A 121,896-nucleotide genomic window follows, 5' to 3' on the forward strand; every position below is an offset into this window, starting at 1 on the left:
TAGAACAGTATACAGGCAGGCTAGGACGATATACAGGCAGGCTAGGAAGATATACAGGCAGGCTAGGACGATATACAGGCAGGCTAGGACGGTATACAGGCAGGCTAGGACGGTATACAGGCAGGCTAGGACGATATACAGGCAGGCCAGAACAGTATACTGGCAGGCCAGGACGATATACAGGCAGGCCAGGACGGTATACAGGCAGGCCAGGACGGTATACAGGCAGGCCAGGACGGTATACAGGCAGGCTAGGACAGTATATAGGCAGGCTAGGACAGTATATAGGCAGGCTAGGACAATATACAGGCAGGCCAGGACGGTATACAGGCAGGCTAGGACGATATACAGGCAGGCTAGAACGGTATACAGGCAGGCTAGAACGGTATACAGGCAGGCTAGAACGGTATACAGGCAGGCTAGGACGGTATACAGGCAGGCAAGAACGGTATACAGGCAGGCTAGGACGATATACAGGCAGGCTAGGACGATATACAGGCAGGCTAGGACGGTATACAGGCAGGCTAGGACGGTATACAGGCAGGCTAGGACGGTATACAGGCAGGCTAGGACAGTATACAGGCAGGCCAGGACGATATACAGGCAGGCTAGGACGGTATACAGGCAGGCTAGGACGGTATACAGGCAGGCTAGAACAGTATATAGGCAGGCTAGAACGGTATACAGGCAGGCCAGGACGGTATACAGGCAAGCTAGGACAGTATACAGGTAGGCTAGAACAGTATGCAGGCAGGCTAGGATGATATACAGGCAGGCCAGGACGGTATACAGGCAGGCTAGGACGGTATATAGAAAGGCTAGGAGGGTATATAGACAGGTTAGAACAGTATACAGGCAGGCTAGGACAGTATACAGGCAGGCTAGGACGGTATACAGGCAGGCTAGGACGGTATACAGGCAGGCTAGGAGGGTATATAGACAGGTTAGAATAGTATACAGGCAGGCTAGGACGGTATAGAGGCAGGCTATGACGGTATATAGGCAGGCTAGGACGGTATACAGGCAGGCTAGGACGGTATACAGGCAGGCTAGGATGGTATATAGAAAGGCTAGGAGGGTATATAGACAGGTTAGAACAGTATACAGGCAGGCTAGGACAGTATACAGGCAGGCTAGGACGGTATACAGGCAGGCTAGGAGGGTATATAGACAGGTTAGAATAGTATACAGGCAGGCTAGAACAGTATACAGGCAGGCTAGAAGGGTATACAGGCAGGCTAGGACGGTATACAGGCAGGCTAGGACGGTATACAGGCAGGCTAGGATGGTATACAGGCAGGCTAGAACAGTATACAGGCAGGCTAGGACAGTATACAGGCAGGCCAGGACGATATACAGGCAGGCTAGGACTGTATACAGGCAGGCTAGGACGGTATACAGGCAAGCTAGGACAGTATACAGGTAGGCTAGAACAGTATACAGGCAGGCTAGGACGATATACAGGCAGGCCAGGACGGTATACAGGCAGGCTTGGACGATATACAGGCAGGCTAGGACGATATACAGGCAGGCTAGGACGATATACAGGCAGGCTAGGACGGTATACAGGCAGGCTAGGACGGTATACAGACAGGCTAGGACGATATAGAAGGCAGGATAGGTTGGTATACAGGCAGGCTAGAACAGTATACAGGCTGGCTAGGACGGTATACAAGCAGGTTAGGACAGTATACAGGCAGGCTAGGACGGTATACAGGCAGGCTAGAACGGCATACAGGCAGGCTAGAACGGTATACAGACAGGCTAGAACGGTATACAGACAGGCTAGAACAGTATACAGGCAGGCTAGAACGATATACAGGCAGGCTAGGACGGTATACAGGCAGGCTAGGACGGTATACAGGCAAGCTAGGACAGTATACAGGCAGGCTAGAACAGTATATAGGCAGGCTAGGACAATATACAGGCAGGCCAGGACGGTATACAGGCAGGCTAGGACGGTATACAGGCAGGCTAGAACAGTATACAGGCAGGCTAGGACGATATACAGGCAGGCTAGGACGATATACAGGCAGGCTAGGACGGTATACAGGCAGGCTAGGACGGTATACAGGCAGGCTAGGACGGTATACAGGCAGGTTAGGACGGTATACATGCAGGCTAAGACGGTATACAGGCAGGCCAGGATGGTATACAGGCAGGCCAGGACGGTATACAGGCAAGCTAGGACAGTATACAGGTAGGCTAGAACAGTATACAGGCAGGCTAGGATGATATACAGGCAGGCCAGGACGGTATACAGGCAGGCTTGGACGATATACAGGCAGGCTAGGACGGTATACAGGCAGGCTAGGATGGTATACAGGCAGGCTAGGACGATATAGAAGGCAGGATAGGTTGGTATACAGGCAGGCTAGGATGATATACAGGCAGGCTAGGACGATATACAGGCAGGCTAGGATGGTATATAGAAAGGCTTGGAGGGTATATAGACAGGTTAGAACAGTATACAGGCAGGCTAGGACAGTATACAGGCAGGCTAGGACGGTATACAGGCAGGCTAGGAGGGTATACAGGCAGGCTAGGAGGCTATATAGACAGGTTAGAACAGTATACAGGCAGGCTAGGACGGTATAAAGGCAGGCTAGGACGGTATACAGGCAGGCTAGGACGATATAGAAGGCAGGATAGGTTGGTATACAGGCAGGCTAGGACGATATACAGGCAGGCTAGGACGATATAGAAGGCAGGATAGGTTGGTATACAGGCAGGCTAGAACGGTATACAGGCAGGCTAGGACGGTATACAAGCAGGCTAGGACGGTATACAGGCAGGCTAGGACGGTATACAGGCAGGCTAGAACGGCATACAGGCAGGCTAGAACGGTATACAGACAGGCTAGAACGGTATACAGGCAGGCTAGGACGGTATACAGGCAGGCTAGGACGGTATACAGGCAGGCTAGAACAGTATACAGGCAGGCTAGGACGATATACAAGCAGGCCAGGAGGGTATACAGGCAAGCTAGAACAGTATACAGGCAGGTTAGAACGGTATACAGGCAGGCTAGGACGGTATACAGGCAGGCTAGGACGGTATACAGGCAGGCTAGAACGGTATACAGGCAGGCTAGGACGGTATACAGGCAGGCTAGAACAGTATACAGGCAGGCTAGGACGATATACAGGCAGGCCTGGACGATATACAGGCAGGCTAGGACGGTATACAGGCAGGCTAGGACGGTATACAGGCAGGCTAGGACGGTATACAGGCAGGCTAGGACGATATAGAAGGCAGGATAGGTTGGTACACAGGCAGGCTAGGATGGTATACAGGCAGGCTAGGACGATATACAGGCAGGCTAGGATGGTATATAGAAAGGCTTGGAGGGTATATAGACAGGTTAGAACAGTATACAGGCAGGCTAGGACAGTATACAGGCAGGCTAGGACGGTATACAGGCAGGCTAGGAGGGTATACAGGCAGGCTAGGAGGCTATATAGACAGGTTAGAACAGTATACAGGCAGGCTAGGACGGTATACAGGCAGGCTAGGACGATATAGAAGGCAGGATAAGTTGGTATACAGGCAGGCTAGGACGATATACAGGCAGGCTAGGACGATATAGAAGGCAGGATAGGTTGGTATACAGGCAGGCTAGAACGGTATACAGGCAGGCTAGGACGGTATACAAGCAGGCTAGGACGGTATACAGGCAGGCTAGGACGGTATACAGGCAGGCTAGGACGGTATACAGGCAGGCTAGAACGGTATACAGGCAGGCTAGGATGGTATACAGGCAGGCTAGAACAGTATACAGGCAGGCTAGGACGGTATACAGGCAGGCTAGGAGGGTATATAGACAGGTTAGAACAGTATACAGGCAGGCTAGGACGGTATACAGGCAGGCTAGGACGGTATAGAGGCAGGCTAGGACGGTATACAGGCAGGCTAGGACGGTATACAGGCAGGCTAGGACGGTATACAGGCAGGCTAGGATGGTATATAGAAAGGCTAGGAGGGTATATAGACAGGTTAGAACAGTATACAGGCAGGCTAGGACAGTATACAGGCAGGCTAGGACGGTATACAGGCAGGCTAGTACGGTATACAGGCAGGCTAGGACGATATACAGGCAGGCCAGGAGGGTTTACAGGCAAGCTAGAACAGTATACAGGCAGGCTAGGACGATATACAGGCAAGCTAGGATGGTATATAGACAGGTTAGAACAGTATACAGGCAGGCTAGGACAGTACACAGGCAGGCTAGGACAGTATACAGGCAGGCTAGGACAGTATACAGGCAGGCTAGGAGGGTATACAGGCAGGCTAGGAGGCTATATAGACAGGTTAGAACAGTATACAGGCAGGCTAGGACGGTATACAGGCAGGCTAGGACGGTATACAGGCAGGCTAGAACGGCATTCAGGCAGGCTAGAACGGCATACAGGCAGGCTAGAACGGTATACAGACAGGCTAGAACGGTATACAGGCAGGCTAGGACGGTATACAGGCAGGCTAGAACGGTATACAGGCAGGCTAGGACGGTATACAGGCAGGCTAGGACGGTATACAGGCAGGCTAGAACGGTATACAGGCAGGCTAGGACGGTATACAAGCAGGCTAGAACAGTATACAGGCAGGCTAGGACGATATACAGGCAGGCCAGGAGGGTATACAGGCAAGCTAGAACAGTATACAGGCAGGCTAGGATGGTATATAGAAAGGCTAGGAGGGTATATAGACAGATTAGAACAGTATACAGGTAGGCTAGGACAGTATACAGGCAGGCTAGGACGGTATACAGGCAGGCTAGGAGGCTATATAGACAGGTTAGAACAGTATACAGGCAGGCTAGGACGGTATACAGGCAGGCTAGGCTCTAGCCTAGGGGAGAGAGAGAGAGAGAGGGTGATGATCATGAGCAGAGGCGTTACTATGGGGGTGCGGGGGGTGACACCGGGGCCGCCGCTAAACACTACTATAGATTGCCTCGGAGCGGTGCGAGCAGGGCATCCAGCAGTGCGGGGGAAGCTGCCTATAACACTCCCCCTTCAGGTTAAGCTGTCACTCGGAGATCTCCAATGTCTCCGAGGCAGCCGAAGTTGGTGGGCGGAGCTGGGGGTGTGGCCGCGCCGCCTCCTCCACTCCTCCCACAGACTCCTTCACACTGGCTGATCCCGCAGCTGAAGGAGATAGTGGGCGGAGCTGGGGGTGTGGCCGCGCCGCCTCCTCCACTCCTTCCAGAGACCTCTTCACACTGGCTGATCCCGAAGCTGAAGGAGATAGAGGCCAGGACACAGCAGACCCGCCCAAGTTCATCTGCAGGAATGAGGCATGCTGTAAGTTACTGCACAGCACACTCTCACTGCATAGAGTCCTAACCTGCCCTGTGACACCCCAACCTGCTCTATACTACCCCAACCTGCCCTGCGCCAGTCATCCAATCCTGCTCTATACCACCCCAACCTGACCTGTGTTACCCACACCTGCCCTATACCACCCCAACATGCCCTGTGCCACCCCAACCTGCCCTGTGCTACTCCAACCTGCCCTGTGCCACCCCAACCTGCCCTGTGCCACCCCAACCTGCCCTGTGCTACTCCAACCTGCCCTGTGCCACCCCAACCTGCCCTATACCACTTCAACCTGCCCTGTGCCACCCCAACCTGCCCTGTGCCACCCCAACCTGCCCTGTACCACCCTAACCTGCCCTGTGCCACCCCGACCTGACCTATACCACTTCAACCTGCCCTGTACCACCCCAACCTGCCCTGTGCCACTTCAACCTGCCCTATACCACTTCAACCTGCCCTATACCACTCCAACCTGCCCTGTACCACCCCAACTTGTCCTGTGCCACTCCAACCTCCCCTATACCACCCCAACCTGCCTTGTACCACCCCAACCTGCCCTGTGCCACCCTAACCTGCCCTGTACCACCCCAACTTGTCCTGTGCCACTCCAACCTGCCCTGAGGAACCCCAACCTGCCCTATGCCACTCCAACCTGCCCTGTAACGCTCCAACCTGCCCTGTGCCATCCCAACCTGCCCTGTACCACCCCAACTTGCCTTTTACCACTCCAACCTGCCCTGTACCACCCCAACTTGCCTTTTACCACTCCAACCTGCCCTGTACCACCGCAACCTGCCCTGTACCACCCCAATCTGCCAATATACCACTCTAACCTTCCAATATACCACCACAACCTGCCCTATACCACTCCAACCTGCCCTGTGCCACCCTAACCTGCCCTGTACCACCCCAACTTGTCCTGTGCCATTTCAACCTACCCTGTGCCACCCCAACCTGCCCTATACCACTTCAACCTGCCCTGTGCCACCCCATCTGTCCTATACCACTTCAACCTGCCCTGTACCACCCCAACCTGCCCTGTGCCACCCCAACCTGCCCTATACCACTTCAACCTGCCCTGTGCCACCCCAACCTGCCCCGTGCCACCCTAACCTGCCCTGTACCACCCCAACTTGCCCTGAGCCACCCCAACCTGCCATATGCCACTCCCACCTGGCCTGTGCCATCCCAACCTGCCCTGTACCACCCCAACTTGCCTTTTACCACTCCAACCTGCCCTGTTCCACCCCAATCTGCCAATATATCACCCATACCTTCCAATATACCACCACAACCTGCCCTATACCACCCCAACCTGCCACTATACCCCCCTATACTACCCTAACCTGCCACTATATCACCCTACACTATAATTTACAGGGGCCGGTTTGGGGTGCGTCCCATGACCGTGCGCTACATGCAGGGTGCTGGGCAGCCTAGACATGAGGGGGTGACACCATGTTTTACCGCACCAGGTGACACCAACCCTAGTGACGCCACTGATCATGAGGAAGAGAGGGGGAGGGAAGAAGGTGCATAGAACAAAGGGGTGGGAACAGAGAGGGGGGTTATTCTGGGGGTCTCACTCATCAATTATGCTCTCCCATTCAGGCTGGTCTCCCCCAGGGCTGTGGCAGCCATTGTTTGAAAACAGAACTCCTCTCACAGCACAGTACAGTGCATTACATGCATGTTGGTGGAGTGTGGGCGGGCACAAATGGGAGGCGGAGTATTGGATTGGACAAGCAGTGCAGTGAGGGAGGGGTTAGGAAGACAGCAGAGACAGAACACAGCCTGACTCCTGCACAAGCTGTCTTTCCACGCTCTCACTATATCACTGTGACAGGATGCCAGAGGCTGTGGAGCGCCGGAACTAGAGGGGAATAGTTATCCTTCATCTCCACTCCATACAAGTCTTGCTGCCTGGGGGAGAAGACGCTCCTCCCGCAGCTGCCCACAGACTCCGCCCCCTGCTCTCCTTTCTAGTCAGAACAGCTTGTTTATCCTCATCCCCGCCCTGCTCATACAGAGCCCCCAATGATGTTAGTGCAGGGGGGCGGCCGCAAAAGCCAAGAAGTCGCCGCAGGAGCGGCGCCGCCCCTGCACCACTCCTGCCCCGAGGCCTGGCCTCAGTGGATTTGTGGGAAATCCGGCCCTGGCCGTGATGGTGACGTTTGAATGGAAGAAAGAGATTCTGTGGACAGGTGTCATTTATACACATAACGAGTCGTCGTTAGGAGCACCTTATTATATTGACAGGACTAATCTGTGTACCACATGAGCACCTACTGTAGTCAGTCTGTGGAGGGCAGAATTATTGTTGGTTGGTAGGGGATCAAATACTTATTTTACTCACTGAACTGCAACCCCATTTATAACATTTGTATCGTGTTTATAATGAGAAAAGAAAAAGAATTTTGGGACTTTAACTGTGGCAGGAACCAAAGGGGTAACTGCCTCCATCCCTATCATTGATTAAAATTGAGAGCGAATGGTGGGACTTTATATAAAGCACAGAGCAGCACAAAAGGAAGTCATGTGACTGGGAAACACTGTTTATTCATGTTGTATAATATAACATACAACTTAATGGGTATATAACCTCCAAATGCATTAGACCATTTACAACATAACATACCAATGGGTACAGATATTTACCAGAGTGACAGTAGAGCAGCTTGGAATTGATTGGTTGCTTTGGGGCGATAATGATTTCCTCTAAAATGAATGATATTTGTATTTAATATCTTATATATATATATATGGAAAAAAATCTGTATATCTTTATTTCTTCAAATGTTCTTTATTCTAATTTCATGTTTTTTTTTATATATATATATTAATTAATATTATAATAATATTTATGTGTATATTTATTTTCTTCAAATGCACATTATTCTAATTTTTTTATTTTATTTATTAATTTATTATATATATTGTATTTATATACATATATATTTATTTTACTTATATCTTTATTCTCTTTAAATACTCTTTATTCAGAAATAATTTTATCTCTATTGTATACCTTTTTTAATTTATATACTATTTATTATACATCTTTATATGTGTATATATATATATATATATATATATATATATATATATATATATATATATATATTATATCTCAATTAGCTTTAAATGCTCTTTATTCTATTTTTATAAACAACCTTATTATATAGAATAGAAAAATAGAATAAAGGGCATTTAAAGCTAATTAAGATATAAGATTAAAATATATATATATATATATATATATATATATATATATATATATATATATATATATATATATATATATATATATATACACACACACACACACACACACACACACACACACACACACACACACACACAGTATCTCCAAAATGGAGTACACCCCTCACAATTTTTGTAAATATTTTATTCTATCTTTTCATGTGAAGAAACGACACTTTGCTACAATGTAAAGTAGTGAGTCTACAGCTTGTATAACAGTGTAAATTCGCTGTTCCCCCAAAATTACTCAACACACAGCCATTAATGTCTAAACCGCTGGCAACAAGAGTGAGTACACCCCTAAGTGAAAATGTCCAAATTGGGCCCAATTAGCCATTTTCCCTCCACGATGTCATGTGACTCGTTAGTGTTACAAGGTCTCAGGTGTGAACGGGGAGCAGGTGTGTCAACATGGCACCTCATGGCAAAGAACTCTCTAAGGATCTAAAAAAAAAGAATTGTTGCTCTACATAAAGATGGCCTAGGCTATAACAAGATTGCCAAGACCCTGAAACAGCTGCAGCACGGTGGCCAAGACCATACAGCGGTTTAACAGCACAGGTTCCACTCGGAACAGGCCTCGCTATGGTCCACCAAAGGAGTTGAGTGCACATGCTCAGCGTCATATCCAGAGGTTGCCTTTGAGAAATAGACGTATGAGTGCTGCCAGCATTGCTGCAGAGGTTGAAGGGGTGGGGGGGTCAGCCTGTCAGTGCTCAGACCATACGCCACACTCTGCATCAAATTGGTCTGCATGGCTGTCATCCCAGAAGGAAGCCTCTTCTAAAGATGATACACAAGAAGCCCACAAACAGTTTGCTGAAGACAAGCAGACTAAGGATATGGATTACTGGAACCATGTCCTGTGGTCTGATGAGACCAAGATAAACTTATTTGGTTCAGATGGTATCAGGCGTGTGTGAGGGCAACCAGGTGAGGAGTATAAAGACAAGTGTGTCTTGCCTACAGTCAAGCATGGTGGTGGGAGTGTCATGGTCTGGGGTTGCAGGAGTGCTGCTGGCACTGGGGAGCTACAGTTCATTGAGGGAACCATGAATGCCAACATGTACTGTGACATACTGAAGCAGAGCATGATCCCCTCCCTTCGGAGACTGGGCCACAGGGCAGTATTCCAACATAACGACCCCAAACACACCTCCAAGATGACCACTGCCTTGCTAACGAAGCTGAGGATAAAGATGAAGGACTGGCCAAGCATGTCTCCAGACCTAAACCCTATTGAGCATCTGTGGGACATCCTCAAATGGAAGGTGGAGGAGAGCAAGGTCTCTAACATCCACCAGCTCCGTGATGTCCTCATGGAGGAGGGGAAGAGGACTCCAGTGACAACCTGTGAAGCTCTGGTGACCTCCATGCCCAAGAGGGTTAAGGCAGTGCTGGAAAATAATGGTGGCCACACAATATTGGCACTTTGGGCCCAATTTGGACATTTTCACTTAGGGGTGTGCTGACTTTTGTTGCCAGCGGTTTAGACATTAATGGCTGTGTGTTGAGTTATTTTGAGGGGACAGCAAATTTACACTGTTATACAAGCTGTATACTCACTACTTTACATTGTAGCAAAGTGTAATTTCTTCAGTGTTGTCACATGAAAAGATAGAAGAAAATATTTACAAAAAATGCGAGGGGTGTACTCACTTTTGTGAGATACTGTAGATAGATAGATCGATAGATCGATAGATAATATATATTTTTTTATCTTATATCTTAATTCACTTTAAATGCATGGGGGGAGGGGCTATTGTTGCTGGGGGTCTATTGTTTCAGGGGGAGGGGGTCAGTCTATTGTTGCCAGCTGCAGGGGATCCATTTTACCGCTTTTCTTTTCATTAACCACTTCAATACCGGACACTTTCACCCCCCTCCTGCCCAGGCCAATTTTCAGCTTTCAGCACTGTCACACTTTGAATGACAATTGCGTGATCATGTAACACTGTACGCAGATGAAATTTTTATATTTTTTTTTCACACAACTAGAGCTTTTGGTGGCATTTAATCACCACTGTGTTTTTTTATTATTTATTTTTATTATATAAACAAAAAAAAAGACCGAAAAAAAATGAAACACTTTTTTCTTTGTTTCTGTTATAAAATGGAACAAATAAATAATTCTTCATACATTTAGGCCAAAATGTATTCTGCTACATTTCTTTGGTGAATATAACCCAAATTAGTGTATATTATTTGGTCCGTAGGAAAGTTAGAGAGTCCACAAGCTATGGGATATCTATCTGAAAATGGATCAATTCTGATGTACTGACAGTCAATCCCATTTTTGGAGGCCCCAAAAATGACAGGACAGTACAAATGCCCCCTTTTTGGAACGTAGACAGTCTGATGTAATTAGTAAGAGGCACAGCAGTTTTTTTTTAAGTTGTAATCCTTTGTTGCATTTTTTTGGAAAATGAAGAAAAAAAAAACAGTTCCCCATTTTTTTTTTTTTTTACATACTGTCACCAGTGCAGTACAGTGTCCTCATAGAACTGGCGTGGCAGTATATATATTTTTTCCATTTTCAGTTTCAGTTTCTAAATTCATTTTCCTTTTTTATTACATTTTTTAGTGATTTTTTTTTTTTTTTTTTTACATACTGTGACCAGAGCAATACAGTCTTCCCATACATAGTAACACTGTACTACTCTGGGGAGGTGATCGGGATTTTTATTTTTACACACTGTGATTGCTTATATTTCACTGGTATAAACAACCATTTTTTCTGAATTAAATCTATTCATTCCATGTTTACTATTGCTAATCACATGGTACAGATAGGCTGTGATTGGACCTTTCTGTGCCATGTGATCACTGGCCAATCACAGAGAGCAACACAATAGTACACAATCAATGGCATGAATAGAAGCCATTCATTGTGTACAATTGTCATGTTGGTCTGCGGTGATTGGTCACAGCAATCACATGGCACCAGCAGCACGCCGGTACACTGATCTGTCATCCGTTGTGTCCGGCTGCAGCGCGGTATGTGAGGCACGCGAGGTGCATGCTGGAGAGGACATCATATGACGTCCACTGAGAACAGCGAAAATCCCGTCCAGCCCTCATTTTACGGCGGGGCGGGAAGGTGTTAAAGGTACAGGGACTTTCACCGCCGACCCGGTCGCTGTCTCCTGGCTGGCTGTCTTGCCTCACAACGCTGTGGGTCCTGAGAGAAGTGCGGAGGAGCGAAGGGGATCGAGAAGTGGTGGACAGCCCCGGGCTCGGCTTGGTTCGGCTGAGTAGCTGTGATATCCCGGGGTGCGGGAAGCTCCTCGGAAGCCATCGGAGGTCACGTGGGCGCCTTCGGTAACTCTCGGGAGTTGCTGGTCATCTGGTCACCTGATCCACCCGACACGCTCAGCTGCCAGGTCGGGGCCCCTGGGAGAACCTCGGGGAAGGCCGAGACATCGGAGCGGCAGGCGCCCGAGAGGCCCATCAATCGCTGCATCTGAAAAAAGCAGAACAGAGCAGCAGCAAGAGCCACTGAGGTATATCGAGGACTAGAATATTGAGTGAGTAAAAAAAAAAAACGATCTGTAATGAGACTGGATGAGAGGATTGTGACTGTAAAAAATTGAGCATTAATTAGCCTTTAACCTACATCCCTGGAACTGAAATTGCATAGATACCTGCATACCTATGTTGCAACCCTTGCAATAACTATATCATAATCTGCATATCTGTATATCTGCATAAACTGAGTGCAAAATCTATACTATTCAGCAGCCGTATAAAAAAGATCTACATAGCTACCCTCATAACTGCTAACAATCTGCTGATAATCTGCTGAGAATACCTGCATGTCTCCTTCTATATACCCATTATAACTAAAATCTGAACTTCTGTACACTTGCTGGTGAAAATTGCTTAACCAACATATTATTCATACATCTGGGATATACTCACCACTAGATAACAAAATATTTAAATTATCGGTGTACTTGGTTATAAAAGTTGTATACCCAAACTGCTCACTCATGGTTGGGGAGAATTGGAGTCGTGAAGATGAATGTGCTACCCAGGTTGCTGTTCATGTTCCAAATCATTCCGTATGGAATACCTGCAGGTTTCTTTACGCTGATAAGATCGCTAATCAGTAAATATGTCTGGAACAGAAGACGAGCCAGGCTTGCTAGGACCCTCTTTATTAGACCCAAAAGGGAAGTGGGCTTAGCCCTACCAGGTTTTAAAAGATATTTATCAGATATTGATCCGTTCAGATACTACACCACTAAGGGAGGTGTACGGTGCGTGCGTGGGTGTGAGCGCTACTGGCGCTAACCTGCCTCTGCTTGGGGCTGGTGCTTGCCAGTTCACCAAAATGCTACCAAAAAAACTGTTAGCGATCGCAGGGATCAGGCCTGACTATGCGACGCTGCAGTTATGCGTTTAGTAAGTGACAGTGATCGATCGATACTGCACTTGGGTGGGCTGGGCGGAGGGGCAAAACGCAGGTGCTAGCAGGTATCTGGGCTGATCCCGCTAACACTGCGTTTTTGGGAACCCTAAACTGGGGACGCTAGTATAGATCTGATCGGATCAGATATTGATCCGTTCAGATACTATACCACTAAGGGAGGCGTATGCTGCGTGCGTGCGTGGGTGTTAGCGGTACTGGCGCTAATCTGACGCTGCCTGAGGCGACACATATCACCGCCGGGCGATCAGGGGGCTAAACCTTTATTCAGTAATAAACGGCGGGTGCCCTGACACTATAAAAAATAAACGAACTAACCCCCGTCACCCCTAACAGTTATACGGTGATCAGTGGTGAAAGGGTTAACTAGGGGGCAATCAAGGGGTTAAAACCTTTATTAGATAGTATATGGGGGTCCCTGTCGCTATAAAACGCTGACAGCGAACCTAAATATTTACCTCCCTAACTAGCGTCACCAGTGACACTAATACAGCGATCAGAAAAATGATCCCTTAGTGACACTGGCGACGGGGGGTGATCAAGGGGTTAAAACTTTATTAGGGGGGGTACCCTAGACCTAAAGGGGGCTACCACTAACTGCCCTAACACACTAACTGTCACAAACTGACACCAATGCAGTAATCAGAAAAAAAAACTGCTTGGTGTCAGTGTGACATGGGGGGGAGGGGTGATTGGGGGGTGATCAGGGGGGATCGGGGGTGTTTTGTGTACCTGGCATGTTCTACTGAGTGTGTATGTGTTGTGCACTCACAGTGAAGTCTTCTCTCCTCGGCGCCGGAACGGAAAATACCGAGCCGAGGAGAGATGACATCATTTCCTTTGCTGCTGTTTAGCATACAGCAGCAGAGGAAGATTCACATTGGCTGGGAGCGATCGCGAGGGGGGGGGGGCTACGAATGGATGGTCTCCCCCTCACCTCTCATCACTCCCAGACAGAAGCCGACCGCCTCGGGCACCGGGGGGGGGGGGGTCCGATTGGACCCCCCGCCCGCGGGAGGCAGATCACGTGATTCTGCCTGCCCGTGCCATTCTGCTGACGTATATAGTCGTGAGGCGGTCGGCAAGTGGTTAAAGGCACATTTTTTCAAATGTAATTTTTTTTAATGACTTTTTTTTTTTTTTTTGCATTTTAGTGTAAATATGAGATCTGAGGTCTTTTTGACCCCAGATCTCATATTTAAGAGGTCCTGCCATGGTTTTTTCTATTACAAGGGATGTTTACATTCCTTGTAATAGGAATAAAAGTGACACCCTATTTTTTTTAAAACAGCGTAAAAATAAATAAAATATTGTAAAATAAATAATAAAAAAAGGTTTTTTTTAAAAAAAAGTCGTCCCGACGAGCTTGCGCGCAGAAGCGAACGCATACGCGAGTAGCGCCCGCATATAAAACGGTGGTCAAACCACACATGTGAGGTATCGCAGCGACCGGTAGAGCGAGAGCAATAATTCTAGCCCTAGACCTCCTCTGTACCGCAAAATATGCAACCTGTAGAATTTTTTAAACGTCGCCTATGGAGATTTTTGAGGGTAAAAGTTTGACGCCATTCCATGAGCGGGCGCAATTTTCAAGCGTGAAATGTTGGGTATCAATTTACTTGGCGTAACATTATATTTCACAATATAAAAAAAATTGGGCTAACTTTACTAGGGATAGAAGGATCTCGCGCATAAAATCTATCATATAAATAAATAAAATTCACATATAACACTAATGGTAAGTGGGTGTGAAAAAAAAAAGCAAATCTTAGATAAAATGCATCAAGTGAAGTGACCGTGCTGAAAAATAATAATAATAAATCACAATAAATAGTCACATTCAAAAAAATAAAAATAAATAAATGTGCAAAAATGCAAAACATATGCCACAAAAGGTGCAAAAATGCAAACGATGTAGTGTAAAAAAACTACAATAATAGGATATATCAGGAAAAAACAGTTCTTAGAGATGACCATATAAAGTTCGTGAACCGTGGTGGTCATAGAAGAAATAAGTAAATATGAGTAGTGGTGATAATGATAATCTTCATAAAACAAATGACGGATCAACCAGGCTCTCTAAACTCTCACCTCAGAGATGGAAATCAAAGGCATCAATATATGTCTTTCTCTGTTGTAATAGAAGAAGCAATCCCCTCTGTTTACCATCGGGCACCTCAAGGATGGAAACAACTGGCAACAATGTATGTCTTTCTCTGTTGTATTACAGGCAGCGTTCCCCTCTGTTTATTGTCAGGCACCTATAAAAATAAACTGGGAATATTTCCACCTAGGCAGTCAAAAGATTGCAATAAAAACTGCCACATGTGGTGTTGCCAGCGATGTAAAAAAGCACGACTGCTGCAGAGAGGTCCACAGGGGTGCAGGGCCTAAGAATACTGTTACCCAGAGAGGGGGGAAAGACGCATCTAGGGCAACAATGGGCGGATAAACTGTTACTACACCCACAACGAAGACCAAAGGACAGTGCTGCTGTATGGTGCTGATGTATATCAAGGCCCCTACGGATAAGCAAAGATTCTTAATAGGGCTCGAAGGAGCAAACGATTAAGTCTGGAACAGGGCGCCTCTAAGAACTGTTTTTTCCTGATATATCCTATTATTGTAGTTTTTTTACACTACATCGTTTGCATTTTTGCACCTTTTGTGGCATATGTTTTGCATTTTTGCACATTTATTTATTTTTATTTTTTTGAATGTGACTATTTATTGTGATTTATTATTATTATTTTTCAGCACGGTCACTTCACTTGATGCATTTTATCTAAGATTTGCTTTTTTTTCACACCCACTTACCATTAGTGTTATATGTGAATTTTATTTATTTATATGATAGATTTTATGCGCGAGATCCTTCTATCCCTATTCATTTTTTCGAGTGCCATGTGTACACTTGCCTATTTCGCTGCAATCTTTTTAGATATCATCATATGAATCTTTCACTTCAAGCTCTTATTTGTACACTTTGTGATTGTCACCAGATTCACTTGTTTCTCACTTTAGCGCGAAGGATCCTAGCATTTATATTTTGGGCTAACTTTACTGTTGTCTTATTTTTTTATTCAAAAAAGTGAATTTTTTCCAAAAAAAAGTGCGCTTTTAAGACTGCTGCGCAAATACGGTGCAAAAAAAAAGTATTGCAACGACCGCCATTTTATTCTCTAGGGTGTTAGAAGAAAAACCATATATAATGTTTGGGGGTTCTAAGTAATTTTCTAGCAAAAAAAAACTGTTTTAAACATGTAAACACCTAAAATCCAAAACGAGGCTGGTCCTTAAAGTGGTGTTCCACCCAAAAAAAAAAAACATGAAAAATCCTAAATGCCTGTTGCTAGGGGGTCCCTCGTAGTCTGCCTCTTTCAGTGCCTGGGCTGGTGACATCACTTCCGTCTCAGCACAGAAAGGGCTCAGCTCTGCTCCCTCCCTCCTGTCAATCATCTGGGACAGGTCCCATGTGACTGAGCGGCCAATCACGGCGCCGCTCGCGCATACGCAGTGGGTGCCAGGCTGTGAAGCCACAGCCCGGCGCCCACAGTTGCAATGCCGGCGCCGCCGAACGGAGGGGGAGACGAGCGGGGCTTCCATCCCCCGCATCGCTGGACCCAGGGACAGGTAAGTGTCCAATTAAAAGTCAGCAGCTGCAGTATTTGTAGCTGCTGACTTTTTTTTTTTGATGGGCCCTCCCCTTTAAGTGGTTAAACCATCACTTTATTAATATAAAAAGTGGTAAGTATTATACTCACAAGATGACAAATGTATCAAGCACATCACATAGTACACTGTCATCTAATCCACATTGCATCAGATCATGTGGTAGGAGAAGGTGAAGAGCCAATAGGCTAACATGTTTCGAGGACTAGCCTCTTCCTCAGAGCCCTGAAGAAGCTAGTCCTCGAAATGCATTAGCGTATTGGATCTTGACCTTCTCCTACCACATGATGCAATGTGGATTGGATGACGGTGTACTATGTGATGTGCTTGATACATTTGTCATTTTGTGAGTATAATACTTACCACTTTTTATATTAATAAAGGGATGGTTTTAGGATAAAGCACTAGGTCTGGGCGCCCTCTCTGTCTTTTTATGGTTGCACATGGAAGGAGATTGCACAATACAGGCAAAAAAAAATTCCCAGCAGACTTACCAGCCAGCAAAAGAAACAAATTGTCCTGTCTAACAATTCAGGGTAAAAACAGAGGCTTTTGTTGCACTCATTTGCAAATCTATGTGGAAGCCGCAGCGCCCCGCCAAGGCTCCTCTGTAAAGTGCGGCCCTAACTCTATATATATATATATGTTTAGTTGCAGGTTTGTCCCTACATAAGATTGTTACTCTTTATTGCTTTCACTAAATGTCCTATAAAGAGACCCAGTCACCAGCTACAACTTTTCAATTTACGGGATTTTATTGACGCATAAATGTACTTTATTTATCACAAGTATTTCTATAATGCCGACAATTTACACATTTATATTGCACATTCATATCAGCCCTCTCGGATCTTACAATCTATAGCCGGCCACAGAAGGATTGAACCTCGGCTGGTTCAGCAGGGACAGGCCTGAGATTCAATCTATCCATGGGCAGGCTGGTTGTACTGAAATCGATTAACTTCAGTACAACTAGTCTGTGGGATTTTTATTCAGGCAATCACAGCTGGCAATGATCATTCTGTTCTGCCAGCAGGGAAAGCACCCCGCTGGCAAAACACAATAGCGCTATGGGAGGGATTCCCACATCTGTGTTGATGGGGGAAATCAAGCAATTTTCTTTCCATTCACCCATTATGTAAAAGAAAGTTGCATAATCTATGGGCTGCTAAAGTCCTTAAGGTTGGCCATAGAAGTGTATTTTTTTTTTTTAAATCAGGCAGTGGGCGGATCGGAAAAACCAAATGGAATCCCCATCCCCATCTGTTTACATAAAGCAAACACCCTAAAGAACACAGTTATATAGAAATGTAACAGTACCACACCAGTATTGTTAAGTAATAGTAGTCAAATTTTATTACAATATCCAATAAAAAAAAATCCCATAGATGGGACTATATTGCAAATGTAGAAAACACTTTACAGTAAAAGGCATTGCCACCCTTGGTGGTAGATCAGTGGGTGTAGCTGAGCCTAAGAGGTATTGCCACCCTTGCTGGTACAAAAAAGTGGTTACTGCCCGCCCCCACCTGTAACTGGTCACTGCAGAAAGGAGCATTTCAAAGACAAACACATAAAAATAAGACATTTCCACACTCAACTTACCGAGCAGCCTGTGACCAACCAAACTGTCCTGTTGAGCAGTATGTGTCAAAGACAGGGGTTTAGTTGCACACATTTACAAATGCATGCGTAAGCCACAGAGCCACGGCAAGGCACCCCATTTTCTGTGGAACCTTAGAGGCATTGCCACCATTGGTGGTAGATGAGTGTATGTAGGTGGGAGCAGGGGGTACGCTGGGCATGGGGGAGTGAGGGCAGAAACTTGGGGGGGAAGTTCCACTGGCCACACTCACCCCATACCCAGGGTGGTAGCGTCCCCTCTTGGTGGTAGATGAGGGGGTGTGGGTAAGGAGTACATATGGTTAAAGGAAGATGAGGTGTATATTCACTATAGATAGGTAAGGGGTGGAGTATGGCTTATAGAAGCCTCATATATATTTTTTTTTTTGGGTGTTAAGAGTGATATGGACATGGCTCATTGAAGCCTCTTAATTTTTTTTTTCTCTTGGTTTGGGCGAATTGGGAGCATATTTAATATAAGGTATTTGTTTTTTTTTACCCAGGGTGGTAGCGCCCCCTCTTGGTGGTAGATGAGTGGGTGTAGGTGGGGGCAGGGGGTATTACCAGTATGCTGGGCGTGGGGGAGTGAGGGTAGGTGAAACTTGGGGGGAAGTTCCACTGGTCACACTAACCCCCTACCCAGGGTGGTAGCGTCCCCTCTTGGTGGTAGATGGGTGGGTGTAGGTGGGGGCAGGGGGTATTACCAGTATGCTGGGCATGGGGAAGTGAGGGCAGATGAAACTTGGGGGGAAGTTCCACTGGCCACACTAACCCCCTACCCAGGGTGGTAGCGTCCCCTCTTGGTGGTAGATGGGTGGGTGTAGATGGGGGCAGAGGGTATTACCAGTATGCTGGGCATGGGGGAGTGAGGGCAGATGAAACTTGGGGGGAAGTTCCACTGGCCACACTCACCCCATGCCCGGGTGGTAGCGTCCCCTCTTGGTGGTAGAAGAGTGGGTGTATTGGGTTGTGAGGCAGTTGATCCAGAGGAAGGCGAAAAACCCCAGCAAAGCATGATCCAATGTGCTCCAGCTGGGGAAAAAATTCCTTCCTGATCCCCCGAGAGGCAATCGAATATTTCCTGGATTGGCCTTGTGTGTGGGGGAGGGCGGGCAATAGGAGCCCCATCCTCGGTGGTAGGTGAGTGGAGATGTGGGTGTCAGTGTGTGGAGAGCGGGGGAGGAGGCACCATCCCCCACACAGAGCTCTGGAGGCAGGCCCGGATTTACTCCCTTTGCCGCCCCAAGGCCGGGTCCTTCAATGCCGCCCCCCCCCACACACACACACACACATACACACACACCACGTCCTTTATCGATGACTTCTACAATAGATCAATTAAAAACATATCTCCACACACGAGAACACTGAAAATAACTGGCTTTAATTGTACAGACTAAAAATACTTCAGGGTAAGCGCGCGAGGGGTAAGGATTTTTCGCAGGCAAATTTTCAAGGCAATGGCTGGTGTTACTGCTTCAATCATCCCCGGCACCATGGTTGTTATGGTGTCAGGATGATTGAAACACATTACTTCTATCATTACATTGTAATATAAACTGAAATAGTTCAACTCACCATAATGCAGAATCATTGGGAGCCCTGAGCGTGTCACTTGCCACCATCTCTTGTCACTTGCCACCATGCCTGCCACCAGATGGGGATGTCACTTGCCACGCTGCCTGCCACCAGATGGGGATGTCACTTGCCACGCTGCCTGCCACCAGATGGGGATGTCACTTGCCACGCTGCCTGCCACCAGATGGGGATGTCACTTGCCACGCTGCCTGCCACCAGATGGGGATGTCACTTGCCACGCTGCCTGCCGCCAGATGGGGATGTCACTTGCCACCATGCCTGCCACCAGATGGGGATGTCACTTGCCACGCTACCTGCCACCAGATGGGGATGTCACTTGCCACCATGCCTGCCACCAGATGGGGATGTCACTTGCCACGCTGCCTGCCGCCAGATGGGGATGTCACTTGCCACGCTGCCTGCCGCCAGATGGGGATGTCACTTGCCACGCTGCCTGCCACCAGATGGGGATGTCACTTGCCTCGCTGCCTGCCACCAGATTGGGATGTCACTTGCCACCAGATTGGGATGTCACTTGTCACCAGATTGGGATGTCCCTTGCCACCAGATTGGGATGTCCCTTGCCACCAGATTGGGATGTCCCTTGCCATGCTGCCTGCCACCAGAAGGAGGAGGGCGGAACAGCGGTGCGGGCAATGAGAGATGTCATCTTTCTCCCCCGCCGCCGCACCGCTGATATTACTTGCTACTCTTGCTATTTTTTCAAAAATGGCGCCGGGCGGCGCAATCACGCTACTGCGCATGCGCCGCCCGGCCGAGCGCTTACGAGCTTTCCCGAGCCCAGCCGGCTTCGGAACGGCGCATGCGCAGTTTCGTGGTCGGCTCGCGGCCATCTTTTCTATGGGCACTGGTGCCCATAATAGACTGTATTTGGCAGCACGAAAGGGGGGGCGGTCGCGAAGTCGCTGCAGGAGCGGCGCCGCCCCTACACCACTGCCGCCCCGAGGCCTGGCCTCGGTGGCCTTGTGGCTAATCCGGCCCTGCTTGCAGGACCAGAATATATGAAGAAGAGTGCCCGCCTCTTCCCCACATCTCCAGCACACCTCCGTGCTCTGAGGAAACATTCGATGTAGCCTGTCTGGCGTGTAATACCAATGTGATAAAATCTTGTATCCTGCTTCCTGTTGGGCCGTGCAAATCGAAGTCTTGTAGGTGAAGAGAAATATTCTCTCTGCCTGTTTCTCGGTTAGTTTTATTCCCAAGATTCGTTCCCACTTAGCTAGGTAGGGAGGTCTAAACCCCTTGGGGGGTGAGATAAGAAGTTGGTAGGTCAATGAAATGGCATGTCGCACCGGTTCCTGCTCCGAGCAGATAAGTTCGAATGCTGTCAATGCTTGCAAGAAAGGCGCCGGTGGGGGTTGTGCTCTCAGAAAGTGCGCTAATTGGACCCTTTGCCAGAAAGACAGACTCGCCAGGAGGGGATCAACCATGATTTCTTCCCTGGTCATCCATTTCCCGTTCCCAATAAAGTGGCGATTCGAAGTTGAGATCTATCACTCCCCTTCTGGAATCTGGGTTCGTTTACTCCTGGGCTAAAGGCAGGATTACCAATCACTGGGGTAAGTGGTGAGGGAGTGGGCGCAATCGAATGTTCTCTAAATATTTTTTGGGCCAGTCTCCACGTCTCTCCTACTGCAGGATGGTCCCTTATGTGGACTGGTAAATTCTTCTGACACCAGGGTAGCCCCTCTAACTCCACCCCCGTCATACATCTTTCTATCTGAATCCATTGTTTAAGTGTCCCATGGCGACACCAATCAATGATTCTTGTCAAATGGCAGGCTGAATGATAAAGGGCTACATCTGGGAGGGTTATGCCACCGAGCATTTTCGGTAGCCGTAAAATTGATTGAGCGAGTCGCGGGGGCTTACGAGCCCAAATGAACATGACTAACGCCCGATTTGCTGCTCTTAGAAATGCCTTTGGAATCCTGATGGGTAGAGTCTGGAGGTAGTATAAGATACGGGGCATAACGTTCATTTTTACTATACTACATCTTCCAAACCAGGAGAACAGGCCTGTCTCCCATTTCTGTAAGTCTTTTTTAATGTCTCTCAGTAGGGGGGGAAAGTTAAGAGTGAATACGTCTTCCACCTTCTTTGGTAGACGGATTCCCAGATATTTAATACAGGAGTCTGCCCACTTAAAGGGAAAGTCCGCTTGCAACAACTTAGCCAAAGAAATCGGCATGGATATATTTAAGGCTTCCGATTTTTGGAAATTAACCTTAAAGTTAGACAATTTACCGTAATCCCAGAGTTCTGACATCAAGTTAGGTGTAGAGACTAGGGGATTAGATATAAAAAAAGGAGATCGTCCGCGAAGGCTGCAATTTTGGGAGATAGGGAATCCTTCAAGTGAATGTTATGTTAGGATTGTTTCTAACCATACGGAGAAAAGGCTCCAATGCTAAGATGAATATTAAAGGAGACAGGGGGCACCCCTGCCTTGTTCCGTTGGTAATAGCAAAGGGGGAAGATAGCAGGCCGTTTACTTTCACCTGGGCCGATGGCCTAGAGTATATAGCTCGTATCCAATGCATCATCCTCTGTCCTAACCCTATGTGATAGAGGGTCTCGGTCAGAAAAGGCCAGTTCACCCTATCGAACGCCTTTTCGGCGTCGGTAGAAAGAAGTAGTGTCGGGATACCCTTCGTATGTGCTGCATGAATAAGGTTGATTGCTTTCGTGGTGTTATCCCTCGCCTCTCTAGAGGGCACAAAGCCAACCTGATCTGAATGGATAAGTGATGGAATCCATTCCGAAAGTCGCATGGAAAGAACCTTGGTAAAGATCTTTAGGTCTACGTTAAGGAGGGATATAGGCCTATAGTTCTGGCAGTACATCGGGTCTTTCCCCTCCTTTGGTATTACAGAAATGAAAGCCCGTAATGAATCTTGTGGGAGATTTACCCCCTCCCCTGTGTCATTGTAGGCCGCAAGAAAGTGCGATGTCAAGATACCTCCAAAGGTCTTATAGTATGTCAACGAGTACCCATCCGGACCCGGGGCTTTACCGTTTTGCATACGGGCGATGGCTAATGCTACCTCCTCTCCCAAAAGTGGTTCCTCCATCTTTGCTAATGCTTCATCTGGCAGTCGGGGAAGGCCCGACTTCTTGATATACTTTCGTATAGCTTCCCTTTCTAGTAGTTTATCACTGTCTGACGATTGCTGCGGAAGGTTGTATAACAAGGCATAATATTTGTGGAACTGCTCCGCAATCTCCTCTGTGTTGTGTACTTTGTGGCCATGCTCTCCCCGAAGCTCAGGGATGAACGTTTGTGCCCTCTGGACTCTCAAAGCCCTCGCTAACAATTTACCACATTTGATGCTGTGTTCGTAAAAGGTGCGTTTGCATTTTGCGATCACTGCCTTAGCTCTGAACAACGCTAGGGACCTCAATTGGTTTCTCAGAGTTGTGAGCTCCAAAAGTGTTTGGGATATCCTTGGATTGTTTATGTAGGGATTCTAGTACCCTAATTTTGTCCAAGATGTCAAGGATTTGCTGAGTCCTTGCCCTCTTGAGGCGGGAGCCAATTTTTATTAGAATTCCTCTGATAGTGCACTTGTGTGCCTGCCAGACCATCTGGGGCGTACTGTCCGGGCCTACATTGGATGAAAAAAAGTTTCTCAGTTCCCTAGAGACCTCTGCCACTACTTCAGGGTCTTGAAGCAGTGTGTCATTGAGCTTCCACTGCCATTGTTTAGGCACGTGTGGTAAGAGGTCTATGTCGACAAAAACCGGGGCATGGTCAGAAAAAGTAATGGACCCTATAGAGGCCGAGCGTACCCTAGACAGCAGGGATTGGGGCAGCATGAGAAGATCTATTCTCGTATAGGAATCATGTAGGTGCGAGTAGAAGGTGTAGTCCCTCTGTGTTCCTCTGATAGTGCACTTGTGTGCCTCCCAGACCATCTGGGGTGTACTGTCCGGACCTACATTGGATGAAAAAAAGTTTCTCAGTTCCCTAGAGACCTCTGCCACTACTTCAGGGTCTTGAAGCAGTGTGTCATTGAGCTTCCACTGCCATTGTTTAGGCACGTGTGGTAAGAGGTCTATGTCGACAAAAACCGGGGCATGACCAGAAAAAGTAATGGACCCTATAGAGGCCGAGCGTACCCTAGACAGCAGGGATTGGGGCAGCATGAGAAGATCTATTCTCGTATAGGAATCATGTGGGTGCGAGTAGAAGGTGTAGTCCCTCTGTGTTGGGTTTAGCACCCTCCACACATCTACCAGGTGAAAAGCATAAAAATTCTTTTTTAGGCGCTTGAGTGCTGCGTAGGAGACGTGGGAAGTTTGGCTAGACGCGTCCAGAGATGGATCCATAGTGAAATTGAGGTCGCCCCCCAACACCACCGCCCCCTCTGCAAAATCTTGTAATTTCGTCAGGACAGACTCAAGGAATCTAATCTGACCTGTATTGGGGAGGTACAGATTCACCAGGGTTACCATGGAGCCGCCCAAGATCCCTTTCTCCAGCAAGGCCCGTCCCTCATTGTCACTCCACTGGTCTTGCAGCGTCAATATGCTAACCCCCTTGGACTTAGATTCGGACGAGCACCCATGGTACACAGTTGGGAAGTATCGATCTCGGAGTCTCGATATTACATTAGCTCGGAAATGAGTTTCCTGTAAGAAGCATATATGGGCTTTCGCTTGTTTCAAGTTAGCTAGGACCATAGATCTTTTCTCAGGGGTATTAAGTCCCTTGACATTAATAGACATTAGTCTGAGAGTAAAAAAAAAAAGGGGGGGGGGAGGAAGAGAGAGGGGGGAAATAGGTGTCAAGTAAGAGAGGGTGGGATAAGTATGAGAGCCTGAGGAAGGCAAGAGTGAAAAAGCAGAAAGAATAAGCGGAGATGTAGAGAGCGGGTCACTGGAGTATCAGTGCACCCAGGAAGCTAGAACGCCTATAGCGTTTGGGAGACTTAGTCTCAAAGCCCTTGGGACTACTAAACCAAGCCCCAGAAGGATGTTATCCTAATTGGGGTAGTGACTGAACACAGCTAAGGCCAGGCTCTCCCCGACAGACCCAAACTTAAAAAAAAAAAAAGGAAAAAAGGAAAGTAAACTATCTTGAACCAGCATACAGTCAAAGGAAGCTTAAACAGAGATCCGAATAACCCTACAGTAAAATATCAGTTGGGAAACATGACCCAGGTGGAGGGCCTATTTCACCCGACATACGCCACTTCTTCCCTATATTTAATGACATTTCAACGGTGCCACTATAAAATGCACGTGTCTGTCTAATATCAGGGGTGTATATCAGGCGAGAATCGGCACCTTGTGAGCAAAGGTAGGGCAAAACATTACAATTTAACAATATAACCATAAGTTTAACTTAGTACATGTCTGTGTTATACGAACCATAAAATTATTACAGCAATGCCCCCATCTCCCCTCAGCAATAGTCTCACTGGTATCTCTGGTAAGCCGAGAAGCCCCACCCCCCGACTCCCAAATCTGTTCTAGGTCCCCCCCGTCCTCCCCCCAAACTCCTCCACCTCCTGACCACTACATAGCCGCTGCAAATCTATTTCCTATTGTCCCGGGGGTCAAGTTGGACCCAGTTTACTGTGTGAAAGAGTTCTTGTTGATTTTCTTTATAGCATGTAATGTGAGTTCTCCAAACAGAATTGGTAGGGCATAATCCATTTTGACTCAGGTTAGTCCAGATGTTCCCTATTTCAGCTGCCCCCACTCTGCAGGATTCTACATTCCACTAGATGGTGACAGGATTGTAGATTGGGTGGAGTATTGCGTGACACATCCTGGTACCGGAGGGAAATAGTCAATCTAGTGTGGTCACTCATCTCAGACCGGGGGAGGGGGGTGATAATGCAGGTAATGAATCATGAGAGGGGGGATACCCCCCGGGTCCCAGCGGAAAAAGGAAGGGGGGTAAGCTCAACATCTCTGAGCCGCTCAGTTATGCTGTAAACAGATCAGGCTCCTTGGCACATTAATCTTATATTGCGTGTCACTTACATTACAGGCGGTCACAGGGCTCACAGCTCCGGGTCCCCTCTCCCTATTGGCGTGGGTTCTCTTTGTCTACGCCTGGTTGATCGACGAGGAAGACCCACCGGAGCATTCTGTCGAGTCGGACGTAGCTCTCTGCTCGGTAGGGGGCCCAACCAATCCCTCAACGGCACCGGTTCCATCCCCAGAAAAGCAAACAGCTCCGGGAGTTCGGCATGTCTGCGTAGCGTGAATGACTCACTTCCCTTCCGGATGGTCAACTGAAGAGGAAATCCCCACCGGTATGGTAATTCAGCACGGCTTAGTCTTTCCAGCAGGGGCTTCAGCATTGCTCTCCTCATGAGGGTTGCTCGGGACATGTCTGGATACACAGAGATTTGCACCCCGTCAAAATCCACTGGGCCCTTAAGTCGCGCTGCGCGCATGATCTGTTCCTTATGGCTGTACCGCTGCAGACGGCATATTACATCTCGGGGACGTTCCACGTCAGTGTGTTTAGGGCCGAGCGCCCTATGTACCCTGTCGAATTCCAATGTGGCAGGAATGTCCCCGTCTAGTATTGTGTGTATCAGAGCCCGAACTGTTTCTATTAGATCCTCCGGGCCGGTGGCTTCAGGTATGCCCCTAAACCGAATGTTCTGACGGCGGCTGCGATTCTCTAAGTCCTTGGCATGGAGCTGCACTTCTGCTAGCTGTTCTTGGTACCGCCGTTGCGTTCTCTCTAGCTGTGTCACTCGGATCTCCATTGCCCCCATCAAGGTCTCTTCTTTGGTCAGCCGCTCATCGATCTCCTGTACCTCTGCACGAACCTCCTGAAGGTCTCGGCGGTGTTGTTCTTCCACTCTGAGGACCAGAGCCTCCATGTCTGCCTTGGTGGGAAGGGCCTCCATGTCTGCCTTAGTGGGTAAGGCCTTGAGCAGAGCTCTGATGTCGGAGTCGTCTCTGGTTTGCTGCATAGATGAGCCTATTGCCGGTTGGCTGCTCAGCAATGGATTTAGCAGATTCGGGATCCCTGTCAGGGTTTGTGAGCTCGAGCACTGCGAAGCCGCTATGTCGCTCGGGGATGGTGATGGTGAGTAGGCCTCGCCACGTGTTGACTCTGTACGGGCCTCCGAGCTAGTTCCGTTCTTTTCTTTCAGAAAACGGTCGATCTGTGCCGCCGGATTCAGCTTGCAAGAGCCCTTGTACTTGCCTCTCTTGCGATAGCTCATGACCGGGTGGAATACGGCTGGTTCAACGGCATAACAGCCTTGTTCGCTGGGTCTGGGTACGGGAGCTCAAGTACCAAGCAACCTCACCCCGCCATGTCCAGGCCACGCCCCCTGACCTCTCAACTTTTTAATTAAGAATAAGGGACATCATGGGACAGAAAAGATACAGTATCTCACAAAAGTGAGTACACCCCTCACATTTTTGTAAATATTTTATTATATCTTTTCATGTGACAACGCTGGATAAATTATACTTTGCTACAATGTAAAGTAGTGAGTGTACAGCTTGTATAACAGTGTAAATTTGCTGTCCCCTCAAAATAACTCAACACTCAGCTATTAATGTCTAAACCTCTGGCAACAAAAGCGAGTACACCCCTAAGTGAAAGTGTCCAAATTGGGCTCAAAGTGTCAATATTTTGTGTGGCCACCATTATTTTCCAGCACTGCCTTAACCCTCTTGGGCATGGCGTTCACCAGAGCTTCACAGGTTGTCACTGGAGTCCTCTTCCACTCCTCTATGATGACATCACAAGGCTGGTGGATGTTAGAGACCTTGCGCTCCTCCACCTTTCGTTTGAGGATGCCCCACAGATGCTCAATAGGGTTTAGGTTTGGAAACATGCTTGGCCAGTCACCAAGCATGTTTCACCTTCACCTTTACCCTCAGCTTCTTTAGCAAGGCAGTGGTCATCTTGGAGGTGTGTTTGGGGTCGTTAGCATGTTGGAATACTGCCCTGCGGCCCAGTCTCCGAAGGGAGGGGATCATGCTCTGCTTCAGTATGTCACAGTACATGTTGGCATTCATGGTTTCCTCAATGAACTGTAGCTCCCCAGTGCCGGCAGCACTCATGCAGCCCCAGACCATGACAATCCCACTACCATGCTTGACTGTAGGCAAGACACACTTGTCTTTTTATTCCTTACCTGGTTGCCACCACACACGCTTGACACCATCTGAACCAAATAAGTTTATCTTGGTCTCATCCAGTAATCCATGTCCTTATTCTGCTTGTCTCCAGCAAACTGTTTTCAGGCTTTTTTTGCATCATCTTTAGAAGAGGCTTCCTTCTGGGACGACAGCCATGCAGATCAATTTGATGCAGTGTGCGGCATATGGTCTGACCCTCCACCCCTTCAACCTTTGCAGCAATGTTGGTAGTACTCATACATCTATTTCCCAAAGACAACTTCTGGATATGATGCTGAGCATGTGCACTCTACTTCTTTGGTTTACCATGGAGAGGCCTGTTCTGAGTGGAACCTGTCCTGTTAAACCGCTGTATGGTCTTGGCCACCGTGCTGCAGCTCAGTTTTAGGGTCTTGGATATCTTCTTATAGCCTAGGCCATCTTTATGTAAAGCAACAATTCTTTTTTTCAGATCTTTAGAGAGTTCTTTGCCATGAGGTGCCATGGTGAACTTCCAGTGACCAGTATGAGAGAGTGAGAGTGATAACACCAAATTTAACACACCTGCTCCTCATTCACACCTGAGAACATGTAACACTAACGAGTCACATGACAACGAGGGAGGGAAAATGGCTAATTGGGCCCAATTTGGACATTTACACTTAGGGGTGTACTCACTTTTGTTGCCAGCAGTTTAGACATTAATGGCTGAGTGTTGAGTTATTTTGAGGCGACAGAAAATTTACACTGTTATACAAGCTGTACACTCACTACTTTGCATTGTAGCAAAATGTCATTTCTTCAGTGTTGTCACATGAAAACATATAATAAAATATTTACAAAAATATGAGGCGTGTACTCACTTTTGTGAGATACTGTATGTGTGCTCTGTGTGCCGCAGTGAATATGAATGTGGCTTATGCCGCGTACACAGCGGACTTTTCAACCGGACTGGTCCGATGGACCGAGTTCGGCGGACAATTTGACCATGTGTGGGCTTCATCGGACCTGTAGCGGACTTTTCGGTCAAAAATCTGACGGACTTTAGATTTGGAACATGTTTCAAATCTTTACGTCGGAACTCCGCCTGACCCAGTTCCTATCGAAAAATCCGCTCGTCTGTATGCTAGTCCGACGGACAAAAACCAACGCTAGGGCAACTATTGGCTACTGGCTATGAACTTCCTTATTTTAGTCCGGTCGTACATCATCATGTACGAATCCGTCGGACTTTGGTGTGATCGTGTGTAGGCAAGTCCGTTCCTTGGGAAAGTCCGTCTAAGGTCCGTCAAAGTCCGTCGGACCATCCGGTCGAAAAGTCCGCTCGTGTGTATGCGGCATAGGTTGCACCGAATATTGCACATGGCCTAAAAGAGTAGGGTTAAAGGCTAAACCTGCACATGGTATACATCATACATAGTCTGCATTGCTTGTTCCTACAACATACTCTATATTTACTGTGCTGTGCATGAGAGTCTCAAATAAATCTAAAGGATCAATAAAAAAGTTGTGTCAGATATGTACATGCAGATCCAGAGTGACAGAGTACAGTGCATGCCGTGCCACATGTGTACAGTACACAGAGTCAGCTTTCAGGGTTGTCGCGCTTTGAATGACAATTGTGCGCCATGCAACACTGTACCCAAATTACATTTTTACAATTCTTTCACACAAATAGAGCTTTCTTTTGGTGGTATTTAATCACCACTGGGTTTTTTTTATGTGTTGCTAAACAAAAAAAAAAGACTGACAATTTTGAAAAACAAAACGCGTTTTTCTTTGTTTCTGTTATAGAATTTTGCAAATACATAATTTTTCTTCATAAATTTAGGCAAAAATCTATTGTTCTTAGAAAGTAGACAGTCTAAGGTATTTAGTAAGAGGCATGGCAAGTTTTTTGAAGTTGTAATCTTTTGTCACAATTTTTTTTTTTCACAATCAGGATTTTTTTTTCATTTTTTTCACACTATGATCGCTTATATAGTAAATATCACTACTATAAATCCATTCATTCAGTGTGTACTATTATGATTAGCTGTGATAATCACATGGTACAGATGGGCTGTGATTGGCCCTATCAATACCGTGTGATCACTGTGACCAATCATAGAGATCGTCACAATAGTACATGATGATGGTATGAATGGAAGCCATCCATTGTGTACAATTGTCACGTGATCTGCTGTGATTGGTCATAGCGATCACATGGTACCGGCAGTGGCCTGGTACACTGATCTGTCATCCAGATCTGTCATGACAAATCCTGCCGCAGTACGGTCTGTGGGGCGCACGCGAGGTGCGACCCTTGGAGGACATCATATGACGTCAACCCAGAACGGCAAGACTGTAACTAGAAGTACAGAGTTACATTTGTTGTCACTTTTGCTTATCCTGTGCCATAATCCTCTCTTCTTAAAAGAGTTGTAAAGTCACAAGGTTTTTTATCTTATTGCATTCTATGCATTAAGATAAAAAGCCTTCTGTGTGCAGCAGCCACCCTAGCACCCCCTAATACTTACCTGAGCACCATCTCTGTCCAGCGATGTCCACGAGTGTAGAAACAAAAGGGGGGGGTTTTCGGCGCTCCCCAACATGTGATGTCTAAGGTAAATAGTACAATGGTAGCTATAATAGCACATTAAAATAAGGCAGGTAAATTCTAGAATGAGGAGGCAGCCATCCTCAGAGGGTGTCCATTACCTCTGTTGATAATCAATGTTGAAAAAAGGAGGGGTGTGGAGGCGCCAACTGTGGTAGCTTGTTTATGCAAAAATAAAAGTTAGTGTAACAATTACACTTACTGGTTCGCAGGGTGGAGGTGTTTCTTTGAGATTTAAAAGTGTCCTGGGATGTGCTGTGATCTTGTTTCCGGATCGGATTTCATTCCTTCAGGCGTCCGGGTGTGGAGTCTGTACACAGGCTGAACCACTGCATCCAGTGCATGGAAAGCTCCACGCTGACCACTCTGGAGTGCAGAAGAGGAAATTACGTCACTGATGCACGGCAAACGTCCAGGCTGGTGTTGGGGATATCCCTGCATTATCCCCAACACCAGCCTGGACTTTTGCCGTGCATTGTTACACTACTTTTATTTTTGCATAAACAAGCTACCACAGTTGGCGCCTCCACACCCCTCCTTTTTTAAATGATGTCCACGAGTGTCTTGGCCGTACGACTCTCCATCCTGATTGGCTGAGACACAGCAGTGGCATCATTGGCTCCCACTTCTGTCAATCAAAGTCAGTCAGCCAATCGGGAGAGAGAGGGGGCGGGGCCAGGCCACAGCTCTCTTTCTGAATGGACACAGGGAGCTGTGACTCGGCTCGGGTGCCCCCCATAGCAAGCAAAGAGAGGATTATGGCATAGGATAACAAAAAAGTGACAACAAATGTAACCCTGTCCTTCTGAAACTGTAGCTGAAACTGTAAATCTCTACTCTTCAGACATTAAAAACACCATCAGGTTGCACAAGTTTCTTCAGGCCTCAACACACAGAATGTTTTTCTATCTCTCCTAGATGCCTTCCTTCCTGGCAGCAGGGTTTTGGCATAAACAACGCTTGTAAATGTGCTGATGTAACATTTCCTGTCGCATCATGGCAGCATACACTTTGGGTTGTGACTCCGCCCCTCACAACCTGATCGGACCACATAGCTATAAGTTGTAAAGATGGCCCCCGCCCCAGTATTCTCTTATTTTTCCTCACCTGAGAAGGACTGAAGATGTCAGAAGCACCCCCTTACCGAACTCGCCCCAGCCAGGTTCTAGCCTCTCCTGGGTGGAAGTCCTTGCCTGTACAGCCTCTAAACGAGCTAGATGGAAGGAACCCCACTCTGGTGGTCTCAGGGGTATGTGCGGCTCCAGTATAAGCCTTAAACAGGCTTAGTTGTGTGCAGCGGTCTCCATCTGTCTTTCCATCTCTTGGTGCAGCTTGCTGGGCTCTGTGGTTCTCCTCTGTCTCTCCCCTGTGTCCTCGGATGTCTCAGCGCTTCCGCACATGCTCAGTAAACGTTTTTAGGGTGTCCTGGCACATTTGCCAGGTTCCAAGATGGCGCTGAGAGCGGCTCGGTGCTACTGCACATGTGCGGCCGGTTCATGACCCCGGCGGCCATGACAGTTTATTTAAAAAGCTCAGAGATGTCATTTCTGATGCCTCCAGCTTCCTGATCATATCTGACGTTGCTATCAACTCTGCTATCAGCTCTGCCTCACCTCTGACGCTCCCTCCTTGGGGTAAGTGTTTCTCTCTCCCCCTGGTTCCTCTGTTTGTTTGCTTGCATGTTTACACCTGCCTGTATCCCTCCAGGATATCACAGTTATCCTTTCTATGGAGACCGCTGCCCCAGCAGATCACCATCAGCCCAATATGTAAGGGGGGGGATGTTCATGGTAAGTAGTGAAGATTGAAAAAGAGAGCAGGATCGTACTAATGCTGCCTAATCGGTCAGCCCTACCAGGTCATCAAGATCGTCTAAGTCAAGGCGAAGAGAGACCTCACGCAGGAGAAGCCGCTCCAGCCATAGGCGAAGCTGCTCACGCGGCAGAAGTCGCTCAGCCCACAGGGGAAGCCGTAGGAGGAGCCGTTCCTACTCCAGGCATAGACATTTCCATTATAGAAGTTCCCCTGCACGTAGACGCCAGTCTCCTGCACATCCTCCCCGTCCAGCGGGGAATGCTTGCTGGGTATGCGGGGCCACAGCTCTACCAGACAGGCTGGCCTGCCGCAGGTGTATGGACGAAGCCACCAGGGAGAAGGAGCTAATCACTGTGGAACCTACCGGGGTCCCTGCTACGCATATCTCAACCCCAGATGTGGAGGCTACAGCCCTGAGCGCCTCACCATCCCATCCTAGTACATCTAGGGAACAAGAGTTTCCATCAGACGAGGAAGAACTGGAAGCGGCAGCAGGCTTTGATTTCTCGCTCATAAGACCCTTTGCAAAATCGGTCAAGGAAGCGATTAACTGGGAGGAACCTGAGGAGGTACAGCAGAAGCAAAGGAAGTATTTCCCGAATCTCAAGAAGGTACCTGAAGCCTTCCCATTTATAGAGGAACTGGATGAGCTTATTAAGGAAGAATGGCAGAATCCAGAGAAGAAGGTTAGTCTTTCTAACAGACTTACTAAGCTATATCCTCTGAAAGAGCCCAGAGTAGCTCCCCTGGTCTCCCCTCCAGTGGTGGACGCCTCTTTGATGCGCCTAGCCAGGCATGTGACGCTTCCCATTGAAGACGCAGTGACGTTCAGGGATGTCCTGGACAGGAAGGTGGACACGGACCTTAAAAGGGATTACGTTTTTGCAGGAGGCGCCTGCAGACCAGCAGTGGCTTTGGCCGAAGTCGGGAAAGCTATTTCCGGATGGTCTTTGAACACCGCGAAGCTCGTTGCTGAAGGCGCAGATCAGGACCAGATCGTTAAAGCCCCACAGGAACTCAGTCTCGCAGGAGACTTTGTGGCGGAAGCCTCTGTGGACACCATTAGGTCCGCTTCAAGGTCTATGCTAGCAATGGTAATGGCCAGGAGGGCGTTATGGCTTAAGCCCTGGTCGGCCGACCCGGCCTCAAACTGGTGCAGGATTCCATATGATGGAGTTAACCTCTTTGGTGCAAAGCTGGATACAGCAATATCCAAAGTGACAGGCGGGAAGTCTGGTCTTATTCCCTCAGATAGAAGGCCAAAACAACAAAGAGCGCCTCCCTTCAAGCGCAATCTCCCTGAGAGATACAGGGATGCAAAGTCCTATAGGCCTGGGAAGGAGTACAGGAGAACTTGGAAGAACCCTCAGACGTCCTTCCTCAAATTTCAGAAAACCAAAACGCCTGCTTCCAATGAACAGAAACCTTTTTGAAGGTACGTCCGCCCAACCAGCGGTAGTGGGTGCCAGGCTCACAAGATTCGGGTTGGTTTGGGCGGAATTGATAAAGGACCCATGGACAGTATCCACCATCCGGGTCGGACACAGGTGGTCGTTCAAGAACCGCCCCCCAAGGGGTCACTTCTGCGCAACCAGGCTTCCTCCTTCCAGGGAGAAAAGGTTGTCTTTGGTCCAGTACATCCAGGATCTGTTAAGGAAACAGGCAATAGTGGAAGTCGCACCATCCCAAAGAGGTCAGGGTTTCTATTCCCCACTCTTTCTAGTACGAAAAAAGTCAGGGGACTTCTGTCCTGTTATGGACCTAAAGAAACTCAACCGGTCAATCCGGGTAGAAACATTCAGGATGGAAAGCCTCCAGTCGATCCTTCAAGCAATAAATCGGGGGGACTGGATGCTCTCGATCGATCTGCAAGACGCATACTTACATATCCCGATCCACTCAGAGTTCCAGAGATCCCTCCGCTTCACGATAAACAGCTGGCACTTCCAATTCCGAAGTCTTCCGTTCGGGATCTCCACCGCACCCAGGACATTCACGAAGGTCCTATTGCCCGTGATAGCCCACTTGAGAGAGAGGGGATTGAGAGTCCACCATTACCTGGACGACATCCTGCTTCTCTCGAACAAGGAGTCTCTCATCCAGCATCGGGGAATCCTGGTCTCCACTTTACAGTCTCTAGGGTGGCTGATAAACTGGAAGAAGAGCAGTATTCATCCCACTCAGAGGATGGTCTTTCTAGGGGCCGAGCTGGACACGAGAGAGAACACGGTGGAACTTCCAGAGGAGAAGATTTTCCCCCTGATTCAGAAAGTGAAGAAGGCCAGGAGATTACCAGCCAGAACATGCCTCAGTATCCTGGGCTCCTTGGCATCCACCATTCCGATGGTTCAGTGGGCGCAATGGAACTCGAGGCCTTTCCAGATTTCCTTCCTGCGCCAGTGGAACGGTGTTTCGATGTCGCAGTCGATTCACATCCCTCAAGAGGTGAAGCAGTCATTGCTGTGGTGGATACGGCCTCGCAACCTAGGAAGGTGCAAGCACATAATCACCCCTTACCAGGAGACGGTGACCTCAGATGCCAGTCTGCAGGGGTGGGGAGCCCACCATTAGCACTTTGCGGCCCAAGGCCGCTGGCCATTCAGGGCACAGGACACAGTGTCGAATGTGTTAGAAATGAGAGCAGCATTCCAAGCGCTCCTGTCCTTCGGCTCGCTTTTGAGAGGGAAACATGTTCTTCTAAGAATGGACAACAAGGTCGCGGTTGCCTATATCAACAGGCAGGGGGGCACCAGAAGCAGGTCCATGATGCAGGAGGTCCGTCCTGTTCTAGAGTGGGCACAACTGAACCTGTTAAGCTTAAGGGCAGTCTATGTTCCGGGAGTCCAGAATGTGCTGGCCGACTCGCTGAGCAGGAATTTCACCTCCAATCACGAGTGGTCTCTGAACCCACAGGCCTACGCCCTCATATCCAGGACTTGGTGTCCTCCAGAGATAGACCTGGCGGCAACCCCAGAGAATTTGAAATGTCGGAGATTTCTATCGAGAATACCATTCCCTTCGGCGGAGGGGACGGATTGTCTCCTGCACCCCTGGAATTTCCATCTAGGATACATCTTTCCTCCAACTCCACTCATAACGAGGTTTCTCCTGAGACTCAAGGAGTCATCGGCACTGGTGGTGGCAGTAATTCCCTTCTGGCCAAGGAGGCCATGGTTTACCACTCTGATACAGCTGAATACGGCAGATCCCCTGCCCCTTCCGTTGTCACCAGACCTACTCTCCCAGGGTCATCTTCTTCACCCGAACCCGGAGAAGCTACATTTGATGGCCTGGAGGCTGAAAGGGCTATGTACCTAGAGCAAGGATGCTCCCAGAGAGTGGTGGATACCCTACTCCAGGCCAGGAGACCTACCACGAATATTACTTACAGGCGAGTCTGGGAGAAGTTTACCACCTTCGCTCAACAGCAAGGTTGGGACTCATCCTCACCATCGGTGTCACAGGTCCTGGAGTTCCTTCAACTAGGCCTAGAGAAGGGTCTTAGATCAAGTACTCTAAAGGTCCAAGTCTCGGCCTTGTCCGCCCCCTCACAGGAGTCAGATGGGCACAAGATCCCCTTGTGGTTCAGTTCCAACGGGCCTGTCTAAAGCTGAGACCTCCTAGGAAACCTTCCTTCCCAGTCTGGGACCTCTCAGTTGTACAGGAAGCTCTAAGGAACCCTTCTTTCCGAATGAGAACATATCCTTATGGGATCTGACGCTAAAAGTCTCATTCCTGATAGCCATAACATCGGCTAAGCGGGTGTCAGAGATGCAGGCCTTAATGGTTAGTGATCTATATCTGGTAGTATTGCCAGACAGATTAGCCAAGGTATCCTCATCCTTTCACTTCAACCAAGAGATTAACCTTCCGGCACTCACCACGGAACAGGGCGATCCTCACCCACTGGACGTCAAGGGTAATGTCCTGGAGTACCTCTCAGCTACCAGATCCATCAGGAAAACGGAAAGTCTCCTAATTATTCCGCATGGATTCAGGAGAGGTCAAGCGGCATCCTCACGCACCATTGCGTCATGGCTGGTGAAGACCATAAAAAAGGCCTATTCATTGAGCAGTCAGCAAGTACCTGAGGGCTTAAGGGCACATTCCACCAGGGCAGTGGCAACCTCCTGGGCGGCATATTGTAGAGTCTCGGTGGAGACAATTTGCAGAGCGGCTACCTGGTCTTCCAGGAACACCTTTATGACCCATTACAAAGTGGATTCCGCCTGTTTATCCACAGTGGATTTCGGAAGAGCCGTTATCCAGGCCAATTCTTCTGTTCTCTGATTAATAAACTTAGTTTGAATCCCCACCCAGTCTTTGCGAGTTACTCCCCAAAGTGTATGCTGCCATGATGCGACAGGAAAACGGAAAATTGTATACTCGCCTTTCCGTAATTTTCCTTTCCTGTCGTATCTTCATGGCAGCATACAATTTCCCACCCGTCTAAGGTGATATATATACGGAGAATACTGGGGCGGGGGCCACCTTTACAACTTATAGCTATGTGGTCCTATCAGGTTGTGAGGGGCGGAGTCACAACCCAAAGTGTATGCTGCCATGAAGATACGACAGGAAAGGAAAATTACGGAAAGGTGAGTATACAATTTTCCGTTGTTTAGGCGCGTCAAGTGCTTGGGCATTAATTATTTCTTTGGTCAAAATAATAATTTATTCTGGTCATTGAAATTAATTAATGCTCAAGCACTAAACATGCCTGGCGTTAATGTGCGTTTTAGACCAGTTTACACGCGCCAAGAGTTTTTTCTGCCAGGACCCTGCTGTTCCTTGGCTGTGTTTTTTTTTTTTTTTTTTTTTTTCCCTGCCTCTAAATTCTTCTAAACACCTATGCGTGCATGGACACATAGGCTAACATGCAGGGGTGTTTACAGGCAGGAAAAAATACCAGACGCCCCTAACAGCCAAAAATGTCCAGTGTACACGAGGCCTTAGAATGAGCAGCTCCAGGTCACTCTTGGGTGAAGTCCATACAGACAGCTATTTTCCTGCTCCACTCTTTCTAGATTTACCCTCCAGCAAGGTAGCGTATAACCTTTCTGGCACACAATTTTGAGCTTTTCCATGCCAGGCAGCATGCATGGGAGGCAGAGAACTCCAGCACAGCTTCCCTACCTGGCAACAGTCCAGGAGGCTGGAAGGTCACCTCAAATATTTATATCCTTCCCCAGCATGCAGCACTGCAAATAATGACAAGTATTTCTCTAGCTAATGTGCAAAGAGACCTCAGTCATAAACTAACTGGGTTTTTATTGTGATAAACTTCCTGACCTGTTGGGCCTGTCATAGAATTTTTTTCAGGTTCGTAAAGACTGTATACAATGTAAACCGCTGTTGAGAATTTTTTTCAAAAGAAACCCATTTAGTTAATTGCCATGATAGAGAATGTACACATTTGATTTTTTTAATTCATGAGACATGAAAGCAATCATCATATCAGCCAGTCAGAAATCCTTCCATTGTTAGTCAATGATATTAACAAGTATTTCAAGGGGAACTGCTAAGTAGGTTGATGTCGATGATGGCCTTAATTCTAAGCGGTATGTGTGGAGAAAACCAAGCACTGCTCATCACCCATCCAATACAGTCCCAACAGTGAAGCATGGTGGTGGCAGCATCATGCTGTGGGGGTGTTTTTCAGCTGCAGGGACAGGACGACTGGTTGCAATCGAGGGAAAGATGAATGCGGCCAAGTACAGGGATATTCTGGACGAAAACCTTCTCCAGAGTGCTCAGGACCGCAGACTGGGCTGAAGGTTTACCTTCCAACAAGACAATGACCCTAAGCACACAGCTAAAATAACGAAGGAGTGGCTTCACAACAACTCCGTGACTGCTTTTGAATGGCCCAGCCAGAGCCCTGACTTAAACCCATCTCTGGAGAGACCTAAAAATGGGTGTCCACCAATGTTTACCATCCAACCTAACAGAACTGGAGAGGATCTGCAAGGAGGAATGGCAGAGGACCCCAAAATCCAGGTGTGAAAAACTTGTTGAATCTTTCCCAAAAAGACTCATGGCTGTATTAGATCAAAAGGGTGCTTCTACTAAATACTGAGCAAAGGGTCTGAATACTTAGGACCATGTGATATTTCAGTTTTTCTTTTTTAATAAATCTGCAAAAATGTCAACAATTCTGTGTTTTTCTGTCAATATGGGGTGCTGTGTGTACATTAATGAGGAAAAAAACTTAAATGATTTTAGCAAATGGCTGCAATATAACAAAGAGTGAAAAATTTAAGGGGGTCTGAATGCTTTCCGTCCCCACTGCTTTGATCCAATAAATGCTACACTCTCTGCAAAAGAACCAAGGTTGCCTGGAACTTTCTTGAAGATTACATTCTACACTGGCTTTCCACAATAGTAATAGTAATGTATTAATTGTTATTTATTAATCTAAACAACAATAAGTTAATAGATAAAAGAAACAGGGAAAGCAATCTTATGGTGGTCAAACTACTACATACGTCTGTATTGTTCAGATCTCGTCTGCAAGAGACAAAACACGTCAGCTATAACCACTCTATATATATATATATATATATATATATATATATATATATATATATATATATATATATATATATATATATATGTAGCCTTTTATAATGAATATCTCTAATTTCTGTGCAAATGCAGACGTTTCAATAATCTCTTCCCTTGATATTGCTTACTACTTAGTAAAGCCGATATTCACAGAAATGGCAATGTCAGTCAAGAAGAGTTCAAGGAAATCATTGAGAACACAATACAAGTTCAGCTGACACCTGCACACATTAAGAGCTTTGTTGCACTCCTTGGAAACCAAAAGTCCAACAGCATCTCTTTTATGAACTTCATTGCTTTCCTTCAAGACAGGTACTTCTATTTAATAAATGAACTATAATATAATTATTTATTTATTGGGCGACTACAAGGAAAATTAGGTTTAATATTGATAAATGTTAAGGTATGCACGTGGGGACTAAAAACATGCATGTATCACAGGGCTGCTGATAAGGGAGTACAGCCAGCCCTCATGTACCAGGCCCAGGCCCCATCAGTTTAAAGGGGGGGCCCGGACACCTGCCAAGCAGAAGGGCTGGCTGTACTGCATTACCACAGACACTGATGCTCTTGTGCCTCCCCCTGCAGCACTTCCGGATTTTGCTCCTCTCTCTCTCTCTTTGGCTGCGCTGCAGGGGGATTGATTCTAGTATCTGCGCTCCCCCACCCACTTGTTGTCTGGGACCCCTGTGTTCTCCCCTTACACTTGCTGTCCTCGACTCTCTGTGTGCCCTTTTCCCCCCACTGTGCTACTGGCTTCCCTCCTCTCCTGCCCCGCTGGCAGCTGCTGTGAGCACACAAGGAGATTGTTTCAGAATGGAGAGCAGGAAGGAGGCCGGTAAATATCACTGAAGCATAGTATACTGTGTTTACCATTCTTCAGTTTGTGAATGAATAGGAAGCCTCAGAGCACTTCCTATTAATTCATCTTTGCAGCGGAGGCTGCAGAGAAGGAGACTGATGAATCTATGTACTCAGTACCTTTCACAGTCTCAAATGTGAGAACCCACCAACAGGGCAGTTAAAAAATGTAAAAAAAAATTCTAAAAAATTATTTAAAAAAAAATACGGCATTTTTCCCCTTTGATAAACACTGGTAGGGTGAAGAGTCACTTTAAGGATGTCAGATTACTGTGTAGTATCACTTTAAGGGTTAAAGTGATACAGATTAAAGTGAAGTATGATTTTAAGGATGTCAGATTGTAATAGTATTTGCTTTGGAAGGAAGAAGGGGAAACAGATTTCGGCTGGAGTATGTCCCTTTAATAATTTCTTCCTTGGATAGCTCAAGTCTGAAGTGAGGTGTGTGTAGAATTCCTGCCTAGCAGGGAAGCAAAAAAAGGTGATTTCTGTTATCCTACAGGCAGTGCTGATAAAGGCAGTAAGGAGGTTAAACTGCAGCACTGGATGGGTTATATCATCTGCACCTAAAGATATAGGCCTGTACTGTAAACTGTTCTAGCCTGTAGCAACTGGATGCAAACAGGCTTCAGTGCAATAGGAGCGTTGTATGGGTTAAGAACCCTCTCACCCGGTTCCACAAGGCAACAGGGTGGATTCACCTTCAATGTGGAGGGAGACCCCCTTTTTTCTCCTCTGGGATGGCTGTGAAGGTGGCGATGACCCGGTTTGTCCGCTCCCAGGTTTGCTACCTGCCTCCTCATTAGGGATGAGCCGAACACCCCCCCGGTTCGGTTTGCAGCAGAACATGCGAAGAGGCAAAAAATTTGTTCGAACACGCAAACACAGTTAAAGTCTATGGGACACGAACATGAAAAATCAAAAGTGCTAATTTTAAAGGCTTATATGCAAGTTTTTCATGGTTATGCAATAGAGCTTGTCGATCAGCATACCTGTCTCCATGTGCTCATCTCTAGAGACCAGCTGACCCTCACCTGACTGCTTTTGTAACCTCTCCTCTAAGCATGGCCCCACCCCAGGCCCTATCAGGAAACCCTATATTAACCTGTGCACTGCAAGCCAGCAGTGCTGATTAACCATTGTGTGTTAGCCTCTGTGTGTACTTGCTGTGTTTCCTACATCTGATTCCTGTTACCGACTTTGGCCTGTTCTTAACTATTCCTACCTGCTCGTGACCCTGACCTTTGGCGTGTTCCCGACCATCCCTGTTTGCCTGTGACCCTGAACCTTGGCGTGTACTCTGTTGTCCTTGTCTGCTTGTGGCCCCGACCTTGGCTTGTCCCTTACTTTCCTTGTTGTCCCAGCCTGCTGCCTCCTTCCTCTTCTTCTGTAGTTTACCATGAGCGTGAGCTGTGAGACCCTGGGGGCCGCGACCTGGAGCCAGACTGCAGCGCAGTCCATCCTTACCATTAAAGGCTCTGGTGAACACCTGCTGGATCTTAGACTCTGCTCCCTGGGGAATCTATGCTCTAGCTCCCAGTGGGATCTGTATCAGTGATCCAGTAGACCTGCTTCCTGGACCTCCCAGGGTTCAGTCCGCAGCAGTCAGCCGTAGGGTCCACTACCTTGCGGTGCACACCTGATCCCAACGGTGTACATCTGTCACCCAGCCTCTAGGTGACCTGACAAAGTTATTGCCATAAAAAGTGTTTGGGGACCCGGGTCCTGCCCCAGGGGACATGTATCAATGCAAAAGTTTTAAAAACTGCAGTTTTTTCGGGAGCAGTGATTTTAATAATGCTTAAAGTGATACAAAAAAAATGAAATATTCCTTTAAATATCGTGCCTGGGGATGTCCTTGGTATGCATGTAAAGTAGCACATTTTTCACATGTTTAGAACAATACCACAGCAAAATGACATTTCTAAAGGAAAACATGTCATTTAAAACTGTTTGCAGCTGTAATGTATTGTAAGGTCCCGGCAATACAGATGAAAATCATTGAAAAAAATGGCATGGGTCCCCCCCCAGTCCATTACCAGGCCCTTTGGGTCTGGTATGGATGTTAAGGGGAACCCCGCACCCAAATTTTTTTTAAAAATGGCGTGGGGGTCCCCCAGGCACTATATACTCTGAACAGCAGTATATATACTATACGACCTGCCCTATATACTCTGCAGAAAATTGGGCCTTAGGTGTTGGTGGTACCAGAACACTGTAAGCCCTCACTGTTACTCTTGGTGAGCGCAGGAACGGGCCCTGCTGTGGAATACTATATCAAAAATTGTAAATACATGCCCCTGTTAAAAAGGGGCAGAAAAGTTGGGCCTTTGGTGGTGGTGGTGGTACAGAACACTGTAAGCCCTCACAGTTAATCTTGTTGAGAGCAGGAACGGGCCCTGCTGTGAAATATTATATCAAGAATTGTAATTACATGCCCCTGTTAAACAGGGGCAGAAAATTGGGCCTTGAGTGGTGGTGCCACAAAACTGTAAGCCCTCACAGTTACTCTTGTTGGGCGCAGGAATGGGCCCTGCTGTGAAATATTATATCAAGAATTGTAATTACATGCCCCTGTTAAACAGGAGCAGAAAAATTGGGCCTTTGGTGGTGGTGGTGCCACAAAACTGTAACCCCTCACAGATACTCTTGTTGGGAGCAGGAACAGGCCCTGCAGTGAAATATTAGATCAAAAATTGTAATTACATGCCCCTGTTAAACAGGGGCCTTGGGTGGTGGTGGTGGTGCCCTGAACCAAAAATATTGTTGGAAGCTAGCATCATCAAGATTGAGGAGGAATAGGAGAGTCAGCATAGGCAGTCTTCAAGGGATCCCACATTAATAGCAAATTCAATCAGTTACATCAGCATCAGGTGCTTGATAGCTGCTGATCCAAGACTGATTCATTTTTATGAATGTGAGCCTATCAAAGGAGCCTGTGGACAGACACACTCTTTAAATACGTTACAAACCCTCCAGCAGCACTGAATGTGCGTTCAGAAAGCACGCTGAATGCAGGACAGGCCAATAGCTCAATTACAAATTGAGAAAGTTCTGGCCAGTGGTCCATCCTCAAGACCCAGTAACCCAGTGGATGCTCTGTTGGAAAGGTCTCCAAGTCTGCTCTTGCCCCTAGATATTAATGCACCATGTAATGCAGACGCTGGTAATATTCGCTTGAACCGATCAGAACTTGGCGCTGAGGACTGAAAAATTGTTTAAAGGCATCGGTCAGCCTGCCACCTTCTCCACCGCTCTTCCTCTGACTGAACGAAGCCTCAGCAACACGTTGTCCAGCACCCAGAAATTGTAACCTCCCAGGGTCTGGAAATGCATTGCACAAATCTTTCTTCAAGGCCTCCTGAAGATGTTTCATCCTCTGCTCCCTCTGTGAAGGCAGGATGAGTTCTGCAACCTTACCCTTGTAACGTGGATCAAGAAGAGTTGCCAGCCAGTAATGAACCCTCTCCTTGATACCATGAATTCCATGGGTCCTTTTGCAGGCTTTGCAGAAACAGGGAAGCCATGCAGCGTAAGTTTGCAGAGGCATTCAATTCGGAGTCCTCTGGGTCACTAAGGATCACATGATCTGTAACTACCTCCTCCCAGCCACGTACAACTCCTTGGGTTTCTGGGGACTGAAAACCATCCCTTGAAGGCTGCTGCTGAGTGTTATCCTCTACATCCATGCTGACACAATCCTCTTCCTTCTTCTCCTCCTCCTCCTCTTCTTTCTGTGTGTTTGGCGGGCCTGCAGGAATGCTATCTGGATAAAGGGGGCCTTGAAAGGTAAGGAAGCCCTCCTCTTCCTCCCGCTGTTCTGCCTCAAGTGCCCTGTCCATGATTCCACAAAGCGTGTGCTCCAACGGGAAGACTAGAGGACCATTGTCACTGATGCATGCAATGTCGCTGCTCACCATCCTTGTGGCCTCCTCAAATGGTGACAGGACAGTGCATGCATCCTTGATCACTAACCATTGGTGTGGCGAAAAGAAGCCAAGCTCCCCTGACCCTATCTTGGTGCCATACTCACACAGGTACTCAGTGATGGCCCTCTGCTGTGTGTGCAGCCGCTGCAGCATTGCCAACGTTAAGTGCCACCTGGTGGGCATGTTACAAATGAGGTGGTTGGTGGGCAGGTTGCATTCCCATTGAATGTCAGCCAGCCAAGCACTGGCATTGTATGACCGGTGGAAATGACCACAGACTTTTCTGGCCTGCCTCAGGAGATTCTGTAAGCCTAACATGGAACATGGGTCAAGTGTCCCTGTCGGAGGGTGGAGAGAAGGTTGGTACCATTGTCGCATACAACCATTCCTGGCTGAAGCTGGCATGGCATCGACCACCTCTGAGCCTGCCCCTGCAGAGCTGACAGAATCTCTACCCCAGTGTGGCTCCTGTCCCCTAAGCAGACCAACTCAAGCACCTCATGGCATCTTTTTGCCTGACTGCTTGCGTAGCCCCTTGAAGGCTTACAGAGCACCGCTGGTTCAGAGAACAAATCTGCAGAAGAGGCCATAGAGCAGTGGTTCTCAACTCCTGTCCTCAGGACCCACTAACAGGCCAGATTTTAAGTATTACCTTGGGGACAATGCAGCCTAAAATACTGCAATCACTGAGCAGCAAATTATATCACCTGTGACGTATTTCAGTTATCTTACAAACCTGGCCTGTTAGTGGGCCCTGAGGACCGGAGTTGAGAACCACTGCCATAGAGGAAGAAGAAGAGGAAGGCGTGGAGGAGAGAGCTGTGGCAGAAGCAGCACTAGAAATTTGGAGCTGTGGTGGCGGAACTAGCTCCAACAATACTGAACCCTGTCCTGCATCCTTTCCAGCTGCCAGCAGAGTTACCCAGTGTGCCGTGAAGGAAAGGTAATGTCCCTGCCAATGCCTGCTGGACCATGAGTCAGCGGTAATATGCACCTTACTGCTGACCCCCCTGTCCAACAAGGCCAAAACATTGCCTTCCACATGCAAGTAGAGAGCCGGAATGGCCTTCTGTGAAAAGAAATGGGGTTTTGAAACCTGCCACTGAGGTACAGCACATTCCACAAATTCATGGAAGGGGGCAGAGTCTACCAGCTGAAAAGGCAGCAGTTGCAGTGCTAGCAATTTGGCCAAGCTAGCATTTAGACGCTGAGCATGTGGATGGCTGGGACCGAATTTCTTTTTATGGTTCAGCAACTGGGGTAGTAAAATTTGACGGTTAGACAGGTTAATTTGGTTGGTCAGCAGACTGGTTGTGAGTTGAGCTATGGAATTGTTTTTGTCTTACATGTATATGGCCCTCCATGTGCTCCTTGCTGTGAAGGCCAGTTATAGGTGGGGCAGTGGCCAGTTTTTTGTTACTGTTCGTATATATGGTCTGGGGACACACTGGGCACCTTCGCTGCCATTGTTCTCTTGCTGGGTGTCCAGTGTGCTCCTGTTCCTTTAAGGGGGCCTGGGCTCACCTGCCCCACATATACCCATTCCATGCATGTGCTTCCACTGTGGAGACACTTATAATTTTGTAGTGTTAGGACTGCAAGCAACACAGGGTGCCTTGACGAGGCCTTGCAGCTTTCACATGCGTTTGCAAATGTGTGCTAACTAAACCCCTGCTTTTAACAGACGGTTAGACAGGTTAATTTGGTTGGTCAGCAGACTGGTTGGTGAGTTGAGCTATGGAATTGTTTTTGTCTTACATGTATATGGCCCTCCATGTGATCCTTGCTGTGAAGGCCAGTTATAGGTGGGGGCAGTGGCCAGTTTTTTGTTAGTGGTAGTAAAATTTGCCTGCTAAATTCAGATGGTGGTGTACTGCTAACAGATTGGCTGCAAGTACTTGGGACACCTATTGCTATACCTTCATTCCTCTCAGTGCAGATGGTGCATGTCCTCATGGGTGGTGTAGTTCTGCTTCAGCTAATCTGTATGAAAGAATCCTATTTACAGCATACAGGTTCCAGAGTCGCCAGCATTTCTGTATGGGTTGTGTAGTAACACTGCCATGCTCTGGCAAAAGAAAAAAAATAGTAACATTGTACAGTGTTACAAGTCTATGCTGGTTTCAAAGCTTCAAATGCCGGTTGTTTCTGTCTTTATCCTGTGCTCAACTTCCCAAACATTTGGCAGGATATTTATCCATATCAGACTATGAGAAAGCCTTTCAGCATATAGCACAAGCAAGAGAGGTTAGTTAAAACATTTTTTGACCCTTTGGACAATAACAATGAAAGCAATATCAGAGAATATTTATGCATGCCCTGCATTTTTGCAATCCCTTCTTCATATTTTGGAATTCTCTATTAAAAGGCCTTAAAACATTGTATAATGTTTGTGGTGGCATAATGGCTGTAAGTAATGTATAGGTTCCTCTAAGTTACCGGTTAGTTACAAAATGGCATATGGCAACACAATAGGGATGGGCAAAATATGTGGTTTTTAACAATCTTGAGATTGTAATACTAATCCAAATATAAATTGAATATACGTTTTGAAAATCTAATTCTTTAACTGTGTCTTTTTTTAAATGCTCTGTGTATCTTATAAGGCCTACAACATCTGAACTAAAGGAAGAAATAGCAGTGCTTTCCTCATTATTAACAGTTCATCATCGGATTGATAAAATTCGTTACCAAAAAGCCTTTAAAATGGATTTGTCAAGATACACTAATGCACAGTCTCCAAGAAAACTACAAGAGGCAAGTACATTATAATTTGTAGGAGAATTTCATAACAGCAGTATGCCACTTTTTGTTTTATGATGAGCCCTCTAAAGCAATCTAGCACAGAATGAAGCATTGCAGCTTTAGGTTGATTCACATCTATGCATGTACAACAAAATGATCCAGCGGTCAATGGGCTGACAGAGAAGGCAGTCTTACAACAGGCAGTGGAATGTAAACATGAATAGTTTATTCAATAATATACATATAAACAAATCCTGTTGTCAATGCAAGAAGAGGTAGAGAGAGATGAAAGGGAAAGTAAATGGCTTACGGTGTCACTGGAGGTCCTAAGAGCAACGGGGGGCTGAGGGCATCCAAGTGTGGGGAAAAACCCTCGCAGCAGGGGAGGCTCCAATGTCCCTGCTGCGCTTCAGCCGAATGGGAGACCCGCTCACCGGCGTGTAGAGGACAGCTGGACGTGCTGGAGGAGGAGGTGGAGGAAATGGTCAGCCAGAAGATGAAGAGTCGAACTCTGTGCTTCACGTGTCAGAGGCGCCAGACCAGCTGGTGTGCTGACAGGAGGTGGGAAGGTGCCGCGATCCGCAGATGAATCCTAGCCACTCTCGCCTGATGGAACCAAATGCGTTTGTGGCTGCTTACTGCTGGATAGGAGCGTCCTGGAAGGATGCAACATTTGGGAGGGTGGAACCAGAGCTGGGTTGGCTGGCGGCCAACGCTTCCAGGATACTCCTACCCAGCAGTGAGCAGCCACAAACATGTTTGGTTCCATCTGGAGAGAGCGGCTCGGATCCATCCAGAGACTCCGCCCCCCTCGTGACATCACATACCCATCATAACCCAGGCGGTGAAGGGAGCGGGGCAGAGGAAGAAAACCGGACAAAGACTGGAAGAAGAAGGCTGGAAGAAGAAGCGGGAGAAGGAGAAGATCAGTGGAAGAAGCGGGAGAAGGAGAAGCTCAAAGGAGGAAGAAGCAGGAGAAGGAGAAGCCCGGATGAGGAAGAAATGGGGAAGAAGAAGACATTTTCAATAAAGGACTTGTCAAAAACAGTCTATTGTCTTTTGTCACACTACACTACTTTTTTTGGTGAATGGGTAGGGGTACATATTCATTCACATGGGTGGAGGCCAGGATTTGGGGGCCCCCTTGTTAAAAGGGGCTTCTGCATTCTGATATGCCACCGGCCAAGGTTGTCGGGAAGAGGCCCTTGTACCCATCAACATGGGGGCAAGGTGCTTTGGGGTGGGGAGCGCAGAGCTTCCCCTGCCCCAAAGCACCTACCCCCCCATGTTGAGGGCATGCAGTCTGAAATGGTTCAGGAGGGGGGGGCGCTTGCTTGTCCCCTCCCTTTCTTGACCTGCAGGGTTGCATGCTCAGGTAAGGGTCTGGTATGGATTTTGGGGGGACCCCATGCCATTTTTTTTTTAAATTGGCATGGGTGGGTCCCCTCTGAATCCATACTAGACCCAAGGGTCTGGTATGGACCTGGGGGGGACCCCACGCTGTTTTTTTCACAATTTTTTTAGCTGGCAATTCTTTTTTTTTTTTTACATTCAGGGGAAGCTTGCTGACAGCTGATGACTCTCTGGTTGTTAAGGACACGGCGGCCAGCTTTCCAACCCTCTACATAGCAACCAGCCATATACAGTGTTAAAAAAAAAATGAAACTGCAAATCGTGGCAAAATCGCGGTAAAAATGCAGTACTTGTGTTTTGGATGTGGGTCCATTGAAGTCTATTACATGCAAAACGCTGCATTTTTTGGAAAAAAAAGTCCCCGACCCTTTCCAAAAACGCAGACGCACAAAAACGCGTTGATGTGTTCCATGGGAACCCATGTTAAAAAAAATTCCCTGCATTTCTGAAAAATGCATCAAAAAACACATTAGTGTGAATCGAGTCTCAGGAGCCTAGGATTTAATCCATCTACACCAAAGCAATGGGGGTGATTTACTAAAGAAAAATAGACTGATCACTTTGCAAAGGAAATTGTACTTTGTCAGGCAAATTTTCCCCAAATTTTAATGAATGTGGTGAAGCTCTGTTGACTTCCACCATCCATCATGCAAAATTGCTGTTTTTTTCTTTGCATGTGATTTTGTATTCTTTGCAAAGTAAAATTGAAAAAGCTTCCCGCAAAGTGAACATCCTATTTGCCTTTAGCAAATCAACCCAAATGAATTGGTCCCTGTGAACATCTAAAGCAGGGGTCCTCAAACTACGGCCTAGGTCATTTACCCGGCCCGCGGGGGGGCATGGTGTCCACTCCACAGGTGTGGCCGCATTGCTGTGCACTGGAGAGGCTGCATTGATGGGTACTGGAGAGACTGCATTGATCTGCACAGGTGTGACTGCATTGATGTGAACAGGTGTGGCTGCATTGCTGGGCACTGGAGAGGCTGCATTGCTGTGCACTGGAGAGGCTGCATTGATGTGCACTGGAGAGGCTGCATTGATGAGCACAGTTGTGGCTGCATATATGTGAACAAGTGTGGCTGCATTGATGGACACTGGAGAGGCTGCATTGATGTGCACAGCTTTGAACATCTCACGGAGCACTGTTCAATCCATCATCCAAAAATGGAAAATGTATAGCACAACTGCAAACTTACCAAGACATGGCCGTCCACCTAAACTGACAGGCCGGACAAGGGGAGCATTAATCGGAGAAGCAGTCGAGAGGCCCATGATAACTCTGAGGGAGCTGCAGGGATCCACAGCTATGGTGGGAGAATCTGTCCACAGGACAACTATTAGTCGTGCACTTCACAAATCTGCCCTTTATGAAAGAGTGGCAAGAAGAAAGCCATTGCTGAAAGAAAGCCATTAGAAGTCCAGTTTGCAGTTTGCGAGAAGCCATGTGGGGGACACAGCAAACATGTGGAAGAAGGTGCTGTGGTCAGATGAGACCAAAATTTTACTTTGGCGGAAAATGAATACCGCGCATCACCCTGAACACAGCATCCCCACCGTGAAACATGGCGGTGGCGGCATCATGTTGTAGGGATGCTTTTCTTCAGCAGGGACAGGGAAGCTGGTCAGAGTTGATGGGAAGATGGACAAATACAGGGCAGTCTTAGAAAAAAACCTGTTAGAGTCTGCAAAAGACTTGAGACTGGGGCAGAGGTTCACCTTCCAGCAGCACAACGGCCCTAAACATACAGTCAGAGCTACAATGAAATGGTTTAGATCAAAGCATATTCATATGTTAGAATGGCCCAGTCAAAGTCCAGACCTACCGTATATACTAGGGTTGTCCCGATACCGATACTAGTATCGGTATCGGCACCGATACCGAGCATTTGCCCAAGTACTTGTACTCGGGCAAATGCTCCCGATGCTTCCCCCGATACCTGGAAGTCAGCTGTGATCGGCGCGTGGGGGAGTTACAAGATTCTCCCCCAGCGGCTTTCACCAGCTTTACTGACATACAGCGGTGATCGCTCACCACTGTATGTCACTGCATCCTCCTCCGTGCCCCCTCCATTCCTCTGTGCCTCTCCGCTGTCCCCTGCATTCTTCTCTCCTTATCTGTCCCCCTCTGTACTCCCCCTTTGTTCCTCTCTCCTTATCTGTCCCCTCCGTTCTCCCCCTCCGTTCCTCCGTCCTCCCCCTCCTTCCTTTGTGTATGGATAGAGTCAGCTGACTCTGTCCATTCACAAAACTGAAACTGAAACATTGTAATCTCCTGTGATTACGATGTGTCAGTTTATGAATGGAGAGGAGCCGCTGTCTTCTCTCCATTCATTCTCAGTGCAGCTGACGCTGCAGAGAATGGGACTGGGGAATCTCTATCCTCGCTCTTTCTCTGTCTCAAGGGGGAGGTATCAGAGGTCTGTTAAGACCCCTGATATCTCACCAAAGCCCCCCAAAAGGGCTGATTAAAAAAAACAAAAAAAAAACAATAAAGAATAAAAAAATATTATTGTAAAAAATAAAAATTGTAAAAAAAAAAACAAAAAAAAACACACACACATACAACGTTCACCCCCCCCCCCCCAAAAAAAAATAGCAAAAAAAAAACTGTCACATGACATTAAAAAAAAAGTATCGGTAATCGGCGAGTACTTGAAAAAAAGTATCGGTACTTGTACTCGGTCCTAAAAAAGTGGTATCGGGACAACCCTAGTATATACTCAAGTATAAGTCGTTCCGAGTATAAGTCGAGGCCCTAATTTACGACAAACAAATGGAAAAAACGTATTGCCCCGAGTATAAGACGAGGGTGAGAAATGCACAGCTACTGTAAGTGGAAAAGAGGGTTAACAATGCCCATTTGCAGCATCACTGTGCCCATTTGCATGCCTCACTGTGCCCATTTGCAGCCATAGGTCCCCTGAACTTCAAACTCGGTAGTTAAGGGTTCCTAGATGCCCCCTAGCTGCAGCCAAAATTTGGGGTCTCTGAACCCAAAGGGTCCCGAAATGACATTGCTGCAGATGGACACAGTCGACCAAATTTGGGGCCTCGTATCTCGGGGCCACTTAGTGCTAAGAACCCCAAATTTGGTGTGCAAACCCAGTGGAACTAGCACCATAAAATTTCCAAAGCTGGGGTTTCTAGCACCAAGTGGCGCCGAGATACAGGGCCCCAAAAATCGGTTCAGAAAATGTCAAGCACTTTTCTGCAGCAGAGAATGACATTTTCCGAACCGGCTTTGGGGCCCCAGCTTTGGATACATTGTGATACCAGTTCCATTGGGTTTGCACACCAAATTTGGGGTTCCTAGCAAAGTCGGTTCAGAAAATGAAATTTTTTGCTGCAGAAAAGTGCTTGACTCGAGTATAAGTCGAGGGGGGCACTTTCAGCACAAAAAAATGTGCTGAAAAACTTGACTTATACTCGAGTATATACAGTAAATCCAATTGAGAATCTTGAAAATTGCTGTTCACAGATGCTCTCCATCCAATCTGACAGAACTTGAGCTATTTTGCAAAGAAGAACGGGCAAAAATTTCACTCTTTAGATGTGCAAAGCTGGTAGAGACATCCCCAAAAAGACTTGCAGCTCTAATTGCAACGAAAGGTGGTTCTACAAAGTATTGACTTAGGGGGCTGAATACAAATGCATGCCACACTTTTCAAATATTTATTTGAAAAAAAAATTGAAAACCATTTATCACTTTCTTTCCACTTCACAATTATGTGCTACTTTGTGTTGGTCCATCATATAAAATCCCAATAAATTACATTTAAAGCGGGGTTCCACCCAAATTTTGAACAATATCTGTATGTATTCTCTTCCTTGCCTAGATGCTGACATGCCGTTTAAAAAAATTTAAATCGCCGTAATTACCTTTTATTTTTCTATTCTTCTTTGCACTTCCTGGTTCTCCTCCCGTGGGAGTAGGCGTGTTTCTAGCCTCTCCCAGACTCCTGGGAGCTAGTCTCAGGCTTCCCAGGAAGCCACTGAGCATGTGCGGGAATGAGCGGTGAATGCTGGGAGCACAGCATTCACCACATCCAGGAAATAAATGCTTGTGGGCTTCAAATGCCGACAATGAAGATGGAAACCGCCTGCAGTGAATAATATAAGTTATTCTTTCCGACGAAATCTGACAAAGGCGGACATATTACACACAATATGTGAGTATGTAATGCTGAGAAGAAAAGTTTGTGAATGAACTCAAAAAAAAAAACAAAAAACGATAGATAGGTGGACCCCCGCTTTAAGTTTTTGGTTGTATCATGACAAAATGTGGAAAATTTCAAGGGGTATGAATACTTTTTCAGGGCACTGTAAATGCACAAGTCCTTGGTCTAGAGTTTACCTTGGGCCCTTTATAAATATTTAGACTATACTATTAAGCCACAGTGCTTCTATTTTTTTTTTTATTGTAAAATTTCACTTTATTCTATATAAAAAAAAAAACAATACAAGCACACATAAAGGGACAAAGACATTTTTGGGGACCCTGTCTTCCTAGGTCCAGGAAAAGCTGGTTCCCCTTCACTGCCTATAGATACACTCTGATCTCGGACACCAGGTGAGATTGAAGTAATGGTAGTGTGCTAGAATATACAGTGGATGGCCAAAGGAACAGGGACATTTTATACCAGCCCTCCAGTTCCACAAAAATCCATGTAAAGGAGTGGCTCTTTAGGAATAGCATACATATTAGCGCAAACCATTCAAAATGTTAAATCATGGAGCTTAAATAGATTCATATTTGACATATGGGTCTATTTATAAGACCTTACACAGGGGCGGACTGATAACTCATGGGGCAATAGGAGATTATGGGGCCCCCAGGCAATCAGAGATTATGGGGCCACACAGTATACATACACACAGTATACAATCACACAGTATACACATACATGCACACACAGTATACACAGACAGATGTAAAAAAAACACAGATTTATACCTACTGTCCCTTGTTTTACTGAGGCTGGCAACCCTGATGGGGCCCCCTAGTGGCCCAGTGCCCGAGTGGCTCAATGGTCAGTCCGCCCCTGACCTTACACCGAAGATTCTCACAGTTTTCACCCATGATTCATACACTTCTAATTGAATTGAATTGGAAGCAATAGTGTGCATCCTGGGTAAAAGTTGAGTAACGTTTGGGTGAAAACATACACCGATCAGCCATAACATTATGACCACTGACAGGTAAAGTGAATGACATTGATTATCTTGTTTCAATGGCATCTGAAAGTGGGTGGGATATACAGTATTAGGCAGCAAGTGAACATACTGTCCCTGAAGTTGAGGTATTGAAAGCAGAAAAAATGGGCAAGCATAAGAATTTGGGCAACTTTGACATGGGCCAAATTGTAATGGGTAGAGGACTGGGTCAGAGCAACTTCAAAACTAAAGCTCTTGTGCGATATTTCCGGTCTGCAGTGGTCAGGACCTACCAAAAGTGGTCCATGGAAGAAAAACCAATAAAACGGCGAGAGTCATGGGCAGCCAAGGCTCATTGATGCTTGTGGGGAGCAAAGGCTGGCTCATGTAGTCCGATTCAATAGAAGTGCTATTAGCTCTAATTACTGAAAAAGTTAATGCTGGTTCTGATAAAAAGGTGTCAGAAAACAGAGCATCGCAGTTTGTTGCATATAGGGCTGTGTAGCTGCAGAGCGGTCAGGATGCCCAAGCTGAGAGTGCTTCTAATAGGCATGTGAATATCAGAACTGGACCACAAACAAATGGAAGAAGGTGGCCTGGTCTGATGAATTCAGTAATGGTTTCAGGAACATAACAATAGGTTTGAGGTGTTGATTTGGCCTCAGTGGTGTCACTAGGGTTGGTATCACTTGGTGCAGTAAAACATGGTGTCTCCCCCTTTCCGCTAGCCTGTCATGGGGGTTGGGGGGAGGGATGAGAGATTGGAATAGGAAGGAGAAAGAGATGGTGGAGATGGAAAAGGAGAGAAATGTAAGAAGGGGAAAAAGGGAGGGTAAAAGTGGTGAGGTGGTGAGAGATAGAGGGGATGAGACAGTGTGAAAGGGGTGAGAGAAAGAGGGTGAGAGAGAGAGAGGGGGTGAGAGAGAGAGAGGGTGAGAGAGAGGGAGGGTGAGGGAGAGGGGGTGAGAGAGAAAGGGGGGTGAGAGACAGAGAGAGGGGGTGGGAGAGGGGGTGTGAGAGAGAAGAGTGAGAGAGAGGGGGTGAGAGAGAGAGAGTGGGTGAGTGATAGAGAGGGAAATGAGAGAGAGGGGGTGAGAAAAGGGAGGGTGGGAGAGGGAGTGAGAGAGGGGTTGTGAGAGAGAGGGGGGTGAGAAAGAGGGGGGATGATAGAGAGAAGAGGGTGGAAGAGAGGGGTGAGAGAGAGGGTGGTGAGAGAGGGGGTGAGAGAGAGGAGTTGGGAGAGGGGGGTGAGAGAAAGTGGGGTGAGAGAGGGGAGTGAGAGAGAGGGGGTAAGAAAAGTGAGGGTGGGAGAGGGGGTGAGAGAGGAAGGGGAGTGAGAGAGAGGAGGGTGATAGAAAAAGAGGGGGTGAGAGAGAGAGGTGGGGTTAAGAGAGAGGGGGTGGGAGAGAGAGAGAGAGGTGAGAAAGAGGGGGGATGATAGAGAGAGGAGGGTGGGAGAGGGGGTGAGTGATACGGGTGCAAAAGAGAAGGGGTTGAGAGGGTGGAGAGAGAGGGGGTGAAAGAGAGAGAAAGGGTTGAAAGAGGGCGGTGAGAGAGAAAGGGGGAGACAGGAGGGGGAGAGAATGGGGCTACCCTATCCCCCCATACTACACCAGGAAGCTTCCCCCATCCCCCCCCCTCCCAAAAAAAACTACACCGCAAGATCACCCCCTAAAGTTTTATACTGTAATCTGTATAATTATATCAGCAGGGTTCCCTGATAACTACATCAGCCATGGTGAAGGAGTCGGTGTCCAGTCATGCCGCCTAGTATTGTGGACTCTTACCTCCTGCAGCCCACTGGCTCCATCACCAGCTGTGTGTAGTGAGGCATGATCACAGCCCGGAACTTCGACCCGCTTTGCACCATAAGTGAACTACTTCCAGGATCGGAGGCTGCCATCGCCGTCTCCTTCTTCGCTCTCCTCACAGTTAGCGGATGGTCAGTCCGCCCCTGGTGTCACCCCTCTAGCGGGTGTCACCCAGGTGTGATCTGCACCCCCATAGCAACGCACTGCTTGGACTCCAAATTCTCCAGATCTCAATCCAATCAAGCATCTGAGGGATGTGCTGGAAAAACGAATCCAATCCATGGAGGCCCCACCTTGCAACTTATAGAACTTATAGGTGCTGCTACAGACAACTTGGTGCCCGATACCACAGCATACCTTCAGAGGTCTAGTGGAGTCCATGCCTTGTTGGGTTATGGTGGGTGGTCATAATGTTATGCCTGATCTGTGTATATAAATAGACCCTTTAGTGTGTTATGTATGTGTCTTGAAGTAATGTTTTTGTTTCATTACAGCTACACTTGATGGTATGGGACCTCCTTCAGCATAAGTTTTGGCAGTTTTGTAAAGTTTTCATCAGCATATGCAAAAATGATGAATGCAGTGCAGATAAGGAAAAATTAGATGCCATATTTCTTCGGTAAGTTGTTGGACTGAAGCTATGATGGACGTGGTAGTATTCCTCTCCAAAGAGGGGCTAATGTATCAAAACTGGGAGAAATAGTAGACCTAATGGCCAAGCAACCATATTCTTTGTTTTAATTTCCTATTGAACAAAAACCTCAATGATTACTATGGATTGCAGTATGTTTATTCCAGTTTTCTGCATTCCACTCAAGACAAATTATCCCTACACACTTTTATACCATTTGCAGCAGAAACACATGCCAGCGACAGCTCAGAATAGACATTGTAATTCCCATTGCTTATGACAGGTTGGAAACAAAGTCTGATTACAGAAATTCCTATTAAAAGCATAGTCAGTGAATTCACCTACAGTATCTCACCCCTAAGTAAAAATGTCCAAATTGGGCCCAAAGTGTCAGTATTTTGTGTGGTCACCATTATTTTCCAGCACTGCCTTAACCATCTTGGGCACGGAGTTCACCAGAGCTTTACAGGTTACCACTGGAGTTCTCTTCCACTCCTCCATGATGACATCACAGAGCTGGTGGATGCTAGAGACCTTCCATTTAAGGATGCCCCACAGATGCTCAATAGGGTTTAGGTCTGGAGACATGCTTGGCCAGTCCATCACCTTTACCCTCAGCTTCTTTAGCAAGGCAGTGGTCTTCTTGGAGGTGTGTTTGAGGTCGTTATCGTGTTGGAATACTGCCCTGTGGCCCAGTCTCTGAAGGGAGGGGATCATGCTCTACTTCAGTATGTCACCGTACATGTTAGCATTCATGGTCCCCTCAATGAACTGTAGCTCCCCAGTGCCGGCAGCACTCATACAGCCCCAGACCATGGCACTCCCATCACCATGCTTGACTGGTAGGCAAGACACACTTGTCTTTTTACTCCTCACCTGGTTGCCCCCACACACGCTTGACACCATCTGAACCAAATAAGTTTATCTTGGTTCCATCAGACCACAGGACATGGTTCCAGTAATCCATATCCTTAATCTGCTTGTCTTCAGCAAACAGTTTGCAGGCTTTTTTGTGCATCATCTTTAGAAGAGGCTTCCTTCTGGGACAACAGCCATGCAGACCAATTCGATGCAGTATGCAGCATATGGTCTGAGCACTGACAGGCTGACCCCCCACCCCTTCAACCTCTGCAGCAATGCTGGCAGCACTCATACGTCTATTTCCCAAAGACAACCTCTGGATATGACGCTGAGAACATGTACTCAGCTTCTTTGGTTAACCATGGCGAGGCCTGATCTGAGTGGAACCTGTCCTGTTAAACCGCTGTATGGTCTTGGCCACCGTGCTGCAGCTCAATTTCAGGATCTTGGCAATCTTCTTATAGCCTAGGCCGTCTTTATGTAGAGCAACAATTCTTTTTTTTTTTTTTTTCAGATCCTCTCTTCTGAAAAAGTTCTTTGACATAAGGTGCTATGTTCAACTTCCAGTGACCAGTATGAGAGTGTAAGAGCGATAACACCAAATTTAATACACCTGCACCCCATTCACACCTGAGACCTTGTAACACTAACGAGTCACATGACACCGGGGAGGAAAAATGGCTAATTGGGCCCAATTTGGACATTTTCACTTGGGGGTGTACTCACTTTTGTTGCCAGCGGTTTAGACATTGTTGGATGTTTGTTTAGTTATTTTGAGGGGACAGCAAATTTACACTGTTTTATACAAGCTGTACACTCACTACTTTACATTGTAGCAAATTGTAATTTCTTCAGTGTTGTCACATGAAAAGATATAATAAATAAAATGTGAGGGGTGTACTCACTTTTGTGAGATACTGTACCTTCTATTGTGCCTTTCATACCACAACCCATTATACACTATGCAAACCAAGCTCATCGCTCCTAAGTCCTAAGGGGCACATGTTCCACTAAATAGGAGCCCAAGCTTTTCTTATAGGAAGGGTATTTGTGGATGTCAGAACACGGAGTTATTTTTCATTAAGTATTAAACTGGATTTTTAAAGCACCTGACTGGAAAGTTGGATGATGGCCCATGAGCAGGAATTTGCATCTAGAATGTTTGATACATGTATTAGGAATTGTTTGTAGCTTGGCTAAGACATCAGTTACTTTTTTGGCATTAATATAATTGCACTTTTGATTTTGAGCCACTAGAGGTTGCTGTTGTTTAACAGTAATATTTTGTACATTTTATGGATAACACTTTCAAGTGAAAAACACATTAACATTTTCACTCACTAGAATAGAGGTTCCTATGCCTAGTACAGACGATGAGAAAATTGGACGCAAAATACCGCTTTCAAAGCGATCATACAATAATCTGATCGTTAGTACACAACTTTCTGTTCTGATCACGTCAGTTCATGCGAAATTATCCGAAGGGACAAACATTCAAATTTTTCTCACTACTTCTTACTATATTTGTTTTAATTGGTACAGTATTTTTCCGAAAAAAAAGAAACTACAGAATACAATACAATACTGTACAATACAATGCACTACATCACTTATGAAGTTGTATTCTGTCATACGTCAGCATCTGTCAGTGCTCCATGGAAAAGTTTCAACTACTAGCAGTAGTAGTGAATTTGCGTAGAGTTAAAATGGTTTTGTTTAACCACTTGTCTACAGGGCACTTTTACCCCTTCCTTCCCAGGCCAATTTTTAGCTTTCAGCGCTGTCACACTTTGAAGGACAATTGTGCGATCATGCAACACTGTACCCAAACAAATTTTTTATCGTTTTTTTGAGACAGATAGAGCTTTCTTTTGGTGGTATTTAATCACCACTGGGTTTTTTATTTTTTAGTAAATGAAAAAAGACCGAAAATTTTGAAAAAAAAAAAAGTTTTTCTTAGTTTCTGTTATAAAAGTTTGTAAATAAGTAATTTTTCTTCGTTACTGATGAGGCTGCACTGATGGGCACTGATTGAACTCATAGGTGGCAATGATATGCTGCACTGATAGGCATCATTGATATTCACTGACAGACAGCACTGATGGGCACTGATGGGGCTGCGCTGATAACCAGGATCAGTGTAGATGTCCTCTGTGTGGATTGCCGATAACTATCAAATCCTGTTTACACTGCGATCGGCTGTGATTGGACACAGCTGGTCACACGGTAAAGAGCAGCTATGATTGGCTTTTTACCCTGATCTGTGATCAGCTCTGTCCAGAGGACATAGCAAGTTCATATCACTGGCGATTCGTGTTGCAGGGGGCGTGGGGAAAGAGCGATCACAGGAGGTTGTAATATAACGCCCTCCCGGCAAAGTGCGACAGCGCTGTAGCCGTCATTCAGCTATAGCGCGGTCGTGAAAAGATTAATTTGCACAAGATTGTTGTATTTAATCTTTGGAACGAATGGCCATTACTTTGCTTGAAAAGGGGTGAGTTTTTTTGGTAAGTTTGTTCACTTTATATAAACCTTGTTTATGTCATACTGTATATGTATGAGGCAACCACATTTCAATAAAATACAGTATATACTGTATATTCATTGCACACAAACTTGAGTTTATGCAAATATTTCTGGGGAGGGGGTCCATGGATTTCATCAGATTCTTAAGAGTCTTTAAATCAAAAAAGTTAAGAACCACTGTACTAGAGGTTGCTGCAGTTTAGGCTCCTTTCACACTTGTAAGACAACAAAGTTGTGCGACTTGCATTGCATCTTTGATGATACTTTTGGTGTGACTTTGATCTGACTTTACATTCTCTGTACCAAAGTCACATCAAAAGCCCTTTCATGCCTAAACCTATTTCTGACATTTGTTGCTTACAAGTTAAAATCCATATTTTTTGCTAGAAAATTACTTAGAACCCCCAAAAATGATATATATTTTCTTAGCAGAGAATCTAGAGAATAAAATGGTGATCGTTGCAATATTTTATGTCACACTGTATTTGCACAGCAGTCTTTCAAACGCAATTTTTTAGGAAAAAAAAGACACTTTCATGAATTGAAAAAAAACAGTAAAGTCAGCCCAATTTTTTGTATAATGTGAAAGATGAAGTTACGCCAAGTAAATAGATATCCAACATGTCATGCTTTGAAATTGCGCACACTCGTGGAATGGCAAAAAAACAACGATACCTAAAAATCTCCATAGGCGGGGCTTTAAAAAAAAAATAACGATTACCAGGTTAGCGTTACAGAGGAGGTCTAGTGCTAGAATTATTGCTCTCGCTCTGACACCTCACATGTGTGATTTGAACACCGTTTTCTTTGCTGCGTGAGCTTGCGGGGATGCCAAAAATGGCGATTCTGAATACTGTACTTTTTTTTTAAAAGGGCGCCAATGGCAGCCGAGTAAACCAGAAGTCACAATTTGACGTCGCTTCCGTGTTTACACAAAGCAGACTGGAACAAAGCCATTTTCAGCTTCCTTCCGGTCTCACTCTAGCCGGCGGAAGTGCTGGATCATGAATCGGGTTTCCCGGTGGGTCGGGAGGCCCAGGAAGAGCGGCGGAAGGCGGCGGGAAGCGGTCGTCCACTCCCGCTCCTCCGTGATAACAGCCGAGCCGATTTTAGCTGCATCGTTTGTTATCTCTGAAGAGCTGACTTCCCGCTCTAAAAAACGGTACCTGAATGATGCATGCATCATCCCGGTATAACCCCTTAAAGCCGAGGCCGCATATGTGCGTACGGTTGACGCTAAAGTCAGACCAAAGTAGTGCAGGAACCTTTTCTGAAGTCGCAGAGACTTCTGTAGTATCAGTAGGAACGGCTCTAATAGAAATACATTGAATTTCACATGTCCTGCGACTTGGGGTCTCACAAGTCAGATCCCAAGTTGCATAAGTGTAAAAGGAGCCTTAGTTGTATTATTCCCTTTTATTATTATTATTATTAATATTATCAATACTATTACTATAGGATGAACTGTGTTCTTCTACCAGAAGAGCTGGAGGCCCTATGGTACAGCTTGCCAATCACTTATCCTGTTCAATCAGTTTCTTTGAGAAAGTTTTTCTCATATTTCACGAACATGAAAAAGCCAAAGGACTGTGGTAAGTTATGTCTTTTTTCTTATGCCATGTATTAAACTATAGTAACATAACATGCCATGTAGTAAAATATAGCCAAAAAATCAAATTCACACTATTTTCTGAATGTCATCTGGATTTCTTGTTTTAAATCAGAGTTCATACATATGTTTGAATTTTTTTGTTTTGAGCAGGAAACACTTAAGCAATCTGGACTTTGAAACCGTATGGGGGATGGGAAAAAGATTAAAGTAACACAAAAGATGAATGGAGTTTGACCTCTGCTCATCAGAAAGTTAGAAATACTTTTCTAGAAAAATACAATTTAATACACTGAAATCCTACAGGCCTGGCATGTGTGTGTCAGAAGTTGAAGCATCCGCTATAAGTTTAAAGCTCAAAGAAGCTTCTGTTTTTTATGAGCTGTCCTACAGATTTTTTCCTACTTGCAAGAAAAAATTATATAGAGCCAATTTGTCAAAGTATACACTGCTCAACCAGAATATTATGACCACTCATTTAAAGAGGAAATAAACCTTCCTGTATTCTTTGTACCTATAGGTAAGCCTAGAATCAGGCTTACCTATAGGTACTGTAAATATCTCCTAAACGTGCGCCGTTCACGATATATTTACTGTATACTGCGCTGATGATGTCATCGGCGCATGTGCTCTGAAGGAACGGCCGGCCACCCATGCTATTTCTTCAGGAGCTTGTGCCATGACCAGCGGCTCCCGCATGCATGCGCAGGGGTGACATCACGCAGCTCTGGACAGTCACACAGCCAGAGTCTGCGGCCCCGGAAAGAAGATGGGCGAAGATGAATGCGGCCTCCAACAGGGACGACGCAGGCTTTGTTTGCAGTGAAGTGTCACATAATGTGCTAGTATGCGATGCATACTAGCACATTATGGCTTTACTTTGCAGGGAAGAAAAAAACAAAAAAACATACAGTGGTTTACTTCCTCTTTAATATTGAGAAGGTCCCCTTTTGCCACCAAAACGGCCCGACCTGTTGAGGCTTAGACTCCATTAAACCTCTGAAGGTATGCTGTGGTATCTGGCACCAAGCCGTCAGTAGCAGATCCTTAAAGCGGTTTTATACCCCGCTTGCACATTTTTACCTACAGGTAAGCCTTTAGTAAGGCTTACCTGTAGGTAAAATGAATTTCTCTTAAACCTGTACGGTTTAGGACAGGGATATGCAATTAGCGGACCTCCAGCTGTTACAGAACTACAAGTCTCATGAGGCATAGCAAGACTCTGACAGCCACACGCATGACACCCAGAGACAGAGGCATGATGGGACTTGTAGTTTTTAAACAGCTGGAGGTCCACTAATTGCATATCCCTGGTTTAGGAGATATTCACCTTTCATGCAACCGCTGAAGTCAGCGGTAGATGCGCTCTGAAGGTCTGGTGGATGCTGCCGGAATATCAGAGCTCCTGGAAAGAGGACTCCCGTGCGCATGCCCGGGAGTGATGTCATCACGGCTCTGGCCACTCAGAGGCAAAATGTCAGCTCCATCAGCAATGACCGGGGGCGGTGCGGGAGCTTTTTTTTTTTTTACTAGGGCATACATCCACTTTAAAGGAAAAGTCCAGCCTGAGCTCGTTTGGCTGAGCTTCTCCTATGGATCACAGAAGTGCAATTCATTTTGCACTCCTGTAACCCGTTTAAAGCAGAGAGCGGGCTGAAATGTGCTCTCTACTGACGTCACCAAGATGAGTCGAGGCACCACATCATGGCGACTCTGGGAGGCTCGCTCCGCCCCCTCCACAGCTCAGCGCTCCAGTGAGCGAGGAGGGAGAAGAGCAGAGAGCTGTGGCTGACAGTCTACAGCTCTCTGCTCACGGAGCTCTGAAATCCGAGTGATTGGCAATGTTCGTTCGGTTTTCAATGCAGAGGCAGCATCGGACCCAACCTGCATCCACCTAGGTAAGTATGATTCTAAAATAAAAAAGAAACCCATACTTTTAAGGCTCCATGCACACTAGTGTTTTGTTAAGCTCCTAGAAGCTAAACAGTGTTATCCTATGTGTCCATGCACACTACTCTAGGCTATTAGCGTTTTTTGAGCTTCAGCGTCTAGGAGCAGAAAAAAAATAGTTTTTGTAGAGTTTCTTTGAGCGTTTTTCCAGCAGAAACGTTGCTAAATGCTCCTAAATGCTACTAATAGAGGTTTTTTAGCTTTCTTTTTCCTTTTACTGCAAAAAACCCTAATAAAACACTAATGCTCCTAAACCACTGCTAAAACGCTTTTTTTATTTCCTTATACTGCAAAAACACTGCTAAAATGCTACTACAAAAAGCTATTACCAGCATTTTTTAATCTTAAAAAAAAAAAAAAAACGCTAGTATACATGGAGCCTTAAAGTGGTTGTAAATTAAATATTAACAAAGCATAAAGCATGTCTATAGTGGGTGTCAATTAGAGTGTAATTTCTGTCTGCTGCTTCCTTCCTCTACTATTAGCATGATTCACTTCTGACAAGTTTTCCTGACACCAAGAGAAAAATAGTGACAGAGGAGGGATCTCTTGCTGATTAACAGCCTTAGCTCTGTTCCTGTGAGCTGCATGAAGGGGGGGGGGTGTCTCTTCCCTCCAATCAGCTCTCAGAGCTCTCCTCACTGAGCTCCGCAGTGTCATTTCAGCTCTCTGCCCCCTTTTTTTTCCTAAATGCTCAGACAAGCTTTAAAAATCCAGCACTTTGAACAGATGTAGAAAAGAGAAGACTGCAGATAGACAGGTACAACTTATGTAGGAGGATTTGTTTCATCTCTATGTATCACCTGAGTCACTTCACTGGGTATATGTAAGGGTTTACAACCACTTTAAAACCTCCGCTGCCTTGCCTTTTTCCATGGTGCATCCAACTTTCCCAGGTTATCAATGCACAGGCACCAAGCCATCCACATGATGTATAAAACATGATTCATAAGACCAGGCCATCTTCTTCCATTGCTCTGTGGTCCAGTTCTGATGCTCATAGGCCCATTGTAGGCACTTTTGGTTGTGGACATAGGTCAGCATGGGCACCCTAACCAGTCTGCGAAGATGCAGCCCCTTACGAAACAAACTGTGATGCGCTCCGTCGTGTGGCACATTTCTTTTAGAACCAGCATTAATTTTTTCAGCAATTTGAGCTACTGTAGCTCTTCTACTGGATCAGACTACACAGGCCAGCCTTCGTTGACACATGCTTTAATGAGCATTGGCTGCTCATGGCCCTGTCGCCTGTTTTCCTTCCTTGGACCACATTTGATGTGAATGTACAATGTATATGTTAAACTCTGCATAAAATGACAGCGCTATATAAGTACCTGTAATAAATGCTAATAAATATTTTTTTGACCACCACATCAACTTCAGGTACAACTTGTTTACTTGCTGCCTAATATATCCCACCCACTTTCTGATGTCATTGTAACAGGATAAATATTGTTGTTCACATTACCTGTGAGTAGTCATGATGTTATAATATATATATATATATATATATATATATATATATATATATATATATATATATATATATATATATATATATATATATATAAAAATAATATTATAAAATAAAAATAACCATGGAGACAGCATAGTGGCTGGGTGGTTAGCACTTAGGTCTTGCAGCACTAGGATCCTTGGCTAAAATCCCAAGCAGGACACTATATGCATAGTCTGCATGTTCTCCCTGTGTTTGTGTGGGTTTCCTTTGTATACTTCTGTTTTTTCCCCACACTGCCAAGACATGCTGACAGGTTAACTACTTCAGTTCTTTGGATGTACATAGTATATCTAAAGAGTGAAGGTTTATGCACATGCTGTTGGCTGCAGTAGAGGCAGTGATGGTCCCCATGCTTTCACACATGGTTTGTTCCAGGGTTCTCCAGCTCTTACTGGGAGCCTGGGACCACATCAACTGACTTCAGGATGCCAAGCGAGGGAGACCGAGGAACATCCATTCTCTGATCTTCTCTGCACTTAAAGCGGGATTCCGTCCTTAAAAAAAAAAAAAAAAAAAATTTAAAGTCAGCAGCTACTAACACTGTAGCTGCTGACTTTAAATAAGTACTTACCTGTCATGGGTGCCCGCGATGTCGGCCGCCCGAGGCCGATCCGTCCCTCGGCTCTCGGCACCGCCATCCTAGGAAAGGGAAACAGGCAGTGAAGCCTTGCGGCTTCACTGCCAGTTTCCTACTGCGCATGCGCGAGCGGCACTCCGTTCTGTGAATGGCCCCGTGGTGTTCTGGGAACACACAGTTCCCAGAAGACAACGGGGCCGCTCACCGAGGAGAAGAACTCACCGCGGAAGAGGAAGAGGTAGATTAGGAAGACTGCCTAGCAACAAGGGTTTGGGTAAGTTTAATTTTTTTTTTTTTTTTTTCAGGGTGGCCCTCCACTTTAAGAAACCAGAAGCAATGATGATTTTGTCACTTATGGCTTCTGAGCTGTTGGTCCCTGTATTAATCAGGGAAGCAGCAAACCGAGTAGATTTGTGCTCTGTTAGTTGGTTTGAAGGTCCGGGGAGACATTGGGGGCTAAGAGAGCCCCCAATGTCTTCATAAAAAGCACCTTTTGTAATGGTTGTGTGCATTGGCCCATGAAAAGCTGTATGCAACATCAATTTTGTTCATGTCTTAGTAATGTTGTTCTGTGAAGGGCATAACCCCCCTCTTTTTTTCTTTCAGTTATACAATACACAAACTGTTAACTGTTGCAGTGCATATTAGCACATTATATTGCCTTGCAGGTGGAAACTTTAAAAAAAAAAAAAAAAAAAGAGTTTACTGCGGTTCTAAGACTTGGCATGTTTGGTACCTCAATGCAACCCCATCTTTTATATTTTACCAAAAATTGGGTATTATATTATTTCCTAAAAATATGCATTTCATAAACAGTTGCGCTAATGTCATGCAAAAAAAAAAAAATGCTACTTCTATCTTTTTTATTCCCCTGCTTTCAGAAACTATATAAATGTTCTGGGGGAGTTTAAAGTAATTTTATGGTCAAAAATGCAGATTTTTCACATGTGCAAAAAAAAAAAAAAAAAAATGAAAAAATTGCTCTAGAGCAGATATGGTTAAATGACTCCTGTCCTTGCCTCTAGAAAAAGCCTGTGAGATAGGCACATTGAATTGTAAGCTCCTTGAAGGCAGGGACTGATGTGAATGTACAATGTGTAAAACGCTACATAAGTTGTCGAAACTACCTGTAATAAAATAACTCCTATGCATTTTTTATCAAAGATGTTTGACTTGTTTTACTGACAATCATTTTTTTCTGAAGGACCCAGAAGAGCTAGTCCAGTACAAACCATTCAAAACCAGCTTGCCGCAGATATCATCAAATACTGGGAAGAAATAAAATCTGTTCTGAGAAGCAGAGACCCTTTGGGTACAGGACAAGTTTCCTTCACAGAGATCTGCGCCATCTTCTTGACACTAAAGCTGAATATCGGCCCCATGGAATTTGATACACTGTGCCAAGCATTTGATTTCAATCAAGATGGAAACTTTCACTATATTCAATTTCTAAAATTTTATATAAAGAAAAACATCACTTTCCAATAGTTACAAGTATATTTTACCCCAAAGTTGTGACGTTGCCTACTAGCTATAGATTCAGACTGGGAACTCTGCACTGTATAAACTGCTGAGGAGCTACTCATCCCAAATGTACAGCAGGTGGAATGTTGGGCAACCCATTGACCATGGCTCTGAGGAAGTGTGAGTGATGTGTAATCTCACACTAATACTGATCTTGCAGGGCACGGTTTCTCGGAATATATCCTCCTTGACCCAGCTACTCTTACCAGTGATCCCTCACTGCCCCTTCTTTCACATTCAACATACAATAGAATGGTAGCTGAGACCTGAGGTAGTGCCAACTAAATTCCTTCAGTCATTTGACAGTGCTTAGGCTTAGTGACTGGCTGATAATCACAGTAACAGTGCAGGAACTTATTTTGCTCCTACATACCCAGAAATGTCAAGTATTGTGAATGGCTGCAGAGGAAGGGGCACTAAGGGATTATTGGTGAGAAGATTATAAGGGGGTCATGGGGTGCCTTTCCAGAGACACTAATGCTTTGCCCTGCATGAGCAAACTGACCATGTCTCCTTACAATGTTTTTTTTTTCAGCTTAAACAAGAGTGTAGACCCCCCTTAAACTGACAGCTAATTCCAACAGTGGTGGCCTAGCACAGCTCCTCCCTGTGAAGAGGCTACCAGATGGTACAGAGCTATTCAGTCATGCCTTCCACATGTTTTTTTCTTCCAGGGGGTGATGTTTTAACTACAATGCTGAAACCCATGTGTTTAACATTAACATTTTTCTATAAATTTGTAATGCTTGCTTTAGTGTATTCCAATAATTGACCACAAAAAAAATGTATTCTTTATTACTTTACCAAACCATGTTTATTAAAGTGCATTTGCCCAAATGTTTATATTACATTCATTATACATATATACAAAGCAAAATATTTCTTAAAAATTAACATTTAAAACATAGCCGGAGAAGGCGAGATAAATCTGATTTTTATTTTTTTTTTTTACAAGAAATAAAATTATTCATACACATTTTTTTGAGTAGCGCACTTGGTTTAGCGTGGAAGGGTAAAAGAGAGGGATGTGTAGACATATTCCATTCCACAAATTCATGTAGTATTATTTCCAAGGTTCCATTACCTGCCAGCTATATGTATGAAAGCAGACTTCTATGCATCCTATATGCAAACACGGCCAGAGAGAGCTAGACAATAATTGGGCCCAGAAGTGTATAATGCAGAAAGGAGTTCACCACAAAGATGCTGAATATTCCATTTACAATTGCAGGGATACAAACACAACTGGGTCATATAATCTATACTTACAATGAAAGTTGTAGGAAAGTACTTAACATATTGCTAATCAACACTACAGGGGGTCCCCGGGTTACAAAGAAGTTAGGGACTGTAGGTTTGCTCTTAAGTTGAATCTGTTTGTAAGTCGGAACAGGTACATTTTTTAAGTGTAGCTCCAGCCAAAAAAACTATTTTTAAGCTTTTTGGATAGCATAGGGAAGGGTTACCACCCCTGTAACATTTGTTTTGCTGTCTGTGCCCCTGTTCAGAAGATTTCACTTCACTTTCTGTCCCAATGACAATTGGATTTTGAAAATTTTGGGTTGTTGTGGAAACAAGCCTTGGTGATAAAGCATCAGTGGAGGTACCTTTTCCCCATAATAGCTAGGAGTAGATTTCCTCTCACTTCCTGTTGTTTCCCTCCATTTGTAAGTAGGAGTCATTTGTAAGTCGGATGTTTGTAACTAGGGGACCCCCTGTATTAGGCCTCTTGCACACTGCTGCCTAAAAAATGTAGTGTTTTTAGGCACACGGGCATTTTTACTGACAAAAATGCAGCCCATTGTTTTTCATGCGCAAGTGCTATACAAACCATCCTCATTTTTCTGCCGGGGATGTCTGTTCATACATCAGTACAGTTTGCAAGTACCCTTACAAACATTTTTAGCAAGTGGTGCTAGACTTGGAATGTCCAGTTTAATACTTTATAGATCACTCCTTGAAAATCAGAAGATCCCTATGATAATAGCGGAAAAAAATATTCAAGCCTATACACATACTTCCTAATATTTACAAGAAATTTACCCAAAATGGGTTTACAAAAAAAAAAAAAAAAAGAAAATTACCCAGAGGCACTACAGTGTAAACAATACAATTCCAGTTAAGGAAAATACTCCTTTGAATGAAAGATCTTGTTAGTGTTAAACTTGTTTCCTCTATTTTGTACTCCACTTAATATCTAAGGCTAAGCCATATTAAAGCAGCATATGCACTCTAGAAAATCAGTAAGCATGTTAAAAAAGGCACTAATGTAATACAATTTCTCCAGACATTTAGCTTTTAGGAGACACTTTTAAGCAAGCGTCTTTAAAAACTAAGCTACATCTGAATGCAGATCAAAACTAAAAGCAGCCACAGAGAGGCTCCTATTCACAAGCTGCTTGTGTGGTCATAGGTCAGTTACTATTCCTGTAATCGCTTAAGGAATTTTACACCACATCTACGGTGCTATAAAAGCATATAAAAGGGTAATAATAATCTATATGAACGTATGTAAACAAGCAGAAAACCTTTGCTCAATTGCAAACAAAGTTGTGTTAACAGTTTTGCTAGGATGGAGAAGTAAAAGAGAAACAGGTCAAAATGCTTTTGTTGCCTGGAGAAAGTGCAGCTCCAGGATTCCTCTGGTGCTGCTCATACAACTAAAAAGCCTGAGAATTTGGTCACACGATCTAGATGAAGTGAACTAGCCACTTTAAACACTGGTCCTCGCTTTATCAGAGATCAAATCGACCAGTGCTTCTCACATAACCAAAAGCTGAGCATTTGGAGGGACCTGCATCAACCAGGTACTTAAAACACGTAAAGTTTAGCAATCACAACGCATATTGTAAAATCACCAATTTAGGAGTAGTATAAAACGGACCTGTGGTTAGTTGTAACTTTATATACACACACCACTTTTTTGCACATAACAAAGGGATCCTGTTCTGGAAAGAACATAAGCAAAAGGTCCCTATAAGCAGGTAATGCAATGTGCCTGCAGTGACCAAAGCTTCTTCTATGCAGCCCATACATCCTCAAGTCCATGTACATTCAGCAGGCTAACAGACCTGAGCGTCAAGTTGGAGCTCTGGCACAATTCATATCATCTTGGTTGGTGAATTGCATTGCTAAGAGCCAAGTTACAGCTCCCACCTGGGTCTGAAATTGACTTCCAAGTGCCCTGCACTACAGAGGCTCCTAGGCCATCAGGTAGCTTTGATCACATCTAAAAATATGTGCAAAAAACAAAACAGTAATCGCTCCTAGAGATGAGCATTAGACTTTTTTTTTAATGATAAATCCAAATTAATTATCTTAATATAGGAGTGCAAATGTTCATGTAAAATACAGACCGACAGTGTACCTGAAATGAAATGTACATTGTAAAAATGGGCATCTCACCTGGACCAGCCATTGAAAGGCACAAGGCAGTTAGTAAAAAGCATCACTTGTAGGTTTTACCTAATGTAGGTAGGCAGTTAGATAGAATTATCAGTTAGTTTGCATTTGCACAGTACTATCAAACTATCAACTAATCAATAATGTTTAGGACTGTGGTCATTCAAAAAAATGTGCCTAAACTATAGTAGATTTTTTTTATTTTTTAAAGTTTGCCTTTTTTTCTACATTTCTGTAGAATTGCTCCTTGTAGCATTCACTCTTAAAAGCAAATTCAAACCACAATGCAGAGCAGCTGGATTCACAGTTCCACTTTGCATTGCTGGCTACGCTAGGGGGCTGTGCGGTGCGTGATTCAGCACATCACATGGCTTCCTTTTTTGTTTTGCACAAGCTTTATTTGAAGTGTACAAAACATACACTTCATTCATTGATGCCCAACATTGCAGTGTGATTCAGCTCAGTGTGCTGCGTTAAAATGAAACATGTCTGCATTTTAGCGCAGCACCAGGCTGTATGAATGGGACACATAGGAAACAATTGGTAAAATGTCTGTCACCGCAGGGACACACAGAAAACATGCAGTAAAACATCGGTCACCGCATATAGCGTGAATTGGCCCTTAGCCTTTTAGTTACAAATATTTAAAATGGCTGAGAGATCACTTTAAGTCCCCTACTGTTACAATCTAATATTTATGTATCGTTGACATTCATTAAGGGAAGTTAACTTTATTTTTTTTTATTAAAAACATTAAGAACGTGCATGATCTGCATAGTGGTCGGAGTGCTTGGTAGATATTAGTTGCATAATGTAATCCTGGATACTGAATTTAGAAAACACCTCTAGGCAATAAGTTAAATTGCTCTGAACAAATAACATGCTATCAAGGAAACACTGCAGCTATGCTAAAGTCACACAGTTCCCTTAAAATGACCTTTATTTGCTTTTTATATTCCAAGAAGGAACCAAATGTGCTTCTTGGTGAGTCTGCATTCTTAGGTCACATGAATCTGTGCTGGGTGAGTTCCTCTTTCTCTGTAATAGCTATATAGTGATGAATTTGTAGCCGTTACTGTATGGCTGAACATGACACAATAGATTCTGTTCATGAGGAATATAAGAAAGTGCTTTGAATACATAGAAACAAAAAATAAATAAAAATACACATAATTTTAGCACAGATCTCCCTCAAACAAAAACCTACGAAGATTTCAGCTATTTAGTTTTTGATGCTTTATAGCGGTCTTCTCTCTTTGGAATCTTCTCTTTTATAGATTCAGTGGCAGCTTTGTGAGTCAGTTTTGATTTAGAACCTGCTGAGTCAGATACTGCCTGCATTTTGCCTTTTTTTACTAGGCCACTTGCTGGTTGACTTTTTGTTAAGGATTTTGTCTGTGGAGCAGTCACTGCTTTGGCATCAGATTGTGGGAGCTTAACTACAGACAGGGGAGTGCGACCAGAAATGGCCTTAGTTGTGCCATATCTCTGAGGCTGGACTGGTTTAGTAGTGTTTCTACTTATGGGTTTTGGAAGGGAAACAGCTGTAACTAGTGGTTTAGCCACTGGTTGAGAGGGGTAGGAAAAAGGGGGCATTTTGGGAGGCACACGAGAAGACACCACAAATGGCTTTCTGTCAATCAGATTGTTTTTCTGTAAATCTGTCTTTTTAATTCCTTTGAGTTCTCTTGAGGGTGACACTACTGAAGCAGATTTCTGATCAGTTGTACTCTTGCTGGACAATTTTGCAGTTTCAGCCCTCTTAGATAGTGCAGTCCTAGTAGTTGCTGATGTAGTAGCTCCTTTGTGAGCATCTGTAGTTGATTTTGGTGCTGGCTTTGTCTGGGAAGAAGTAGCATCCTTAGGTAGTGTCTTAAGAGGCATAGGTGATTTAGGAGAACTTTTCATTGATTGTGTCTTCTGCACAGGGCTGGAACGTTGAGTCAAGTCTCTAGCATTTGGAGATGCTTTTGTTACATGACTAGAGCTTTTCATAGCATTATTAGAAACTGGGCCAGTACCCTTGGGTGAAGTGAAAAGTTTTCTTTGAGGAGAATTGTTTTGTGCACCTCTGGTACTTATAGTAGTGGCATGTGGAGGAGAGTTAGATTTCTTTGCCACCTTCCTTTGTGGCTCTGGAAGCAACGGGGAGCCTTTCCTTGGAACGGTTTGGATTTTAGGGCGCATTGAAGCTGATGGCGTATTTTTTGTTCCCCTGTGAGGAGTCAGCATGGGGGACTTTTCACTTAGGAAATTACTGTTAGAAGAGGATGAAAGTGTAGATGGTGTAGAGGCCGACTTTTGAGAGACACCAATTGCAGATATGGGATTCATAACAGGAGGTTGCGGTGTTCTGCCCGATTGTAATGATACATTCTCACTTGCCCCTCCCTTTTGGAATTGAAGAATTTTTTGCTCTAAAGTAGTAAACTGCAAAACCCTGCAAGGGTCATACTTAAGTAAAAACCCTTGTAGTGTGTCCCAGCCTCCTCCAACTCGGACCATGACATGCTTTCCATGTAGCATCTGGAAAATAAACCAACATAACTTAAGGAATCACTACTCACAATTTTCAAAACTCTAGTATCACATTATATGCACAACTACTTGACCTAAAATTGTTTTCTTATGACAAAGAAAACCCATTTCAGGCAATTTCAACTGACTCACATTACATTAGCAGCTTTATGACTCTTTTACTGGCATAATATAGAAACAAATCCTAGAAATAATCATTCATTAAGTATTCTACAGCAGAAAAACAGATTTTGCTTTTCGAACCTCCAAAAAAGAAAGGTCCTCCAGAAATGCCGGACTTTTTTTTTTTTTGTGGCTCTAAAGGCAACACATTTTTTTTCCTGAATGCATTCCCTGCCTTAAGGTAAAAAAACTTACGCTAGCTCCCCCACTCCCCAAACGAGTTCCTGCCTCCTTGCACAATCTACCACTATCCCCGTTTGGAGCAAAACACATCACTGCAGTGTTCAGGAGAGAAGCGTATCAGTAGAAAAAAAAAAACAAACAAAACACCCATCACACTTAAACTAGCCTAATCACTAGGTGCGTTTAGCGCTTGAGCATTTATTGCAATATAATATAGATATTACACCAAATGCCAGTGAGTGTTTGATGCACATTCGGATTCATGCAGAGCTCTCCCATTAGACATTTTGTGTGGGAGGCCTTGCTCTACTTTTAATAAAATGTACATGTAAAAAAAATAAACTACAATCACAACTTCCTGTAAGTAATTCATCCATTTACAGTCACTTCCTTCATCCACATACGTTTTAAAACACAGATGCTTCCTCCAGGAAACCCAATACTGCATTCTATCAAGTCATGAAAACCATAGAAAAACAATGAAATGCAGTTAAAGTCCATAATCATCACTTTTTAACTACAGCAATCATTATCAATACATGGAGAACTGCATTTAGGAGTTTTGTTTGGGAACATTTATAGTTAAGATGAGAAAATATTGACCACTATAGATGCTGCAATCCACCAACTTTAAAGCGGAGCCCCATCCAAAAATAGAAGCTCTGCTCGTCTGCCTCCTCTCCCCCTCTGCTGCCACATTTGGCACTTTTTGAGGAGGGAGCGGGTACCTGGTTTTGAAGTTTAGCCCCCCTTCTCCTTCTACCACAGCTGGCCCATTCACAGAGTGCAGCATACAAGTACAGTAGGGAACAGGCTGTGAAGCCGCAAGCCGTGACGGAAGCACCAGATAGCCGATTGAAAAAACGGCTTGGGTGAAGACACCGCTGGATTCCTGGACAGGCAAGTGTCCTCATTTTAAAAGTCAGCAGCTACAGTATTTGTAGCTGTAGACTTAATTTTTTCTGCAGGAGCCTGGAGCCTCTCTTTAAAGTCCCACTGAAAAACATCCTGCTACAAACCTTCTCTTCTTGTGTATTGCAGAAGATTTCCCCTTTCAAGGTAGAAGGGAAATCTAACCTGCAGAGGATGCTTGAAAGCAGAAATGTAACTTGCGTATTACTTCCCATTTTTATCAGTCCTACTCACAGTAGCCTTCTTAGAGTGGTTCTTTACCATCTGACAAGTGACGGTTCCACTGAACTGCCAAAGCTAGTTGGAATCTAATCTGTGCAATTGCACATCTTTATGTTCACATAGATACATTAATTTAGCAATGCCAAGGGCATTTATCGATACACAAACAGCAAATCGTGCAGTACGCCGAAATCTGTACAAACCACTCCTAGGGGATTGTACAGATTTCAGAGTGCTGCACTGTTTGTTGTTTATTTGTATTTTAGAATTGTGTGAATCACATTTGGTGTTGGCATGCTCTCAGTGAGGGGGAGAGACCTTATGCAGCTGCGTAGATACTTCTGTTTATTACAAAAAAAAACACTTCATGACTGCTCTAAAATGGTTTTCTTAATGGAAACTTTAAATAGATGTAAGCGAATGGCTTCCGTGTGATAAACCACAGCAATAATTGCTGGACTGTACAATGTTCTAATGGGCATCTCATAATTAATGCAAAGCAATGGGGCCATATTTAAAGAGCCATATTTAAATCTCTAATGGGGGAGTATTTAAAACAAAACAAAAAAAAAATACAAAAAAAAAACGTGAGAAGGTTTTCTGAGGTACACATTATATTATTTACCCGTATGAAGAGGATCTTATCCCCTAATCGATATCGACCCTCTGATAAGTACTCAATAGAGAAGCGGTGAGAGCAATTGCATGGTGGGTCCTGAGCAATGTGAGTCACCTACACAAAGAGAATACAGTCATTAGATAACGAAACAAAGCAGTGTTCCATTTGAAATACAACTATTCCACAGACATGCCAATTGACCCAACTATGGAAGGCCATTATTAAGACACAGTAAGGCTACTTTCACACTGGGGCGTTGGCAGTAAAGTGCCGCTATTTTTAGCAGCGCTTTACCATGGTTTTTGCGCCCCCTTTCGGTTTTAACCCCTGCTAACGGGCGAAAAAGGGTTAAAAACGTGTATATACGTGCATACACCGCTCCTACAGCGCCTTAAGATGCTGCTCGTATGACTGCTTGCCAGGCTCTTTACAGGCGCTATTTTTAGCGGTATAGCGCCTGTAAAGTGACCCAGTGTAAAAGCAGCTGAATAGAATAGTAAAACAGGGCAATGACTAGAATTTGTAAATTTGTTGGGGATTAGTGCACAGATACTGCAACTACAGAAAATAAATAAGTCAGAATGGATGATCTTGCCAGTGTAATATTTAAATGGGCCCCAGGAAACATGTGGAAAATGCATATAGGCAACATAACTACTGTTTACGTTTGCAAAGCTATATCTACCAATGTTAAAGGCGGCCAAAAAGCAGACATTCCCCAAAAAATGTATTCTAACAGTATAATCAACATTGCTCGCTCTGCTTCACAATTCATCATCTTAGTGAAATGTATAAAGATATTACACATAGGTGTCTGTTTATGTAGCAGTGAACTGTGGTGATCCCGAGGATCGCCACTGATCACAGTCCATAAACAGTTTATGAAACAGAGATAATCGGGGGAGAAGTGTTTGAACATGTTCTCCCGCCGATGATCTCCACACACTGAGAATCCTCATTGACTGACACAGTAATGGCCAGTTTATGAAGCTGCAATCTCAGCACTTCACTGGCGATCTGTGTCAGAATTCACACTCCCAGATTCACCAGCTCAGAGGTGGAGAATCAGGGAGTGAAGAGAGAATCCTGGGGGATCTGAGGAGGAAAGAGGAAGATTATTAACTTCCTTCTACGTCGTTCAGACCCCCCCAAGACAGTAACCATGTCCCCCTGTCATATTTGTGTGTGTGTGTGTGTGTGTGTGTGTGTGTGTGTGTGTGTGTGTGTGTGTGTGTGTGTGTGTGTGTGTGTGTGTATATATATATATATATATATATATATATATATATATATTTATATTAATTATAATATAATGTAGGGGGACTCTTTATTTTATTAGCATTAAACATGCCGTCTGTCAGTGTACTGAGCGGTGATAATTTAAAACTGACATCTCTGTGTTTCGGTGAATTTCTGGTACTGTAATCTCAAATTCTCATGAGATTCCAGTATCAGGGGCCATTCTCCACCGTTTGAAGAGTCTGTAGATCGCTTCACTCCTCCGAAGAAGCAATCTACAAAGCTTCATAAACTGGCACTCAGAGAATGTGAATGCCGGAGAATGAAGCAGTGAATTTTTTTCACTGCTTCATAAAACAGACACCATAATATGTTCCACTGAATGTTAACAATTGGAATTCAGCATTAAGACAATTGTCAGCCTGCTAAGACATCCCTGACCTCCTGGCCAGTTGTCCTTCCTCCCCCAGCCAAACAGGGACAAGGGTTTAAGGAATTGGTTTATTCTCCGGGGCTTATTAAAGCAAACTAAAAAAACACAGATGAAAGATAACCAGGAGCAGTTTCAGCTGCCCAAGGATTTTTATTTCTGCCCATCCAATCCTGAGATTCACACAGTTCTGCCAGAGAGCATAACCCTATCTAGCAAGGGAGGATACCTAATCTTTCTTTGCTGTATTTCAGTAACATTTACAGATCTTTTCCCTTCTCCAACCTGTGATTGGACAGTGAAAGGGAAGCAATAGACTGATGAGCTAATTTCTCCCTCACTCTCATCTCTTCCTATCAGCATGTTCCTTGTTAGCACATTAGCACTGCAGCACAATTGACTGGTTTCTTTCAGGTACACTGCTTGTATTTAAATATTATATTTATGGATGTATGAATGAATACAAAGCTGCATTCATTTGTCTCTTTTATATCTGCCTGGAGTTCAGCTTTAAATGTTAAAATGGCTTTTTGGTTTCAGAATGTAGCTCTTTCACACCAGTATTCTCTAATCCCACCACTATAGCATTTAACAAACCGTGTTTGAACTGGTTTCTCCAAGAATACAACAGTACTAGATAAGGCAACATATCCAAAATTAAGGGGTAATAAAATAAAATGCTTTCTTACCGCTTCATGTACTTGGTGACAGCAAGATTTTTGTATTGTTGTTGGCATCAGTGGTCCAGACTCCATTATCATTGTTTCTTCCAGTTCTATTTCCTTCTCTAGTTTTACCAGAACTGGTGGTTCTACTCCATATCTGTTATTAAAAAGAAAAATGTATGAAACTTGTAGAAACAGTTTTACATTATATAAAAAAAGTGTGTTGTGATTGGCATTCAGAATCAAACTATCATTTTGTTTTTTAACCACTTCAGCCCTGGAAGATTTTACCCCCTTCCTGACCAGATCACTTTTTGCGATTCGGCACTGCGTCGCTTTAACTGCCAATTGCGCGGTCGTGCGACGTTGCACCCAAACAAAATTGACGTCCTTTTTTCCCCCACAAATAGAGCTTTCTTTTGGTGGCATTTGATAGCCTCTGCGGTTTTTATTTTTTGCTCTATAAACAAAACAAAACAAAAAAAAAAAGCTATATTTTTTACTTTTTGCTATAATAATTATCCCCGAAAAATATATATATAAAAAAACATTTTTTTCCTGAGTTTAGGCCGATATGTATTCTACATTTTTTTTTTTTTCTTCTTTTACCAAAAATAAGTTATAGCATCTACAAAATAGGGGATAGTTTTATGGCTTTATTAGTAATTTTTTTTTTTTTTTTACTAGTAATGTCGGCGATCTGCGATTTTTATCGGGACTGTGACATTATGGCGGACACGTCGGACAATTTTGACACATTTTTAGGACCATTGGCATTTTTACAGCGATCAGTGCTATGAAAATGCATTGATTACTGTAAAAATGTCACTGGCAGCGAAAGGGTTAAAACTAGGGGGCGGTGAAGGGGTTGTGTTCCCTAGTTTGTGTTCTAACTGAAGGGGGGAGGGGACTGTGCAGGGGAGATGACTGATCGCTGTTCATACTCTGTATGAACAGACGATCTGTCTGCTCTCCCCTCAGAGAACCACAAACTGTGTTTTTACACACACACACAGATGCTGGTTCTCCGTGTGCCCCGAGCGATCACAGGAGCCCGGCAGTGATCGCGACCGTCGGGCACTCGCAACAGCTCTGTGGCCGAGCAGGGGGCGCGCATGTGCCCCCTAGTGGCCGTCTATGTTACCGACGTAACATGATGGCGATTCGCGCAGCCGAGCCATGTTGCCGCAGTCTAACTGTGGCGGCTGGTCGGCAAGCGGTTAATCAGCTAGAATCAGTTGATCTCTTTATGAATGAGACCCCCAATCTTGGTAACTGTCCAGTCTGATCTTAGTGATTTTGTGGCCGTTAATACATATAAATGTATATTTTTTCCAGTGCTTAGAACTCACCTGGATACAATTCTTCCAACATCTAGGAGACATAGACATACTTGCCGGGGGTCTTTATGTAGCACTAAAAAAAAAAAAAAAAAAATTTATATAATATATACACACACACAGTTAGGTCCATATATATTTGGACAAAGGCACAAATTTTCATACTTTTGGCTCTGTATGACACCAAAATAAATTTAAGGAACTGCAACCTTTTTTTTTCTCCTTTTTACTACACAGAGTCCCCTCCCCCCCCCCCCCCCCCCCCCCCCCCCCCATTTTCAGGGGCTCAAATGTAACTGGACAAATAAACAGAATCATAAATTGTTTATTTTTAATATTTTGTTGAAAATCCTTAACAGGCAATGACTGCCTGAAGTCTAGAACCCATGGACATTACCAAAGACCGGGTTTCCTCCTTTGAGGCTTTGCCAGGCTCTAACTGCAGCTGTCTTTAGTTCTTTATTCTGAGCTGACAGGGAGGGATGGGGAGAGAAGACACCCTGCCCACAAACAAAGAAATAAAAAAATCCTGCAATCTCAAAAATAAACCCTAGTTAAAGGCCTTGTAAAGTCATGTAATTCGTGCTGTAAAAGGATTATATAATGTCCAGCGTGTGTCTTTATGTAACATTATTGAGGAAAATACCTTATTTACAGCACCGATGGACGCTCACGTGACCCGCCGGAATCTCCTTCTCCGCGCCGAGCATTGTGGAGGGAGGGGCCGAGATCCCTGCTGATCTCAGCCCCGCCCCGTGCCGACGTCAGCCGGGAGGAGAGCTCCAACAGGTCACGTGAGCACCTAGCAGCGCCTTAAATAAGGTATTTTCCACAATAAAGTTACATAAAGACACACACTGGACGTAATATAATCCTTTTATAGTGCAGATTACATAAATTTACAATGACTTTAACCACTTTAGCCCCGGAAGGATTTGCCCCCTTCCTGACCAGAGCACTTTACAATTTGGCACTGCCTGGTCATGCTATGCTATACCAAAGCAACCTCTTCATTTTTTGTGATATAAACTAAAAAAAAAAGACCAAAAATTTTGAAAAATATTATTTTCTACTTTTTGTTATAAAAAAAAAAAAAAAATAATATATATATATATATATATATATATATATATATATATATATATATATATATATCAATTATAGTCATACATTTAGGCTAGAATGCAGTCAGCCACATGTTTCCGGTAAAAGAAAAATTCAATAAGCATATATTTATTTACTGGTTTGCGCAAAAGTTATAGCGTCTACAAATTAGGGTACATTTTCTGGAATTTACGCAACTTTTAGTTTATGACTGCCCATCTCATTTGAGGTACTAAAGTGGCAGGGCAGTACAACCCCAACCCCCCCCCCCCCCCCCAAATCGCCCAATTTTGGAAAGTAGACACCGCTGAGAGGCATGTTGAGCACATTGAATATTTTTTTGTCACAAGTGATTGAAAAATGACAAAAACAAAAAATTACACAAAGTTGTCACTGAAATTATCTATTGCTCAAACATGCCATGGACATATGTGGAATTACACCCCAAAATACATTCTGCTGCTTCTCCTGAGTACAGGGATACCACATGTGAGACTTTTTGGGAGCCTAGCTGCGTAAAGAACCCTGGAAATCAATCACAGCCTTCAGGCTGTCTAAGGGCGTAAAATGGTGGATTTCACTCCTCACTACCTATCACAGTTTCGGAGGCCACGATATGCCAAGATAGCACAACCCCCCCCCAAATTACCCCATTTTGGAAAGTAGACACCCCAAGCCATTTTCTGATAGGCATGTTGAGTCTATGGAATATTTTATAATTTTGCCACAAGTTTCAGGAAATGTACACAATTTTTTTTTCACTAAATGATATATTGCTCAAACATGCCATGGGCATATGTAAAATTACACCTCAAAATACATTCTGCTGCTTCTCCTGAGTATGGGGATACCATTTTATACATATATATACATATATATATATACACACACACACACACACACATACACACACACATACATATACACACACACACTTTTTTTGTAACTGTAAAGGTTCCAGGTTTGGGTCCCAAAAAATGCGATGGCATCTTTGGAGACCCTGTGAAAGTGTGTCCTAGGACTGTGCAGAGCTGTACCCTATGCTAATACTCCACTAGTGTATGGTAGCATTGGAAACATTCATCGATGCAGAGACCGGGTTGGTCAGGACAGGAGAGACACTAAAAGCAGGTGTCACGCCTGTATCCGTGTTTCCTACAGACATGACATCTTCCTTGGGGTGGTTCGTTGAGTAGGGGTACCACGGAGGACATATGGAAAATGCTTCTTATGCAGCCAGCTCACTGCATTTGTATTGGGAAGTTGGAGCACAGCACCGTCTGAAAACAGAAGGGCTGTGATGACATATGCCTGGAATTTAAGGAAGGATCCAGTTTGTCTTGACGCCTTGTATAGCACATAAGCGTTCAGCATAGCCAATTGAAATAGGTATACAGACATTGATTTGTACCAGCGCCTGGCTCTACGGGAAATTAAGTACGGCGCCATCAACTGGTCGTTGAGGTCCAACCCCTCCCATATTAAAGTTGTATTCATGGACACAGAGGGGTTTCTCCACAACACCAGTCACCGTTGGAATTTGGACTGTCGTATCTGCACGAAGGGAGGACAGAACGAAATGGTCACCATGACAAATAAAGATGATAAATCTCCCTAGTGCGTAAACAGGCAGCAATAAAAACCTGACATAGGTGTGGGGTGGTGCAGCGGCAGTAAACATAGTCCAGTTGCAGTAACAGTATTAAAGTACATGAAAGAACTACCTGGCGGGTAGACAATCTGGCTGGGCGCACTCACAGAATGTTGCAGCAAGGAGTATACAGTAGGACTCGGGTGCACAGACAGTATCTGTCTTGAGGGGCGGAATGCAGCTTGGCCAGGCTGAACCCAAAATAGGAAGGCTTCCAGGAAGGATGGGGTGTCCCTGCTCTTTCCTTACTCATCTGGAACCTCTCCCTGCTGTTAATCACTGTACTCTTCCCTATGCTACCCACTCACTAAATGCGCACTAAGCCTGGGGTGCCAGGGTCTTAAATAGACTCTGCCCGATCCACGATGAGCACCAGAGTCACATGGGGCACCAGCATCCAATTGGACAGGTTTAGTGACCCAGGAAACCATAGAGAAAACGTGTTCCTCTTGACCACCTCCTCCCTCTGCAATGCTGCTTTGGTTTAGCGCCACCTGCATTGAAGAAAGCAGACTGCTCCTGCCTAAACAGGGGCCCCAAGTACACATTAAGTTTTTTTCTTAATTCACACTTAATAATGACCAGAGTCCTAACCTTGGACCCAACCAGCAGCTGGAGCTATTCCAACCCACAATGAAAGGCATATGCCCCCATTTCTACATAACCCATAAATATGCAAAATCACTGCTTAATCTGGGACATACATAAATATACCCAGCCACCATGGATGTATGTAATTGCATATAATTACATACAATAAGGGAACCGTAACCTCATTGCTGTTTACTGCAACAAAGCCATTTCATCTATTGAAAAACCATACACAAATCAGCCACAATCAAAAGAAAAAAAACAAAAAAAAATGTATATACGTATATAAATAAACAAAAAAGGAAGAAGCAACTACGAACACAATCACTGTATTGAGTAATGAATCTATTTTTAGTGTTTGATGCTATTCGTACATGTGTGTATTCACTAAGGAAACAATTGCTTTGTAAGAAAATTAACTCTTAAAAAGGTTTACTGAGGCATGGAAATTTAATTGCAATAGAAGATACATTTACACACACATAATGAGCTGTCAAATGTTGTCTGACAAATGTTACACAGCAGCTGTTGGTCAGAAACACTGCCAGAACCTCTGAGGCATATTCCAGGGCGATTGTGTGAATAGGAGTTAAGGATTCTGAAAACAACTTCTTACAGAGCATTCTCTTGTATCACGTACGGTCACAAGGGTTACTATTTTAAAGAGGGCGTTTGGCTATAAAAACTGGCTCTCAATAGAATCTATTGTTGAATGTTATTTTTGGTTCATCATAAGAAGAATGTAAGACAAGGCAATCAATGTGCAAAACCAGGTCAGTAAACAAATATTTGCACATTTAAGTGTTCTAAAAAAAAAAAAAAAAAAAAAAAAAAAAAAAATACATAAACCATCTGACATTCATATGCCTGATACTGGTAAATCTTAAAGGGGTTGTAAACCCTTGTGTTTTTTTCAGCTTAATGCATCCTATGGAATGTCCCATGGCGGAGACGCACTCTTCCTCTGCCCGGGGTGCTCGGCTCTTGATAAGATTGGCCATCAAGATTGGATAAGATAAGATTAGCCATTGGCTCCCACTGTTGTCAATCAAATCCAATGTAAGATTTTTATCAGCCAGCTAGATTGAGTGAAGGCTCCCTCTAATGGCAACTGGTGGTATTGTGGGCTGTGGTGACATCACAGCTGGTTTTACTGGCTCAAAACACATACACCCCTCATTCCTGCTCCACCAAACAAGGTCCAAGCCTTGGTACACGTGCGTCTATGGACGCAAATGTTGGACTCGGGAGCACGCCCGCAAGGTAACCCCCCCGGGAGAGCGCTTCTCCTAGGGGGTTATACCATGCAGCGAGGAGCTACCAGTGCCACCGGGGGACCCCAGAAGAGGATGATCGGGGCCACAACACGTTTGTTATTTTATTTATTTATTTTAAAACATGAAGCTTTACAAATCACTTTAAACATCATCCATGATTATAATGTTTTTAGTTAATATTAAAACCTGCTATGCCCAACTAATGAGGACTACTCTTAAAAAAGTCCTTATCACGCACAGTTACACAGAAAACCAGAGAAAGACAACCATCAGAATCTTTCTGCAGTACCATAACATGCCCTGTCCATTTAGATATCATAGAAGGCACATGACAGTGTTGGACTAATAAAAATTGGTTTCCGATGGATATATAATAAAATGCGTTCTCACAGAAGGAGGTAAAAAACGGTGATGAAAGTATGGTGTGTATAGACCTGGCTCTTGTTCTAGGCTTCTACCTCATCATGATAAATCATTGAACAGAAGATCATGTCTTGAGTGTGTGATAAGGAGCACCTAGTACAAATGTTCATCTCACTTAAAGGTTTTTAAACTGTTTAGCATTTAAAATATCAGATACAGCTAATGTTATTCAAGAGAGAGGACTTCATTTCCTTCTTCAGGGCTTCAACAATGGTTAAAAAAAAAAAAAAAAAAAAAAAAAAAAAGAAGAAGATGAAGGATGAAATAGGGTTAAAGTGGTCGTAAAACCTTAAAGTATAACTAAAAAAGGCAAAAACTTTTTTTAGTTTTGTATAGAGTGGAGAGGATTTAGAATACCTGTCAGTTTTTATTGCCATCTGTGCCCCTGTTAAGGAGATTCATCCTCCCTATTTGTCCTGTTTACCATTATCATTGAAAGTGAAAAAGAAAATCACAAATTTAGAGTTGTCCCCAGAAAAGTAATAGAGGGGCAATATTCCAACGGGGGCACTAGTTCTGGTGAGCTGGGGGTCTCCAAGGAATTCCCCTAATTTGCAGGGATTTCTTCTCACTTCCTGTTTGGAAATCCCAGCAATAGGACAGAGATGGTGAAAAAAAAAAAAAATCTGACAGGGGTTATAACCCTCCCTTACTCTATCAAAAAAAAACAAAAAATAAAATAAAAGTTTTGCCTATAGTTCTACTTTAAGGTTTTTCACCTTAATGCATTCTATGCAATAACTAGTTACGGACCGCCCACCGCAGTTGTACTGCGGCAGGCTGGCTCCCCTGCATGAATCGCCGTCATTGTACGGCGGGCGCATACACTGCGATTTTTGGGCGCGCGGGGGAGCCAACCAGCGTTCTGACGGGAGCTTAAAGTGATCGTCTGTTCCTGGTGATTATGAACAGCGATCTCTCTCCTCCTCCAGTCAGCCCAGCCCCCATACAGTTTGCAACACCTCCCAGGGAACACACTTAACCCCTTCCCTGCCAGCGACATTTATACAGTAATCCGTGGCTATTTTTAGCTCCGATCGCTGTATAAATGTCAATGTTCCCCCAAAAAAATAAAAAATTAAAAAAATAAAAAATTAATATCGAAGATCACTGCCATTATTAGTAAAAAATAAAAATGCCATGAATCTATCCCATAGTTGGTAGACGCTATAACTTTTGCCCAAACCAAACAATATAGGGTGATTGCGATTTTTTTTTACCAAAAATATGTAGCAGAATGCATACTGGCCTAAACCGAGGAAGAAATTCATTTTTTTTTTGCATATTTATTATAGCAAAAAATATTGTTTTTTTTTTTTCAAAATAAAAACTGCAGGTGATAAAATACCACCAAAAGAAAGCTCTATTTGTGGGGGGGGGGGGGGGTTGGAGAGACATAAATTTTGTTTGGGTACAGTGTCGCACGACCATGCAATTGTCAGTTAAAGCGACATAGTGCCATAACGCAAAAAATGGCCTGGTCATTAAGGGGGCAAATCCTACCGGTCCTTAGGTGGTTAAAGTGCTGGAGTTCCCCTCCCAACCCCCCCCCCCCCTCCTTTTTTTTACCTGAGCCTGATCCAATCCAGCGATGTGCATGAGTGCAGTGGCTCCAGCTGCTGTCGCTCTCCTCATTGGACAGACTGATAGCAGTGGGAACGAGTCCACACGTGTGCCCCCATGGAAAACGGCTTTCCGTGGGGACATCTGATGAAGAGGAGGGGCCTGGAGTGTCGGCAGGGGACCACAGAAAAGGATTGGGGCTGCTCTGTGCAAAATCACTGCACAGAGCAGGTAAGTATAGGCATGTTTGATTTTTTTTTTTTTTTTTTTAAAACACACACTACAAATTTTTACAATCACTTTAAGGTTGGAATGGGGGCATAACCCAATGGCAAAGTGAATATCCAGGTACCCAAAATATATATATTTTTTCCACCCTTTTACTTTTGGGAAATTCTCTCAATTAGTGAGTCTTTCAGTGTTCTGTGTCATTGTTTGCTTGTCTATAAAAAATAAATACTCTAAATAAAACACAACCTCCATTATAGATATGATGTCCAACTTACCCAAGCCCTCAGATTCAAAAAGGTAAGCTTCATCCACTCCAATGCCTCTGCACCAACGGAGAAAGTTGGCAGTGTTGTCCCGAGCAAAAAACGAGCCAGACCGGGCATCTTTTCTGCATGGAACTCTTCTCATGGGCACACCCTGGCAAGGAAAAAGGGTAATAGTGCATATCATTAGAGACCAGATTTATTTTAAACATTGAGATAACACTATAATAGAGAACACTACACTAGCATTCTAAAAGCAGCAAAGTCTAAAATATCACATATGAATGAATCCTTTAAAGCCCCAGTCCAGTTAAAATAAAAATAAAATTAATCTACACTAATTCAAGTAAAAAACTAGCAGCTTTCATTGCTATAATTATTTTTTATTCCCCCGTAGAATCACCAATCTGTGATCCAGTCCTTTCCCAGGTTGAATGATGACCAGCATCATTCAACCAACCTCCCTGTGAGCCCAGAATGTCATGGACGCACCTCCTTGAGGGCGTGTCATCAAGCAAGCTCAGGAGGTGAATGTTGCAGAATATGGCTCACACATCCCTACACGTATGAGCGCTTTTTTTTTTTGCAGCATTCTGGACCACCCACCTCCAAATAAATATTCTAAGGGAATCCCAGCAGCAAGTTTTCAAGAAAAAAATAAACACTCTAAGAAGGAAAAAAAAAATTTCTGGAGACAACAGGAATAAAGAATTTTGTTTGGTGTTAAACCTAGTAGACACTATTAGTGTTTTTTGTTTGACCCAGCAGGCTGAACGAAGAAAAAAAAAAAAAAAAAAAGGGGGAAAGGGAATAAGAACTTGGGGAGGAGATGCTGTACTAACTATGCAATGTTAGTACAGCTATCTCCTTAGCTGATTTATTATATTCTGACAGGGTGATGCGTGCGCCCCCTCCCCCTCAGAACACACCGGTCAATGCTCTCAGCTGATCATGAGCCGATTGGCAGACCTTTTTCGGTCATGCCCCTCCGGTCGAACTGCTGGCTTCTGTAGAACTAGCTGCCGTACACGCAAGACAAATGTCGGTCAGTTACTGTTGAACCAGCCAATGCCACCCGATATTCAGCCCATGTGTACGGCCCTTTAGACTCACTCTGGAGCTGAACTACAATGTGCACTAACCTTCACCAACCCATTGTAAATTTTTTAGCTACAAAATACGTTTTCTGATTGATTCTCACACTTTGATACATTACACACTTATCTGGTTGTGGAAGAACAGCTGTTGTGAAGGTAACAAAAGTTTTACACCAGCTAATGACCTGGAAAGTTAAAGCATAACTAGAGGCAAAACTAGACTGATGAAAGATTAAAACCACTGCCAGGTTTTTATGGTTGTCTGTGTAACCATTAGGGGGATGCACACATTCCAATTGTCCAAAAGTCACCAGGAATAAAAGTGAAGGTAAATCCAACATTTTTTGAGTTTCCACCGGTTTCCCTAGACCAGTTGTCTACGGTTAGGTGTCCGTAGACAACTGGTCTAGGGAAACTGGTGGAAACTCAAAAAATGTTGGATTTACCTTCACTTTTTGGAAGATGTATTTGTAATAGCAATACATTTATTGTCATTGCAAAGCTATGTAGGTTTTTTTTTTTCTGTGTGTTTAGGTTATAGTGGGTCACTTTTTTTTACCTTTACCATAGTATATAAAAGAAAAAAAGAGATCACAAAAATTGGATAAAACTCACATTAGTGTTAACAAGCCCTGCATTCCCAACCATCAAGAGCCAAACATTTACCATCAACTCTTCAGGAGAGCAGCATCTCCTCATAGTGTCCTGTACAACATGGATGAGTTGGCAGAGATGAACACCATTGTCGAGATCATCCATAAACTTCTCACTTCTTACTTCCACACCTGTAAAAAGATGCTATGTCTTAAGAAAAGTTCACATATGTACCTTATTTAGATGTGTTATGTGAACGACTAGGACACCCTTTTTCTATAGTAATAGTAAATTTAGTTAGCAGTGCTTTGCAATTAAAAGAGTAATATTGGAATCTTCTCCGCCTCCCCGAAATAAAAAAAATAAATTATATTCACCTAGATGGCTGTAGCACCAATCCCAGCTGCAGCTATCCCCAACTAGCCCCACCCCGACAACTGAGCAGTCAAACACTGCTGATCGCTTAGTTCTCCCACTCTGCTCTGAGCAGAGAGCGCTAGGCTTAGGAGGGGGCGGGAAGGAATGGCTCAGCCTCTCAGCAGCATGCTAAGAGCCTGAGCCAGCTGTGGGTCCAGGCATTTGGGTGGATCCCGACATTATGGTCGGGACATTCCCTAAGCCTGGACCCGCTGAGCAATGTCAGTGGACAGCAGGCTTTAGCCCACTGTCAGCTGAAAACAGGTTACAGGAGTGCAGAACGAACTGCCCTCCTGTGATCCATAGGAGAAGTACAGCCAAAATAGCTTTGGCTATACTTCTTTAAAGGGAAGCTCACTACTGTTTTTACCCTTCTCCTTTTGGTAAATACTGCTGAAGTACGAAAAGTCCAAAATGTATTGTTATATTTCCCTGGAACAATGTGAGGAAGGTTAAGAACGGTCAAGTCTTTAGTGCCATTTGTGATCCCTTTTGGAGAGTTTTTCAAATTTAGATCATTAGGACAGGGACTGATGACCTTTTTTTTTTTTTTTTTTTTTTTTTTTACAGCTGGGACAGTCGGGCTCTAACCCTCCTCCAATCTATTCAAAACTGTAAACATGTGACCAAAGATTTCCACTTTAATACTAAGGAAACAAATAAAATTCACATTTTAAAATATAGCTGAAATGGAAAGCTTGTGTCCCTACAGAATCACCTGGAATTCTATAGGAAAGATTCCTACAAAGTGATTTGATTTCCAACTAAGGCTAGCCATACACATAGATTTCTGTCATTTGTGGTTTTAACTAGAGAACCCCAGGAAAATTCCACCTCCACTGCTGGCTAATACATTCTGGCATCCATGGCTGTCTAAATATCTGAACAGTGACTGCATCTGACTAAAAGCAGTCACTGGTTGGCCAACAATTTTCCACCTGGCTACTTTAACAAAAGCCAACCGAAAAATCAACCTTTGTCAAGCCAGGTGGTGCCGATAGGGCCAGTCATGGCTTGAATTTTGGCAGATTCCTGATGAAATGCGAGCCATGTATGGCAGGCTTATTTTAAAATTTAAAGATAAACATAGAGCTGCCAAATTCAATTACCTTCTTTGTAGGATAAAACCATCTTGGATATCCAGAATATAGTTACTAGTTTATGCCACACCAATAATGACTTTTCATGGACTATAACAATAATATACAAAAACATATCGCAGCAAAAAGCATGCTGCTCAAAAAAAAAAGTCATAATAAAAAAAACAAAAAAAAAAAAAAATGGAATTTATAGATCATGTGCCCTTGTGCCTCTCATACTTGATTATTCAAACACATTTTATTCTTTTTTCTACATAAAGGAGTTTCTACTTCAGGGGTATAAGCACTAACAAAAATAACAATGTTTGATATGGTATTGAATACTCAGTCAGCACCCAGTATTTGTGACTATATGAAATACATAGTAGTACCTACCCAACAAGTCACTCAGCCAAATTGCCAGATCTTCCTGCATTGGTACCAGGGTGGCAGCATGGCGCACAGCCAACCACTGATCGTACTGAGAAACATCAGACAGACCCGGACCATGTCTGGGAGTCAAAGGACTTCTCTGAGTTATAAGCAGATCATCTCCAAACCAAACCTGCAATGAAACAACTATAGTCAATTGGAAGACACTAGCTAGCAGAAAACGTTCCTTTTTTGGTGTTAGCAATGCCCGTGCCTAAAAGCTTGCTATCTGCAAAATAGTTCTCTGAAGCAGAGGAAATTTTCTAACGGATGAAGGAGCATTGTCAATGCTGAATGCAAATGACGTTGCCAATATAAAATAAAATACTAGTAAAGGATGACAACATACCCGCACTGCGTTCTGCATTGCTTTCTGGAAATTGTTCTCCATTTCTAAATAAAGAAGAAGGTAAAAAACACAAAATTATTACCAAAAACTAGAAAAGATTCTATGGAGAAACCAAAAAAAGAGCAACACCAGCATTCTATCAGTCGATGCTATAGAGACGGGAAACAACGCTTACTAAAAGGCTTATTTATAAAGCAGTTAATGTGACTTTCAAATATTCACTGCAGCTGCATCTTTCTGGTGCATGTGTTTAAGATTACTGGGATTATAAATCAACTGTGAATGTTACATTAATTGGTTTATGAATATGCCCTTGACAGCTCAAATCCAGGCACAAAAACTTATAAATATATTCCTCAATAGCCACAGAGGATACACCGTGCTCAGCATAAATGAGTACACCCTTTTGAAAGGTAAGATTTTAATCAATATCTCAATGGACACAAGAACAATTTCCAACATTTTGACAACACTGAGTTTTATAAAACATTTGTTTAGCTCCATTACATGAAAGTAAGGTTAATACAACTTACAAAATCTTCAGTTTTACTCAAATTAGTTGATGCAAAAATGAATACACCCTACAACAAAAAACTACTACATCTAGTATTTTGTATGACCTCCATGATTTGTAAGGACAGCACCAAGTCTTCTAGGCATGGAATGGACAAGCTGGCGACACATTGCAACATCTATCTTTTTCCATCCTTCAAGAACGACCTCTTTCAGCCTGGATGCTGGATGGAGAGCGATGCTCAAATTTGTCTCTTCAGAATTCCCTATAGGTGTTCGATTGGGTTCAAATCAGAAGACATACTTGGCCACTGAATCACTTTCACCCTGTTCTTCAGAAATGCAACAGTGGCCTTAGATGTGTGTTTTGGATCATTGTCATGTTGGACAAGTACGCGACGACCAAGGGCATGGAGTGATGGTAGCATGTTTTGTCTTACAATATAGAGTAGTACATCTGTGAATTCATGATGCCATCAATGAAACGTAGCTCCCCAACATCCAGCTGCACTCATGCAGCCCCACAAAAGGACACTGCCACCACCATGTTTCACTGTAGGCACCATGCATTTTTCTTTGTACGCCTCACCTTTCCGACACCATACAGTTTTGAAGTTCCAAAAACATTTATCTTGGTCTCATTACTCTAGAGTACAGAGTCCCAGTAGTCTTTTTCAGCATGAGCCCTGGCATATTCTAGGCGGGCTTTTTTGTGCATGGTCTTTAGGAAAGGCTTTCTTCGACACTCATGCAGGCCATTCCTTTGCAGTCTATGCCGTATTGTGTCACTAGAAACAAAATCACCCCAGTTTGGCTTTCTACTTTAACCAGCTGCAGTAAACTTTCATGGCAATTTTCTTCAACCCTTCTTAGAAGACGCTCCTGTTTAGGTGTTAACTTCCGTGGATGGCCTGGATGGTTGCAGCTCCGATCTTCCTTTCAATTTGCCCTTTTTCGCCTTTTTTTTTTGTGTGTGTCAGATAATATTCCAGTCATTGTATGAATTGATTTATAAATATGCATTTTTAATGTAATCACTGTAATAATTTATTCATATGCATAGTTTTTCTCCCCTTGCATTGAATGGAGGGAATGAATCAGGGGGCTAGTCATCTGGTGTGGTCTATTAGCGCTGGAGCTGGACCCAGTAGGGCAGAGGCTTAGCCACCCCTCCTTGCTGTGAACAGGGCGGCTGTAGCTGCCGCATTTTGTGGGCTGTCCTTAAGCCTACCCCTGGCGCCCAGCGACTGTGAGTGTCGACACCAACCCATTTGCATGCTCATTTCTTACCGGATGTGCACGCACGCATGTGCAGCCACCTCCCATCTGGTTGGACGTGTCCTTGTGATGCGTTTTTCCATTTACCCTACAGACCCTTTGGGTAGCCTTAGATTTAAATGAACTAGTGGATTACCAATTTTAGATCTTATTAGACTACAACCTTCATTATTTATGTTTGAACTGACATTAAGAGAATGACAGTTTATATGCATTAAAAAAAAAAAAAAACACACACACACACTCTTCTGCCTATAATCATATTGAGAATTTAATAATAATTTGAGCCTTTAAAGCTCTCTGCAACTTTGTATAGCACCTAATTGGACAGTATGTATTCTACAGTCTTATTACAAGACATGTCATGACACAATACTCACAAGGTAATTATACTAAAATGTAGGGTTGCACCGATACTAGTATAGGTGCCGAGCATTTGCACGAGTACTTGTACTCGTGCAAATGCTCCCATGCTTGACCAGATACTTGGGCAGCCCCAGGGATGATCGGTGTGGCGGTGGGGGGGGGGGCCACAAACACCAATCTCCCTGTACAGCTTTTCTGACAGCCGCTTCTCCTCCTCTCCCTCTCGTGGCTGCCAGGGAGATCGGTGCTTCTAGCTCCCCCTCTGCATCCTCCCCAGCTCTCCGTGTCCTCCTCCTGTCAACCCATGTCCCAGATCTTTCAGGATGGAGAGCGGAGGAAGGAGCCGGTAAATATGTCATTTACTGGCTCCTTCCTTTTCCGAATACACAGAGTCAGCGTTCACCGACTCTGTCCATTCAGTACTGAGCATAGTAAATTGTGTTTACGATACTTCAGTTTATGAATGGAGAGGAGCCTCTGTCTCCTGTTCATTCATCTTCAGTGCAGCTGAGGCTGCAGAGAAAGGGACTGGGGAATCTCTATCCGCAGTCCCTTTCCCTGTCTTAAAGAGGAGATATCAGGGATCTGTTTAAAGATATCTCATTATTTGGAACTGTATGAATATCACCCTATAAAGGACTAATAGCAGCTTAAACCTTTGCCATTGAAACAAGGTAACCAAAAAAAAAACAAAAAAAAAAAAAACAAAAAAAAAAAAAACAAAAAAAAAAAAACAAAAAAAAAAAACAAAAAAAACACACACACAACCATAATTCTCCTTCTGAATGACAATTCATTTTGCACAAATTTTATCCCCAAGCATTGACAGAGGGACATAGAGGGGGTGGGTGTGGGACTCACAGGCATCCTTATGTGAATGGGGGTTCCCCATGACCCGTGGGGGGCTCACCTCCCTAGATCCTTTCTCCCTCCCTTTTTCATTCCCTGTCCCTCCCATGCAACGGGCAGTGATAGAACCATTAAGCAACTGTTTAAAATGTGACTACTGATAATTTGTTATTCTGTTTAGATGGCATTACTATGTAAAGTCTTTATCAATAGCGCCTGATAAAGAGGATAAAGTCCAAGAAACGCATTGACCTGTAAAAAAAATGCTACATGCAAATATACTGTAGTATTAATGCTGACCCCTTTTATATTTCTGTATGTTATGATAATGTATTTTGTAATGTGATTTGGAAATCATGTTGATGTTTCTCTTTTAAATAATTTTGAATAAAGTATATTTTAAATAACAAAAGTATGCTGTGCCTTAAAGCGGAGTATTGGCCGAAATATGACTTTTAAGATAAAAATACTCCTAGAATACTCATGCCTCGTGCAATGTAACAAAGGTATGCTGTAAACTATGCCCAGTTTTCTTGCTTTGTGAAGTTTCTGCACAGCGCAGCCATCTCCAGTATGGGCATCTGAAGACAGTGTGCTTCCTGGATTCCGTGCATGCTGGCTACCCAGCATGCACCCGCCAATCTCTTGCGGTGTAATTTTGGTTAGCTTGGCATGGCTGGCAAGATTTTTCTTTGACGTCAATGTTAAACGTTACTGGAGCTGTTCAATGCTAAGCTGGCCTAGAATTTCCATAGACGCCATGCCAAGCTGACCAAGATCTCCCAGGAACCAACTCAAAACCGGAAATGACGCACGGCACCGCAGCCCCCTAGAGTAGGAAGTGAAATTAGATATAGGCATAAATCAGCGTTCAAGTGAACAGAAAAAAATATAAATAAATTGGCAATTAATTTTAAGGATGCACATTAGTGCTGCATGGTGAGGAGTGAAAAATGTGGGTGGAACTCCGCTTTAAATGTCCAATGGCAATACCATAGTGTAGCTTTGATGTCAGTTGCCATCTATGTTAAAATTTTTGTATAACTTTTGCTACAGTATTCTGACTGATAACTAAAGCTGTGCTGATCTGCTTGTAGCTTTCACCTTTCTTGTGTAAAGAAATTATTTTCTTTCTCAGGCCCTGTGACATTTCTTTTCCATGTGGTGCCATTGCTGCCAGCATGAAATGGGAAGGGGTTTTCTTTAAGTAACGCCCTTTTTTAATAAATAGGCTCACCTGTAGTTGAATTCTTGTTGAATAGAATTTTGTTGCCTAAAATTTAGCTTTGCTCCTAAGACTTTTGTTAGGAAAAATACTTTGTGTGCGCAAAATCAAAAAAATCTTGGTTGCAATCAATGGCCCGCATTTGTGGGAGTATTTTGTAGTATAGTGTCCCATAGAAAATGTTGATTCTGAAAGGAAAGAAAAGGTTTTCTGACAAATCTGTTGGTGTGTAATCATTTATGCTGAGCACTGTAAATTCAGTTTGTGTGCAACCAATGCCTTTGCAAAACCAGCTAATATCTTGTAAATCTGGAAGTACCGGTAATACACAAAGCACACAGATTCAAGTAAGAATATACAGTACATGTCCCAATATTTAGACAATATTTGCTTATCTTGGAGTTCAGCTTTACATAAACTAGACTGTATAATAATGAAGTTAGAAATCAGAAAAACTCTAAAAACGTCATATCTTCTAGCATGGCTTATGCAGGCCATACATGGGCCGAATTCCAAACAAATTTTCTTTTGAAAATCTGCAATTTAGTGCATTTTGTGACCCGATGGTGCCACCATTGATTTTAAAATTCAACCAACCAAGCCTTCATTTTCACCTCATGTTGCTACAAAAAAAGAATATTCGTGGCCGGGAATGTTCTTTTCTTGTGCTCATGCGCATTTCTTTTCGATTAGATTTCTCACATGATTCTCCCATCATTGATTAGAAAATCGTTTGTTTTTCAAAGAATTTCCAACATGCCGATCACTCAAATTCGATGGCCACACGAAAAATCAGTTGTTGCTGTGGCCCACTAATAGTGCAAAATTCAAACGAAAATTCTTAGAAAAGATTTTTGAAAGAAAATAGTTTCAGAATTCAACCCATGTTTGGCCGGCCTTAGTGAAAAAGACAGCAGCAATTTAGCTTGTTTCCATATACAGCACAGTAGCTGCATCTTCTTCTGGTTTTCATAGATCAGCTCCATTTTTTTGCAACAGATGCCCAGTCATGGGTAAGACTACCACCAATACAAATCTGTTACTTGTGTGCCAGCCTTGGAATGCAGCTAGTAGAGCCATTTAAAGTTAATTTGTCCTTTAAAGAAATCAGAACATTGACTGTACCTTTATCCTGCTCTGTCCAAACTAGTTAGTACAGCATCAAATGGCAGAAAAGGGCCCCAGAAATATGGATTCCGTGCCCATGCCCATGACATCATAGACCAGTAAGCTATGCTACATTAGTTTGTCCCTGTTGACACACTACCATTCTGCTCTCCTTCTACCCCTCTGACTAGTGTGCACTATAAGAAGTGTCATGCAATTCATACTATAGGACATGTCTAGCTCCACATTCCAATCTTGGCTGGAGTCAAAGAAAACTAAAATTTCCTGTTTTCAGGAAGTCAGCAGAAATTCAGACAAAGGGAAGGCTAGATACTGTATGTATGTGCTTTGCTAAAGTGTTCTCCACAGACAGTTAAAGTGGAACTTTACCCATAGCCCTTTTAGCAAGAAACATACATTCCATATTAAAGTGGTTGTAAAGGCGCAAGGTTTTTTACCTTCCTGCATTCTATGCAGGAAGGTAAAGAAAAAAAAAAATAAATAAATAAATAAAAACACCACGTGTGTAGCAGCCCCCCCAATAATTACCGTATTTATCGGCGTATAACACGCACTTTTTTCCCCTTAAAATCAGGGGAAAATCGCGGGTGCGTGTTATACGCCGATCTCCTGCGATCCAGAACGAAAAAAAAATCGCTGACCGCGATTTGAAAATGGCGCCGCCGGCGCCGAAATACACAGTGCCGGTCCTCGGCTCTTCTCGGCGGCTTTCGGTTTCACTCGAGCGCCGCCCGAACCTAGCCGAGTATACTCGGCTAGTTTCGGATAGCTCCGCTCACCGTCCGAGTGGAACCGAAAGTAAACGAGAGCCGCCGAGAAGAGCCGAGGACCGGCTCTGTGTATTTCGGCGCCGGCGGCGCCATTTTCAAATCGCGGTCGGCGATTTTGAAGCTCAGAGGCTTCAGCAAGACTGCACTGGGGCAAGGCTGGACTGGACACTGGGGAAGGCTGCACTAGCAAGGCTGCACTGACAAGGCTGCACTAGCAAGGCTGCACTAGCAAGGCTGCACTAGCAAGGCTGCACTAGCAATTCCCTCCTAAATTGAGGTGCGTGTTATACGCCGGTGCGTGTTATACGCCGATAAATACGGTACTTGAGCCCCATCAGCGATGTGTACAAGAGCAGCAGCACTCCGAGGACTCTCTCTCCTAATTGGTGCTGTCAATCACAGCCAGTGAGCCAATGAGAGAGAGGGGGCGGGGCCGAGCCATGGCTGTGTGAGTAGAGACTCGGGAGAGTGCCTGCTCAGGTGCCCCCATAGCAGGCTGCTTGCTGTGGGGGTGCTTGGCAGGAGCGAGAGGCCAGAAGCGCTGGCAGCGGACCCAAGAAGAGAATTGGGGCTGCTCTGTGCAAAACCACTGCACAGAGAAGGTATGACATGTTTGCAATTTAAAAAAAAAAAAAATTTTAACCAAGCCTTTATTACCACTGATAATTATACTACCAAAATGAGCGTGTGCTATAAATCACTTTCAGTATTACTCCTTTTTCTTCTTGCCGTAGGCTGCCATTTTGCTGAAGCCCAGAGCCCTTGAGCAACAGCAAATCTTTAGGCTGTCAGCAGATTAGCTTCTAGTGGCCAAAAAGGAGAGGAGCTGAACATGTGCAGAGCGAGACACTGTATTACTGAACATTAAGCAGTATAGGCACTTATTTTTAATGTTTTACGTAGCTTTACCTGCAAAAGGTTTCACTTTAAATCTGTAAAATTAAAGCATTTGTTACTCCAACACTTTATATTCCTGGTATGTGCTTGTATGAGAAAGTATCCTGTTCTCTATGTATTTCTTCCTTTGTGTGAAATTCCTGGTGTTCCTGCTAGTCCCCATGCTATCCTATTAAATGCTGACCACACTAAGCAGGAGAACACACCATGGTCAGTTTTCTCCTCCAATTATCACACCTGCCCTGACATGCCCCTGCTGCACAGCCATTCACATGTAAGCTCAGTGTGCTGCTGTGTCTCCTCCCCCAGCTGTTATGCAGCTGAAAACAGAGAGAATGTGATCACTTCTAAAAAAAAAAAAAAAAAAAAAAAAAAAAAAAAAAAAAACAAACACACATTATAAATACCTTTTTTATATCTATACAAAAATGTTTTGCCTTTCATTTCTATTTTAAACGAAATGGGTTGTTTTACAAGGTGATCATTTACAAATCACTTTAAAGGGGTTGTAAAGGCAGAAGGTTTTTTTTTTTTATCTCAAAGCATTCTATGCATTAAGATAAAAAAAACCTACTGTGTGCAGCAGCCCCTTGTAGCCCTCCCCCCCAATACTTACCTGAGCCCGATCCATCTCAATCCAGAGATGTAGCAGGAGTGCCTCGTCTGCCTGGGACTCCACTCCTCATTGGGTGAGACAGCAGCACGGCACCATTGGCTCCCGCTGCTGTTAAAGTCAGTCAGCCAATGAGGAGAGAAAGGGGGTGGGGTAGGGCTGGAGCTCCGTGTCTATATGGACAGAGGGAGCTGTGGCTCGGCTCGGGTTCCCCCGACAGCAAGCTGCTTGTTGTGGGGGCACTCAACAAGAGGGAGAGGTCAGGAACACCGAAGAGGGACCTGAGAAGAGGAGGTTCTGGGCTGCTCTGTGCAAAACCACTACACAGAGCAGGTAAGTGCGCACACACACACGACTTTACAGTCACTTTAAGGTCTATAGGCCAAATCTGGCCACAGATTAAATCGGCACATTCCACCATAGTGCTAAAAAAAAATTTGAAGGAGAAGCATGGAAATTTTTTCTTGAAGTAACAAAATTCTTACGGTGAATGCGATTTTCATTCATGAAAAATTGTACATATCGCAATGTGCTTGTTCTAGGCACAAAAGAAACCTGTTTAATACGTCTGAAATTTCATTCAAGTAGCAGGTCTATACAAAATTTGAAGAGTTTTCAAACTAAACTCATTGATTTAATGATGGCAAGGTCAAAAGCACTAATAAACAATTTTAAACATTTCTGTAAGATCATTCAAACAAAATTCTACTGGTGTATGGTGTACAGAAGCCTAGCTTAAAGAATGTATTTAGTGAATAATGATTAACTATTCAAACTCTGAATGATGCAAGGTTGTCAGTGGTGTTCCCCAAGGTTCAGTTTTTGGGTTGTTACGCTTTAACTTACTTGTAAAGCTAAATACAATAAATAAGAGAGCATGTGTGAGTTTTTACATCCCCAATTTTTGTGTGTAACCCAAGTATAGTTGTTACATGAGGCCCCTCACCGATATATACATTGTCATTGTTTCAGTCATTTATGCTTTTTCCCTATAGAACATATTAAGAAAGCAGAGAAAACTCACCAGGTGTTGAGGATCTTCAGTTGCACATTTTATGCTTACAATCCCCACTATATGCCTTTAACACCATGATCCATGACCTACAAAAGGAAATTAAAATAGAGATGCATCAGTCAATTGTTCCCTCATATTACACAAATATACAGTATAATGTACTACTGTTTTTATAAGATAAAGTACTCTGTCAGCATTTACTTATCAGTGTTGAAAAATAAGAAAGGCAACACTGTCGTCCTTCCTTTTTTTGATAATTTACTAATGAACAATAAATGTTATTTCGGATTGAGCACTACATGTACAGGCAGTCCCCAAGTTACGAACACCCGAGTTACACACACAAATTCCACTTCCGAACAAACCTACAGTCCTTATTGTGTTCGTAACTCAGGGGCTGCCTGTATTATGTTTTTTTGTTAGCAGGAGGTAGGATATAAGCAGAGAGCACACCACTGGAGTACCACATGGCTGAGAGGTCATCTGTGACCACACCATTAACCATCTCCATCATATATCATTAGGGTGCATTTAGACACACAGACTACAGCTGGTACAATCCAATATACCTGGTTCAAAAACAGAAAAACCGACAAAAACTTGGCTAACAAAAACCTGAATTGTTATGTTAAAGGGGAAACCAAGGCATTAGAACAAAGACAGATCAGTAGCGAAATGCCCATTACATATTTTTTGAAGGGAAGGTTTTTAAACTAATTAAAAGTAACAAAACCATCTTCTAAAATCAGGTCACATTATCTGGGGTGTCTTCCTCTCCTGTCAAAAAATAAAAAAGGGGAAGGGATGCCTGCAGTTTATGTTGGTAACAAGACATTGGAAGAAGATTTGCTCCTCAATGTACTCAATAAGATAGTAGGATTTTTTTATAGTTTCCTGTAAAATTCCATACTTTGAGTTCATCACAGGACAGAAGAGTACACAATCTATAAAAGGAGGGGCGGAGCTATCAATTATCCCCTCATCCTCCATTCTTCGATTGCTTTCCATTCACAGAAGCTGTAGTATGGCTTCCATGAATGGCAGAGTTGGGTGGAAAGAGCAAGCATAGTCAGGCTCTCGACGAGAGCCTGTGACAGCCCTTTACTTGCATCCACCCCGGACTGCACCTGAAGATTACGATGGCAGGGGTGCAGGGGAGCAGGACGGAGGAGAATTACTACTAACAGCAGAGAAATGCACAAGGTCCCACAAAGCACAGAGACTTGTGGTGGAGTAGGCCTTCATAACAAGAGGCTGCCTGTCCTCTTTGGGATATTCAGGCAATAAAATCGGGCATCAGATTGACAAATCAAGGTTGTGGCTGAAAGTTAGGGCTGCACAGGTCTAAGTATATCCAAACAGTGGCAAACGATCTCCTTAGGATATTTTGGAGCCGAACAAAAAAGATCACATTAGACAAGGAGAAATTCCATGGTCTCAACGCAACCTTTTCCTTGTTAAGCACAAGAAAAAAAAAAAAAAAAAAAAAACACCTCTAAACAGGAGAAAGCTGCTAGAAGCCCCCTAATCAAGGCAATAGGCAGGAGAAAGGCAACCTTGCGTGATATGACAAGGACAGAAATATCAAGAATGAATTCATACAGTGGCCTCTGCAGGACTGACAACATCAGACTGAGTTAGCAGGGAGCGTACTTGTGAAAATGCACAAAGGCTCCAATGAAGGAATAGTAAAACAGTTTCTGAAAGATCACTACCAAGTTAGATACCTGACCTTTTGTAGTCCTCAGGACTAAGGACTTGTTCAGTCTTGACTGAAGAAAAGATAACACCTATGCCATGGAGCATTTCATGGGATGAAGCTCTCCCTCTTTGCACCAAGCAAAAAGTATGCTTTCCACGTATGGTGGAAAACTCAGGGGAGCCCAATTCCTCCTCAACCAACCCAAGAAAGATTAGTAGGGGGAAAAAAAAAAATAATAATAATAATAATAATATTAATAATATCACAGGGTAGCTCCTGTGGGGAAGGAGTTTACAAGAAACTACATGTAGGTAGTGTAGTTCACACTGGTCCTAACCCCCTGGTGCCAGATCTGCCAACCTACAAGGAATCACAATGTTCACAATTCTGAGGAAAAAGTAAGAAATAAAAGGGGTAGGGGTAGCCTCCCAGTGTCCCACCAGCTGGAAACTTTGGGCACCGTGGCCTGTGTTGTAGGAGCTCTGCAATATACACGCTCAGCTGGTGTCCTCATTAGCAACGGGGCAAGTTCAAGACGGCATGTCCAGTGTGGTCTGTCGGCTGCACCTGCACAGAAGCATAGGCGGGCGGGGTCATACCTACGCAGTAGCGCTGTTAGGCCGTGCCTTGGCAGCAGAATTAACTCTCCTGTGTCTTGTGATGTACAATAAAGAAAACTAAACTCCAGTCTTAAAAGTAATAGTCAGAAAAGGAGTCTTAAAGTAGAGTTCCACCCCAAAAAATAAATAGTAAAGTGCTTAAAAAAAATTAAAAATAAAAAAAAAAAAAAACATTTGGAGGAAATTTTTTTTTACTCACCTCTAAATGCCTGTTGCTAGGTGGTCCCTTGTAGTCTGCCTCCTTCGGTTCCTGGGCTCCTGACGTCACTTCCCTCGGTGCAGGAAGGGAGATCGCCTCTCCACGCTCCCTCTTGTCAATCATCTGGGACACGTGACCGGTCCCTGATGATTGCGGGGCCAGTGACGGCGCGTGGCTCACGCATGCGCAGTGGGTGCCCGGCTGTGAAGCCATAGCCGGGCGCCCACAGTTAAAATGCCGGCGCCGCCGAACAGAGGGGGGGACCCTGGGACAGGTAAGTGTCTGATTAAAAGTCAGCAGCTACAGTATTTGTAGCTGCTGACTTTTAATTTTTTTTTTTTCTTAATGGGAACCCCGCTTTAAGCCTCGTACACACGATCGGATTTTCTTCCAGGAGTTGTGCGATCACTGTTTGCCTAAAATCTGACCGTTAGTACTTTCTATCAGACAATTGTTGGCCAACTTTCCGCCAACAGCTGTTGGATGGCAGACTAGTAAATTTTTGGACAACGGCCTGTTGTCAGATTTTAATCTTGTGTGTACACAAGTCCGTCACACAAAAGTCCAAAGTACAAACATGCATGCTCTGAATCAATGCTCACCAAACACGACGTTAGCAGAAGGTGCCCAAAGGGTGGCGCTCAAGAGCTAAAATTCCCCATAGTACATAGTACGTTACTACGTTCGAGTTTGTTGGCCGACAATTGTGTACCGTTTGTATGCAAGACAAGTTCACGGCACACGCCCTTTGGACAAAAGTCTGCGGAAAATCCGATTGTGAGGCTTTAGGGTGCCACACTAACATAAATCCACTGCTGTTAAAACATATGCAATAACCAGAAGAATCCAACAAATCCATAGTTGAATACATTGACTTTTTTTTCTAATTTCATAACTATTCAGCGATTAAGGTATCACAAGAGGCAAGTGTGCAAATTATATGTGTTTTATGCAAGGTAAACTTTTGATGGCTGGATTATTTGTGGCACCCAACCACATGGAGTAAGAGGTCTTCTTAGTTGTAATTAAGCATCTGATATAAAAATGACTGCTTCAACAAACCTGGTCAATCTAGCTCTTGAGGGAAAAATAAAACCCCAGCAAAATGCTGGTTGTGGAACCATTGATCTGCAAAATACATCACTGTTTAGCCATGTTCTGTGCGAAACCTCCAAAATACATTGAAAGCACGTATTATAATCTACTTAAGGAGTTAAATATGTGCTGTAACTTGTTTTCTTGCATAACACAGTGACAGTAGCATTAAATTGTGCACATCTGAGAAGTCTCCTGAGAGGATCATTATTCCCTCACACTCCAGAAGAAATGAAGAACAGACTGGCCATTCAGGCATCCAGCATTGCACACTGGAAGCAATAACATGACACAAGGGAATGGAGCATTCCCCTCCCCACTGATCTGGAAACATGCATGTCACTAAACTCCCACTCAAGCTAGCAGAGCATATGAAATCTGAAACCCAGGGGTCAAAGATTCTGCTATGGAACAGGGGTACAATAATTCATCTGTTCTAGCAGGATAGGCTCCCATGGTCCATGGCATATTGGGTCACTCATTACAGTACAAAGAAAAAAAACACTAAAAAGATGGAAAATGAGCTCATGCAGGCCCGATTTACTAGATGGTTGTGCAAGACGATTAAGCAACAGCTGGGGTGAAATACCAGTCAGATAAAGTTGCTAAACACATACACATGGCCCATTTTAATATATTTCATTTTATTCCATTTTAATCAGCCTGCTTCTAAAAATGCTCTCTCTGGCGGGCATGCAACAAAGTCAGAGACTTCTGGGCTGCATACTGGGTTCGGGTCAATAACTCAAAATGTGAAAGTTAGCGGGTCAGCATGACAGCCAGTAAGCATTTTTGGGAAGTCGGCAATTGCCCCCATTTCTCAGAAGTTTAAATTTTAAACATCTATTCCAGAAACCATGTGAAAGTTATCAGTGTGCTAATAATGCTACATAGCAAAACACTGCAATTATGCTAAAATCAGACAGCACACCCAGTTTATCTTATAGGGCTAATGCACACTGCAGCTCAAAGAAGCTTCTCCTACAGGCTTTTGAGCTTTTTTGAGCTCTCATGTTTTTTCTGCCTGGAAACTGCCCTTCATGTTAGCCTATGGCTTTTTCAGGGGTCTACAGGCAGAAAAAAACAAAAAAAAAAAACACCAAACTTGCAATTTTGAGAGGCACTGTGAAGCAGAAGAGACACCCAAGTGCCCAAAAACGTGCGAAAGAGTATGAAAAAGCTCAAAAACACACAAAAAATAAATAATAATATAGAAAAAATTAGCTGAGGGGAGGGTTTGTGCGGGGGGGGGGGGGGGGGGGAGGGGGGAATGCTTATGCTCAAAAAAGCTCAATAAAGATGTGCAAAAAAGAGCACAAAAAAAGTACAAGCTTCTTCAAGCTGACATAAAAGCTCAAATGCCTGTAAAAGCAGGTCTCAGCAGAGCTGACCGTGTCTGTCTTGAGGGGCGGAATGCGGCCCATCTGGTCCAAGTCCAATTTGGATCAAAAGGAGTGGCGGGTCCCTATGCTTTCCCTACTCCTCTAGAACCTTTTCCTGCTGCTAATACTGTCCCTGACAGATGGGTGGCCTGTCCCCACACTACCTATATGCTGAATGCATGCTGCATGCCAAACTCAGTAGTCAGGGTCTTAAATAGACTCTGCCTGACTCAAGGAAACCATAGAGGAACCTGACTGTAGTGTGGCTGAGCGCCGCCTGCAGTGGAGGAAATAGACTGCACCTGCCTACAAACCTCCAGTAGACATAAATGCGAAAAATCGCTTGCCTCAGCATGTATACAATCCTTGAGTTTACGATAGCACTGTTGCATACATGAGTATAGCACTGCACAGCCATTCGTGTCTACTGGAGGCTGTATACTGCACCTAGGCTGCCCAGCCAGGAAAAAGATGCTGGCATTTGTGCTGAACACTCTTTTTATATTAGGGTCCGCCAGTGTGCAAGGACCTTAGTATAAAAATAGCTGAGATTTCTGTGCCTGTGTGTCACGTACCTGGTTGAGGCTGAGCTGACGGGAGGGCTTTCCCTTACACCTCCTGTCCTGTTGCTCCTGAAGGTGGCGACAGAATATAAAAGAGGGCACAGAGTGGCACGGGTGCTTGGTCGGAGATCTTGGACAGAAGGTACTGGCAGCAGGTGCCAAGCAGGTTTGTGGACTGGCAGATGCGGATACACGCCAACAGGTGCAGACCAGCAGGCAGATTGGTGGGCTGGCAGGTCACACAGCAAGTGCAGGACAGCAGACAGCAACCAAGCTGGTGAGCGTGTGGATGCAGGGTCTCGGGTGGTCAGGCAGGCAGAAGTCAGTAATGGCCAAGCAGCAGAGGTACAGAATTGGATCCAAAGAAGAGTCAGGCCTAGGCCAGAGTTGGTATCAGGTGAGCAGAGAAGTCACAGAAACGGTTGGCAAAAGGCAGAGTGGGGTCACAAGCCGGGTCAGCAATAAGGTATCAGGAATGAGCAGAGTCAAACAGGCTGGGTATACACAGGAACAAGCACAAGATCATGTCACAGACGGTAGAAGCCGACGACCACTCAGAAATCTTATGGTCTATGGAGCCAGTTTAAATAGACAAGAAGGCGTCAAGTATTCAAGCAAGCTAATGCGCATGTCTGCGGATATGTTAGCGAATTAGGAATGTCTATTTGTCACTCACGAATGCTTATGCACATGTGTGCAAGTTACGGAAACTAGTGGTCATCCGAGAATTATTAGCAAGTGCACCTCTTCGTGCACGACTATGCATAAGATTTCCCTGACACTGTTATGTGTTTTGAAGAGACATTGCTCTAAAATACTTTATTAGGTACAGAGGTGATTGGATGCTGGTTTTAGACTAGGTTCACACATGTCTGGCCGTGGTTTGCAGTCTCTTTTTAAAAAGGAGTCCAGTGCAGTTGTTTTCCCCGGCTCAGGTGCGAATTTTTACTGGAATTTGCACCTGAACCCGACCTTAAATCGCACAGAACTCTTTCTAAAAATGGACTGTGGCCGCCTGGACAGGTGTTAACTGGCTCCATTGCAAGCCGGTTCGGTTCACATTAGGGTTGTCCCGATACCACTTTTAGGACTGAGTACAAGTACCGATACTTTTTTTCAAGTACTCGCCGATACCAATTACCGATACTTTTTTTTTAATCTCACGTGACAGTGTTTTTTTTACAATGCCTTCTTTTTTTTTTTTTTTTTGTGTGTCTGTGTGTTTTTCATTTACCAGGGGTAATATCAGAGGTCTTAACAGACAACTGATATCTCCCCCTTGAGACAAAGAAAGAGACCAAGGATAGAGATTTCCTAGTCCCTTTCTCTGCAGCCTCAGCTGCACTGAAAATGAATGGATAGAAGACAGCGGCTCCTCTCCATTCATAAACTGAGACATCGTAATCACAGGAGGTTACAATGTTTCAGTTATGTGGATGGACAGAGTCAGCTGACTCTGTCCATACAGAAAAGGAAGAGTACATGGAGAGGGACAGCAGCATAACGGAGGGGGCATGGAGCAAGAACGGAGGGGGACAGAAGCAAGAACGGAGGGGGACAGAAGCAGAACGGAGGGGGACAGAAGCAGAACGGAGGGGGACAGAAGCAGAACGGAGGGGGACAGAAGCAGAACGGAGGGGGACAGAAGCAGAACGGAGGGGGACAGAAGCAGAACGGAGGGGGACAGAAGCAGAACGACATTGAGGAGGCTGCGGTGACAGTCAGCGGTGATCATGTGTGGGAGAGTTACAAGCACCGATCACCGCTACATAAATTTCACCAAAACAGCTGAAAGCTGCTGGAGGAGAAGCTTGTAACTATTGCATCGTAATCACAGGAGGTTACAATGTTTCAGTTATGTGAATGGACAGAGTCAGCTGACTCTGTCCATACAGAAAAGGAAGAGTACATGGAGAGGGACAGCAGCATAACGGACGGGGACAGACACATAACGGAGGGGGCATGGAGGAAGAACGGAGGGGGCATGGAGGAAGAACGGAGGGGGCATGGAGGAAGAACGGAGGGGGCATGGAGGAAGAACGGAGGGGGACAGAAGCAGAACTGAGGGGGACAGCAGAACGGAGGGGGCATGGAGGAATAACGGAGGGGGACAGAAGCAGAACGAAGGGGGACAGAAGCAGAACGGCATTGAGGAGGCTGCGGTGACAGTCAGTGGTGATCGTGTGTGGGAGAGTTACAAGCACCGATCACCGCTATATAAATTTCACCAAAGCAGCTGAAAGCTGCTGGAGGAGAAGCTTGTAACTCCCCCACGCACCGATCACTGCTGACTGTCCAGGTATCAGGTGAAGCATCAGGAGCATTTGCCCGAGTACAAGTACTTGGGCAAATGCTTGGTATCTGTGCCGATACCGATACTAGTATCAGTACAACCCTAGTTCACGTTATGCAAATCGGATGTGGTTCAAAACTCATACAATTTCCATATATGTGAATCGAGCCTTAAAAGGGTTTTTAATACTTGATCAGAAAATGTGAAAACCTTAGTCTGGGCACAGGTTTATGTTACATTTATATTTTGACATCATCATAAAGAATCATCGATCTATTAGAACTGGAAAAAGGAAAGGTGTCAGTACTGTCAATAGTAACATCGCCTCTTGCCTCTTCCAGATTCAGCCCACACTGCAGAAGAGCAACAAAATGCTGTATCTGAAAACATATTAAAAACTGTTTTATTGATGCTGCAATCTATGTATGACTTTAACACAGAAATTAAACCAGTAACAGGTGGCATACAAGAAAACACAGAATTTATATATCAAGTCTCTTCAATGAACAAAGGCAATACAGGGAACAATACCATAATCAAAGAACCTCTAGTCCTGGGGCTGGGGCAGTAGCTATTCATTGCAGTGGTCTATGTGGGCGGCTGCTGAATGGAAGACATTGCGAGATTATTGCCAGGCATGCAATGCCAAGGAATTTCTCCACTAGAACACAGCCCTGTGACATTTCGTAAACAGAACTTCTTTGTAACAAAATTGAATTTCAGGATCTATCAATATTTCCATGAAAAACATGAATATAGAAATAAATACCAAATTCCTGCTAAGGCAGCCTGGATTCTCAAAATATTTCATAGTCGGGTAGGGTTATAAGAATGAGTCTTCTTCAGGGCTTATTTAACTGATAAGAATTTTAATAGCAATACCCAGGGCTTGCATTTACAAACTGAAATGTGTAATGGCTTGGGGTCAATTCTACTCTTTTACATTTTTTTAAAGGTTCAACCAATGTAAAAAAAAAAAAAAATGTAGAAGAGTAGAATTGACCCCAAGTCATTACACATTCCAAGAGTAGAATTGACCCCAAGCTTTTGTAGCAATTTATATAAAAAACATTTGTATACAGAGTATACTTGTCTAACAAGATTCAGAGCTCTAGCGGCATTAAAGTTAATTTAAAATAAAAAAAAAAAACCTTCAGTGGCGCCTAGGTGGGAGTAACATTGCCATCCTTCAAGTGAGATCCTGGGGAATCCTGTGTCTTCCAAATCTTGCAGGAAGAGGCTCCTGCACTGTGCTGCCACATCTTGTGATTTGGGAAAGTCAGCATTCAGCGATCAGGCAGAACCACTTATTGGTCAGCAGTATCCAGGAGGTTTGCTCCTAGCCCCTTCAGTGCAAACTTTGTGTTTGAAGAAACCAGTATTTTCTTCAGCAAAGTCAAAGGCGCAATACACAATTGTGCGATTTGTCATGCGACTTTGGACATCAAAGTCGCATGACAAGCCGCGCCCAATTCTTTTCAATGACACCCTTTCAAATTAGTGTGACCTAGTCGCACTGACTTTGAATAGGTGCCTGCACTACTTTGGTGCAACTTTCAATGCGACTGATGAGTGCAAGTAAAATCACTAATTAGATGCTAAGGGAGAGCCAACCAGTGTCTCTGCCTCGAAAAGGATTTGGCACAACAGTGATGACATGAAACCTAGCCGCTGGTCTCTTTTCAGTCAAAAGAAGGGTATTGCCACTGAAAAGAATTAGAGTAGTCACTTTAGCTAGTTTCATCAGAGGACATCAGGGGAGTGGATGGAGGGGGGTATTACCGTGTACACAGAGCAGCTGTGTAGCTGCAACTGTCAAAAAAGCAGTCTGACTCAGGTTATCAACAACAGCTTCAAACAATATAGAAAGATACAGAGTAACAATGTTACTTTTGTATCAGTCTATTAATTCATCTACAGAACAAAGAAATGAAACTAAAAAAAAAAAAAAAAAAAAGTTCCTGCCTGCAAGGCAAAGGTATAATGTACTAGAATTGCTTACTAGCACATTATGAAGGACTTACCTGGAAACATAGCCCTGCAGAGGAAGGTTGTCACAGCTCCAGAAGCTTCCATCTTCACATGGCCTTCCTTCCAGGTTCGCGGGCTGCGGCCGCTTGATTGACCGAGCCGTGATGATGTCATTCCCTTGCATATATGTGGAAGTCTCGCCCATGGTACACAAGCTCTAAAGGAATGTCACGGATATGCCATTCCATAAGCATGCATGCGCCAGTGACATCACCAGCTGCTGCTCGCTAAAATATCTCCTTAACGGTGTACGTTTAGAAGATTCATTTTACCTACAGGTAAGCTTTATTATGAAACTAACTTGTAAGTAAAAATAAAATATAAGCTTTTACTACCACTTTAAAAACAACCTGACAAGTAAAGCCCATTGCAAAACCATTGCACAGAGTAGTTGAGTATAACATTTTTTTTTTTTTTTTAATAAAAACACTAGGGTGTTTAGAATAACTTTAAAGTTGTTATAAACCCCATTCATGAAATCTGCCCTGGGCACATATCTGTAGTATTTACTTATCTCTCGCCAAAGCACTAAGTGATATGTCTTCCTGCTGCTCCGTCCCTCTGTTATCAGCATGATAACTTCTGAAAAGTTCTCCAATACAGAAGATAAATAGCAGCTGGAAATTTTTGTCGGGGAGGGACCTTAGAGATAGATTACCGGAGAGGTGGACTATTCACAGTACAGTACAGCTTTGCAAGTTTCTTCATTCCTCTGCTTATGTGGAGTAGAGGTGTGTACCTTTCCTCCAATAAGCTCTCACACAGTGTATGCCACGACTCCCCTCCCACTGCTAAACACAGGAAGAAATATTTCTATTATGATGTGCATTAACATTTTCTAAACAGTGTAGAAAGCAGAAGACAGCAGATACATAAATAAAACTTATGTAGGGAGATTGGTTTTATCTCTGTGTATTATCTGAGGCTGTTCACTTCATTGGGTGTATGTGAGGGTTTACATCCACTTTACGCAATGACAGTTATTGCAAAATAGTAAAAATGTAAAAATTACTCTAGTCCATAGGGGGTGAACAGGTGTGAGAGGCGAAGAGGTTAAAGACAACATTTTCTGGAAAAGAACAGAGGTTGCAATTTCTGACAATTCTATTTTCCTCTAAAGCTGGCCATGGGGGATTTAAATTTCTCTGCTGAACTAGCCAAGTTTTGATCCATCTATGGGCAAGCTGATTGTACCCAAGTCGATTCATTGATTGATAGCAATAATCACTGTGTTATTCTGGCAAGGACGGCTACCCGTGCCCCACTGGGAGAACACAATGCCTCAGCGGGAGGGATTCCCCCACCAACACTGTCTATGATGATAGGGGAATCAAGCAATTCCCCTTTCCTGCAACCCCTGGTTGCAGGTAAGAAAAAAAAAATAATAAAAATGACAATTTATGACCTGCCTTACTCATGCTGACCCTTTTATTTTAATAGTATGCAGGTAAAGAAATTAATGTATTACTTTCTGGATATGCATTATACACTATATTACCACAAGTATTTAAACGCCTGCCTTTACACGCACATAAACTTTAATGGCATCCCAGTTCTAGTCCGTAGGGTTCAATATTGAGTTGGCCCACCCTTTGCTATAACAGCTTCAACTCTGGGAAGGCTGTCCACAAGGTTTAGGAGTGTGTCTATGGGAATGTTTGACCATTCTTCCAGAAGCGCATTTGTGAGGTCAGGCACTGATTTTGGATATGAAGGCCTGGCGCACAGTCTCCGCTCTAATTCATCTCACTGGTCCAAATCATTTGGTGGAGGGGGGATTATGGTGTGGGGTTGTTTTTCAGGGGTTGGGCTTGGCCCTTTAGTTCCAGTGAAGGTAACTCTTAAGGTGTCAGCATACCAAGACATTTTGGACAATTTTATGCTCCCAACTTTGTGGGAACAGTTTGGGGATGACCCCTTCTGTTCCAACATGACTGTGCACCAGTGCGCAAAAAGACGGTCCATAGGATATAGATGAGTGAGTTTGGGGTGGAGGAACTTGACTGGCCTGCACAGAGTTCTGACTTCAACCCGGTAGAAGACCTTTGGGACGAATTAGAGCGGAGACTGTGAGCCAGGCCTTTTCATCCACATCAGTGCCTAACCTCACAAATGCGCTTCTGGAAGAATGGTCAAACATTCCCATAGACACACTCCTAAACCTTGTGAACAGTCTTCCCAGAAGAGTTAAAGCTGTTATAGCTGCAAAGGGTGGGCCAACTCAATATTGAACCTTACGCACTAAGACTGGGATGCCATTAAAGTTCATGTGCGTGTAAAGGCAGGCATCCCAATACTTTTGGCAATATAGTGTAGGTCCCAGAAAGTACTAAAGCCAAAGTTTCATACTCTGTAAAAAATGAATGGACAGGACAATGAGGCAATTTCCTATTTCTATTACAAGCTACAAAGAGTGAAAAACATTAGGTCATTGTCTTTTTGGCTGTCAGAGCAAAACGTTTGTGTGTGAAGGATGTGAAAAATCAGGAAAAGGTTTCTGGAAACAAGAGAAATCATTATGCCTTTAATCTTTAAATAAGCAAAACAGCTAAGGATAAATTTGTGTGGATAAAAATGTTTTTTTAAAGCTGAACTCCAGGTATAATCTTTATTGCATACTTGCATTGGTCCAGCTTGGCACAATACAAATATGCAGATCTCATACCTGAGAGTCCGCTGGGGAAGGAGACCATCACTGTAGTAGATGGGGCTCCCACACTGCACACTGACCACAGGGGTCACTTGCTCAGCACTGCGACTATTCACGCATCACCTTGTATTTTTTTTTTCAATGAATACAAGATTTTCTCTAATTGGACAATGTGGAGAAAAGGGCGATGACGTCAGGATCTTCACCTTGTGGAATCATAGAACACCTTGCATTCACTATAAAAATACAAGGCATTCTATAAATTGTGGTAGTTAGGCCTCATACACATGGACGTTTAAAAAAAAAAAAAAAAAAAAAAAAAAAAAAACGGGCTGTAAAGCTAGTACCGACGCCAGGAAAAAAAAAAAACAGCGTTAAAACCGCTATTTTATCCGCGTTTTGCATTGGCGTCAATGCGCGTTTAGCGCAACAAGCTTTCAGCCACGTTTCTCTGCCTCTATTCAAAATCAATAGTTCCCTATGGGAGCCCATTGATTTGAATAGAAGTCGGATCAAGATGATCCGACTTGTGGTGCGACTTGTGTACTGAGAATCTTGAAGGGGAACCCCACCAAAATGTTAAATTTGTTTTGCGTGAGGTACCCTCCCCAAGATGATACCAGACCCTTTGGTCTGGTATGGATCTTAAGGGGAAACCCCTTGTCAAAACAAAAATGGTGTGGGGGTCCCCCCCCCAAGATCCATACCAGACACTTATCCGAACACACAGCCCGGCAGGTCAGAAAAGGGGGGGGCGGGGGAGCGAGCGATGCATTATGGGGCAATGTCACAGGGGGTGTGGCCCCCAAAATGACATCATCTGGTGGCCCCGCCCCATGCCATTGCACACGGCGGACCCAGCATTACACCGGGAGATTGTGTCGAGTCGACATCGGAAGAAGAGCAGTGGGAGAAGACCCAGCAAAGGAGCGAGAAGACAGTGGAGAGAGGAGAAGAACCGGAGAGGGGAGAAGAGCCTGAACTGCTTTAATAAAATCCTTTAGAAATCTGTGTAGTGTGTTTATTTTTGACACATTTTTTAAGGGGAATGGGTAGAGGTACGATATACCCCATACACATTCACCTAGGGTGAGGGACCGGTATCTGGGGGCCCCCTTGTTAAGAGGGACTTCCAGATTACGATAAGCCCCCCACCCGCAGACCCCGATAACCAACGGCAAGGGTTGTTGGGAAGAGGCCCTTGTCCTTATCAACATAGGGACAAGTTGCTTTGGGGTGGGGGGCCCAAAGCACCCACCCCCCATGTTGAGGGCATGTGGCCTGGTATAGTCCAGGAGGGGGGGTGCTTTCTCATCCCCCCCCCCCCCTTTCCTGACTTGCCGGGCTGCATGCTCGGATAAGGGTCTGGTATGGATCTTGGGGGGACACCCACGCCATTGTTTTTTGGCAGGGGACTGGCATTGTCTTGGAGGGAACCTCATGCAAATTTTTTCATTTTCATTTTTAATCTCTCCCATTCGGTCTCTGCACGACTCCCAGAACGTTTTTTAAAGCTACTGTCTGCTGTCGTTGCAACTCTCAGGGTCAAGGGAGTGCAAACATTTCATTATCTAGATGACATGCTACTTCTGGGTCGGTCAAATGAGCTCCGTCTAGTTCATGTGAATTCACCTGCAAAACACTAACTCATTTCGGTTGGTTGATCAGCTTTCGGAAGAGCCAGATGCATCTGACCCAAATGTTGGAGTATTTAGGAGTACAATTCAACACGGATCGGGGTCGTGTTTCTCTTCCTCAGAGGAAGGTCCAGGGGATCCAGTCTCAGACAAAGCAGTGATGGCCAGGCCTTCTATAATGCTGAAGGAATCCATGCAGTGTCTGTGGGTTTTATCAGCCACAGGTCTCCAGTAGTCCCATGGGTCAGGTGGCGCAGAAGGAGGTTTCAATGCAACTTTCTTCTTCAGTGGGATCATCTGCCAGTTCCGATAATCTGGTCCCTGGTTGGTGGTCAGTAGCTCGCAATCTTTCCAGCGGAGTTCCGTTGAAGGCCTCAGAACCAATAGTGGTGTCAACCAATGCCAGTCTGGCAGGCTTCAGGGCACACTGCCTGGAACAGCAGGTTCAAGGCCAATGATACCTTTGTAGGGCGAAGAGTTCAAATTTCCTGGGACTGGATGCTGTCAGACGCGCTCTTATGACCCGTACACACGGTCGGATTTTCCGATGGAAAATGTCCGATCGGAGCGTGTTGTCGGAAAGTCCGACCGTGTGTGGGCTCCATCGGACATTTTCCATCGGATTTTCCGACACACAAAGTTGGAGAGCAGGAGATAAAATTTTCCGACAACAAAATCCGTTGTCGGAAATTCCGATCGTGTGTACACAAATCCGACGGACAAAGTGCCACGCATGCTCAGAATAAATAAAGAGATGAAAGCTATTGGCCACTGCCCCGTTTATAGTCCCGACGTACGTGTTTTACGTCACCAGGGTTTAGAACGATCGGATTTTCCGACAACTTTGTGTGACCGTGTGCATGCAAGACAAGTTTGAGCCAACATCCGTCGGAAAAAATCCTAGGATTTTGTTGTCGGAATGTCCGAACAAAGTCCGACCGTGTGTACGGGGCATTAGTGTTCCAACGTATGTTGCGAGGTCGAGGTGTCAAGATTCTTTTGGACAACGAAACTACGTTGGCTTATGTGTCTCATCAATGGGGCACAAGAAGTCCCCCTCTCCTTCAGGTGGCATGTCAATCTTCCTCTGCACAGAGAAGAATCTCGGCTCTCTTACAGCATCTTAACTCCCAGTGCCTGGCAATGTTTTGGCAGATCGCTTGAGTCGAGGCTTTGGGGATCACAACAAATGGGGCCTCAACCCCAAGTACCTACGCAAGATCTTCAGGATCTGGGGGATGCCTTCAACAGATCTTATGGCACTGGAGAATTGTCAACTGCCTTGCTTCTTCATCCGGACCTAGCATCCACAGGCATTGGGTCAGGGTGCTCTGTCCAGGTCTTGGAACTTCCCCTTGGTGTATGTGTTCCCACCGCTTCCATTGGCTCTCAAAATCCTGCTGAAGATTCAGAGAGAAAGGGTCACAGCAATAGTAGTCCGACCTTACTGGCTCAGGGGGCTGTGGTTGCCTCTAGCTTGGAGGATAAAGTTGGGCTCACCAATCCCTCTGCCTCCTTGTCAAAATCTTCTGCAGAGTGGGGCCTGACACCCGAACCGCAGGAGGATAAAGTTGATGACATTATTACAGGATCATCAGAACAAATGTAACCTATCACCGGATCTGGAATACTACAGTAAGGGTTTGGGACCTTGGATCTCCTTCAGTATCTAACATTTTGGAGTTTCTGCAGAGTATTCTCCAAGGGTTAGCTTATAATTCCCTGAAGGGTCAAATCCCTGCCTTGTCGGCTATGTCGTGTACAAGGTATGCTCTACATCCATTGGTGATCTGATTTTTTTTTTTTTTTAGGGGCAGCCATAGAAATCAGACCTCCATTGAAATAGTTTTTTTCTAAAAAGAGGACTTAACACTAGTCTTGGGAACATTGCTGGTTCCTCTGTTTGATCAAGCTTTCTCTTGTTCATTATTTCTTTTAACAGTTTTGTTTACTAGCCGTGGCCTCGGCCAGAAGAGACTCTGAGTGGTGCGCCTTCTCATCTAAATAACCATATTGTTTGGTGATCCCAGACAAGATAGTCCTTAGGCCGATACCGAGCTTTCTACCTAAAGTGGCCACATAATTTCGTATTAACTGGGAGGTCATTCTCCCAGCCTTTCCGGCGGATACAGCTGATGAGTGGAGTAGGTTAGACCTGGTCTCTGCGGTTTCAACCTACCTGAAATGGACTAAAAGCTTTAGCAAACAAGATCAGCTGTAGGTTTTACAAATGGGACCTAAAAATGGTATGCCAGCAACATCCAGAGTTGGGTCTTCCTGGTTTGTCAAGACCATGCATAAAGCTGGGCCTTCCTCCTCCTTCAGAGATCAAAGCACATTCGACAAGGGGTATGGCAGCATCCTGGGCATACACGAAGGTCGCTCCTGAGGTAGTTTGTAGAACAGCAAGCTGGAGTGTGCCCACCTTTTTATTAGGCATTACAAGCTTAATATGTCTGCCTGAGGAAACATTTGGCTCTACAGTATTACGGCGGCTGTTGCCCATTCAAAATTTTGAGAAGCATTGCATTGAGGGTTTGGCTTATTTGTTATTTTTTGTCTTCCCTCCCTTCTTAATATTGCTTGGTACATTCCATAGTAGGTGGACATGGAGAGGTCCAGGAATAGGAAAAATTGTTGTCCATACTTACTGTAATTTTCCTTTCCTGGATCCTCCCCATGTCAGCCGGAGGATTCCCACCCAGTTTATCCGTCGCGAGTCGGGGTTTTTTTTTTTTTAAACACTGGTGTGGGCAGACAGCCGCCCTTTTATGGGCTAGAAAAGAGGTGGTCCTGGAGGGGTCAGAGGGGGCGGGGCTGACCCATAGTAGGCTGACATGGGGAGGATCCAGGAAAGGAAAATTACGTTAAGTATGGACAACAATTTTCCCTAATTAGCAAACTAAGTTTGGCTGTAAAACATTCTACTAAAGAAAAAAAAACCTCCTAGAGAGAAGTTGTATCAATGAAGTAGCACATGAGGTCTGCAAGCCCATCAAAATGTGTAACATATTTTTTTTCTTTAGCAACAAAACACACTGCTGACTCAGACAGCACAAGGAGACAAAATTGTAGCAGCATGACTTCAACTCCCTGTCAGTGAGTCACCAGTTCCTCTTCCAGAGTAATAGAAGGGCCTCTCCATTCCTGGGATCAGGACCAGTCCCTCCATCAAGACATACATTCCTACTGCTGATAAGACATTCCCTCTACTGCATGCATGCTATAACAGACTAACACCATGCTAAGGTACACAATACTGTTGACTGACACAAAGGCAGAGGATCACATGGGATACAAAAAAGGAGGGATGAGAAGGGACGTGCGCTATAAAAAGAGGGGTGAGAAGGGACGTGCGCTATAAAAAGAGGGGTGAGAAGGGACGTGCGCTATAAAAAGAGGGGTGAGAAGGGACGTGCGCTATAAAAAGAGGGATGAGAAGGGACGTGCGCTATAAAAAGAGGGATGAGAAGGGACGTGCGCTATAAAAAGAGGGATGAGAAGGGACGTGCGCTATAAAAAGAGGGATGAGAAGGGACGTGCGCTATAAAAAGAGGGATGAGAAGGGACGTGCGCTATAAAAAGAGGGATGAGAAGGGACGTGCGCTATAAAAAGAGGGATGAGAAGGGACGTGCGCTATAAAAAGAGGGGTGAGAAGGGACGTGCGCTATAAAAAGAGGGATGAGAAGGGACGTGCGCTATAAAAAGAGGGATGAGAAGGGACGTGCGCTATAAAAAGAGGGATGAGAAGGGACGTGCGCTATAAAAAGAGGGATGAGAAGGGACGTGCGCTATGAAAAGAGGGATGAGAAGGGACGTGCGCTATGAAAAGAGGGATGAGAAGGGACGTGCGCTATGAAAAGAGGGATGAGAAGGGACGTGCGCTATGAAAAGAGGGATGAGAAGGGACGTGCGCTATGAAAAGAGGGATGAGAAGGGACGTGCGCTATAAAAAGAGGGATGAGAAGGGACGTGCGCTATAAAAAGAGAGAAGAGAAGGGACGTGCGCTATAAAAAGAGAGAAGAGAAGGGACGTGCGCTATAAAAAGAGAGAAGAGAAGGGACGTGCGCTATAAAAAGAGAGAAGAGAAGGGACGTGCGCTATAAAAAGAGAGAAGAGAAGGGACGTGCGCTATAAAAAGAGAGAAGAGAAGGGACGTGCGCTATAAAAAGAGAGAAGAGAAGGGACGTGCGCTATAAAAAGAGAGAAGAGAAGGGACGTGCGCTATAAAAAGAGAGAAGAGAAGGGACGTGCGCTATAAAAAGAGAGAAGAGAAGGGACGTGCGCTATAAAAAGAGGGATGAGAAGGGACGTGCGCTATAAAAAAAGGGATGAGAAGGGACGTGCGCTATAAAAAGAGGGATGAGAAGGGACGTGCGCTATAAAAAGAGGGATGAGAAGGGACGTGCGCTATAAAAAGAGGGATGAGAAGGGACGTGCGCTATAAAAAGAGGGATGAGAAGGGACGTGCGCTATAAAAAGAGGGATGAGAAGGGACGTGCGCTATAAAAAGAGGGATGAGAAGGGACGTGCGCTATAAAAAGAGGGATGAGAAGGGACGTGCGCTATAAAAAGAGGGATGAGAAGGGACGTGCGCTATAAAAAGAGGGATGAGAAGGGACGTGCGCTATAAAAAGAGGGATGAGAAGGGACGTGCGCTATAAAAAGAGGGATGAGAAGGGACGTGCGCTATAAAAAGAGGGATGAGAAGGGACGTGCGCTATAAAAAGAGGGATGAGAAGGGACGTGCGCTATAAAAAGAGGGATGAGAAGGGACGTGCGCTATAAAAAGAGGGATGAGAAGGGACATGTGATATATAAAGAGGGATGAGAAGGGACATGTGATATAAAAAGAGAGATGAGAAGGGACATGTGATATAAAAAGAGAGATGAGAAGGGACATGTGATATAAAAAGAGAGATGAGAAGGGACATGTGATATATAAAGAGGGATGAGAAGGGACATGTGATATATAAAGAGGGATGAGAAGGGACATGTGATATAAAAAGAGAGATGAGAAGGGACATGTGATATATAAAGAGGGATGAGAAGGGACATAGGTAAAGCCCCAGTAATTGTACTAGTATAGTGCAGTGTACAGGGGTCTCCTGTGTCCCTCATCCAATCACAGCAGACCAATGCCATCTCACGTCTGTCCTTATTGCCCTCTAGCAGACGCTGGGCACACTTTGCACTGATCCTCGCACATGCCGCATTACTCACTTGTCATTGGCGGAGTCCGGTGTAGTCAGTCTGGCTGGTATGGTCCCAGAGCTTAGTCATACAATCCCGGGCAGAGCGCTGTCTCCTAATCACTGTCCACTCACACTCCCACCACAGCCCTGCAGTTCAGACAAGCCGCCTACCCAGCCGCAAACTCTCTTCTTTAATCCGATTGGTTCTTCCTGACTTCTGGGCTTCGAATTGGCCAATCGCAATGCGGTTTGTCGGCAGAGCGGGGCCCCGCCCCGGGCAGAGGTGTGAGTGTGGATGGGAGGAGGCGGTGTGTGAGGAGGATGGGAGCTGTGCTGTTTACAATGATATTTCTGTGTGTATTTCACTCACAGCCCCGAGGCTCCGCAGACCATCTCTGACCATAAACAGGCTGTAGTCACATTGTAGCGTTTTGTGAACTCGTGCTAAATCACCCAATGCATATGCACACGTTGTTGCGACATACACAAGGCAGCGCATTCATTTCAATGGGATTCCCTACACATGAAAACGCAGCAGAACAGTTCATATAATCATTGTGAGGTGCATTTGTGAGGTGCTATTAACAATGAATGTCACCTCATGTTATGTAAAACACATGCAAAATTGCAACAAAACTGGCAAATGCGAAGCTCAGAATGGTGCATAGCACTGCCCTTGAACTGAATGAGCTGCCCTGTGTGCATGTCATCATAAGACACAAAAGTACATATATGTGACGCCTGGGGCCCATTCATATTATGACCCCCACACTATGGGTGCGTGCAACAAACAGGCCAAGTCGCTCGTTCCCCTATTTTGGAGCAGCAAGCTTTGTGCTTTTTTTGCTTTGCCAAATGTTTTTCTGAGTGAAAACTATACATGCGAATGCACATAAAAAGCAAAAATGGATTTTACGCTTGCTGGTGTCATTTATTGTTAATAGCACCCCAAACATGGCAAACAGACGCACATTTTCACACAAAATACGTGTGAAAAATACAGTAAAACGCTTTGTTATGTAGCAAAGTCCCGGGGCCCCTGAAGCCCAATGGTGACCTCCAGAGTTAGGGACAGCTGACATCCTTCAGTGTAGAGTGGGTTACAAGGCATTGTAGGTGAAATGCAATATAAACAGGTGGGCACCAGACACTTTTTGAATGCAAAGAGATTTATTGTCTCTTCAATGTTCAATGTTAATTGACAGACTCCGAGACTGCTATAGGAAGACAGTTATACAGGTGAAGGCCTCCAGCTGGGCACCACTTCTGTATAGGTAGGACCGCTGTCTCCTATGGCAACAATCTTGTAGCTTTTACTAACTGTAGTTGTATTCAACTATCTGCAACACGAACAGTTTCTTTACCCCACACCCACTCACTGTGGATCTTCACTCAACGAGCTCCCAGTCTCTCTCACTAGACTTCAGATCCACTAGCCACTGGATCCCCTGAGCTCTTCCACTTTAGCACTAATTATCTTCCTCAAGCGTCAACCCCGCTTCACTGCTGGGTCCCTGGCCTGGCACTCACAGATACTCCTCAAGCTTCACCCCTGCTGACACATTAGGTCCCTGGCTTGGCACTACACAAGCGTCACCTCTACTGTCCCACTGGGTCCCTGACTTGACGCTCGCTGATACTTTCCCACTTCTTCACCATCCCCAGAAGTCTGCTCTGGTACTGGCCTCAACTTATTCAAAGTGGTCTCCGGTAACAAGGTGGATGATCTCTTAGTGGCGACAGCTTCCCTAGTGACAGAAGAGAGAAGTGCAACAATTCAAGAATTAGGGGGAAATCAATTGACCTCCTAACAGTTGGCCAAGGCAACTATCACTTGGCAAATAAATTTAATAGCAACCCTGCCTAAACATCAGGATGCTACAGTTAAAACGCACATGGTGCTTGAAACTCAGAAAGGTACATGAGCTACTTTTCCATGTTTGTCACATGTAGGGTAACTCATTGAAGCGAATGGCTGCCCTATGCATGTAGCGTGTGATTGTAGCCTGATATTGAAGCTGCTACACAGATAGCAAGCAATTGTTCTGTAAGTTTCAAAATTACTATCTAAGCAATTGCTAGACTTGCCAGGCTTCACAAATTTGTTGCACAATTGCAGCAAGTCTGCATTGCATGACTCCAAATCAAATTTCTTTGCAAACATTCTGCAAGTCTGCTGCAAGTTCTGGTTCAGTTATGTTGTGCAATAGTCATCCCACCGCAGGGGTTACTGTGGCTGAATTTTAATGCTGTAGACTTGCAGATCTCACAAAAGTCCCCCTGCTAACCCCTGCACTTACGCCATCCAGATTCCCCCCTCCCGCGTCTTTTCCCAAGTCCCAGCAGTCGCTTCTCCTCCCAGCCAATCAGGAGTTAGGACTCGCGGCCAATCGGTCTTAGAACTCCCGGCCAATCTGGTCTCTGGACCCACTTCCTGATTGGCTGGGAGGAGAAACAGGAAGACATTTGCGCGCCTCCGCCTTAAATCATGTGCTTCAAAAAAAAACAAAAAACATTGGAATCTATGCGTCCGGCACCCTGCGTGTAGATTAGGTGCCGGACGCATCCCTGCGCCCCTAATGGACAGACCGCCACTGCCTCCCGCTGACGCCAACGATGAGGTAATATTCCTCCCACTGATATCAAGGATTGGGCACTAATCTTACACTGAAACCAACGATGGGACACTATTCTTCTATTCTTCCCACTCACACCAACGATGAGACAATATTCCTCCCAATGATACAATGATGGGACACTATTGTTTCCACTGAAACTAACAATGGGGTATTATTCTTCCCAATGGCACCAACAATGGGACTCTATTCCTGCCACTAATACCACTGATGGGGCATTATTCCGCCTCCTTCTAACCACAGGGATGCTGTGTAATTTTTTTACTCCCATTGACCACCAAGCCTCAGGCATTATCTCCTCCCACTGGCCGCAGTTCGGCACGCTAAAGTATGAAGAACAGTAAATTGACTCCTTGTTTAGAAAGTTTGGAGACCCTTGCTTTAAATGAACCCTATGTTAGAGAAATACAGAGGCAGGTACCCTGAAAATGCTAGTTGCATGGCTGTGTGTTAATCCTCTAGCTTGAGTACTGAGTGACTGAGCTGCAACAAGTATACAGATCAAAAGACATACACTTTGTTTGCTGCATGCATGCTTGCTCTTAAGGCCCGTACACACGATAAGAAAATCGGAAGGAAAATTTTATATGACGAACGATCGCCCAATTATCTGATTGTTAGTATAGTGCAGTGGTGGCCCGTGCATTGTCGTCCCATGGGCCCCACCCCCCAACACCTCCGCCGCCCTCCCTATTCATGTGCCCAGCCCCTTTCAGGACTCTGGACACATGAAATACTATGGCGGGGATAGGCGGGGGGTGTGTATTTTGAAGCATGTTATTAGAGCCAGCGGCTCTAATAGGCTTCAAAATAGGATGGGTTTGAGGTGCAGAGCACTGCGTCCCGATCCCACTCTGTTGTGTGGCATAGCGAATTAATTTTCGCTATTTTCACACTAACCTTCCTCCCTGCCAATCAGCAGGCAGGTCAGTGAGACCTGTCTCCTGATTGGCCAAAGCATTAGGTGATCCTATTGGATGCCTAACGCTTTGGCGGAAGAGGAGACACGGCGGAGGAAGCCTGAGGAGCCAAAGGGACACAGGAGCCGCAGCCGCCCCTTCCCACCGAGGAGGAGAGCCGCCGCTTCCCGCCGAGGTGGAGAGCCCCGTCACTCCAGGAGAGGAGCAGAGCCCCGCCACACGAGCAGTAAGTGCCACTGGACCAGCCACGGGGGGGTTAGTGAAGTGACAGCTGAGCCGGGGGACGTGCCTGGCTGCATTTGATGGGCACAAGTGGCTGCATATACTGGGCAAAAGTGGCTGCATATGATGGGCACAAGTGGCTGCATTTGACGGGCACAAGTGGCAGCATATGACGGGCACAAGTGGCTGCATATGACAGGCACAAGTGGCTGCATATGATGAGCACAAGTGGTTGCATATACTGGGCACAAGTGGCTGCATATGATGGGCACAAGTGGCTGCATTTGATTGGCACAAGTGGCTGCATATACTGGGCGCAACAGCAGTTCTATTGCAGCAATTAGCTCAATCTCCTCCAGAGAAGTTAATTCTTCTTAGCCCATCCTCGAGAAAATCCTCTCACCACACAGCAAGTATCCCTCCTTGACATCTGGATGATAGTGGGCCATCTGAGGATACCTAAGAAGAGTTTGGCCCTCGGAACTTCAACCTTTTCCTAGTTCAGCCCTATGTCCAGGCTGTAAAGGCAGCTATTGGCTGGGAGGAAGCCGACACTACATCTGAGAAGTCAAAGATGTACTTCCCATTTCTAAAGAAGCAGATTTCCTTCTTTCGGCTCGGTTTCCACTAGTGCGACTTGCCATGCTACTTGGGACTGCAAAGTCGCATGACAGGTCGTACCCCATGATTTCCAATGAGTACCATTCATATCTGTGCGACCTCAAGTCGCAACAACATCAAAGTAATCCCTGCACTACTTTGGTCCCACTTTGATGCGACGTGAGGTACATAGACCTCAAGAATACACAGGCATTGTTTCAAGTCACATCAAAATTGTGTGCAACCTTGACGTTGCTATAGTGAAAACATATAGTTTCCACTATAATACGAATAGTCCCCAACTTAAAGGAACTTACCAAATGGCTGGTAAATGCCTGGAAGTCAGCAATTGCCTTATCTGTATCCAAAGCCCTGCGAGCATGGACCGAAAACATGGAAACAGTGATTCATCAAAATGTCCCTAGGGGAAATATTTTCAAGGCTTTGAATGATTTATGGCTTTCAGCAGACTTCACCTGTGAGACGGCAATGGATACAATTCGATACTTCGCAAGATCAGTGTCACTACTTGTGATAGCCATATGGGTATTGTGGTCAGAACTACACTGTGACACTGTGCCAAAACAAAATTAGGATAAAT

General features: G+C 44.6%; 2 protein-coding genes across 4 annotated transcripts; one reads left to right on the forward strand and one right to left on the reverse strand.

Moving 5' to 3' along the window:
- The first annotated feature begins 5,167 nt into the window (after positions 1–5,167).
- LOC141132219 (uncharacterized) lies at positions 5,168–67,278 on the forward strand. Of its 3 annotated transcripts, none has more exons than XM_073620385.1 (6): positions 5,168–5,303; positions 39,137–39,313; positions 46,398–46,548; positions 55,409–55,533; positions 60,391–60,524; positions 65,792–67,277. In XM_073620385.1, exons 1-6 carry the CDS (start codon positions 5,299–5,301, stop codon positions 66,073–66,075), a joined length of 876 nt encoding a protein of 291 aa, XP_073476486.1. In that variant the 5' UTR covers positions 5,168–5,298; the 3' UTR covers positions 66,076–67,277. The 3 variants fall into 3 exon arrangements, with proteins under 3 accessions (XP_073476486.1, XP_073476489.1, XP_073476487.1); XM_073620386.1 differs by lacking the exon at positions 5,168–5,303 and adding an exon at positions 32,111–32,253 and having other exon boundaries at positions 65,792–67,278; XM_073620388.1 differs by lacking the exon at positions 60,391–60,524 and having other exon boundaries at positions 65,792–67,278.
- Positions 66,880–117,105, reverse strand: GAS2L3 (growth arrest specific 2 like 3). Its single transcript, XM_073620384.1, has 10 exons — positions 116,946–117,105; positions 97,558–97,634; positions 88,895–88,938; positions 88,510–88,678; positions 86,690–86,808; positions 84,939–85,080; positions 77,836–77,899; positions 76,508–76,640; positions 74,156–74,263; positions 66,880–72,039 (listed from the first exon to the last, which is right to left on the reverse strand). The coding sequence occupies exons 3-10, from the start codon at positions 88,934–88,936 to the stop codon at positions 70,732–70,734; spliced, it is 2,085 nt and encodes a 694-aa protein (XP_073476485.1). The 5' UTR covers positions 88,937–88,938; positions 97,558–97,634; positions 116,946–117,105; the 3' UTR covers positions 66,880–70,731.
- Positions 117,106–121,896: the final 4,791 nt, after the last annotated feature.

Source organism: Aquarana catesbeiana, linkage group LG03, assembly GCF_042186555.1.
Source record: "Aquarana catesbeiana isolate 2022-GZ linkage group LG03, ASM4218655v1, whole genome shotgun sequence".
Taxonomy (NCBI): domain Eukaryota; kingdom Metazoa; phylum Chordata; class Amphibia; order Anura; family Ranidae; genus Aquarana; species Aquarana catesbeiana.

What these genes read in the sequence shown, in the direction of transcription:
- LOC141132219 (XM_073620385.1), top strand. An exon ending in ATTGCTTTCCTTCAAGACAG is followed by an intron (nt 39,314 to 46,397) that starts GTACTTCTATTT and finishes GTATCTTATAAG; the next exon opens with GCCTACAACATCTGAACTAA. An exon ending in TTAGATGCCATATTTCTTCG is followed by an intron (nt 55,534 to 60,390) that starts GTAAGTTGTTGG and finishes CTATTACTATAG; the next exon opens with GATGAACTGTGTTCTTCTAC.
- GAS2L3 (XM_073620384.1), bottom strand. Translation starts at nt 88,936, where the DNA reads ATGGAGAACAATTTCCAGAAAGCAATGCAGAACGCAGTGCGG. An exon ending in TTTTGAATCTGAGGGCTTGG is followed by an intron (nt 77,900 to 84,938) that starts GTAAGTTGGACA and finishes TTTTTTTTTTAG; the next exon opens with TGCTACATAAAGACCCCCGG. An exon ending in ATAAGATCCTCTTCATACGG is followed by an intron (nt 72,040 to 74,155) that starts GTAAATAATATA and finishes TTTATTTTCCAG; the next exon opens with ATGCTACATGGAAAGCATGT.